At 37.8% G+C, this 144,179-nt stretch overlaps 1 protein-coding gene and 1 pseudogene across 1 annotated transcript; one reads left to right on the forward strand and one right to left on the reverse strand.

The window, feature by feature from the left end:
• Positions 1-571: 571 nt before the first annotated feature.
• On the forward strand, positions 572-96,230 carry DTWD2 (DTW motif tRNA-uridine aminocarboxypropyltransferase 2). The gene is given in 9 exon segments (XM_037029263.1): positions 572-621; positions 3,919-4,081; positions 12,531-12,736; positions 36,650-36,657; positions 41,451-41,530; positions 50,265-50,359; positions 53,948-54,140; positions 89,063-89,191; positions 96,041-96,230. Coding segments are annotated over 9 exon segments (1,095 nt in total). The 3' UTR covers positions 96,212-96,230.
• Positions 48,133-50,138, reverse strand: LOC118974612 (60S ribosomal protein L5-like; annotated as a pseudogene).
• Positions 96,231-144,179: the final 47,949 nt, after the last annotated feature.

The following is a 144,179-nucleotide window of genomic DNA, read 5'->3' on the forward strand; positions in this document are numbered from 1 at the left end:
CATCTCCCTCCACCCCACACAGAGGGCTGAGAGCTGCTTTTCACTTGCTTATGCTTACTTTTCAGAGAAGAAATTTGGTCTCTACCTAGGAAATGGACAAAAAACTAAAAACATAAAAGAAAAATAGATTTATTTGCAAAAATGAACATTTTCTGAACTGAAATCCATGGTGCTGCAGGTCTGCAGGCTGGGCCCAGGAACTCTGTCTTTCTTCCACTTAACCTCTGTGTCTGTTCGAATTCAATTATTTTCTCCCTGCAAACTTTGGATGGAGCTAGCAATGGATGTGCTGCCCTTATCGGACTGAATTCCATAGTCTGTCCTCCCACCACTGAACAGCAGAGGTTGAGGGGCCACTGTTTAAGTCTGTGAGAACATTAAGTTTGGAGCCTGGTTCTGTCTCAGCACCTGTGGGGGTGACCTCAGCATCAGCGTGGCACAGAGCCGTGCTGGCCTGGCGGTGTGTTCTGTGTGGGCCCAGCTCACACCATCAGCACATCTTCCCTGGCCCTTCAGCTAGAAGCTCTGGTTTCTCTCAGAATCTGAGATTCCTCTCCTCCCCAAGCCAACCATGCGCTGTGTTGAAGACTCACATATATTGGTGGTTTTCAGGGCAAAGCGGTAAGATAAAAAAAAAAAAGAAAGAAAAAGAAGCAGGATTTCCCCCAAATTGTGGTGCATAGGGGCCCATTTTCCCAGGTCTTTGCCAGAGACAAGATTTTTCTTGGCATTTTAGGAGCTTATGCCCAGACCATGGGTGTAGCTTCAGGGTAGGAGCAGGGCCAGGACAGGAGAAGAGGGAAGGGTCCCTGGCAGTCCCCCATTCTGGTTCCTACAGTACCCTCATCCAGTCCTCTCTACGTCATTCCCATCCTGTCCATGGAGCAGTGTTGAGACTCACCACCTTTAGGGCAAAGCTGAGATCAATGAGGGAAAACCAGAAAAAGCTTCCCATTGTGATGGTCGTTCATCCAGTTCTGACTCCCTGCCCCAGTTGCTTGCTGCTGCCTCCTGTCCAGAGTGCACAGTTACCAGCCTTTTGTACTTAGTTTCAAGCTCGTTGTTGGCTTCAGTAGGGGGATGGCTGGCTGTGAATCTGCTCTATCTTGGTGGTTGCGGAATGATGTGTTCTCTTTTTTGAAGAAGAAGAAAGGGAAGGAAGTAGACTTTCTTTATAAATAAACAGTGAGTTCTTTCCTCCTAGTCCTTTGAAGCACTATGTTAGCTGGCATGGGGCACTTTCTATTCTTTTCTCTGGATATTCTTCCTGAAGAAGGTGAGCAGAGTTTACTGCACAGATACAGGGTCCAGTGGGTGGGCGTGCTGTCCTGGGTTCCAAGATGCACAGTGTGCAAAATAAATTCAAGGTGGATAAAAGACTTAAATATAAGCCATGACACCATTAAAGTCCTAGAGGAAAACATTGGCAGGAAAATCTCAGATATTTCATGCAGCAACGTTTTTACTGATATGTCCCCTAGAGCAAGAAATATAAAGGAAAGAATAAACAAATGGAATCTCATCAAAATAAAAAGCTTCAACACAGCTAAATAAAACAGTATTAAGATAAAAAGAGAACCAACTGTTTGGGAAAAAATATTTGCCAATGATACCTCAGACAAAGTTTTAATCTCCAAAATATACAAAGAACTTACTTGACTCCACTCTAAGAAGACAAACAACCCAATTAAAAAATGGGCAAAGGACTTGAACAGACACTTCTCCAAGGAGGACATACAGAGGATCCAGAGACATATGAAAAGATGCTCAAGATTGCTAGCCATCAGAGAGATGCAAATTAAAACCACAATGAGATACGACTTTACTCCGGTCAGAATGGCCATCATAAACAAAGCAACAAACAAGTGTTGGAGAGGTTGTGGGGAAAAGGGCCAGTGAACTAGGGCTCACTGTTGGTGGGATTGCAGACTGGTACACCCACTATGGAAAACAGTATGGAACTTTCTAAGAAAAGTAAAAATGAACGTGCGTTTTGACCCAGCAATTCCACTATTAGGAGTATATCCTAAGAACCCTGAAACACCAATCCAAAAGAACCTATGCACCCCAATGTTCATAGCAGCACAATTTACAATAGCTAAGAGTTGGAAGCAACGTAGATGCCCATCAGTAAATGAATGGATCCAAAAACTATGGTACATATACACAATGGAATTCTATGCAGCAGAAAGAAAGAAGGAGCTACTACCCTTTGCAATATCATGGATGGAACTGGAAAGCATTATGCTAAGTGAAATAAGCCAGGTGGTGAAAGACAAATACCACATGATCTCACCTTTAACAGGAACCTAAACAACAAAACAAACAAGCAAGCAAAATATGACCAAAGACACTGAAATTCAGAACAGGCTGACGGGGACCAGAGGGGAGAGAATTTCATGGGAAAAGGGGAAGGATTCACAGAAACTAGTATAAAGGACACGTGGAGAACAACTAAGGGGAGTGGAAATGGGAGGGAGGTGGGGAGCATGTGGGGGTGGGCTGGGATGGGAGTGGGGGATGGAAAACTGTACTTGAACAATAATTAAATAAAAAAAAGACTCAGTGTTCATGCTATTCTGTATTTCTGAGTCTCTAGGTCCTTGTCGTGTGATTCAGGTTTGGCTAAATGTGGAACCAGCCGTGAGTGGCTCCTTCTGGGCCTTCCCGATATCGCCTGTTTGTCTGTCCTACAAACTGTTGGTCTGTGCTCATTGCCAGTTGAATGTAGAGGGTCAGCTGTCCTCCAAGGCCCTTGATGGAGCCACATGTAGGCAAGGAGGCTCTGGGTCTCTGAGTCACTGTGTGGAGTGGATGAGCCACGGTGGCTCCCTAGCCCATTTGATGGGACACAAGGAACAAGTAGATTTCACTGGGTTCAGACACTGAAAAGCATGTTATGACAGTTTGATGTTAATATCCTTATGGACATAGTCTTTGAAGGGTAATTAGAATCTGCCTGGCTCGACCACTGAGTATGTGTCAGACTTTTTGATGAGTCACTTTCTGTCTCTCATCTTCTTTAAGCCCATAACGTTTCTTTTCTCTACTTGCAGACATGCTGAAAGATAAATTGAAGCCATTGCTGGCAGGAGAGAACATATAAAGACAAGGTGTTATTATCACCATGATACTGAGCACCATTCTTCCAAGTACACAGAGAAAAATTATTAATCATCCCTTACCTTTAACAGAAAGTCAGTATTATTTTTGCAGTGTGACCTGCAAATAATTGAAAAGCACAGGCTTATGCCAACAGTGCCATCTTCCCTCTGATCATCCTTGAATAGTGTCACTCACGGGCACTGTGACTGAGGCAGCCAACAGGACCCATCCAAAAAGCTGAGAAGGTTTTTTATATCCTTGGTTAGATTTATTCCTAGGAATTTTTTAATATAATTGCAAATGAAATTGTTTTTTTAGTTTTCCTTTCAGATACTTCATTATTGATGTATAAATATGCAACTGATTCTGGATATTCATTTTGTATCCTGATACTTTACTGAAATCATTTATCAGATCTAGTAGCTTTTTGGTGGAACCTTTAGGATTTTCTACATACAGTGTCATGTCATCTGCAAAGAAAGACAGCTTTACTTCTTCCTTTTTAATAGGGTGCATTCTATTTCTTGTTCTTGTCTAATTGCTGTGGCTAGAACTTCCAGTGCTATGTTAAATATCAATGGTGAAGGTAGGCTGTCTTGTTCCTGATCTTAAGATAAATGCTTTCAGCCCATTGAGTATGATATTGGTTGGGGTTTGTCATGTACAGCCTTTATTACATTGAGGTATATTCCCTCTATTCCCACTTTGCTGAGAGTTTTTACCATAAACAGGTGCTTGATTTTATCAAATGCTTTTTCTGCATCTATTGATGCAATCATGTGGTTTTTAATTCTTCCTTATGTTTATGTTTAGGATTTGCCTTCTGCTCCCTGTGTCCCCCACAGGCCAGGCCAGTTCTGTGGCCTCCGGTGGCCAGTTGATGCACGGTACACCTGACACCTCATCTCATGTTCACCTGCCTGGTGTTGCTTCCAGTGATGTTGAGGACTCCCATCCAGGGGCTGTGATGACCTTGGTGATCTTACATCCTCAAGTTCTTATTCATTTTTTACTTGGGGATCAGGAATCATGGCCATTGGATGTAGAGGCAGCCAGGATGCTGTTGGTCATGTCTGCAGGCTTGTGTGCAGAATAGGTAGTGTGGGACAGTACCCTCGCTGCCGTCCCCTACAAGCTGGCTCCCTGCCCACTGTCTCTTCCTGGACAGCAGGTCCCCTCCCTGTCCTCTTTGAGGTTCTGGGGACAGTTTCAGAGAGAGAGGGATGTCGGCTGTCTGCACGGTCTCCCTGGGATCAGGAAAGCATTGGAATAAGGAGAGACAGACTGGCTGCCACAGAGGAGGGCTGCTTCTCCCCGGGCAATGCTTCTGTCAGGAGACACCAGCAAACCAGACAGCAGTTCTGCAGAGAGAGGGGTTTTGCCTTCCAACGATGAAATTGTGAAAACTAAGCATCAGTGTGTGCTCTGTTGAGAAAACGTAAATAAAACTGCTCTCTGCAGAGTGTGTCTATTTTATGAGTTCTGAGCCATGTGAGCATGTACAGAAAGTGGGAATGAGCATGTACAGAAAGTGGGCACAGTGACAGATGTCAGGCATCCAGTTTGCTCACTGAGGTTTCAGCTGCTGCTACAAAGACCCACACAGAACAGCAGCTGTCGGCTGCCCCTGTGGTGTTACTGGAAATAATTTCTTCACAATTGTTTCATGATATTGGTCTATTCAGGTCATCTATTTTTTTCTAGTGTCAAATTTTGAAATTAAAATTTTCAGAAAATCACCAGGAAACCAGCAGTCTTGATAGATTGAATTAATATAGAATATACAACGTAAAGATAGCCCAGTGCCTACTTAGTTGGTCTTTGTAACTAGTGTCTTTGACTTCTAGAACTGCTTATGCCAATTTAGCGTTTTGTATACAGAGAAACACAAACATCTTTTTGCTAATCATTCCAATTTATAAATTCTCAAACAACTCCTAACGATGGGACCTTCGCCAAATTACTTAATCTCTGTATGCCTTGGGTTTCTTCTTTGTAAAGTAGAGATAACCTTGATGTTCATTTTGTAGGGTTATTGCTGAGATGATATGAGCTACTGCAAGGAAAGTGCTTATTAGATAGTGCCTGACAAATGAAAAGTTTTCAATGAATATGATATTTCCTAAAACTAATTAAATTATTAATAAACCATTCATTGGATAATATTTTTCTAGACTAAATAATTTACCCACCAACTTCTTGGTAGTATTATTCATTCTAGTTGTAATTATTCTGTATCATATTTTTCCTATTTAATTTTAGTGTTTACTTATTGCCTCATTTCAACATTTGCAGAATTTAAGATTAAAAAAAGAATGAAGAAAACAGGGGAAAGGAGACTGGTAGTCACAATAAATAACTGCTGTGGTGAAAACATTCCCCAAAATAGGATGGTCATATAGTTAAAAAAATTATATTTTTATATCTATCTGTAAGCTAACAAAGACAAAGACTGATTAATTTTAAAAGACAGAGGAGAGAATTCTTGATTATACTCTTTTCTTATAATAAATATCATTACTCTAGATAAAGTGCAATGGTTTTTAACTTTGGTTCTCAACTGGACTAGCTTAGGATGACAGAGTATGCTTCATTCGGTGTGAAGTAGAACATAGAGCTTTATCAACTAATTAAGAATGTTCCCAAGAGGATTTTAATCACCCAATGATTGAGAACAAGGCGGGTATGGAAAACTCACTAAATTTAAAGTCAGGAGGCTTGAATTTTATACCTTGCTATTTTTGTCTCTTTTGGCCTCAGTTTCCTCACCTGTAAAAAATGGGATCTTAAACAGAGCAGTGGTTTTCAACTCAAGCTGCAAAGTAGAATTTCAGTGAGCTTTGACAAGTAGTGACCCTGGGGGGAGGGGAGCACCCTCTGCGCAGGTGCTGATTTAATTGGCTTACTGTGGGGCTCCTCAGGGGACCCCAGTGTACACTAGGCTGGACAAATAATGTGTCAGATAATCTTTAAGTTTCATTCCTGTTCCAAAACTAGTTGTTTATAATAATAGAGCTAATTTTTATTTCATTTAAATAGATTAAATTAAAAAGTTTCCCAGTCCCCTGAATTGTATTCTTTAAAATTTTTATTTACTTATTTTTAGAGACTGGGGGAGAGAGGAAGAGAGGGAGAGAAACATGGATGTGGGAGAGAAACATCAATCTGTTACCTGTTGCGAGGCCCCAACTGGGGACCTGGCCTGCAACCCAGGCATGTGCCCTGACTGGGAATTGAACCACTGGCCCTTTGGTTTGTGGGACAACACCCAACTCACTGAGCCATATCAGCCAGGGCATTTTTTAAAATTTTAATTATTTAAATTGCAGTGGGGATATTCACATCAAAATGTAAAAATAAATGTCCCCTTTTACAATATTATTTGGTAGTAAGTACCAAATAAGAAAGGAAGTCTAAGAAAAGTCTAACAAACAAGTCTAAGAAAAGAAGATACTTTAAAAGATAATCAGGTAAGTAGAGGTTCAAAATTCTATGTGTAGATAAGGGATAATGAATTTCCAAGTTAATTAAACCTAGAATTTTGAGAAAATATTACAGCAAAACAGCACAGCCATGAAATACAAAAATTAAAATATATCCCCGAGCATACCTATGGAGAGAAAACAAGGGATTTTTTTTTATATAGAGTTGGTGTTAAGAAAGATAATGAAAGAAAGGAAAAAAAAGCATCATACCAATGGTATTACTAATGAAGAAATGGCACAGGTGGCCTGGGAGACACCCGTGTGAAAGACATGAATTGTGAAGGAAGGCTCTGCCTTGAGAAAAAAAAAAACCCAATCCCTTCACTGGAGTTAGAGGGAACAACAGTTGGCTCGGGGGTTCGGGGATTGAGGAAGAGGCCATCACCTCTTTATCATCGACAGGTCATGTAAGAAGAGTTTATGTCAGAACAATCCTCAGGGAACATGCACTAAATATGAGGATCGCTGTGCTCACTACCAATTCACATAAAAAAAGATCAGAAATACATCCTTAAGAAAAGGTAGCTCAAGAAATTGAAGAAATGGAGTTTAGAGAAACCATTTCCTCCTTACTTTACTTGACATTTTAGACCACTCTAGGCTTTGATGTCTAGCTGTTAATGTTCTATACTCTTCTTCCCCCAAAATGCAGTTCACATGGCTGGTGTGCAGAAGGTTTGTCAGACACAGGAAAAACATACCTCCTGAGAAACCTCCGTCCCGGCACCTGATATAAATGTCAATACTAGTTTGGGCACATATGTACAGTTTTTCATGTGAATTGTATATGGATCTGCTACCTTAACTTGAGATGTACAAATGTGGAAGGCGAGACTGTGGCCCTCATGACCTGCACGCCCTGATCTTATGCCTGTGACTGACTGTGTTACTTGATGCAGCAAAAAGGAATGAAGGTTGCTGATGGAATTAAGTTGCTAGTCACTTAACAAAAATAGGGGAATTATCCTGGATTATTTGAGTGGAAATGGAAGTAGAACATGAAGTCAGAGACATGTGACTAAGGGGGAGAGGCGGGAGATATTCAGATCAAGAGAGGGACTCAACCTACCCTTGCTGCCTTTGAGGATGTAGCGTGGGGACCATTCGCCAGACGGAGTTCAGAGTATGCCATCCCAAACAAACACTGTTCTGGCATATTGATTATTTTTGCGTTAAAGGCTCTTGGAACAGAGTGAATACAAGGAAAACACTTTGACCTTCCTTATTTTTCTTAAGAGCAGGAGATGAAATACCTATGTGAAAGTTGTCCTTCCTACACCATAAGAAATATGCATTCTAATTGTCAAGGCCAGGAAGTTGAGATCAAGAGAATTCTACACAAAGAGACCTTGTTAAAATAATTCTTATCTTCCTTTAGCCTGTCCACATAGTTGAGTCACGTTTACACCATTGTCTGTCTTTGTTATACCTAATATCAAAGCAAATTGGCTTCATAATTTCTTTAGGTCTTCATGCCTTATGAAGGCTCTCATGTCATGAAAAGCTTGCATTAAATAAATGCGTATGCTCTCCTTCTGTTGATTTATATTATGTCAATTTAATTATCAGGCTCAGCCAAAAGGGACCCTACGAGGTTTAATAAAGATAATGATTTGCCTTCCCTGAAAGTCAAGGAACATGGTTGTCCTCTAGAAGCTGGGAACAGCTCTCTGCTGATAGCCAGCAAGTAAATAGCAACCACAAGGAACTGAATTCCGCCAACAGCTTGAATGATGAGTGAGGAAATGGATTCTCCCTCAGGGCCTCTAAAGGAATTAGGCCTGCTTCAGCCTAGATTTTAGTCCTACGAGATCCATGTCAAATTACTGACATTCAGAACTGGAAGGTAATAAATGTGTATTGCTTTGAGCCACTAAATTTGTTAAAGGAGCAATAACAACTAATAAAGCAAGAAATGTTTTATCTATTTCACTTAAATGAAAGTTTATCCAATACTGAGTTTTATTCTGTTGGGCTGGCCAAGTATTCAGTCTCAGACACTATCCAGGCCCTTTCCTCTACCAGTGACATGCAAGTCCCCAAAGATCTTACTGTGTCCTGTGTTAACCTACTAAAAATAAAAGGCCAAAGTGAAAGGCAACACACATTTATTCGAGATCCCAAACAATAGCTATTCAGGAGGCACTGATTTAGGCAGAAACTTACATAGTGTACCTATTAGGAGGGTATTTATGAGAAAGAGAAGGAGAACAAATATAGGAATAGAAGGAATTTCTATAGGTGCAGATAAATTAACATAGTGATGCTAATTCTAAAGGCGTACTTTTCTTTTCTTTCTTTCTCCCTTCCTTTCTTCCATCCTCACCAAAGGACATTTTTTCATCACTTTTTGAGAGAGAAGTAGGGAGAGAGAGAGAAACATGGATGTGAGAGAGAGACATAGATTGGTTGCCTCCCATATGTACCCGGACTGGGTATTTTATGTGCCCAGACCAGGGATTGAAACTGCAGCCTGGGTATGTACCCTGACCAGGAATCAAACCCACAACTTTGGCTTATGGGGCGACTTTCTAACCAATTGAGGAACACTGGCCAGGGCTAAAGTTCTTTAATTTTCAGTTCTGCAGTCGTAATGTCTGCTTTCTTGTTATCTTTGCAAACAGTTGTTTGGGATACAGTGGTACTTGAGGCCCAGTCCAGAGGTTATTTGGCCCAGTTTTTTTTAAATCGGTGGAAGTGGGGTTCTTGCAGTGTCTAAATGAAAAGAATTTTCTGAGAATGTGGCTCTGTGGTATTGTTTAATGATGATGTACAATTAAGGGAGTTCCCCTCCTGGCTTCCCAATGTCTCATCTCCGTCCGTCTAATTACAGAGAAAGTGCAATTTTGTGTTTAGTAGGGGCAGAGTGAAGGCCACTGCCCAGAGTTTATGCTCCATATTAATGTATAGTGCATTTCAGCATCCAACTAGTTTAGTGTGTGTTTCCAGGAGTAGGCCATTGCTGTAGGCTAAGTAGGCTACAGGAGAGAACAGGTGCATGTACCATGTGAGTGTGGGCCACAAGCGAGAGAGAGCTTATTTGTTCCCACCAGGGCTTGGGTTTGTGATGAGCCAGGTGCTTTCTTGAAATGACCAATCAGCTTTCTAAGTTGGGCTTTGGGCTCCATCCACCCTCTAGTTAGATGGATAGGCCTCTTTCATCCAGCACCTCCACCTGTACCGTCCAATAATCAGGTACTGCAGGGGTGGAGGGAGGAGCATTAATCTCCTTGGCAGTGCAATGCTCTAATCCCCTGGGGTGTGAAGCTGTAGCTTCTTAGTTAGCAAGCAAACAGGCTTACGATTCCCAGTTTATTAAACTCTATGTCTAGTTCCCTTTGCTCCCTTTTTCTAGCTACATATCAACAGTAGCACTTTAAATATTCCAAAAGTTTGAGGAGTAAGATATGCAAGGCAGTTTCTCTGGGATAGCAGCTCTGATTCCATTTAAAAGTGGCTGTTGTTTTTTTAATTATCAGAGAATTTAAATTTTTTAAATTTAAGTTATTTTATTGTTGTTCAATTACAGTTGTCAGGATTTTCTCCCCACCCCTTCTTCCACCCCCTCCAAACCCACCTCCCTCCCTTCCTTCCTCCCGCCCCCTTGGTTTTGTCCATGCGTCCTTTATAGTAGTTCCTGAAAACCCTTATTTTTCACAGCTAAAACGTCAGGAGAGCTGTTCAGACTTTCTATTATCATTTGCTACCCATGAGATGCTACTGTCTCTGCCATCCTGGTCCCATGTATTCTAGTGGTAGCAGCAGTGTCTTCGCAATGCTGGGAAACCTGGGGTCTAGGGCACCACAGGGGTGGGGTTTGGGTTTTCCTTTGTCTCCTTCCCTGTTAGGAAAAATCTTCCCTTTAGCAATTTTTCCATTTACCTCAATGGCACTTATCAATCCCCTCCCGTAATCAGCACCCCCACCCCCACCCCCACAACATACACATACACAGATACACACTCAGGCTTGATATTCTAATCAGTTTTACGATCCAAACTCTCCTGAGACAAAGAATCATAATGATCTGGTTACCTACTAGGAGTTGGAAGATAAACAAAACATAGATCAACATCTCAATACATTGTTTCGCATCATTGCTGTGTTGAGAAGTTGGTTGCATTCCTTCGAGGATCTTTTACCCCCTTCTTGGTATCTTGGCATTTCCCAGAGGTTAGGTCGCTGATGGTCTTTATCCATATTTCATGGTCTGTCTCAGGCTGGTAACCTCACATAAAGTAGTTCTGGCTGGGTGGGAAATACATTTCCTCAGGCTTTCAAGGTCAGAGTTCGTATACCTAAATATTGAGCTAATTTCTTGCTTTCCACAAGGAAAATGCCCTTTTATTTCCTTCTCAACCTTAGGTGTATCCCTCCTGCATGGGAGTTTTCTTTGATTCTGGTCAACCTCTGGGAAAATGGGTTACACAGAAACAAGAATGGAGCAGGGGACCACTTATGTGCCTATGGTAAAATCCTAGGCAAGAGGTGATGGGGCTTGACCCAGGGCAGAAATGATACATGGTTGGATTTTGAATACTTTCCAGGGTAGAGCCAGTGATCTGACATGGGGTGTTAAAGTCAAATATAAGAGGGCTTATTTGGGAGTCCAGAGGGACCATAAGAGACTTAACAGAACATTCCACATCTTGAAACTAGAAACGAGAGATTAAAAGTTGTCACCTGAGAATCAAATTCTGGTGGTTAAAAAGTTGGTTCTTCGACCTAAATCTGCAGCCAATGTTTCTTTATTTTCTGATTCATCTCCCTCTTTATTGTCCCTGGGTTTTGCTTATTTTTCAATTCCCGCTGGTGTAAGTGTCAGTTCCTTCTCCCACCCTACATCCATCGCCTGTGGATATTTCAGCCTTTTCCTACCTCTCCCTTACAGTAGTCCAAAAGAAATCATGGGTGCTGTTTGCAGGGGAAAAGAATGCAAGATAGTTGAAAACAGTAGCCCTGTATTCTATTCACAAGCTTAATTTAAGATAACTGAGAACCTAACAGTGAAGCTAACACTTTAAGAAATACAGTACTCCTCTATTACTGTTACTGGTAAATCTACTTTATTGGTATCAGTAACACAAAGTATTACTGAATGAAAAGAAGCAATTTTGGGAAAGTAGAATTTCTGCTTTCATTCTAAGATGGGCTTCATTTTGGCTTTACAAATCTGTAGGCTATACTTCTATTACCCAGGAGCTGTACAAACTTGGACAAGATAGTTCTCTTTCTGCGGCTCTTTTCTCTTCATTCATAAAATCCCTGCCCTCCATTTGCCCCCTGTTCTTAGAGGCCTCGGAAAATTTAAAACCTCATTGAGCAGATATTTGGTGTCTACTGTATAACAGTGTGCTTGATGCTAGGAGAAACATAAAGAAGTCCAAGATACAGGACACAAGTTTCTGCCCTTCTAGAGCAAGAATGTGGCACGAGACAAGGGTGAATTCAGTTTTCAGTAGGTACAGCCTCTCTTGTATTGGCCTTTAGCTATTAACTAGTGTCATCAGTTGCTGCAACTGCTGTGCCCACTCACCCAGCTAATTCTTAAAGTGCTATCCTAAGGTGGAAACTGGAGAATTGTATTTTATTTTCACTTTTAAATAAGTGAAAGACATTAAGGCAGTTCATTGCTACCTGCAGCATTTCAGAGGGTAACCATTTATATGTCCCACCCACATTAACCTATTTTCGACTGCTCACCAGGCCAACCCTCACATCCTGATCTGATTGTAGGTGAAAGTCCCACTGGCGGATGACCAATAGGCTCGTTCCTTCTATGCTGTGGGGCGGGACTTCGAGCACAAACTCCAGGGACCCGCCCCTGTACGTGGCAGGCTTGCGTGCGCCTTTCTGTGATAAAGGTTTCATCCGCTTATGGCGCCCTCTGGTGGCAGCGAGTGTCTGTGTTACAGGTGGAGCGGAGTGACTGCCACGTAGCCTTGGAGAGAAGCTCGAACAACCACGGACCTCTTCGAGTGGCCGCAGCCACCAGGTCACAGACGCCTTAAAGAGGAGGATCAGAGGGAGAGCAACGCAGCACCGGTGGTGGCTGCCCTGGGCGGAGAAGCATACGGCGCCAGTGCGGACTGGCAGGACCTGCCTTTGGAGCCCCATGAGGGCACGTCTGAGTGCAGCAGCTGCACGTGACCCACTGGCGGTGGGGCGGCGCCTCAGGCCAGGGGCTGCGAGGCTGCGGCGCCCCCTTCCGGGAGGCGGCTGCTGCGGCTCTGACCCGGAGGAGTGCTGGCTTTGGCATCTTTGTGCTTATGGTCGCGGGCCGGCTGGTTGACCTTGCTATCACTGTGAAATAGTTGTCACAGTTCTTTAAGAAGCCGTTTATCTAGGTTCGCTATTATTTAACCTTTCCGCGAGACTCTGAGCATGCTTAAGTGACAGCCGTCACTTTCCACGAGACTTAAAAAAACAATGAGAAGATTGAGACAGTCAAAGTGGCTACTGGAGTAGTTAAGATTGTATTCAGAATTATGAATTCACTCAGAAATATTTATGGAGCACCTGCTGTGTGCCAGGCACTGTGCTAGGTCCTGGGAATGCAACCATGAATAAAACAGACGTGGTCTCTCTCCTGCTTGGGGCACTTACGGTCTAAAGAAGAGACAATTTATTAAACCACCAACAGCATGATTGAACGCTCGAAGTGTGCCCAATTGTTGAAGTACTTTTCAGGATTACGCCGCCGTTGTGCTGCTGCTTTAAAGGATTTTGAGGACTGCTTTCCTTGTTTGAATTTTTGCTATTCACCTGTACTGTTCTCTTTACTTGCTGGGTGTTTCAGGATCATTTTCCTTGGCTCCCGAAGGTCTCCATCTATCACCCGTCTCACTGCTGCCCTTCACAATTTTAACTACCAAATAGTGGCTGTACTTCCTCACCTGGAATCGCTCTGCGATTTGTCATCAGATCCGACACTGTCCTGCAATGGTTTCCACTGAAGTCACCAGTAATCTCCATGGGATGAAATCCAGTGGATCCTCTTCTGTTCACTTTTTACTACACCTCCCGGCAGCATTGCGCGGCTGAACACTCTGTTACTGAAGCACCCTTCCTTTGTCTTCCATTTGATTTATCTGACCTCGCTGCCCTAGTTGTCTTTGCTTGTTCTATGCAAACTCTGAATGTTGGGTTTCTTCAGGCCTTGAATCTGGATTCTCCTCTCTTCCAACCCCACACACTTTCCACAGGTGATCTTACCAGTTTTCACGGGTAAGTTATGACCTGTACCCCAATATCTCTAGCCCAGTGATTTTCAACTTTTAAAAAATTCATGACACATATAAACTGACTACTAAAATTCTGCAGCACACCAAAAATATATGTTTTGCTGGTCTGTTCAAAAAACCCCAAAAACCCCAGGTATAATTTTGATACATTCGCAGCAGATGGCTATTGTGTTGTCTGTTGTCAGTTTTTTTATTTGACATTCTAAGGGATGGCACACCATTTGAAAATTGCTGCTGTAGGCCATACCTTTCTCTTGAGTACCAGACTATGCAATCCTTTACCCAGTGTTCATTGAGTGCTAATCACTGGTAATACAGTGGAGTCTGTGTTCATATGGAGTATTCAGTCTGTTTATTAGATACAAATAATAAACCAATAAACAAGAAACCAAATATGTAATTACAGTTTTGAGGAAAAAAGCAGTGAATCAAAAGTGTGGGCTGCTGTGACAGAAAATAGCAGGAGGGTAGCAGGAAAGATTTCTGAGGAGAGAGCATTTATGTTGACATTTGAAAGATGAGAAGGATCCAGCCAGGGGAAAAGCGTTCCTCGAAGGGGTATAGGGCACATTTGTTGGTCTGTACCACTTGAATGCTGGGAGTATCCTACTCTGGACATTTTTACTTTTTCCATAACAGGATTGTGAGACCTTGGAAGAATGGATCTTGAGTATAAGGAAGTTTCATATTTTCTAAGTGTATATGTATTGGGTTGACCAAAAAGTTCATTTGTTTTTTTCCCGTCAGATGGCATTTAGTTGTCTTTAATTTCATTCAAAACAATTTTGTTAGATTGTATTGTTACAGTATAATGTCAGCATGTGTTTTTTTAAAAAAACTTATCAAAATTGGTAATTTTTGTGTCACCATTTTAATATTGAAGATGGAAGAAAATTTGCAACATTTTGACATACACCTTATTTTTTCAAGAATGGTAAAAATGCAAAAAGTGATGTGTGCAGTGTATGGAGAGGTGCTCTGACTGATCCAATGTGTCAAAAGTGGTTTGCAAAGTTTTGTGCTGGAGATTTCTCGCTGGATGATGCTCCGGGGTGGGGTAGACCAGTTGAAGTTGATAGCGATCAAACTGAGACATTCATTGAGAACAATCAATGTTATACCATGTGGGAGGTAGCCAACATACTCAAAACATGCAAATTAATAAGGTTATTGGTGAAAATGGAAATGTGTCTTTTGGTGTATGGTAAAAACCAAATGGACTTTTTGGTTAACCCAGTATTGTAGATATTCAATAGACTTTTGAGGAGAATGAATAATTTGTTTCTGCGAGGGGCTGTACATATGAGCAAAATTGAATACAATTTATTTAAACAAGTTGTCTAACTGTGTTAGGAGATAACACTTAAAATGCTGAAAGAAAAGTGTTTCAAACATAAACCCAAGGCTAAATGTTCATGCTAGCTTTATCATGTAGTTTTTAGTCTATTTAAAACTACGAATTACAAGTGCTGTATATACTTTAGAAAAATAGTCCCCTGTGTTTAGCAAAGGTGTCTGAGTTTTCTGACCTGCTTCTCCTCTTTAATAAACTTCATTTTTTAGAGAAGTTTTAGATTTACAGCAAAATTGAAGTGGAAGGTATGGAGATTTCCCATATACCCATTGCTCCCACTCATCACAGTTTCCTTCATTACCAACACACTCCACCAGAGGGGCGCTCTTGCTCCAGCTGATGAGCCAAGCTGGCATGTCATCATCACTCGAAGCCCAGAGTTTACATCAGGGTTCACTCTTGGTGTTGTATGTATTCTAAGTTTGGACAAATTTCTAATAATGCATATCCACCATTACAGTATAGTATCATAAAGAGTATTTTCATGCCCTAAAATCCTCTTTGCTCTGAATTTTCATCCCTCTGTACCACCTAACCTGATCTGCTTTTTAAAAAAATAAAAATAACTTGCTGGAGTTTAGCTTGATTTCATTTACATTTAGTTAATATTTTAGGGTCATGATTTTAGAATCACCATTTCTGCATTTTGCTTGTTCTAGTGAAATTTTCTACCTAATAAAACCTCTTCTTCCCCCTGATTAGTTATGCATTTTGTTTGTTTTAATTGGTGAAAATGCAATTCTAGAAATATGGAGACTATGTGGTGTTATTGATGAATTATAAACATTGATCGTTTATCTGGACAGCCACATGCAAAAAAATGAAACTCGAGCACCAACTTACTCCATACACCAAAATAAATTCAAGGTGGATAAAAGACTTAAATATAAGCCGGGAAACCATTAAGGTCCTAGAGGAGAGCATTGGCAGGAAAATCTCAGACATTCCACGCAGCAATATTTTTACTGATACGTCCCCTAGAGCAAGGGATATAAAGGAAAGAATACACAAATGGTATCTCATCAAAATTAAAAGCTTCTGCATGGCTAAGGAAACAGTATCAAGATACAAAGAGAAGCAACTGTTTGGGAAAAGATATTTGCCAATGATACCTCACACAAAGGTTTAATCTCCAAAATGTACAAAGAACTCACTGGATTCCACTCAAAGAAGACAAGCAACCTGATTAAAAAATGGGCAGAGGACTTGAACAGACATTTCTCAAGGAGGACATACAGAGGATCCAGAGACACATGAAAAGATGCTCGATATCACTAGCTATCAGAGAGATGCAAATTAAAACCACAATGAGATACCACTTAACACCAGTCAGATTGGCTATCATAAACAAAGAAACAAACAACAAGTGCTGGAGAGGTTGTGGGGAAAAGGGGACTCTAGTTCACTGTTGGTGGGATTGCAGACTGGTACAACCACTATGGAAAACAGTATGGAATTTTCTAAGAAAACTAAAAATGAACGTGCCTTTTGACCCAGCAATTCCACTGTTAGGAGTATATCCTAAGAACCCTGAAACACCAATCCAAAAGAACCTATGCACCCCGATGTTCATAGCAGCACAATTTACGATAGCCAAGAGTTGGAAGCAACCTAGATGCCCATCGGTCAATGACTGGATCAAAAAACTATGGTACATATACACAATGGAATTCTATGCTGCAGAAAGGAAGAAGGAGCTCCTACCCTTTGCAACATCATGGATGGAGCTGGAAAGCATTATGCTGAGCGAAATAAGCCAGGCAGTGAAAGACAAATACCATATGATCTCACCTTTAACAGGAATGTAAACAACAAAACAAACAAGCAAGCAAAATGTAACCAAAGACACTGAAATACAGAACGTGCTGATAGGGTCCAGAGGGTAGAGGGGAGAGAAGCACAGAGTAAAAGGGGATGGACTCACATGAATAAGTATGAAGGACACATGGACAATAACTAAGAGGGGGGGCGGAGATGGGAGGGGGTGGGGAGCACTGGGGGGGTGCAGGGCTGGGAATACAAGAAAGAAAACTGTACTTGAACAAAAGTTAAATAAATTAAAAAAAAACTTTCTCTGGGGGGGAAAATTGATCGTTTATTTCATTTGGCTGTTAGGGTTTTATTAGTTTCATGGGTGAAGTTCTTTACATGTATGCTTATAGTAGTTTTATTGTTTCTAAATATATTTTATTGATTATGCTATTAGAGATGTCCCATTTTTTCTCTGCTTTATCCCCTTTCGCCCTGCACCCCCTCTCCCACCAGCATTCTTTTTTTTTTAATTTTATGTATTTATCTTTAGAGGGGAAGGGAAGGAGAGAAGGAGAGAAGGATCAATGTATGGTTGCCTCTCATGAGTCCCCTGCTGGGAACTGGCCTACAACCCAGGCATGTGCCCTGACTGGGAATCGAACCGCGATCGTGTGGTTCACAGGCCCACGCTCAATCCACTGAGCTACGCCAGCCAGGGCTCCCACCAGCATTCTTTCACCCCTTAGTTCATGTCCACGGGTCGTACATATAACTTCTTTGGCTTCTCTATTTCCTATACTGTTCTTAACATCCTCCTGTCTATATTGTACTTACTAATTATGCTTCTATTCCCTGTACCTTTTCCCCCATTCTTCCCCTCCTCCTCCCTGCTGATGACCCTCCATGTGATCTCCTTTTCTGTGATTCTGTTCCTATTTTAGTTGTTTGCTTAGTTTGTTTTTGTTTTTGTTCTTTTTTTAGCATCAGTTGTTGATAGTTGTGAGTTTGCTGTCATTTTACTGTTCATAATTTTTATCTTCTTTTTCTTAGATAAGTCCCTTTAACATTTCATATAATAAAGGCTTGGCCCTGTATATTTCTCCTTATTTCACTTTGTATAACCTGCACTTCTTCCTTTGTTTTGTGTCTGTACTCAATCATTTCTGTGAGCATCCTCATTATTAGTGTTTTGAACTCTGCATCTAATAGGTTGTCTGTCTCCTCATGGCTTAGTTCTTTTTCTGGAGTTTTGATCTGTTCTTTTATTTGGGCCATATTTCTTTGTTTTGGTGCACCTGTTAACATTATGAGGGGTGGGTCCTTAGGTATTCACTAGGGCGGGGCCACCCACTTTGCTGTGTTGTGGCCCTGTATGTGGGGAAGGGGTCAGAGAAGGAACGGTGCCACTTGCTTGGCTCTCACCCTGCTTTCTGCCACTTCCCCCACTACCCACAAGTGAGTTGCACCTTTCTGGTGCTGATTTGCAATTGGGTGGATTTGTGTATGTTCTAGGATCCCATGGGCCCCTCGAAAGGACTCTTTTATGAGACTGGCAGTTTCTTCCACCACCCCAACCCCCACAGGTTTTTATAATCGGAGGTTTTGAAGCTTTCTTTCCTGGTGCTGGAACCCTGGGTTTCCTGGTCTCTCTCACTCCCTAGTTGTTCCTCCTAGTTTATTGACACATAAATGTGGGACCACTCAGTCTTCCAGCTGCTGCCTTGCTACCCATCCTTTCTGCCCTGGCTGCCCATCTCCACCCCTCCTACCAGTCTGGACAAATGTCTCTTCTTTAATTCCTTAGTTGTTGGACTTCCATACAGTTTCATTTTTTGGCCGTCCTGGTTGTTTTTTGTTATTAAATTTGTTGTTGTCCTTCTTTTGATTGTGAAAGGAAGCAAAGCATATTTACCTATGTTTCCATCTTGGCTGGAAGCCTCTGCTTATAAGAGTTTTAAAATCTAAAAAGCATTCTGTCCTGACTGGTGTGGCTTGTCTGGTTGGATTATCATCTAGTAACTGAAAGGTTGTGGGTTCAATTCCCACAACCTAGGCACAGACCTAGGGAAAGATTCTGGGTTCAGTCCCAGTCTGGGTGCTTAAGGTCCCCAGTCTGGGCATATCCAGGGGGCAACCAATTGATGCTTCTTTTTTGCGTGGATGTCTCTCTCTCCCTCTTTTTCTAAAAAATAGCCTAAGATGAGGATAAAAAAAATCTAAAAGCATGCTTAGATTTGAGTAGTCACTAAGTTACAATTATTTGGCTACTTATTTAAAAACAGTATTCATTTCTCTAAACTCATTACTATAGTTGTTACAGCCTAGAGAGGTTAAAAAATTGCTTTTGTTCAGAAAGTGTAAAGTCATTTTAACTTCTCAGCAAACTCATGATCTTTAGAAATACAACATATCTTACCCATAAATGGAGTAATCTTTAAAAGATCCCCAATTAGTTTGTTGTTGTAAGCTGCAGCGTTCATAAAAAGAATGTCCCCATTGGAAGGAACAGCCTATACAGTGGTACAGTGTACGGAGTGTGATGTATTTGGAGAGCGTGATGCGTGTATTTGGCTGGCGTGATGCGTGCACTGGCTCACAGTGCCTGCGGTGTCATGGATGAGACAGGAGACAAATTCACTTGGACTACCAAGTCCCGTGGAGGAAAAGGGATGGCACGGCTATTTCCTCAAGCGGGGGAGCACCTCAGAGCAGCGTGGCCTCTCTCCCTAGGGGAGAGTGCACTGACCCTTGCCTAGACAGGCTTGTATTGGGTTTAATTTGCACAGGAATTTAGGTACAACTTACTAATCATTGTCAGGCAGTAAACAGTAGATAGTATACAAAGAACCATTGGGCTTCTTCCAAGTCAGGGTCTATTAGCTAAAGGGCTACAGGGCTTTGGGAAAATAAACTCATTTCTTGCTCGGACCTTTGTCACTTAACTAAAAGTGTTCTTAGCAAAGCAGGCTTCACAGGTTTGTTAGGAATTCTTTCTTATGATCACCTCAGATTCCGCTCTAGCTAGGCAAAGGGCTGCACGGCCTTCCCCATCATAGGTTTTCAGGCTTAAGTGGATTAGAGCCAGGAAGAGCTTCTCCCAGAGGACATGGGGACTGGGCTATGTCAGAGTAGCCAGGGGGTGAGGGTCCATCACTCCTTCTTTGTTTCAGCCCCCCAAGTCCTTCCATGATGGCCTCCCAAGTGATCATGTCTGGCTTAGGTTGCCCCCCTTCTGAGGGGTCTTACCCATCATGGACTAATCAACCATGCATTGGGGGCAGGGGGAGGAAGCAGAGGCAGCGTTTGCTACCAGAGACAAGCTTTGTCTCCTCGTGGCCTGCATTCTGGAGGTTGCTCACTCAGCCTTATCTATGGGAGATGGTTGCAATTCCTGAAACCAAGCTGAGCAGTTCTCAGCACTGGCAGACACGAGGTGAGAGACAAGGCTGCAGAGATTAGTGGTGGTTGCACTGGGAAGGGCCAGATAAGCTGTGTTAGGTGGTTTGAGTCAAATGCAAGAACCCACTAAACCAGTTACTGAAGTATTTTTATATTGGATGGGGGCGACAAGGTTAACTTCTATAAATGGCTTTTAGGTATTAAAATTCATACTCCATTCTATTACAGATGCACGCTGGAAGGTGACACAGTGGTGAAAGGGTTGACTAGGAAGAGTTAGGACCTCATTCCAGTAAAGATGCTAAACATCTTAATTACTCTTTTATATCTCCCATGGATATCGCTCTGTGCCTGAGGACAAGATGTAGAATCTGCTTGCAAATCATTGGTGATAAAAGTAATGGAATAGTAGCTCTAAGTAGAGTATTTTTTTATCCATCTGAAAGAGGGAGAGCACACACACTGACACAGCTACACCTGGAGGCAAAATTATTTCTCTCTCCAATATTTTCTTTCTTAAAAGTATAAAGTTGTAAGGGTTCTAATAAACTGCACTGATGTAGTTAGCATCCATTTATTAAGCACTGACCATCTGCAACTTACCTACTGGGCCTAGGTGTTTTATTTATGACATTTCTTGTAACCACACTTTAGAGATGATATTGCTAAATCATGAGGAGGTGGAGGTAATAAGTGAGCAGCAGAATTGTGTCTCCAGCTCCAGGGCACTTGGTTCCCAGCTCATGCAAGCACTTGACCTTGCTCTACACTTCACACTTAGTGAAGAAGACATATGATTTTCTTTGCAGTGTACTGGTAGTCAACAGTTAAATGGAGCCATTGAGCCTGCAGGAATATCTCTAATTTCTGTACTTTTTTAAGCTGAAGTATGTTTACTTCGAGCTTAGACAAGTTGTCTGAACTTCAGCACTCTCTACCTCTTCTTTTTAAAAAATTGAGATGTAATTGAAGTATATCATATTTTTAAGTTTAAGGTTTATAATGTGTTGATTTGATACACTTATATATTGCAATATGATTATCACTGGAAGTGTTAGCTATCTGTGCATAATTAATCAATGCCTTAAAAAAAGATTTTATTTTTAGAGAAAGGGGAAGAGAGGGAGAAAGAGAAGGAGAAAAACAATGAAACAGTGTGTGGTTGCCTCCTATACACCCCCAACTAGGGACCTGGCCTGCAACCCAGGCATGTGCCTTGACTGGGAATTGAACCAGTGACACTTTGGTTCACAGGCTGGCACTCAGTCTACTGAGCCACTCCAGCCAGGACTTAGGCATTTGTTTCTGATTCTGGGTATCATTGTGGCTAGTCTGCCTGTTTGGCAGGTAAAAGTGAAAACTGGTAATTCCCAAGGCAGTTTAGAATAATTAAGATAGTTGAATTGTTAACATTTTGAATTAAAAAACAAACTGTTTTGGTAAATTTAAAATCAACTAGGTTATTGATGATAATTTTTAGGGTAAAAATTTAGATAATCTGCAAATTTAATTCTTTGTTCATTTCAAAAATATTTTACTCCCAAGAGAAATTTATTAAGTTAATGTGTCCTTTTCTGTTAATATAGAAAATATGTTTATTTTTTGAAGTAGTTCATTTGTAATATTTGTAGAAAGTGAACTGATTTACACATTGCTTTGCAAACTAGTAGTATCTTTGAAGTTGAACAAAGATGGTATATGTCAAAAGGGATTTTCTTCCTTAAACTTAATGAAGTCTCCAAAGAAAAGTGACCAATTTTAAAAATCACATTAGAGCTTTCTGTTTGATTTCTTTTCCCCAAGAAAAATAAGAATTATATCACTACTCTCTGATAGAAGTTTTCTTCAAAGAGCATCAAAGCACATTAATTCTTTGAGGTATGTTTGCCTGAAATTAATAATTTATAGTTCTGTTAGTGCTTATGTGTGAGAAAACATATTCAGAAATTGTATAGTCTAAAATTTGGCATTATAAAGAATTCATAGGTTACAAAGTGCTTTTGCATCTACATTTTTATTCGATATATAAGATAACTTTGTGATTTAAATAGTTATTTCCTTTTATAGACTTTCAAGGTCAAGTGACTAGCAAGAGGCACAGCTGCTGTAGCTTTCTTATTCTTATTAGCACACCACATAATGATTAATACTGAAATTAGTAGTGTGGCTGCTTTGTTCTCCCTTTGCATATAATAAATGTTTTGAGTGAAGTGTTTGCCTGTAATCCATGGATTCTTTTATTTTCCTTTGTCCTTGGCCACCTTAATTATTTGGGGGATGAGCAGTTTTAATTATTGTCTCTTTTTAAGATGGAGCTTTTATCTCCCGAGTCCTTTATCTGCTTTCAGTCAGCTTCTCATCTGCATTAGTGATTTCTCACTTTTCAGTTAGAAAGGCAAACTTGTCAGAGGGGGGAATTGGGGAGCTGGCTGAAAAGGTGAAGGGCCTAAGAAGTGCAAAAACGGTAGCTACGGAACAGTGGCAGAGTACTGATCACAGCACAGGGCATCCAGTCACAATATCGTAATAACTGCGTGTGACGCCAGTTGGGTGCTTGGAACACTGAGAAGACCACTTCCTAAAGTACATGATTTTCTAATCACTATGCTGTACATCTGAAATTAACACAGGAGAAAATTGAATGTCAACTGTAATGAAAAAAGAAAATGATATAAAAAAGATTGCTGTTGAGAATTTTCTCCTTCTGTTGAGTTTCTGTTTGTTTGCTTACTTTTGATTTTCTCTATTAGATGCCTAGTGAGAGGTTGTGGGGAAAGAGGGAGCAGTGAAGTGAAGTAAGCATGGAAGGGCGCATTCCATGAGTCCCGAAGGGAAAAAAGGGGGAAAGGTATGGAAATGAGTCCCCTTGCAAAGGGTGAGAGGGACTGGCCTGATGGAAATGTGTCTGATCTGTTTGCGTGGACATGTTACTTGGCAGGCTAATCTTTAAAAAATTATGTTAATATATGCATAACATAATATCATTTTAACCATTTATAAGTATGCAATTCAGGAGTATTAAATACACTCATAATATTATGCAACCATTACTATTTTCTATGCCCAAAACTTTAAAAACATTCCCAACATAAGCTCTGTACCCATTAAATAATAATTTCCCATCTCCCCTCCCCCCCGTATCCGATAACTTCAATTCTGTTTTCTGTTTTTATAAATTTGCCTATTCTAGGTACTTTACATAATCAATCATATAATAACTGTCCTTCTGTGCCTGCAATATCACTTCGAATGTTTTCAAGGTCTGTCCATGTACGAAAATTTTGTTCCTTTTAATGGCTGAATTGTAGGTGTGTGCCACTTTCATTTACCTAGTATTTGCTCTCGTTTGTTCATGGCCCATTCATACATACCTCAGAGTGCCCTTGCTGGGTTATATGGTAGTTCCATATTTAACTTCTCCTGTGATGCCAAACTCTTTTCCATAGAAGCTTCAACCATTTTACATTCCCAAAAGCAATGCCCAAGGGTGTTCATTTCTCCACAAAGTTGATGGCACATAGTTAACAAACAGGGCATATATGTGATTGTTAATGTATTGTACTTGAGATTGCATGTTTAAAGCAAACCCCCAAACAGAAGAAATCACGGAAAGGAATGCGGTGATTACCGTTGCTGTAGCAAAGCAACATGACTTTTTAAAAATTGAGGTGTAATTGACATATAACCTTATCTTCGTTTTAGGTGTACGATATAATGATTCAATATTTGCATATGTTACAAAAAGATCACCGTGAGCCTAGTGAACATTCCTTACAGTAAGTAAACATTTTTTTCTTCTTGTGATGAGAAATTCTAAGATCTACTCTCTGATCAGCTTTCAGATATGAAGTACAGTGTTACTAATTACAGTCATTATGCTGTACATCACCTTTACCCATGTCCCTTTTTATCCGTTTCTCCTACCCCTCACTCCGTAACAAATTATAAATTCTTTGAGAGGATAATCTGAGGTAATATACAGAAATTACACAATGGTGGTGAGGACTCCGTGATTATTATTATTTTATTATTATTACTTGAAATGGAAGCGTTGGGATTTGGATAGTAATTGATTTAATTCTTTTTTTTTTAAATTTATTTATTTATTTATTTTTAGAGGGGAAGGAGAGAGGGAGAGAAACATCAATGTATGGTTGCCTTTTGTGCATCCCCTGCTGGTAGTTAGCCTGCAAGGAACTGGTTTGCAACCCAGGCATGTGCCCTGACTGGGAATCGAACCGCGATCGTCTGGTTCGCAGGCCCGCGCTCAATCCACTGAGCTACGCCAGCCAGGGCTGGATAGTAATTGATTTAATTCTTAATTTAAAAGTAATTTTAGATTTAATGAAAGGTTATAAAAATAATACTGAAGTTCCTACTTACCCTTCTCCCAATAACCCAGTATGGTTGTTGTACATAACAACAGTGCTGTCACGAACTGTAAAGGGTCTGAGGTTTTATCTTATCTGCAGGTGGACATGTTAGCCTGCCAGTTTCATGGGTGCTGGCAAAAGACATGAGATTCTTGGGTCAAAGACAAAGATTTTTTTCACTCATGGCACAGCTCCTAGTGTGAGCTTCCCATTTGACACTTTCCCTTTCTCTCTCCTCCTACCCTAAGTCCTGTAGGGGTTTCACAGAGGGGCCTAGGTGGATGCTCTGCACCCCGTGGTTTTGCATCCTGGCTAAAGAACCCTGAGTTTAGAGCGCCTGAATCTTTTGTAATGGTTGCAAGCAAACCTGCCCTTTGCTCCATTTGGAAGACATCTCAGTTTTCAAAGGCAGTTCGCCACATAAACATCTTTGAAAATATAGTTGAGAACAAAAGCGTAGCTATTTCTGTATGTCATGTGACAATGTTGATAAGACATACAGAAATGCAAAGGACCTATGGAGAGTTATCTCCTAATGAGTTGTTATCTAAACTAAGAAATGAACATTGATTCAATGCTATTAACTGCTTCAGAATCCATCAGCTCTCCTACTACTGTCCGTTTGCTCTGGTCCAGGATCTAACCTGTGTTGCATTGTCATATCATCTCTGTCTCCTCCAGTTTGTGATGGCTCCTCAGGCCTTTCTTGTGTTCTCATCATCTTGATGAGAAATACTCTGAAATATTTTGAAGAATACTCTTCAGAGAGTGTCTCTCAGTTTGGGTTTGACTCGTAGTTTCTCCATCATCAGAATGAGGTTATTCCTTTTTGGCAGAAATAACTACAGTGTGACATGTCTTTGTTAGCACAGAGGTATGTGATGTTGCTGTGGCTTGATGGGATGAACCCCAGTCACTTGGTGAAGGTGGAGTCTGCTGAGTTCTTTACTGGAAAGTTATTCTTTTCTCCTTTGCAATTGATAAGTATATTGGAAAGGGGTTATTTTGAGACTATCCAGATATCCTGTTTTTCCTCCAGTTTCTGCCTGCTAATTTTTGCATCCATCAGTAGATCTTGCCTGTAACAGTTATTGCTATGGTGTTCTAATGATAATTTTCTACTTACATCATTATTTTTACATTTATTGATTAAAATTTTCCATATGGAAACACAGTTTCTTCCCATTTATTCAATTTATTTATGTCTGTATGGAATTATGGATATTTATTTTATCCTTTGGGTTATAATTCAGTGGTACTGTTATTTATTTTGTTGCTGAGATTATTCTCTGGGGCCCCTGGGAGACCTTTCAGTTCCACTCCAGGACTCTTTTGACAGGCTTACCTTTTCTTGAGAACTTGCTTTCTGGTGCCCTAAGATGGTCCAGGCCACCCTGTGTTTATCCCTGTCCCAGACTAAGATCTGGGCTGCAGGTTTGTCCATTATCACTGGGGTATTGTGGGTAGAGCTAGGGTATCTGTGTATATATCCTGACCCATGTGTTCTTCTACATCCCTGTGTCTGTGTACACACATAGTCCAATATATGTACCTACATATCATGAATACCATACATATCATAATACATATCATATCATCGAATACCACAGGGTTCATCCTGGCCTTTGTTCCTCCTTTATTTGTAACTTCTTCCTTTGACAGTGAGAAACCTTGCTCTCAATATCTATGGCATTTTCAATAGCATATAGCATATTCCATTATCAATTTTATAGCATATATGGCATATCTTTGTCATATTATTTGCTTAATCCTAGTATGAGGAGACCCCCCAAAACCCACTTTATTTATAAAAAATTGTGTGTGTATTCTTACATGTTTAAAATTCAGTCACCTTCAAAGGGCTCTCCATTTGATTCAGTATGCCTATTGAGATGTTTTTTCCCATTGCTCAAAATAGTCTTTGTACTTGTTGATTTTGATGCCTTTTAGTGCTTCTGCTATTTTTGATTCACCTCTTCCACACTGACAAAACGTTTCCCTCTGAAACTTTTTTCATCCAGAGAAACAAACAAAAAAAGTCACTCAGAATGAGATCAGGTGAATAGGGAGGCAGGTGGGGCATGACATTTTTGGTCAGAAACTGCTGAATACTCAGTGCAGTGTGAGCAGGTGTAGTCATAAATCCCCCATCAGGAAATGGGCAAATGCATTGAAAGAAGCTCTTCAAAAAAATCCACTGAAGCCAAATGCAGCCTCTCACAACAACACCAGCTGGTACACTGACATAGATGGGTTCCTAGAACACTCACCTAGCAGGAGATGCCTACTACAAGGGGCCCACCCTCCAAAAGATAATTCTGTTTTTTTGTGTGTTCTGTCCTTGTATACATATAACCTTTTCAGAATTATAACTCATACCACTGTTACTGATTGAATTTTAATTTGTAATTCTAGAGAACTACTACGGAAAACAGCATACCAGGAGATAGATTCTAATGGTGGTTACTTTCATTAATTTAATTAACTTCGGTATAGCTCTCAATTGTTTTCTTTCATAATTGCTTTTGACTTTGTTTATATATGTACTAAGGAGATGAGACTGGTATTGTAGCATGTCATCAACTAACTTACATGTGTGTGATCATAAGGACATAGTGAAAAGATCTGAAAACCACAGGTTATTGAGGTGGCATCTATTTAATTTTTCTTCTTGAAAACGAATTTTTTTCTTGAAATACAAATGGTGTATGATCAGTAGAAACAGTTACTCATTATAGAAATGTATAATGGAGTGTATATGGAAACTCCTCACAACCCTTTATGACAAACCACCACCCATACACATAGATCAGGTAGCTGCCTGATGCTTTTTAAACTTGATCATTTTATAGCCTTCTTCTGAGGTTGACTCTCGTAAATCTGGCAAAGTGGTAGAGAAACAGCCCGATCTAATTATATGTTGGGAAACTAAGGAAGATATTAGAAATCTTTGTGGGGTTTTTGTAGTATAAAGGTAGATTTCTGGCCACAGTATCAAGGAAAGCCAGTTACTGCCTCCAAACTACAGCCTTTCATCCGTAGGTACGGGGGGTATCAAAATGAATGAACTTGGCTGTTGCCTTCAGGGGACTTTAAGGGGGGGACTTTATATAAGCCAATTGTAAGGTAATTATAACATGAATCGTGTTTTAGGAGGACAGAGGTGAGAGGACCCATGCCTAGATCTTCACAGTGGAGGTGTTTATTTGTTCTTACCTGAGAACATTTTTTCTTTGTTTTTAGGCAAGGGGGTGGGGGGTGAGGATGGGTGAAGATGGGAAGGGGGTTGCAGGGATGGTGGGGGTGGGGATCAAACCCCCAACCTAGGTTTGTGCCCTGACTAAAAATTAAACCCACAACCTTTCAGTTTACAGGATGATGCTCTAAGCAACTGAGCCACACTGGCCAGGGTGTGTAGGTGGTATTTAAACTATTCTTTAGTATCTGGTTTTTCTCAGTGCTCTTGCTCTGTAGTAATTGAAGTCATTTTCTAACCTTCACTTTGCCATCTTTCTAATTCCCTTTCAGAAAGTTAATTCAACTTTTAACATCTGGGTCTACTTATTTCATTCCCTTTCTGGAGACCTTCCATGCTTACATTTTAGATGAAGAATGGAGTTCAGACTCTAGAGTGACACCCAAAGCCCTGCAGGTCAGACCTCCGCTTGCCTGCTCATCTCTTTCTCTACCACATCCTTCACAAACCCCTTTCTTCAGGTACTCGGAACTCCTTCCCGAAACAGTTGTTTTTTATGTTTTGCTGTATGCATTTGTCCTATTATCCTCTCTGTATCAAATGCTTCTTCCTCATCTCTGATGTCTGAAATCCTGTTTCCGGGTCCAGCTCAAATACCTTGATCATCCTTTCCGCTGTCTTCCAAGTTTGAAATGTTTCTTTTGCTAATTTCTATTTTCTCTGCAGTACTATTGGATCCTGCAGCCTGGCCTTTGTGTATTTATTCTTGGATCTTTAAGCACATATCCTTAATTACCTATAGCCATTTTATTATTTATTTATTTATTTATTTACAGAAATGGCCAAAGCCGTCAACCTGCCGGGCTCTTCCACCTGCAAAAGAGCACAGGGCCAAGAAGCCCTGGGCGTAGAGTTAAGAAACCAGGATCTGGCTGGTAGGGAATTAGGGCAGGAAAAGAAATGCTACAGCCCAGTTTTTTTTCTTGCTATATTCTCGAATTTTATTTTTTTATTTTTAATTTTTTAAAATATATTTTATTGATTATACCATTATAGTTGTTCTATTCCCCCCTTCATTCCCCTCCACTCTGCACACCCCCTCCACCACCATTCCCCCCTTTAGTTTATGACCACATGTCTCAAATTCTTTAGATTCTTTATTTCCCCTACTATTCTTGCCCTCCCCCCTATTTTCTACCTACTGTCTATGCTATTTTCTGTACCTTCTCCCCTCTTCTCCTCCTCCCACTGCCCTGTTGCTAACCCTCCATGTGTTCTTCATCTCTATGGTTCCACTCCTGATCTAGCTGTCCTCTTGGTTTGCTTTTGTTTTAGGTGTGGTTGTTCATAACTGTGAGTTTGCTGTCCTTTCACTGTTAATATTTTTCATCTTCTTTTTTTCTTATATAAGTCCCTTTAACATTTCATATAATAAGGGCTTGGTGATGATGAACTCCTTGAATTTGATCTTATCTGAGAAGCACTTTATCTGCCCTTCCATTCTAAATGAAAGCTTTGCTGGATAAAGCAATCTTGGCTATAGGTCTTTGGATTTAATGACTTGGAATACTTCTTTCCAGCCCCTTCTCATCTGTAAGGTCTCTTTTGAGAAATTAGCTGACAGTCTGATGGGAGCTCCTTTGTAGGTGACTGTCCCCTTATCTCTTGCTGCTTCTAGGACTCTCTCCTCCATTTTAATCTTGGCTAATGTAATTATGATGTGCCTTGGTGTGTTCCTTCTTGGGTACAACTTCTTTGGGACTCTCTTTACTTCCTGGATTTCCTGGAAGTCTATTTCCTTTGCCAGGCTGGGGAAGTTCTCCTTTATTATTTGTTCAAATATGTTTTCCACTCGTGGCTGTTTCTTTTCCCCTTCTGGTACTCCTATAATTCGGATGTTGGAATGTTTAAAGATGTCCTAGAGGTTCCTAAGCCTCTCCTCATTTTTTTGAATTCTTGTTTATTCCTTTCTGGTGGGATGTTTCATTCTTCCTTCTGGTCCACTCCATTGATTTGAGTCCCAGTTTCCTTTCCATCATTATTGGTTTCCTGTGTATTTCCCTTCATTTCAATTAGTTTAGCCTTCATATGTTCCTCTAATTTGTGACTATAATCAACCAGTTCTGTGAGCATCCCAATCACCAGTATTTTGAACTGTGCACTCTACTTATTTTTCGCTTAGAGTTATCAGTTCTGGGGCTTTGAGTTCTTCTTGAGCCATATTTTGGACTGTTTGTGCCTGTTACAGGTGAGGAGTGGAGCCCTAGGTGTTCACCAGGGCGGGGCAACTCAGCCGCTGGGTTGTGATGCTGTATGTGGGGGCGGGGTCAAAGGGAAGCAATGGCGACCCCCTCTGCCACCTCCCGCTGCCACCAGGGCCTCGCGGTCTGTCTCACTGCTCACTCCTCTGCTGGTTTATCTGTGTGCGAATGTGCGACGCGAACGGTCAGCCTGCCCCTGCACCCTCACTGGGTTCGCTGCTGGGGCCTGCGCGGTATGTCTCACTGTTCACTCCTCTGCGGGTTTATCTGCGCACAAATTTGTGACCAAGGTTAGCCTGCCACGCACCCTCACTGGGTCCGCACTGCTACCCCTGCTGCCTTCGTGCCTGGGTCAGCAGATCCTTCCTGCCTGACCCGTCTCCGCTGCTGGCTCCACCCCTCTTACCTGTCTCAGTTGAACAGTTCGTTGTTGTTGGACTTCTGTATAGTTCAATTTTCTATTCTTTGGCTGCGTCTTTGTTTACTAAACCTTTGTTGTATTAAAACTTGGTTGTGGGAGAAGGCACAGTGTTTCCACCTACACCTCCATCTTGGCGGAAGTCCTACCTGTAGTCATTTTATACCGGAGAATTTTATGAATGTTTTGGCTTCTATCTTTTACTTCTTGATCATCTCTTTCAGATGCTTAGGTTTATTTATTTATCACCAAATGTTTTAATTCTGGTACAGGGCCTTCTGGGACTGAAGACACCTACATAGAATTATATATTAAAACTTTTCATTGAACATTAAATCTTTACATGGAATCAATAAAAATTAAGGGCATATTTTTTTAATTGAACAGAACTGGGTTCTAGCCCAAGCTGTGTTTTCTTTTGAGAAATTTACTTAACCTGTATACTTAGCCTTGGTTTCTTCGTCTGTAAATTAGGGCAGTAATACTACTTCCTTTAGCAGGTTTTTATGGGAATTCAATGAATGTAAAGTATTTAGCATGGTATATGTAACATGTTGGGGTAGTAGTTTTTCTAGACTCTGAGACTAAGGGTATATTATAGCTCTATTTATTCTATAGTAAATAATTTTGCATTTGTTAATGCTGCAGGTCACCATAAATAAATTGCCTCATGCTGGGGCTTTCAAAAGCTACAAGTAAGTGTTACATTGATGAAAAACACTTCTTTTTCTTTCGTTCTTTATTGCTGTTCAATTACAGTTGCCCCTGCCTCCCTCCTGTTACTCTCCCCGGCCCTATCTGCCCCCTCCACCTCCCACATTCAATCTTCCCCCCCATTGTCTTTGTCCATGAGTCCTTCACACGTGTTCCTTGACGACCCTTACCCTTCTTTGCCCTGTTATCCTTCTTCCCCTCCCCTCAAGTCATTGTCACTTCGTTCTTTATTTCCATGTCTCTTGTTATAGTTTGCTCACTTGTTTCTTTTGTTGATTAGGTTCCATGTATAGGTGAGATCGTATAATATTTGTCTTTCACCATCTGGCTTATTTCACTTAGCATAATGCTCTCCAGTTCCATCTATGATGTCATGAAAGATAGGAGTTCCTTCTTCCTTTCTGCTGCATAGTATTCCGTTATGTAAATGTATCACAGCTTTTTGATCCTCTCACTTACTGATGGGCACTTAAGCTGCTTCCAGCACTTGGCTATTGTAAATTGTGCTGCTATGAACATCGAGATGCATAGGTTCTTTTGAATTGGTGGAAAAACACGTCTTTGAAGGCCATCAAAATTAGTGGCTTATTCATTGCATTACTGTATTCAAGTAACTCTAACATAAACCTTATTATATTTTCTTACATCAAAGAAAATTCTCAATCTCCTTTTGCTATTTTGGAGAAATGAGTATTTATATAAAATTAGGAGGAATACTTTCTTAATATATCAGCTATACAAAGTCTGTATTTTAAAATACAGCCTTTTAGGAAAGGGAAAGGAGAGGAAAGAATATACTCATGAAAATAGTGCCTAGGCCCTGGCTGGTGTGGCTCAGTGGGTTGGAGTATTGTCCTGTAACAGAAAGGTTGTGGGTTCAGTTCCCAAACAGGGCACATGCCTCGGCTGTGGGTTCAGTCTCTGGTCTGGGTACGTATGGTCCCCAGATGGGACATGTACGAGAGGCAACCAGTTGATGCTTCTCTTTCACATTGATGTTTCTCTCCCTTCCTCTTGCTCTAAAAAAGCAATGAAAAAATGTTCTTAGGTAAGGATTTATATTATATACATATATATATGTATATATATATATATATATTTCCTTCATTATGTGCTATTCTTTGTAAAATATTTCTACTGAGGGGATAGCTGGTCCTTGGGACCACTGTAACCTTTGACTTCTTGATGGTCAGGATGGACGTTTATGCTGTTCCCTTTAGTTGGCCAGTGGATAAGAAGCATAGAATTCTGCTACACAGGGACCTGGAAGGTCATGTTGATAAATCATGTGGAAAGTCTTTATTCATTGTCATTATTTATTTAGTAGCCAGTATCCAATAAGTACACAATTTGGGTTATAGAAAAATAAGCAAGAAATTGTTTTCTCTAAAATTTTTAGTGAATTGAGTGTGAGAGAAAACATATCTAAATAACTAGTATTTAAGATAAAGTATGAGAATAAAAAAACAAGAGTTTATAGAGGAAAGAGTGAGTAACTTAATTTACTGTTAAGAAAGATGTTTGCTATTTTTATGTTTGTATTTCTATGCAAGAGGAGAAAGTAAATAATAGCCTAACAACATAGGTGATTACTTTGCGATCGGCTCCCTAGTTGTTGGTCTGTCAGCTTTATGTTGACAGCAGGGGATTTATTTAGCTGCTGCTTATAGTCGTCTCTCTGTACAGAAGGCTTTTTTTCAAGCCTCTGGTTCCTCTGAAGTCTTCTTTAATTGTAACAACACTTACTAACATTTCTTTTCATTATAGATTCCGTAGAAGGGACAAGCGTATCTCTAGGCCAGTGAATTCTAAATTATTTTGATTACATCCCTTACTTGATTTTTAAAAAAAGGTATAATTCTAATAGGTATACTACATGTTTATCTATGATTATATACAGTTCCTATATAGTAATGTATGATGTGCCTCATAAAACAGGCACAAAAATAAATATAAAAAAAGGAAGAGCTAATATGAAATAACCTATTTGAAAATGCCTTGCCCTGGCCAGTGTGGGTCAGTTGATTGGAGCATTGTCCTGTAACCAAAAGGTGGCAGGTTCGATTCCCAGTCAGGGTTGTGGGTTTGATCCCCAGTCTGTGAGTATATTAGGGGCAACCAATCAATGTTTTTTTTCTCACATCAATGTTTCTCTCTCTCCCTTAGTCTCTCTGAAAGCAATGAAAAAAAAAAGTCTCAGGTGAGGATTAAAAAAAAAGTCTTGCTAATTGTGATGGACAATCATTATCCATTATTTTGAGACACTAATATATCCTTTTGGTGAGGTTCATAGTTAATGATAGTGAAATATGAATCTACAGTGCAATTAATCTTTATAATTTCTAGTTTTTGAAGTTATTGTCATATCTAGTTAGATTTTTAATTCTAAGGGAGATTTTTGAAGTGAGATTAAGAAAGAAACAGCTCTCCACGTACTTGTTCATTGTGTGTAATTTGACTTTCCTCACTACAGAGTCTTTGTGGGGGCCTCCAGTTTCTTTGCGAGTGCCATTGTTAACACTCCCTGTTATGGAACTTCTCCCCTCCTGTCAGGACACCACACATCCTTATTCACTATCATCTAACACACCAGCCCGAGGAGGGAGTGTTAACACTTTCTTTAGCGCCTCATTGTGTCATTTTACTTAGCCCTCTTTGGAGAGCACTGCTTTAGGCATGTCTCCTGGGGCACAGGTCTCTGCAGGTCTCACTGAAGGTATTTATTCCCTTCGTAGAGTTGCTTCCTTTCCTGCAACATGGTTTTATGTTCTAAGCTTATCCTCCCTCTACTCCTGCAGGCAGTTATGAAATAAAATAATATAATGTGAAAAACAATTTTGGGGGGTATGAGAATATTATTTCTGGATATACTTGAAGCAATTAGATATAGTATAAGTTACCTATTTTTCTTCTCTTTATGAGGTAAAAGTTTACTATAATATATTAATTAAGAAAAGTTGTTTCTTTTTTATTTGGTTATATTGACTATAGTTTCAGAAAAGTAAAAACTATTTCACTATAGAAATTAAGGTCCTTTAACATGACAGTAGAGGGCACTGTGGTATTTAGTTTTTCAAAGCTTGTTAAAATTACCAACTTGGCATTTTTTTGCATAATGGAGTGTCTATTCAACTTATTGAAGGCATGAAACCCTTTGTTCTTTGCTTTTTTACTCTGTTGGGACTATAAAAATTTTGTTGAGTATTTGGAAATGAGGTGCACTATTTTTCTGTGTCCTACATTTCCTTTTCAAGTAGGTAAAATAAATCCTTTAAAAATAGTAGTTCTTACAAATGTATTCATTAATCTTTATAGTTTGTCTGTGTGATATTTTCTTTCTTTGTTAAAAGTAGTTTAAAATGTGCTTGTTGATTTTAGAGAGAGAAGAAGGGAGGAGGGGGAGAGAGAGACAGAGACAGAGGCATGTGCGAAACACCCACTGGTTGCCTCTCATACGTGCCCCAACTGGGGGGGGACCTGCAACCCAGCTATGTGTCCTCACCAGGAAATGAACCCCCAGCCTTTCGGTGTATGAGATGACACTCCAACAACTGAGCCACACCAGCAAAGGTGTGAGATTTTCTTGATTCAAATTAGTATTATGAGAAAAATAGTTTTCAGTGGGTGTTTTGTAAAAAATTTGATTAAATTTTTGGAAAATATTTTTGTAGGTTCCAGCATTTCCATTTATATGCCAGCTGTAATTCCAGGTGCCTGCAGGCTGTCAGAGACAGCATGCCCAGGTGACAGGTTACCTCATGCTGCAGCATGCGCTGTGGAAACTGGCGTATCTTAGTCTGACAGGAGTCCTAGATATTAATCCCTATAATCCTTAATGAGAAAAGGAAAAAAAAAAGCTCATTTTATAAAATTTCCTCAGGGAAAGAAATCATTTGAAGATTTTATTTGTATTTTAAGAATATAATTTACATTAACTGGGTTGTATATATTTTAAAGATGATAAGCCACAGTGATAGAAAACAGTATTTATAATACATTTCCAATTTACTATACATGTGGAAGAGGGGAAAACCTCAACTCTTTACTTTGGTCATCCTATTATCCATTAGCCGAAAAATGATGGTCATAAATGATTACAGTTTTATAACAATTGCCTACAATTCGTGAGCAGCTTTCCCCCAGAACTTTCTTGGTGCTTTATTTCTAGTTTTATAAAAGAGGGAATTGGAAGAGCTAGGACATTTTCTGGGTCACATAGCAAGACAATGACATGGCCAGTGATGCATCTTAGTAAGTTATTCCCCAAGCCTGTACCCAATTTTTCTTTCTTAGATGTATACAAATTCTAGAAGTAGTTTGACTTTTTTTAAAAAATGAATGTTCGTTATTTATAAATAGTGTTTCGATGTGTGGTTTTCTGTTTTTTCCCCGTCAACCATCAGAGTTCAAAGGAAGGAAGGAGCTTTCTGGCACATGGAGAACAAACAAGCTCCCTGAGGGCAGGGGTCTTTGTTTTCTTGTCCCAGGTGCCTAATATCTGGCCCACTTAGATGTACAGTAAGTATTAGAATAAAAATTTGCTGAATTTATAAATTATTTAATCCATTATCAATTTGAAGTATTTAAATATTTAGGAGTTAAGTGTGGATGTAGGAAGAATTTTTGTTTGTTGGAAAAGGATTTTAGAATAAGGAGAGCAATGACTGTACCCTTATCCACTCCTTTGTTAAGAGATGGTTTCACATTTGTTCATGTTTGGACAACTCATCACCAGTGCAGTGTGTGCAGACCACCGTGGAAGAGGAAAGAGGGAGGAAACTTGCTGTTAAAAGTTCAAGCTAATAAGCACAAGTTCATATTGAAATGTAACTTGCTAAATATAAAGTTGGTTGATTGTAATGCAAAATGTTTTAAAGAGCTATAGTTTTATTATTTTGAGGTAAAGATAATTAGACTTAGATTAATAAAGGAGACATGCTTTAAAATAAATAGGCAATGATGTTTTATGAGCATGTCACAGCATAAGCCAAAACAATTAGTTTTAGCTTAAATCACACTTACAGTGTTTACACATAAAGTGCTTGGCTGTTCTTTTATCAGTAAATATTTTGTTCAGTAAATATTTTTGTCTCTTACATTATCGATGCCTGGAATGATCATGAATTATAACAAAGAAAGGTTTGAGACTCTAAATTTCATTTATGCTAGAAACTGCTTAAGTATTAGAGGGAAGTGAAGGAGAGATCAACATTTGAAATGTAAGAAAATGAAGGGATAGAATAAGAAATTATGTAGGAGGAGAAGGCATTCCGGTATTCCTTTATGTATTCAGCAGTATTTATTGATAGCTTAATCTGCTAGAAGCTGGGATATAAAAGTGAAAAAAGTAGGCCACGTTCTTGCCTTCAGGTAGCTTACCGTGTAGGGAGGAAACCCACCTTGAGATGACATAGTGTCAAATTGTGGTAAAAATGCCTCTGTCTTACGAGTTAGGTTGAACATTCTTCTTCCATTGCATTTTACATTTTGTAAAATAACAGCTTTATGAAGATATGATTCACATACCATGACATTTATCCTTTTAAATTGTGCAATTCAGAGGGGTTTTTTTTGTTTGTTTTATTAGCCAAGTTCTCGCAGAGTTCTCTCTGAGTGTCTAGATCTTTCTCTGAAAGCTGCCTTCTTCTTTTGGCCTCCTGCCCATTGGGCTCCACTAATCACCAGTTGATTGCTCCGCATTTTGGTGTGGTGCCCCAGGGCATAAATTACTCAGTGGTCTGGTGTTAAATTATGGTGAGGGTAGTTTTTGTGGCAACTCTTTGAGGTTTGTTCTGACTGCAGGTGTGCTGCTCTTAGCTTTATCTCCTTGTTTTTCTCTCATGAACTAGCTGATTTATGATTTAGCTTGTTGCTCTCAGTGAAGAGGGGTTGTTGTTTTTAAGGCACCCTTAAGGTTGAACTTCCTTGCACTCTGTTTCAAATAAAGTCAGTTACTTTGGGGAGAGCTTCAGAGCCCTTACAGTCTGCTTGTCCTCCAGCACAAACGCTCTGAGCGCAGTTCTGTTCTGGGCACAGGACTGGGCAGCAGCCTCTGGCTTTCTACTTCTGGTTTCCTATGAGCAAACTGGGGTGAGGGTAGTGTGGCCCCAGCAATCTCAGCCTACCACCCTGTGGTAAAGCTTCTGTTTTGTAGGTGGAGACTGAGGGAGGAATGGAGTCTCTGCTCTCTTAGCCGCAGTCACCAGGAATTTAGCCACTTTAACTTGGAGTTGGAGGGGATGGAGTTGGATGCTTACCTTTCTCTGTGACACACAGTAAGCCTTGATTGAGAGCTGAGAGGGAGCTCTGTTCTCTGGCCGCACTACGTGGAATGGGGCTTCTGTCAACCTGAGCTGGGACAAGGCGGGAAACAGGTTATGGCACAGATGCCATAAACCGTCCCAATGCCAAGTTTTAGATGTTCTTAAATAATATTTCTTTTTTCAAATACACCCTTAGGACAATTTCCAGACTTTAAATTGTTGTTTTTTAAAAATAGTTTTTGCCAGTTTTGCTTGTATCACTGGAAGTGAAACTCTTCAAACTACTTAATTCTAAATATTCCTAAAGTTCAAAGATGTCTTCTCAGTAAGGAAATTACTATCCTGGGTAATTGACTATTTTTTTTCTTATCTTTTCTGAACAGAGGTTTTGGTCAGACATGAAACCCAGAGCTACCAATATCTGAGTAGTTTTTGCACTACCCTAACTCATACTGAAGACTTTATAATCACCGTATATATCATGAGCTAAAGCTGTCATTTTCATGGTTTATTTACTTAGTGTTCTGCTACCCGCAGAAATCTGCAGCTTCCCGCCAGCATGTTTACCTGATTGGATTTTTCAGTTTTTTGGTTCTATTAGTATGTGGGTGTTTCTCATAGGACATTGGATATTTTTGCATTCTTTTGTATCCTTAGAATCATACAACTTACAGATATTTAAATCGATATGAACATATTTGCCAATGATACCTCAGACAATGGTTTAATCTCCAAAATATACAAAGAACTCACACGACTTCACTCTAAGAAGACAACTAACCCAATTAAAAAATGGGGAAAGGACTTGAACAGACACTTCTCTAAGGAGGACATACAGAGCATCCAGGGACACATGAAGAGATGCTCAATATCGCTTGCTATCAGAGAGATGCAAATTAAAACCACAATGAGATACCACTTTACACCAGTGAGAATGGCTATCATAAACAAAGCAATAAACAACAAATGTTGGAGAGGGTGTGGGGAAAAGGGGACTCTGGTCCACTGTTGGTGGGATTGCAGACTGGTACAACCATTATGGAAAACAGTATGGAATTTTCTCAGAAAACTAAAATTGGACCTGCCTTGTGACCCAGCAATTCCACTGCTAGGATTCTATCCTAAGAACCCTAAAACACCAATCCCAAAGAACATATGCACCCCAATGTTCATAGCAGCACAATTTACAATAGCCAAGAGTTGGAAGCAACCTAGGTGCCCGTCAGTAAATGAATGGATCAAAAAACTATGGTACATATACACAATGGAATTTTATGCTGCAGAAAGAAAGAAGGAGCTCCTACCTTTTGCAACAGCATGGATGGAACTGGAAAGCATTATGCAGAGTGAAATAAGCCAGGTGTTGAAGGACAAATACCATATGATCTCACCTTTAACAGGAACCTAAACAACAAAACAAACAAGCAAGCAAAATATAACCAAAGACACTGAAATAGAGAACAGGCTAACAGTGACCAGAGGGAAGAGGGGAGGGAATTTCAGGGGAAATAGGGGAAGGATTTACAGGAACCTGTATAAAGGATACATGGACAACAACTGAGAAGGGTGGAAATGGGAGGGAGGGGGGAGTTCAGGGGGTGGGATGGGATGGGAGTAATAGACAGAAAATTGTACTTGAAAAATAATTAAATAAATTTAAAAAATACCCTAAAAATAAAAAATAAATCGATATGAAATTAAATTCTGAACTTTTAAATGGCTCCATCTGATCTGTAATTACATTTTATAAAAGAATTTTACTGATATCTATGCATTTCAGTCATATATAGTTTCATATAAAAAGTCAGAAACTTAAAATGTTAGAAGTTGAACGTGCTTCATTTTTTTTATTGTATGGAACAAAGAATTCTTTCCAATTGTCACCCTTGATATGCTTGTCAATATACCTAGCTCAGTTGATCACTCTCTCCTCTTTTCTGTGCTTACTTGTGTTTACTCTTTTTGTCACCACTGAATGACTTCCTTCTTAAAATCTGCTCACATTCCTGAGAGGGAATCCAGAGTAGGACAGTGATCACATCACATCATTTCATATGTCACTGGAAAGACAGTATATTGGTTTTCCTTGAGTTAATCATCCATTTTAGTTTTGATGGTGGAGAAGGGAGTGGGGTCATGTTGTAAAACACAGTTATACCTCTGTGTCAGATGATCATGTAGATCACAATCATTTACATGAGATGAGTTTGGGGTGTCAAACTCATTGTCACTGGGGGCCACATCAGCCTCGCGTTGCCTTCAAAGGGCCGAATGTAATTTTAGGACTGTGTAAACATAAATACTGCTTAACAGTTAAGTGAGAGCCTGGCACTGCTATCCAGTAGAAACAAGGTGCTGGGCCAGATAAAACAAGGAGGAGGGCCGGTTTGGCCCATGGGCCTTGTGTTTGCCACCTGTGGTGTAGATAATTTCTTCAGCAGGAGTATAGGTTTGACAGTGTCTTGCAGAATGAGGTGATAGCTATAATTCAACTAATTTACAAACACTTATTAATATAAGCATTTCCTTTACCTCAGGCTATAATGCTGCATAAGCAATGTTGCAGAAGGAGTAGATCATGGTCAGTTTTGTAGTAGTTAGTAGTTAGTGTACTATTGGGAATTCCCTTTTCTGTAGCATTCACTTGTATACTATTGTAATGTCCTATAACATCTGTCTGTAATAGTGATCTGTTGTGAAGATTTACTTCCATGACTTACTGTGTCTGGCTGCTTGCTGAATTTTGTACTATAAATGAGCAGATCCAATGTAGGATTTGATGCTAAAATATTCNTGACAGTGTCTTGCAGAATGAGGTGATAGCTATAATTCAACTAATTTACAAACACTTATTAATATAAGCATTTCCTTTACCTCAGGCTATAATGCTGCATAAGCAATGTTGCAGAAGGAGTAGATCATGGTCAGTTTTGTAGTAGTTAGTAGTTAGTGTACTATTGGGAATTCCCTTTTATGTAGCATTCACTTGTATACTATTGTAATGTCCTATAACATCTGTCTGTAATAGTGACCTGTTGTGAAGATTTACTTCCATGACTTACTGTGTCTGGCTGCTTGCTGAATTTTGTACTATAAATGAACAGATCCAATGTAGGATTTGATGCTAAAATATTCATGTATATTGCTGTAGTTTTGGGAAGGACACGCAAGAAACTGGTCATGGGTTGCCCTTGAAGAAGAGATATTGTAGGCTGGAGGACTCAGATAGGGAATGCACCCTTCCCTTCCATCTGAGTTTTTTAATGAGCCTTAGTGCTTCTGAAACAGTAGTAGAGCACTAAGCAGTGGCAGAAGGGAAAATAGGCGGCCACTCTATAATTCTTGCCAACTATAATTTGGGGGCTGCTGTCTGAGTTTTTTCTCGCAATTAGTAAGCTCCCCATGTTGATTGATGGCTAAATTTGATTAGAACACTCTTCTAGGCAATAAAAACTCTGTTCTAATTTTCATTGTGATATTGTTCTCTCCAACTTCAGATGATTTAGAAAAGTTGCTAGGTTTCTCTCTAGTGTGAGATCTGCTCTGGATTTGGAATACAAGTTAGTAGAAGTGTTGCTTCATGAATAAAGAGGCCATGGCAGTGACTTAGAAGTATTATTTTACTACAGATAACTAAGACAAGATTTTTTGAAGTACTTTGATCTGTATAAATAGTAAAAAAATCTACTTGAAGCTTTTTTCAAAGTCTTGTATCTAAAATCTGAGAGACTGTATTCGTGGTGTTTCATTTTAAAAGAATGCCTTTAGCAAATGTCTTTGTAAAATGAAGTTGGGTTATGTTCAAGTTTTAGGTTATTGTTGTATCATTGTAGGCTAAACATTTACAGGCCTTTTTTTTTTCTTTGTGCCCTGTAACCGGCCTCAGAAAGTGTCTTTGTTGCATTTCTACCAGTGTGTCCTTTGCACATACCTACCCACTTGTACATAATTCAGCATTCAGCAGAGGTGAGTAAGATTTTGTAAAGTACACAAACAAGTTCAGATAGAATATTAGTACACAAGTGGAAACACACATATGAACATACTCATTCCTCCCAGCTCTTCAGCATTTCTGGAAGTAAATCTATGATAAATGCTTTTTTTGGGGGGGGGAATAGTATCTTTTATATGTTATTTGGTAATGTAGTGCCATATGCTTTGGAGATAGATAAAATGGTGTTATTTTATAAAAACTGTGTTGAATAGTATATAAATTTAGAACTCTAGTAATTTTGTGTGAAGAAAAAATGAGATTTTTTTGTGAGTAAAAGGCTAGGAAAATCAGTGCTTTTGAAATTATGATTATAGCTTATATTCACTGATATTTTCTGTTAAAATAGAAATAAATCTCAGCATTTTATTTTCTTTTTATTTGTTAAATTATATTATGTTATTACAGTTGTCCCATTTTTTCCCATTTTTACCCCTCCACTCAACAACCCCTACTCCCTCAGGCATTCCCCCCGCCATTGCTCATGTCCATGGACCAGCATATAAATTCTTTGACTACTCGATCCTATACTATACATCCCCATGGCTATTCTGCAACTACCTACTTGTATTTCTTAATCCCCTCACCTTTTCACCCTTTCCCCTATCCACACCACCCATCTGGCAACCATCAAAACTCTCTCCACATCCATGATTCTGTCTCTGTTCTTGTTTGCTTAGTTTTTTAGATTCAGTTATTGATAGATACATATTTATTGCCATTTTACTTTTCATAGCTTTGATCTTTTAAAAAATAACTCCTTTTAATGTTTAATATAATAATGGTTTGGTGATGATGAACTCCTTTAGTTTCTTCTTGTCTGGGAAACTCTTTTTATCTGTCCTCCTATTCTGAATAATATCTCTGCTAGGTAAAGTAATCTTGGCTGTAGGTCACTGCTTTTCATGTCTTTGAATATTTCTTGCCAATCCCTTCTAGCCTTCAAAGTTTCTTTTGAGAAATCAAGAGTTGACAGTCTGAAATATGCCTCCAGCACTGTGGTTGCCTGGCCAGCCCTGTCGAGTCTCCTCTGCACTCTGTACCAGGCATGTTGTATTGAAGCAGTTTCTTTTGTCTGTCTGTGGTTATATGGCTTCTCTCCTGCTATTGTCCAGCTGTTTATGCCAGATGATTTCTCCACAGTTTAGTCATAATTCCAGATTTATCCTGGGAGGAGAGTAGTATAGGGTCCACTTACTCCTCCACCATCTTGGATTCCCTGCCTATTATTATATAATAGCTATATTACTATAGCCTTTGATTCAAAGTCTGTTTTGTCTGGTATAAGTAGTGTTACCCTAGCTTTTTTTGTTTCCATTTTCATGAAATATCTCTTTTCCACTCCTTTACTTTCAGACTGTGGGTCTTTTGATCTGAAGTGAGTCTCTTGTAGGAACCACATGTAGGTCTTTTTTTCTTATGCATTCAGCCACCCTATGTCTTTTGATTGGAAAATTCAACTGATTTACATTTAAAGTAACTGTTGATAGATATGTACTTGTTGCCATTTTATTATTAATATTTTGAATCTTTTTTCCTTCTTAAAAATCTCTCTTTAACATTTTTTGTGATACTGGTTTGGTGGTGGTGAACTCCTTTAGCTTTTTCTTGTCTGGGAAACTTTGTCTGTCCTTTGATTCTAAATGAGAGCTTTGCTGGGTAGAGTCATCTTGGTGGTAGGTCTGTGCTTTTCATCACTTTGAATATTTTGTGCCAGTCCTTTTGGCCTACAGAGCTTCTGTTGAGAAATCAGCTGACAGTCTTATGGGAACTCCTTTGTAGGTAACTATCTGCTTCTCTCTCACTGCTTTGATCTTTGGCATTTTAATTGTGATGTGTCTTGGTGTGGACCACTTTGAGATCATCTTGTTTGGGATTCCTTGAGCTTCCCTGACCTATATGTCTATTTCCTTCACCATATTAGAAAAATTTTCCATCAATAACTTTCAAATAGCTTTTCAATTTTTTTGCTCTCTCTTTTCTCCTTCTGGTACCTCTTTAATGCGAATGCTAGTATGCTTGGTGTTGTCCCAAAGGCCCCTTAAACTATCCTAATTTTTTTGATCTCTTTTTTCTTTTTGTTCATGTGATTAGGTGTTTTCTGTGCTCTTATTTCCCAAATTACTGATTTGGTTATTTGCTTCATCTACTTCCTGTTGATTTTCTATAGTTTATTCCCCATTTCAGTTATCGTATTCTTCGTTTCTGATTGCTTCTTTTTTTTAAAGAATTTTTATGAGTTTACTTGAGCCAAACTGATGATAATTGCCAAAACCTCAACATATGGAGAAAGTGCTCTGGAAAGTGGTAGTTTTTCACCTTTTGTTTATACAGTATGTACGGTCAAAGGAGGAGGCATAAGGGGGTTACATGAAATCTGTTGGTGGTAGATTGGGGAGTCGGGAAAAGCAAAGCAGGGAAATCTCTGGGATTGGGTAAAAAGTAAAATGATAGACACATATTTCTTTTATGTAGGTAGGTACATGGTGGTTAAGTCAATAATTATTGTGATAACAATAAAATGAGTGGATTTGTGGTCTCCAATAATAATGAGGGGATTTGTGGTCTCTGCTCTGGTGCATGGTTGTTCCTGAGTGGTTCAGAAAAGGGGAAGTTAACTTGACATTCCATAAATATGTTATCATAGTTGCGAAAAGATAATAGCCAGGCTCAATTAAGGTAAAGATTGACTTTGTCAGGGAAATTCTATCTTAGGACATGGCTACCCACCATGAATTGCTTTTATTTAAAAAGTTTTGATTTCAGACCATTTTATGTAGTTTCTTTAAGTCTCTGATTTGTAGACCTGCCACATAGGCCTCCCCTGAGCTTATCAGGTTTTGTATGTGGCTCCTTTTTGTCCACACATCCCCTTTTGGTCATAAATTAATCCAAAGGATGCATTGATGACCAGTCTTTTGGTTGGATAATGAGGTCCCATGGTGCTAGGAAGGCTCATTCCTAGGAAGTCTCAGCGTTAGCATTTGTCTTGATGAATGGCAGACCTTTGGGGATGGGGCAAGACTGTAACCTTGGAAGGAGTCCAGGCTGAATGTTTTCTCCAAAGTTAAAGGCAGGCAAATGGAAGGCAGTCAGGTTTTAGGGGTTTTTAAGGGAAACCACTTTGGATCGTTTCTAACTTACAGGCTATTATGATCCAATTTTTTTTCTTATCTCCTTTTTCTATATTTTGCATTTCATATAAAATTCACTTATAGTTTTAGGGCATACCATATATGTTTTCATTTTCATAATCCAACCATGAGATGGGTTCTATCTCCATTTTTATGTTTCCTGTCTTCTTGTTGAAGTTCTCACTGAGATCATTGAGCATTTCTTATAACCAGTTTTTTAAATTCTACACTCTGTAGATTGTCTCCATTTTGTTTAGTTCTTTTTTCTGGAGTTTCGTTCTGTTCTTTCACTTGGCACATGTTTCTTTCTCTTTCCTTTTGGCAGCCTCCCTGTGTTTCTTTTTGGGTATTGTCTAGAGCTGCCACATATCCTGGTCTAGGCAAAGTGGCCTTATGTGGTAAGTGTCCCTTGGGGCCCAGTGGTGCAGTCTCCCTGGTCACCTGGGCTGGGTTTCTAGGTTAGTCTCCTGTGTGGATTGTGTGTGCCCTCCTGTTGTATCGGGCCTTGATTGCTGTTGACATGTCAGTCAGACAGACTGATCCTCAGGCTGACTGGTTGTAAGTTCTGGCCATTACCACAGTGGGAGGGCTTTTCTGTAGGGGCTGACCCTACGAAGCAGGATTTGCTTTAGCCGGGCTCTGGTGCCTGCTGAGTATGCCCTTTGGGTGTGTCATTTGTGGTGTGGTGGTGGTTGAGTGGTGCTCTGGTGTGGTCTGAATCTGGCCACTGGGTGTGTTGGTTCTGGGGTTTCTTGGGACATGCAGGCCAAGGTCAGCTATCGCCTGGGGCCCTTTCATGTTGGGGACTGCTGTGTATGGTTTCTGAGACTGTAGCCCCATGAAAGAAAATATGTACATTTTATAGAATGTGTTGTATATAAAAAGTTTTTAACTAATACTTTCCTATATTAGGAAGTATATGTGTATATATATATATGTATATATATATATTTGTAACTCTTTATTAATTGTAGTAACGAAGAGGGGAGGGAAGGAAGTTATAGACAACCAAAAATTATTTTAAAACAAAACTAGTCGTTGCATGGTGCCAAGTGGGTTCAGTGACTGTTCCAGCATTTGGAACTCACAACATCATAGATTAAACCAGGTTATTAAAGGACTAGTTTTTAAAAAATTCTCCTGAGGACATTTTTGTTTTTCATTGTTTTTAGAAACAGAGAGGGAAGGAGAGAGGAAAACATTGATGCCAGAGAGAAGAATTTATCAATTGCCTCCTATATGTGCCTGGACCGGAAATTGCACAGTCCAGACTAGCAACCACATGTGTCTGTGCCTGGACTGGGGATTGAACCCACATTTAGGTATGTGCCCTGCTTGGGATTAACCTGCAACCTTCCAGTTATTTGATGATGCTCCTACTAACTGAGCCACATCTGCCAGGGCAAAGGACTGATTTTTTAAAAAAAAATTCTGAAGCCTATACCACTTGAAGATTTGAACAAAGATGTAAAAGATGCTGATCCGTCTTTTTTCCTTTTCCAAATGATGAAACACTTATTCTTTACTTTCAAATTGTTAAATATTCCATTTATTGGGCAAACTTTTTTTCAGTGTTAACAACAACATATTTTGGTCAGAATTGTGACAGGTTGGTCACTAGCATTATTTTGTTGCATTTAAACTTAAAACACTGTGAAGGTCAAATTTACATAAAATAACAGCTTACTGGCCATAACAGTTTTGGGTAAAACTTAACTTTAGGTGGTGAATGCTATTACAATTTTTCAGAGTACATAATATGATGTCTTCTTCTTATTATGCGGTACCAGACATAAGATGGCTTTTATAGCATAGGTGTTTTCATTGATTTGTAGCAACTTTAATGTTTTTAATTCCTCCCTCCCTCCCTTCCTGGTTAACTCACAGTTTAAATAATCATTCCATAACTGTGTGCTCCAAATGTATTTTATGTGTATACAGTGCATCCATATTGTTTTCCTTATCAGCCAAGGACTTTTTCAGTCTTTTATCTATTTCAGTAACACTAGACTGCCTTGTGCCTAATCTCAGCACACTATTTTCAATAAAATAATATACCAATTTGATGACTCCCTCCAAAGTGTGACTGAGAACCATTTGGATAGGCTCCAGGAGGTGGTTATGGGTGGTTATGGGAGGTGGTTATGTTAAGGAGACTTAGTGCCATGAATGATACGGAGGTGATGTGATGGAGCATTTCAAAGAGTGTGTGTGTGTATATATATATACATACACATATATATACATATATGTATATATATAAATTATTTAAGGATAACAAACAAAACAGTTCTCTCAAAAATAACAAAAAGATTTACAGGAAAGTGATATTATGTTAAACTGCTTGGCCTTTTGTGGACAATGTGTATGTAACCATAATGATGAAAACACTGTTTATTGATTTAACCAAAAGTATCTGAAGATATGAATGTAAGAAGTCATGTCAGAAAGCTGAATCCTCATTTATGGTATTGGTATTACGGAGCCTGTAGTTATAAAGGCCAATAGTTAAGAGTAACGGCTCAGGAACCAGACTGCTTGAGTTTAAATGTATAATAACTATGTAAACTGTAACCCTGGGTAAGTTAACTAACTTCTGTTTCTTCAGCTTTGTCATTAGTAAAATGGACATGTTAAAAGATACACTTCTTTATGTAAACAGTAAATTATATGTACATGACTACATATAAATGCACTTTGAATTATATACATTAAAGTTAGCTGTTATGATGATAGTTTGTAGATGATTGATAAATTATAAAATTGACAAAGTGAGAAATAGCAGAACACACATATTCTTTAGAGATATGGAGATAACTCCAGAAGGTATAACGAGAAGAAGAAAAGTGATTGCCTCTGAAAGTGGTATAGGGGAGTGTGTCAAGGAACATTATAAATGTTTTGGCACTATTTAATTTGACATATGTAGATGTGTTATTTTGATAAAAGTTTGAAAAGTGATTTGAGTATGTGTCAAAGTCTTCTAGTGTTGGTCTGGAGGTAAGAAAATAGTGTGAAATAGTGTAAAACGTTCTCAAATGCCCCATCTCACCTGTCTTCTAGTTCCTTTTATGTATTAGCTGCTCCGAGTTGCTCTTTCCACACTTCCTTGGAACTCCAGCATGCTTTGTGTTCTTTTTGTTTTAATCCCAGCAAATTATTAATCTCCTGTTTTTAATTTTTTATTAGGTAGATGAATGTACTCTTAGCATCTTTAAATCTATTTTTCATATATTACTTTAACCAACGCTCCCAGAACCCAGGAGCCAGAGAAGGACACACAAGAATGTCCCTAAAGGGTGCATGTATGTGTATGCATGTGTGTATTTGTGGTTGTTGAATACTGTTACCACAACCATTTTTTGTTTTGTTTTTTGCCACTTGGTCCATTAGTTTATTGTTGTCTTTATCTGAAAAATCCTTACAGAAAATTGTGGTTCGGTTTATGAACTCTCAGTAGCCCATTCCTGAGCTCCAAGAAGCTTTTTCTGAGCTACCTAATCTTTCTTCTGGGCAAGAGGCATTTTGAGATAGTCCCACCTCTTATTTTCAACTTTTTTCTTAGGCTTCTTTCATAGACTGGATTCTCTCGTATAGCAGCATGAGCTTTCTTACACATCTCCTCCATGGTGTCTGAAGTTGTCTTGTTCTTTATGTACTGAGAGAATTGTTTCTTATGAGCATTTTCGTCTTCTTCCATTAGGTAATGCCTATAATTTGCAACCTTTTGATTCATGATGTGCTTCCAATATATTTCTGCATTGAATTCCTTGCTTTCTGAATTGTAACCAGGGAATCATTTGGTACTGTGAAGGATAGACAAGTCTCCATCCACAGCTTTCTCCAGGGACCCCAAAACATTATTTCCAGTAGTTCTGGCAAGGTGTACCTCCAAATAGCAGGTGCAGGCACCAGGGTGACCATCAGTACTTTTCACATTGTATTCATCTCAGTCACCTCCACTTGGCCTTCAAAGATAATGAGCATGCCCTTAATACCAAGAAGCCTGCAGACCTGCATCGGGCCAGTGCAATGTGCTGGAGCATAATTTGTCAGGTCATCATTCACACTGTACTTCGGGAGTTCATGAATGTAACTATCATGTTGGGGATGATGCTGTGTGGTTTTGGAGATTGCAGCCCCACAAGAGCAGGCTCTGAAAGTCTCCCTGGAAAACCAGGTAATACAGGTGGCAGACATGACCCGACTCTAACACGACAGTTTCCTGTGGGAATCAGGCTTGATAAATACATTGTATCCTTTGAAGCCTACTCTTAAGTTCTATCCTCTGATGCTTAAGTTCAAGGCACAAGGAATAAACTCCTTATTTCATGAAACACGTCTTAAAGACCCTTTGGCATCAGCATGACTAACAGACCCTGACCTGTGACAGATCTCTGTGTGCCTTCAATTGTTATCTACAGATAATACCTGTTTTTGTATGACTACAACCTTTTGACATTGATTGATGAGCTATTCAGGTTTGCTGTATACACCTACACATACCATTCCTAATAGAAGCCATTTGGGAAAAGGGCTCAGGGCATTCCCCACTGGAGGGAATCCCCACTCCCTTTCCTACCAGAATAACAAGATTGTGTCCAGGTTGACTTATTTCTCATCCGTGGTAGATGGGAGGAATTCTGCAGGCTGGAGTTCCTCCCACACTATCGTATCTCCTTCCATATGGGCATAAGCAAACTGACAAATTTTATTTTTGTTGGTGGCAACATGAACTATCATCCTGTGATAGTGTGTGTTGTACTCATCATCCTGTGTTTGGGTGTGTTGTACTTATCATTACCCTGGTTACCAAGAGTTTCTAGGCATAAAAATAAGTTTTTCTTTCTTCTTGTCTTCTAAGTTTTACTTGGTACCTCTTAAAGTAGGCCTTATTTTTGAGCACCATAACAAACCCCCACCTGTGGAAGAGAGCCCAGCACCCACGGCTCACCCAGGACTTGCAGGCCCAGCACAGCTCTGGTGGGGGGAGGGGGACGTGCTGCACAATACGTTCTCTTTCTGTTATAAACAAATAATTTAATTATAAATCCATTTGTAACTATTTTAGTAAATTCATATGTAACATTATTGTTTCACGTATTATTTTGCTAGGAAAATGATATTCCTAAAGTACAGTAAGTAATATGTGCTATTCCTTGGAATTCTTCTATAAGGAAGATCTGTCTTTATTCTCCTGTTTATTTGTTTATATCACTCAGAACCTATATTTGTTTTATACTTTGGATTATGATCTGAATACTAGATTACTTTGTTGCTCAAGTTGTTCCAGTTGGGCCATTGAGAGCTCTTTACGATCGGCTTCTGTGTGCCATGAACATGCCTCATTGTTTTGTTTTTCTGAACACTTCCTTGCTTTCTGGGCAGAAAGATCTAAGCAGTGATCTTCCAGTTTACATACTGGAAGATATATACTGGGAATTTCCATTTTCATTATTTTAACTATGACTTCTTATAATCTTGTTTTGATCAGTAAATCTATATTTTAATTAAGATGTAATAAAAATAGATTTAACAAAGGAAATCTATATTTTAATTAATTTTTTAATTGAAGGAAAGCCAACTGTCTCAGACAGTTCCTGTACTAGCAGCATGCCTCCCCCAGGACAAGAATAAAGTCAAGACTGGTCGTTGCTTCAGTGAAGAAAGGTAATTTAAAATAACCTTTTCTACACAGATCTTAAAAAAAATGACCTTTTGAAGCTTATTCTTTAGACTTAGAACACAATACATTGTTAAGTAGTCAAAAAGTTTAACTTCTGCCTTTTCTCTCAAAATAATACAAGACAAAGAAAAACATAAACAAAACACCTCCCCAAGCAGACCAAAATGGAGTAAATGAAGGAATGATGCCTTTACCTGAATTCTGTACTAATATATAAATATTGAGCTTAAAAGGGCATGTATATTTACTGTTCATTTCATTTTTGTTCAGGATGGTAGGGTACTTGTATTAGTTTTAGTTTACCTTTTTTTAATGTTATCTATGATAAACATTTATATAAATAAACATATATCTATTTCTAACCCATTAAAACGTTCTTAAGATGCAGTGACTAACTAGTACTATATTTAGTATTGTGGTTATAGGCACACCATATGTATTTTTTAAGGATAAAACAAATCTCTACAGTTAATTAATATTAACAAAGGGGGCAGTAACATAAAATGGAGTAAAGATAGCCTCTTCAACAAATGGTGTTGGGAGAACTGGACAGCTACATGCAAAAAAATGAAACTCGAGCACCAACTTACACCATACCAAAATAACTTCAAGGTGGATAAAAGACTTAAATATAAGCCAGGAAACCATTAAAGCCCTAGAGGAGAGCATTGGCAGGAAAATCTCAGATATTCCACACAGCAATATTTTTACTGATACGTCCCCTAGAGCAAGGGACATGAAGGAAAGAATAAACAAATGGGATCTCATCAAACTTAAAAGCTTTTGCATGGCTAAGGAAAACAGTATCAAGATACAAAGAGAAGCAACAGCTTGGGAAAACATATTTTCCAATGATACCTCAGACAAAGGTTTAATCTCCAAAATATACAAAGAACTCACACGACTCCACTCTAAGAAGACAACTAACCCAATTAAAAAATAGGCAAAGGACTTGAACAGACACTTCTCCAAGGAGGACATACCCAGGATCCAGAGATACATGGAAAGATGCTCAATATTGCTAGCTATCAGAGAGATGCAAATTAAAACCACAATGAGATACCACTTAAAACCAGTCAGAATGGCCATCATAAACAAAGAAACAACAAGTGCTGGAGAGGTTGCGGGGAAAGGGAACTCTAGTTCACTTTTGGTGGGATTGCAGACTGGTACAACCACTATGGAAAACAGTATGGAATTTTCTAAGAAAATTAAAAAGAACGTGCCTTTTGACCCAGCAATTCCACTGTTGGGAGTATATCCTAAGAACCCTGAAGCACCAACCAAAAGAACCTAGGCACCCCGATGTTCATAGCAGCACAATTTACGATAGCCAAGAGTTGGAAGCAACCTAGATGCCCATCGGTAAACGACTGGATCAAAAAGCTATGGTACATTTACACAATGGAATTCTATGGAGCAGAAAGGAAGAAGGAGCTCCTACCTTTTGCAACATCATGGATGGAGCTAGAAAGCATTATGCTGAGCAAAATAAGCCAGGTGTTGAAAGACAAACACCATATTATATCACTGTTAACAGGAATCTAAACAACAAAACCAACAAGCAAGCAAAATGTAACCAAAGACACTGAAATACAGAACAGGCTGACCGGGTCCAGAGGGGAGAGGGGAGAGAGTCACAGGGGAAAAGGGGAAGGACTCACATGAACAAGTATAAAGGACACATGGACAATAACTAAGGTGGGGGTGGAAATGGGAGGGAGGTGCAGAGCACTGGGAGGGAGGGCTGGGAATATAACACAGAAAACTGTACTTAAACAAGAATTAAATTTTAAAAAAGGATAAAACACCTATTTTTGCCATATTGAAAATATTCTTTTTGATGAGACCCAGTATTTTGATGGTTGATATGGCTATTATACAGCAGCCATTAGCTGATATCTTCATTGACAGATCTATAGTGCTCTCAGATCTTATCTCACATTCTATTACATAACCCGTTATCATAAATAGGTGCAAATATGTGTTATATATATTAATCTTTTTCTACAAGACTTTTTATACCTTTGAATCACCTTTGTTGCTTTTCTGTCCATTCATAAAGCCTTCACAAATTATTTTAATCCTATCTGCATAGTTAAATGTATTTTTAGATGTAAAATTTAATGTCTCTTAAATATATGGAAATTTCTTTTTTCAGTTTACTTATGAAAATGCAAAGTAAGACTTGTTCTAGTATGAAGCCTAGGGAATTGACCAAGCTTTTTCCTTCCTGTGTTATTTTAGCTTCCTTTATAATTTAGCTTCATGTTATGAAAATAACATCATGTTAGAACTTTGTATAATCATTTTTTCTGTTCTCTAGAACTGTTGATTAGTCACAGTTTTCTCATATGGAGTTTTCTGTTGTAGATTTTGTGTTGCCTTGCCCATAGAGGAGAAATTTGCTCTGGGCTTGGTGCTGCTATTGGGAATTTTGTCCTTTTGTTGAGCATGGAAATGAGGTTCAGAGCTCATCACATGGGAAGCAGCCACGTCATTTATACTGTGACACCCCTTACACTCTTTATAATGATAGTTTCTCTATCATTCTTGGGTGTGTGTGATATATATAGGTGGAACCTCTTCCACCTAATCTGCCAACTTGGACCTCGGTTATTTTGTTGCAAAAGTGATGAGTATCTATGGTGGTAAAGTTGGAATATATATGGCTGTCTAACTCCTCCATGAATGTGCATGAGGATGAGAAGTTTGATACTTTTTCAAGTAGCTCATCCTATTTGAGCCCACTATACTAGCTAGTTCAGTCTTTTTCCCACAGTGACTAACATAGTGCTTACTCAGTAAATTATTATACACTGATGGATTTTTAACTAAAGCTCATTAAGTTTATTGATTTAACATTAATCTGGCAATTATTAATTTGTTTTTTCTAGAGTATGTGGTATGACCATAGGGAAATGATTATGAGACATTACTTTTGGTGTCCTTTGTAAATAGAATTAAAAAATACTTGCTTTTAAGTTTTTGCCTCTATTATGTATGAAAACAATTGGTTTTATGTATCAACTGCATATCCATCCAGTGATTTTCTAAATTGATTTTTTTTCTAAATTGATTTTTAAGTTGTAGAAATTGTTTTGTAGATTCCCTAGGACTTTCTATGTAAGTATCACTATTATATGCAAATAGAGTCATTGATACTTCTTCCTTTCACATGTTTATAACATTTTTTTCTTGCCTTTTTGCAATAATTGGGGCCTTCAGTCCCAGGTATATTAGAAGTGGTGAAAGACAACATATTTACCTTGATCTCAGTCTCAAAGAACATTGTGAAATATGGTATCAGCAGGACATTTTTGTAGATGCCTTTTACTGGTTTGAAGGAGATGCTGCTTATTTTCTTTTAAGTGGCTCTTTAATTTGTCTCCTTTCCCCTCAAGCTTGTTTTGTTTCTTGTACACAGAGGCTATCCCATTTATTGTTACATCTCCAGTCCCAAAATGCTTTGATATGTATTTTTTATCTGGATTTTTGAATGAAGTTCAACAAGAATATTAAAACTTTTGTTAACTTACGAGGTTAAAAAGATTTCTTAAAAATTCTTCCAGAGATTGTGAACTTTCAAGGGTTTTTCAAAAGTCTGGTACATTATTATTAAATTCAGGGGCTGAAGCTGCCAACTTGGAAGAAGTTGTATTAGAGTCTCCTATTTATCCTTCCACAGGCATTGTCATTGATGGCACGTGGAGCCAGGCTAAGGACACCTTTTATAAGAATTCCTTGTTCCCACGGCCCAAACAGGTAAACCAGTAGTATTTCTTAAAATTAGTTAATTTATTTTTAACTTTATTTTTTTTTGTTGACACTATTATAGGTGTTCCCATTCCTCCCCCACCTTTGCTCACCGCCATCCTGCTCCTTCACCGCCTTCCCTCTGCCCATCATCACATTGCTGTCTGTGTCTGTGGGCCATGCATATATGTTCTTTGACTAGTCTTTTCACCTTCTTCCATCCAGTTCCCTCACACCCCTTTCCTCTGACAGCTGTCAGTCTGTTCCATGTATTTATGCTTCTATTTCTATTTTGTTTATCAACTTATTTTGTTTATTAGATTCCACATACAAGTGAGATCATATGGTATTTGGCTTTCTCTGACTAGCTTATTTCACTTAGCACAATGCTCTCCAGGTCCATCTATGCTGTTGCAAAGGGTAAGAGTTTCTTCTTTTTTATGGGTGCATAGTATTTCATTATATAAATACACCACAACTTTTTTTTAACCTACTTGTTTATTGATGGGCACTTGGATTGCTTCTATATAAGTATTTTAATAATTCTCTTAAACTCTTGTTCACCAAGTAAAAAATAAAAGTATAAAATGAAGATTTAGGTCAGTTCTTGTCTAAGTTTCCCAAATATACAAATAGTATAATTTAAGTTAATGAGATTTCATTTCTAAATATAATTAGTCATTTTTACCATACTCTCAATATGAATATATCCATATACCTGCTTTTTGCCTAAATTTATCATAGCTGTTACTTAGTTTCGTTGATGCATTCAATTTCTGTAGTAGTATGAAAATTTTGTTCCATATGCATGAGAGAAAATAGCAGAAAAAACCAGAAATAAGAGTTAAAATTCAAATATGGATTTCTTTACAGAAAAATATATGTTTGTTCAAACTTCAAACTTACATAATTAAAGAATGAAAGAACTATAATACAAACCCATTTCTTGGCCTCGTTTTAATCTGGATTTCTAATACATCCAGACCACATGGCAGTGAATGTCTTCCCTGAGAGGAATTTCCTCAGGAGACTCTTGGCATTTGTTAGGAGTCAATCCAAGGCGAATAGGGAAAAGTCTGTAGAGGCTCTTGGCTTTCTTCATAAACTCGTTTTAGTGAGTATTTGCATTTCCTTATTCTACTCTATTTTAAACTTCCACTTAAAGCTCAATTTCTCACTTGAAAAGCAGAACACTGCTGGGAACACTCACTGGCTGAGACATTTCCCTGAAAACTTTTTCTTGTGTCTATGTAGAACTGTAACAAGCTGGTTTATGTTATATATCTAATCTATTGAAAATTCAAATTTATCATTCTTTTAATTTTTAATTGAATTATAATTGAAATATAACATTATTTTTGGTTTGGTTATATAGCATAATATTTCAATATTTGCATATATTGCAAAATAATCTCTAAATAAGTCTAGTTAAAATCATCACCATACATAGTTATCATTTTTTCTTGTGATGAGAACTTTTAAGATCTACTCCCTTAGCAACTGTAAAATATATAATACTGTATTATTAACCATAGTCACTATTCTTAGATCCCCAAAACTTACTTATTTTAAAAGTAGGACTTTGTCCCTTTAATCCCTCTTCACCCATTTTGCCTACCCCTAACCCCAGCCTTTTTTAACCACCAATCTATTGTGTGTGTCAATGAGCTTGTTTTTTGTTTGTTTCAGTTTGGTTTTAGATTCCAAATATAAGTGATATCATATAATATTTGTTTTTCTTTGATTTATTTCACTTAGCACAGTGCCTTCAAGATTTTCCTCCTGTTTTTAAAAATAACAAAATCTCCCTCCTTTTCATGCATTCATCTGTGGACACTTAGGTTGCTTCCATATCTGGCTATTTTAAATAATGCTGTAGTGAACATGAGAGTGGGCTTGTACATATCTTTTTAAGTCAGTGTTTTCATTTTCTTCAGATTAGCCTTTTGATTTTATCCAAAACTTTAGTTTTGTTTTCTTCTATTACCAGCATTGGGAATTGGCATACTTTAAAAAAAATTATTGAATTTCCTGGCTGGTGCAGCTCAGTGGATTGAGCATGGGCCTGTGAACCAAAGGATCGAGGTTTGATTCCCAGTCAGGGCACATGCCTGGGTTGCAGGCCAGTTCCCAGCAGGGGACGCACAAGAGGCAACCATACATTGACATTTCTCTCCCTCTCTCCTTCCCTTTCCCTCTAAAGATAAATAAATAAAAAATTATTGAATTTATTGGGGTGACATCGGTTAATAAAATTATATAGATTTCAGGCATACAATTCTATAGGGGATTGGCATACTTTTAAATGACCTTTTCCCCCAAGAAGGATTTTTTTTTTGGACTTAGAGTATGTAAAAGATTCTGGAGAACTAGAATATGGAACCCATAGAGCCTCGTTGAGATAGGGATACTGAATAGCCTATTTTTACTATTTGTTAAGTGACTTCTGTACTGTACCTTACAATAAGTATGCTTTAAATTAGCACCGCAGCAAAATACATACCTCATGTTCTAAAACTGCGGTGTCCTTAGGGCCAAGTCAGAACAGTTGAATGTAAAATATGGAATGCCAGAGGCTTACTGTATTGGTGATTAAGTCTTTGGACCTTTGTATGAGAGTTCATCTGTGTTGTAGCAGATATCAGAAATTCATTTTTTATGGTTAATATACTGTTATATGCACACACCATATTTTACCATTCATCCATTGGTGGACATTTGGTTTGTTTCTGCTTTGGGGCTATTGCAAATAGTGCTTTTATAAATATCTGTGTCCAAGTTGCTGTGTGACACCTGTTTCCAGTTCTTTTTGGAACATACCTAGGATTAGAATTGTTGGGTCATGTAGGACTTCTATATTTAACTTTTGTGAGGAACTGCCAAACTGTTTTTCAAATCAGCTACACTGTTTTACATTTACAGAATGTAAATGCAGTATAGAATGATCCAATTTCTCCCTATCCCGGCCAACATTAGTTATGTCCCTTATTGTTTTTAATTATGGCCATCCTGGTGGGTACGAAGTGATATTTCATTGTTTGGTGTTTTTTATTTTTAATCCTCAAGGACGTGCTTATTGGTTTTAGAGACTGAGGAAGGGAGGGGAGGAAGAGAGAGAGAAAAACATCGATGTGAGAGAGCAACATTGAGCAGTTGCCTTTCATACACACCCTGACTGGGAACTGAACTTCCAACCTAGGTATGTGTTCTGATTGGGAAGCAAACCTGTGACCTTCCAGTTTGCATGATGATGCTCAACCAAGTAACTGGGCCACAATGGCCAGGGCTCATTGTGGTTTTGATTTGTGTTTCCCTAGTGACTGATGATATTGAGTGTCTTTTTACATACTTAGTCATTTGTGTATCTTCTTTGATGAAATAGCTTTCAAATCCTTTGCTGATTTTTAAATCTAGTTATTTTTCTTTTTATTGCTGAGTTGTAAGTGATCTGTAGAACAGCTCCTAATTAGATATACGACTTGCAATTATTTTCACCCATTCTGTGAGTCTTTTTCACTTTCTAGATTGTTTCTTGAAGTGCTTTTAATTTTGATGAAGTTCATTTTATGTTTTGTTTGTTTGTTTATTGACTATTAGATTTTTTAATACTCAGCAAAAAAGATGTGAGGAGAAAAAAACTGGAGGCCTTGAGTACAAAATAAAGCTCAAATTTGAGAGCAGTGCTTAAGATTCCCTGAGTACCAAATGCTAGATATATTTTCAGGAGTCAAAAACCTGTTAATCTGTTCTCCATTAATTTAATTTAATTTGATTTACTTTTCCAAACATTCTTATAGTGGTTATTATGCCAGTCACTTTTTAAATACAAATGTTAAGTCATTTTATTGTCATAACAAATTTCATAAGGTAGGTATTTTTATGAGTTCTATTTTGTAGAAGCAGAAACCGAGGTACAGAAATGTTAAGTATGACTTACCCAAGGTCATACACCTATTAAGTGGTGGAACCAGTAAAGAGTTATAATGTATATTTTTAAAGTTTCTATATCAAATGTGATGTTGATATTAAGAGGTTAAGACTAACCTCTAATTTTAATCATAGAGAAAGACAGAGAAGATGTTTTATGGAGACATGTTGAGAATGGGTGGAGCTGCTTTGGAAAATTGGCTGCAATTTGGCTAAGCATCTAATGCCATACCAGCATGTTTTTCAAGTGTTTTATCTCTGGGAATTCATTAAATAGGCTTAATTTTTGTTATTTTAAATTACACTTGCCTACATAACTTTTAGATATATTTTATATGCCTTTCTTATGAGAGATTAGAAATAGTTGCACACACCCATATCTAAGTGGTAATTATCAGCTAACATGATATTATGCATAGAAACTTTTATTATGGTCTACACATCCTTTGTACTTATTGGACAACTCATTAAATCCATGAAAAGATATAATTTCATGAACGAAATATTTTACATTAGAAGCAGGAGAGGGAAACTGATGATTCCTGGTGTGCATGGTGATATGAGGCCTATCAACTGTTGAAACGAGTCAATGTTTCAGGTAGAAGTTAGCTTGCTTTTGCTTCCCTTCCCGGTAACCCCGTAACTACACGTTCCACCTCGAACCTTCAGGTGTTTAGAATTATGAGTATGTTGTGTTTGTCTCCAAATTTTTTCTGTGCTCGTATACAATACAGTAACACATATACATTCACTTCTAATGCATGTGCCCCATTCAAACATCCTTTAACCAGTGGGCCAGTGCTCTGGGCCCAAAAGGCCCTGAGTATGCAGAACCCTGAAAATATTCAGAGAGTATTATTTCCAATACTGGTGATTTAAAATCTGAGCTCTAGGTTTCTTTTTTAAAAAAATATTTTCTAAAATATTTTAATTACAATAGACAACCAATATAATATTTTCAGTTTCAGGCGCACGGCATAGTGGTCAGACATTTGCATAATGTATGAAGCGATCCCATAAGTCTAGTACCACTTTATACCATACCATACATTGTTACTAGCTGAGCTCTACATGTCCTATTTAAGTCTCATAACAACAGAATTCCCAGAAGATGATGATAGACAGCTAATCCGTGCTATCTTGTTAGAGCAGCCTGAAGTAGGACAAATCTTTATGACTTAATTTGGAGACATGCCCCCTGAAAAGGAAAATGGGATTATAATGCATATTCATTGTCATCCCCCAAAAAGCTTTTTGAGCCTTTTTTAAGTCATTGTTAGGATGAGTGGCAACTTTCCAAGCTCTTTATGTGCAGAACTGGAAACGGGAAGAAAAGAAACCAGTTGCCTTTTTACTGTTGATTTTGTCCTTCAATGTACAGAAATTTTACTGAGAAATGAATGACAAAAGCAATCAGTCAGTAATAAACTAAATTGAAACTTTGATCTACCTGGAATTTCTTGTTGATCTTTTAGAAATATATAGTAAGATAACTTTCCATAAAAATTTGTTATAGTACTATCTGTAGATAAAAAAGAAGAGCATGATATAGAATTTCATTTGGTCTACCTGTCCTTGTTTTTCCCTCTGAATTTCTCTTTTTGCACCATGTTGGAGTATCTCCTACTTAATGGTTGCTACATAGTCTCCAAAGGTAATTTTTAAATTGTTCTTTGTCATTCACATCATCCTGCCCACAGGATAGTGAACTGGTCTATTCTGATATTGTTGACTTGTCATCAGTAGCCCAATAAACACACTGTCACCACAGTTCCATTGTTTGGATTATTCTGGTGAATAAATGCCTATATGAATAATCTCCACACATTTATCTTTCTCCTCATAAAACCTGTTAAAATTTCATGTGTCATTGCTTTGTATAATTTTGACAATGTATAGTCCTTTTTCTTTTATTTTTAACTTTCATGCAATAAACTACACATGTTTAAAGGGTATGGTTTGTCAAGTCTTGACATGTGCATGTAGCTGTGAAACCATCCCTACCATGAAGATAACATATATCCATCACTTACCAAAGCTACTTGAGCTTTGTAACCCTTTCTTCCCATTCTTCCCCCATTTTTAGGCAACCTATAATTCTATTTCTGTCACTATTCATTTACTCCTTCCTCTCCACATTTTCTAGAATTTTATTTGAATAAAACCATATATTATATATTTTTGGTGCAGTATGAATTCTTCCACTCAGAATAATTATTTTGAAATTCACTTTTCTTGGGTGAGTCATAACTTCATTCCTTCTTATTGCCCAGTAGTATTTTATTGTGTGGATGTACTGCACTTTGTTTACCTGTGAATCTGTTGATGATCATTTAGATTGTTTTCAGGATTTGGCTATTACAAATAAAGTATCTATTAACATTTATTAAAAATATTTGTATGGGCATATGCTTTCTTTTCTTTTGCTTTCATTTAGGAGTGGAATCCCTGGAATCACATGATAGGCATGTGTTGAACTTTGGAAAACTGCCAAACTGTTTTTGAAAATGGTTGTACCACTTTGCATTTTCATTGGTAGTTTATAAGAAATTCTGTTTCTTCATATCCTTGACAGCAGTTGGTATGGGCAGTATTTCTTGTTTCAGCCATTCTTGGAGGTGCCCAGGTGAAACCAAGTTGTGAACCGAAGCTTGCTGCTGCTAATGCCAGGCCTGGGGCCACTTGGTGATGGGCCTGCCTACATCTGTGCCATCTTCTTCACCAGAAAAGCCCCTGATTCACTGTCTTTTTATGTACCACATTTTGTTCAAGGAATTTTCCTACATACCGGCAGAACCCTGAATGGCAGCTGGTTACAAAACAAACAAAAATATTTTATTTCTGCTACATAAACATGTATTACAAAATGGCTCCCATTTAGAGATATTACTCTAGAGCTTCTTTTTTGTACTTGACATTATTTCGTGGATCTTCTATGTCAGTACTGCTTATAAGTATAATTCATGTAACCATTACTTTCACTGAACATTCAGGTTGTTATGGCTATATTTTAGCGAACATCTTTGAACACTTTAGCTTTTTGAACATGTGAGAATTTTTATTTCATTCCTAGAAGTTAATTTTAGGTCTGAAGTTACTGCCAGATTAGCCTCCACTAACAGTCTTTGGAAGTATCTGTGATCTCATACGCTCAACAGCCCCAGCTGTTATATTATCATTGTTTTTTATCGTTTACTTTTGGTAATATGAGGGCATAAAGTGGTATCTGGTGATTGTTTCATGTCTTTTAAATCAAATTATTTATTCTTGCCTTAAGTAACCCCAAATTTAATATAGACACTAATGGTGTACATTGAAAGATGTTGGCTATAATTCTAAACATCAGCAATGGTGTGAGGATTGGCTGGGGGTGGGGTGGAATGGGTTGAGGAGAGAAGGGAAAAATTGGGATAACTGTAATAGAATAACAGTTAAAAATCTTAAAAAATAAGGATATCTAGAGGTTTTGGTGTTCAAAAATTATCTAACATACATGTTATATTTTAAGGCAAAATGTTGTTTCTCCTTCACTCTTCAATTTCACTTGACTGAATTTAAGATATTCATTAGTAGATAAGATTATGTCATGATTAAAATGGTAGAGATTCTATTATTTCTTTTACTTGTACATCATAACTTTTTAAAGTATTTCTGGGGAACTCAATTTTATTTTTAATGATATTTAATTTTCATAATGATAATATGTATAGTTTACAATACTGAACTTTTATTTATTTTTATTTTTTAATTGCTTAATTGTTGTTCAGTTACAATTGTCTGCATTTGTTGGGAACTGCCCTGCCTGGTTTCAGGAGCTGTAAATCCCCCATGACTAAAACCCCATCACTAAAACCCCCCATGAGCTGTAAACCCCACTCTGAGTGAGTGACCGTCAGACCATAAGCCACTAAGGAGACAAAGCTTAGCTCCCTGGCAGGAGCACCACTTTTGCTCCTTTTTTCATAACTGGCCCCCAATGCTTGATCAGTTAGCCAATGACAGGTAAGATTTTCCCAGGGGGGAATGACCTAAGACAGGGATGGTCACATGGAGGCCCCAGGGAAGGACTTGGGGTTCTATGGAGAAAGGGGGTGATGGACCCTCACCCCTCAGCTTTGACAAAGCCTGAGTCCTCATTCTGTCAACAAGAAGTCTCCTAAAATTTCTTGGCTATCTTGCCTCCTCTGCCTGACCTAAGCCTGAAACAATGACTGAGGGTGGTGCAGCCCTGTGCTGGAAAGGGTGGGCTCCTCAGGTGATCAGGCTTGAGAAAAAATATGTAAAATCCTGTGAAGCTTGCCTTGCTAAGAATACTCTTAGTTAAATGATAAAGGCCCGAGCAGGAAACAAGTTTGTTTCTCAAAGTTTTGTAGCCTTTTACTGATAGACCCTGACTCAGAAGAAGCCCTAATAGTTCTTTGTATGCTATCTATTGTTTGATCCTTACTGTGTGACAATGATTAATGAGCTGTACCTGTATTTCTGTTCCAATTGAAACCCAATAAAAGCCTGTCTAGGCAAGAGTCAGTGCTATCCCCTGAGAGAGTAGCCATGCTGTCCCTTTTCCTCAACAGGACTCAGTAGTCCATATGAATTTGTCTCATACCTCACCCATGACGCCATGGGCACTGCAGGCTGGTGCATGCATCATGCATTTACTCCCCATCCCACCCCAGTCATCCTCACCTCCCTCCCGTGCTGCCACCCCACTTTGGTTTTGTCCATGTATCCTTTATAGTTGTTCCTGAAAACCCTTCCCCTCTTCCCCTCCCCACTTCACCTCCTCCCACTTCCCCTCTGGTTACTGTCAAACTGTTCTTAATTTCAATGTCTCTGGTTATATTCTACTTGCTTGTTTGTGTTGTTGATTAGGTTCCAGTTAAAGGTGAGATCATATGGTATTTGTCCTTCACTGCCTGGCTTATTTCACTTAGCATAATGCTTTCCAGTTCCATCCATGCTGTTGCAAAGAGTAAGACTCCTTTCTTTCTGCTGTATAGTATTCTATTTTGTAAATGTACCATAGTTCTTGATCCATTCTTTACTGATGGGCATTTAGGTTGCTTCCAGCACTTGGCTATTGTAAATTGTACTGCTCTGAACATTGAGGGGCATAGGTTCTTTTGGATTGGTGTTTCAGAGTTCTTAGGATATAATCCCAGCAGTGGAATTGCCTGGTCAAAAGGCAGCTCCATTTTTAGTTTTTTGAGGGAATTCCCTACTGTTTTCCACAGTGGCTGCACCAGTCTGCATTCCCACCAACAGTGCACTAGGGTTCCCTTTTCTCCACATCCTCTCCAACACTTGTTGTTTGTTGATTTGATTATGATGGCCATTCTGACCAGTGTGCAGTGGTATCTCATTGTGGTTTTAATTTGCACCTCTCTGCTGGCTAGGGAAGTTGAGCATCTTTTCATATGTTTCTGGACCCTCCATATGTCCTTCTTGGAGAAGTGTCTGTTTCTGGACCCTCCATATGTCCTTCTTGGAGAAGTGTCTGTTCAAGTCTTTTGCCCATTTTTTGATTGTTTTTTTTTGTGTGTGTTCCTGGAGTAGAGTTTTTAAAAATTTTTTTAAAAATTTATTTAATTCTTATTCAAGTACAGTTTTCTGTTTTATATTCCCTGCCCTGGCCCGGCCCCCCCCCCCACCTGCAAGTAGAGTTGTGTGAGTTCTTCATATACTTTGGAGATCAAACCCTTGTCCAAGGTATTATTGGCAAATATGTTTTTCCATGTAGTTGGTTATCTTTTCATTGTAATGCTGTTTTCTTTAGCCATGCAGAAGCTTTTTAATTTGGAGAGGACCCATTTCTTTTCTTTTTTTTAAAAATATTTTATTTATTTATTTTTAGAGAGAGGGGAAGGGAAGGAGAAAGAGTGGGAGAGAAACGTCAGTGTTTGGCTGCCTCCTGTGTGTCCCCTTCTGGGAACCTGGCCTGCAACCCAGGCATGTGCCCTGACTGGGAATCGAACCAGTGACCCTTTGCTTCACAGGCTCACACTCAATCCACTGAGCTACACCAGCCAGGGCTGGAGAGGTCCCATTTCTTTACCCTTTCCTTTATGTCTCTTGCTCTAGGGGACTTATTGGCAAAAATATTGGTGCATGGAATATCCGAGATTTTTCTGCCTATGCTTTCCTCTAGGACTTTCATGGTGTCATGGCTTATATTTAAGTCTTTTATCTATCTTGAATTTTTGTGTGTGTATTGTGTAAGTTGGTGATTGAGTTTCATTTTTTTTGCATGTAGCCATCCAGATCTCCTAATGTCATTTGTTGAAGGGGCTATTTTTAGTCCATTTTATGCTTCTTTTCCCTCTGTCAAATATTAACTGACATAGAGACTTGGGTTTATTTCTCAATTCTATATTCTGTTTCATTGGTCTATGTATCTGTTCTTTTGCCAGTACCAGGCTGTTTTGATTACAGTGGCTTTGTAATACAGTTTGATATCAGGTATTGTGATCCCTCCTACTTTGTTCTTCTTTCTCAAAATTGCTGCAGCTATTCGGGGTCATTTATAGTTCCNCATGGTGTCATGGCTTATATTTAAGTCTTTTATCTATCTTGAATTTTTGTGTGTGTATTGTGTAAGTTGGTGATTGAGTTTCATTTTTTTTGCATGTAGCCATCCAGATCTCCTAATGTTATTTGTTGAAGGGGCTATTTTTAGTCCATTTTATGCTTCTTTTCCCTCTGTCAAGTATTAACTGACATAGAGACTTGGGTTTATTTCTCAATTCTGTATTCTGTTTCATTGGTCTATGTATCTGTTCTTTTGCCAGTACCAGGCTGTTTTGATTACAGTGGCCTTGTAATACAGTTTGATATCAGGTATTGTGATCCCTCCTACTTTGTTCTTCTTTCTCAAAATTGCTGCAGCTATTCGGGGTCATTTATAGTTCCATATAAATTTCTGAAATGTTTGTTCTATATCTGTGAAATATGTCATTGGTACTTTAATAGGGATTTTGTTGACTCTATAAATTGCTTTGGGTAGTATGGACATTTTGATGATGTTAATTATTCCAATCTATTAGCATGGTACCTGCTTCCATTTGTTAGTGTCTTCCTGAATTTCTTTCTTTAGTGTTGTGTAGTTTTCTGAGTGTAGGTCTTTTATCTCTTTGGTTAGGTTTATTCCTAGGTACTTTATTTTTCTTGTTGTTATATGAAATGAGATTTTTTTTCCTGATTTCTGTTTCTGATATTTTATTGTTGGCATACAAAACTGCCTTTGATTTATGAATATTGACTCTGGATCTCACTGCTTTGCCAAGTTCACTTGTTAGGTCCAGCAGTTTTTTGGTGAAATCTAAAAGATTTTCTATGTATACTATTTTGTCATCTGCAAACAATGAAAGTTTTGTTTCTTCCTTTCCAATTTGGATGCCTTTCATTTCTTTTTCTTGTCTGATTGCTGTGGCTGGGATATCCAATACTATGTTGAATAGAATTGGTGAAAGTGGGCATCCTTATCTTGTTCCTGACCCTAGTGGGAAAGATTTAAGATTTGCCCATTGAGTATGATGTTGGCTATAGGCCTCTCATATATGGCTTTTATTATGTTGAGGAATGTTCCCTGTATTCCAAGTTTGCTGAGTGTTTTCATCATAAATGGGTGATGTACCTTATCAAATGCTTTTCCCACTTTTGTTGGTATGATCATGTGATTTTTGTCTTTCATTTTGTTTATGTGATGTATTATGTTTATTGATTTGTGAATACTATACCATCCTTGCATCCCTGGGATGAATCCCACTTGATCATGGTGCATGATCTTTTTAACATATTGCTGAATGTGGTTTGCCAATATTTTGTTGAAGATTTTAGCATCTATGTTCATCAGAAATATTGGCCTGAAGTTTTCTTTCTTTGTTATGTTATTATCTGATTTTTGGATTAGGATGATGCTGGCTTCATTAAAAGAGTTTGGGAGTCTTCTATCTTCTTGGATTTTTTGGAATAATCTGAGAAGGGTAGGAGTTACCTCATCCTTAAATGGTTTGTAAAATTCTCCTGTGAAACCATTCAGTTCAGGGCTTTTGTGTGTTGGGAGTTTTTTGATTACTGCTTTAATTTTGTCTGCTGTTTTACAGTACTCAACCTTTAAAAGACATATAGGGGTAGTCAGAAAGCTAGTTAGAGATTTGGAGGGCCTTAACCTGTATTTGAAAATTCTAATAGGCTTCAGAGAACCAGATCATACTGGTATTCTTAATATATTTTCAAATCAGCCTCAACTATTGCTAATTTTTTAGTGTTTGGAATTAAACTCCTTTTAACTCCATAGCACTGATTAGTACCTCCTTTAGATTATAGTTTATAACTAATGTTTTAAGAAAAGTAAAGGAAAACAGGAGAAGTAGATAAAAGAGGCTGGTTATTTCTCCTTAATGTGGTGTGCAGTATATGTTTCTTTCTCATAAGTTCTGTCCTTATATTTTTAAAATAATATTGACACTTTTTTTACTTATGAAAACACAGTGATAATCCTTATCATTTGTGTGGCAGTTCAGAGTTTTCAAAGCTATTTAATTTTTATCTTATTTGCTTCCCAGGAAAACATTTTAGGCAATATTGTTTCAGTGTTTTGTAGGAATATTGACAAGTTTATATTGCTGAGGACAGAACATTAATAACCAAATTTTTGGTGACAAAAAGAGCTTTTAGGATGCATTGTTTTCAATATAACCAATAATATTGAGTATACTTTTATGACTAAATTAAAAACAAAGAATAATTAGTTATAAAATCTGGTTTTGATTATATGAAATAATGAATAGACAGACCCAGTGATTATGTCAAATATGTAGAAAGATCATACAGTAGTACGAAAAATTCCTTCATGTGGCATGAAAGGATATCATCAACTTTTTAATGATTAATAAGCTTAGAGCATCTGGTCCTTTGGATCATTAACAACTTTGCAGGCAGTCCAAATGTTAAGATCCATATGGCAGTGATTTGTGTATATGTGATAGAATATATATTAAAAATATTATAGATTGGTTCTAGTGGGTATTAAATCTACTTTTCCCAAATGAGTGCTGTTTTTACTCTATACCTTGCTCAGAAACATTTTAAATATGTGTACCCTGTAAGTGTGAATAAGATTCATTGAGATAGTAATGTTGAAGAAAATTTATAAGTATTTAGATATATGTTGGGAACTGCTCTGCCTGGTTTCAGGAATTGCAACCATTTAAGGCTGAGTGTGGGACCTCTGGAATGCGAGCCACTGCGGAGACAAGGCTTGTCTCTGGCAGCAGATGCTGCCCCTGCTTCATCCCCCTGCCCCCAAAGCATGATAGGAAGTTGGTGACGGATAGGACCCCCTGAGGGGGAAACCTAAGCCACACTCTATCACTTGGGAGGCCATCACATGGCAGGACTGGGGTGGGGCTGCAACAAGGAGGGAGTGATAGGCCCTCATCGGGGTCCCCCCCTACTATAACATAGCCTAGTCCCCATGTCCTCTGGGAGAAGCGCTTCCTGGCTCTAATCCACTTAAGCCTAAAAGCCTATGATGGGGAAGGCTGGGAATGATGGGCTCCCTGGGTAATTAGGCCTGAGAAAGAATATGTGAAACCATGTGAGACCTGCTTTGTTTAAGAATGCTTTTAGTTAGATGATAAGGGCCCGAGCAGAAGAGTTTATATTCCCAAAGTTCTGTAGCCCTTTAGCTGACAGGCCCTGATTTAGAAAAAACCCTAATGGTTCTTTATATACTATCTACTGTTTACTGCTTGACGATGATTAATAAGCTATATCTGAACTCCTGTGCAAAAATCCCAATAAAAGCCTGACTAGGCAAGGGTTGGGGTGCTCTCTCTCCCTTTGAGAGAGTTGCCCAGCTGCTCCAAGCTGCTCTCCCCTTGAAAGGGTGGCAAGGCTGTTCTGAGCCTCTCCTCCCTTGAGGGAGTAGCCTTGCCGGCCCTTTTCCTCCCCAGGACTCGGTAGTCCATGTGAATTTGTCTCATGTCTGATCCATGACACTGTGGGCACTGCTTGTCAGTGCATGCATCAAATATATTATTACTATAAATTTAACTGTAAATAATTCAGTTTCACTTCAAAATGTAAATTTTTTGTTTATAGAAATCTGGATGCTCTTACCAGTTTATGATATAGTATTTGATCTATTTTTAAGTATAAATGAGTTGTAGTTGTTACATATTTATGTGCTTTATGATATATTTTATTATTTTTTAGTCAATGATGTTTTTGAAATTTATTTTTAGTGTATGTAAACCCATTCCATTTATTTTGTTTATTTTTTAATTATATTTTACTCATTATTCAATTACAATTGTCCTAGTTTCCCCCGCCCCCTTGCCCTGCTTGATCCATTCCTCAATCTACCCCTTCTGGCAATCCCTACACCATTGTCTATGTCCATTGGTCATGCATATGTGTTCTTTGGCTATTCTATTTCCTGTACTGTACTTTACATTCCCATGACTATTCTGTAACCACCAATTTATACTTCTTAATTCCTTCATCTTTTTCCCCATTGCTCTGATGCCCCCCTCCCATCTGGCAACCATCAAAATGTTCTATGATTCTGTTTCCGTTCTACTTATTTATTTTGTTTTTTAGATTCAGTTATTGATAGATATGTATTTGTTACCATTTTATTGGTGGTGGTTGTCTTCTTTTTTTTCTATTTCTTTTTCTTTCTTCTACTTCTTCTTCTTCAAGAAGACCCATTAACATTTCATATAATGCATATTTGGTGATCATGTACCCTTTAGTTTCTTCTTGTCTGAGATATTCTTTACCTGTCCTTTGATTATAAATGATAGCTTTGCTGGGTAGAGCAATCTTGGTTGTAGGTCCTTGATTTTCATCACTTTGAATGTTTCTTGCCAATTCCTTCTAGCTTACAAAGTCTCTTTTGAGAAATCAGCTGACAGTGTTATTGGAGTTCCCTTGTTGGTAAACAACTGCTTGTCTCTTGCTGCTTTTAGATCCTCTCTTTGTCTCTAACCTTCGGCATTTTAATTATGAGGAGGCTTGATGTGGGTCTCTTTGAGTTCATCTTGTTTGGGACTCTCTGTGCTTTCTGGACTTGTATGTCTACTTCCTTCACCAAGTTTGAATTTCATGCTTTCTCTCTTCTCTTTCTGGCACCCCCATGATGTGAATGTTGGTACAGTTGAAGGTGACCCTGAGGCTCCTCACGCTATCCTCATTTTTTTGGATTTTTTTCTCCATGTTCTGATTGGGTGTTTTGTGCTTCCTTGTATTTCCAATCTCTGATTTGATTGTTAGTTTCATCCACTTTACTGTTGATTTCCTGTAAATTGTTCTTTATTTTAATTTGTTTGTCTTTCATTTCTGACTAGTTCTTTTTTAAAGATTTCATACTCCTTTTTATGATGTTGAAGTTCACACTAAGTTCACAGAGCATCCTTATAACTAGTGTTATAAACTCTGCATCTAGTAGCTTGCTTCCTTTTTTTCTGGAATTTTGTTCTGTTTTTTCATTGGGGACATGTATCTTTGTCTCCTCACTTTGGAAGCCTCCCTGTATTTGTTTCTGTGTATTAGGTAGACATATTACATCTCCTAGTCTTGGTAGAGTAGCCTGATGTAGTAGGTGTCCAGGGTCTAGTGGCATAGCCTCCCCTATTACCTAAGCTGGGTACTCAAGGTGCAACCACTATGGGGACTGTGTATACCTTCCTGTTGTAGTTGAGCCTTGATTGGTACAACCAAATTTGCCATGGTCAGTGTTCTGTCTGGAGTAACACAGTGTAAGCTACAAAGAGATCTGCAAATGGCTGTTCTGGGCTTGGAGGTTCCCAGGAGAGGCCAAGCTGTAAACCAATGCCAGTTACTGCTAGTGATGGGCCTGGGACAACTTAGCAAGGTGTATCAGGCTTGCTGAAGACAGATGCTGCTGTGTGAGAAAAATTAGGAAAATCTGAAGCATGCACCAAGACAAGCTATTCACTGGAAATGCCACTAGAAGCTGCTTGGGTGAGCCCAAAATTTGGGTAGGGGAAGGCCTCAGAGAATTACCAGGGTTAGGCAAACTGAGCCAGGTTGATGGAGTTTCAGATATACTGCCCTCAGACTCTGTGGCTCCATTGGAGGAGAGTTCAGAAAATAAACAATGGCATCTGCCAATACTTCTGTCTGGAGGAAAGTGTCCCCCCAGCTTTCTCCCTGGTGCTGGACAGTTTGGTTCCTCCCCATATGTGTCTGATGCCTTTCATATGCTGCCCCTGTGCTGGAGCTCAGAGGGAGTAAGTCTGAATAAGTCTGTGAATGGTCCCTTTAAGGGGATATGCCAGGGAGTCCAGCAGTTTCTATCTTCCACTGCCTCAATCTCTGCTGGTTTTATAGCCAAAAGTTAGGGAGACTTCTTTTCCCGGCACTGGAACCATGAGCTTGGAGCCTGGTGTAAGGCTGGGATCCTTTGATCCTGAGATATCTCTTCTGATTTTTATCTGCCACATGTTGGTATGGCACTAGCCCGTTCCATGTCTCTACCCCTCCTACCAGTCATATTGTGGTTTCTTTAATTCTGTGGTTGTAGATTTCCTTTCAGCTTGACTTCTGACAGTTCAGAATGAGGGTTATTCTGTAGTTTACTTGTAACTTTGGTGTGGTTGTGCAAGGAGGCAAGCAGTGTTTTCTTGTGCCTCCATCCTTGCTTTATGGTTTTACCCATACATTCTTGTACAAATTTTATGTGAATGGATTTTCATTTCTCTCAGGTTGATACCCTGTACTGAAATTGCTGATAAGTGTGTGTTTACTGTATTAAGAAACTATCAAACTGTTATCTAAATATATACCATTTTTACATTCCCACCAGTAGTTTAGGAGAGATCCAATTGCTCACATCCTTGACAGCACTTGGTATAGATTGTTTTTTAAAAAATTTTAGTCATTCTAATGGATGATTAGTAGTGTATCACTGTGGTTTCAGTTAGGGTATTGACCATTCATATATCTTCTTATGAATTCTTTTTAAAATTCAGTTATGGATATTTTGGATACCAGCACATTGTCAGATATGAGCAATATGAATATTTCCTTCCATTTTGTGGTTTGTCTTTCTGTTTGTAACTATTATCTTTCAAAGAGCAGAAGTTTGTACTTTTGTGAAGTACAATTTATAATTGTTTTATGGTTCATATTTTTAGTGTCCTTAGGAACAGTTTTGTACCTCTAAGTCATGAAGATTTTTTTATGCTTTCTGTTAGAACATTTGTAGTTTGCCTTATGATAATCAATTTTGAGTTCATTTTTGTTCAAAGTATGAGGTGGAATTGAATTTAATTTTTTTTCCCATGTGAACATCCAACATTTGTTCCAGAACCACTTGTAGAAAATATTATCATTTTTTTTCATTAAATTGCCTTAGCATCTTTTCGAACAAAATCAGTTGAACCTTTATTATAGAATTCAGTACCATTGTTCTATGCCTTTCCTTATACTGATAACAGACTATCTTGAATACTGTACCTTTAGTCCATCTTGAAGTCTGGTACTATAAGTCATTCAGCTTTGTTCTTTTAAAAACTTGATTTGGGTCTTTTTAATGTGGCTCAATTGGGCACTGTTCTGTGAAGTGAAAGGCCACAGTTTTGATTCCTAGACAGGGAGCATGCCTGGATTGTTGGTTCATTCCCCAGTAGGAGTGGATACAAGAGGCAACTGATCAATGTTTCTCTCTCACGTCAATGTTTCTCTCCCTGTCTCCCTTCTTTCCCTTCTCTGTAAAAATAAATAAATAAAATCTTTCAAAAAATGGATTTGGCTAATTTTTAACCATTTGTGTTTTCATGTAAGTTTTAGAACCCAATTGTTAGTATATCAAAATGCCTACTGCAATTTTGATTTGGATTGCATTAAATCTATAGGTCAATTTTGGAAGAATTGACATCTTAACAAAATTGAATCTTTCAATCCATGAACATGCTATATCTTTCTGCTTATTTTTCTTCTTTATTTGTTTTAGCAAGCTTATGGTTTTCAGTGTTTAGGTCTTGCTCATAGAAGTATTTTATTAAAAATATCAATAAGTATTTCATATTTTTTATGCTATTATATATAATGACATGAATTTTGTTGATTTGAATTTCTAATTGTTTGTTGCTAATATATCAAAATACCATTCAGTTTTGTCTATTGACCTTTTTTCTAGAGATCTTTCTAAATTATTATTTGCAGTAAGTTTTTAATCTATTTCTTAGGTTTTTAAAAAAATAATGTGAGCAGATGTAAGTCATTTTTAGATAGTGAGATGGTAAAAGAAATTATTTCTGTTGTAGAAATAGTGTTAGAAAGAAGATATTTTACCAAAAAATGGAAGATTTTTAATTTAGCCACCCTACAGTTACTCGTGAGATATAAGATTAAAATTTAGAAATATTGCAGATACTTTTATTTAGCCTTAAATGCCATGTGATAAAAGAGATATAGCCTAATTAATAATTTGGGTAAAAAGTACTCTGGGTAAGCTCAAATATAGGAAGAAAAATAGTTTGTAACCTAAAAAATTGAATTCAGGTTATAGATATTTTTTATTCTTTCAAATAAGTCAAAGAAGAATTTCAGCCAAATATGAAAAAATTAGTTCATTTCACATGGACAGTATCCCAGTTATGGTAGGTCAAAAACTCAGATTTATTAGAGTTGTCAAGTAAGTAATATTTTATTTATTGTGTGCTAAATATTGAATACATTTGTACCTTGTTTTTCTCAATAGTTGCTCTAAAAAATGTCATGTATTCACTTGCTAAAAATAATTCTGTATATATGTACAAATGCTATGAATTATCACTGGCTAATGGTGGGACTGTTGAAAGAAATAGAGGTCAGTGAACTTAGTCATTTTTTTTTGTTATTTGACAATTCTTGTTGGTTTGCCTAGTAGAAGAATTTTACACAAAAATTCTGTATTGTTAAATCCAACTCAAAAATCTTTGCCACATATTCAAGCAAAAACAACAAAATGGTGTTGTGATTAAAGTTTTTTTTCACCATTATCATAGTTTATATGGGTAAATCTGAAGCTCAAGGCAAGGAAACTGGAAAAAATTGAGGAATGCTTTATTGATATTGCTACATTTGAAGTTATTTTTCAATTTATGTAATACCCTTTTTGAATTTGGAGTTAATGAAACTGAGTTGACACAAGATTTAGTGAATTTGTTCACTAAACAGTCATAGTTTTTAAACTGATATGCTTTTGCTTCTGAGTTACAGCAACGATGTTTTAAAATTTTATTTAGTTATTTTTACAGAGAGAGGAAGGGAAGGGCAAGAGAGGGAGAGAAACATCAATGTGCAAGAGATACATCTATCCATTGACTCTTGCATGTCCCCAACTGGAGACCTGGCCTGCAACCCAGGCATTTGACTGGGAATCAAACTGGTGACCCTTCAGTTCACAAACCATCACTCAATTCACTAAGCCAGCCAAGTGATAAAAGCAGTGATTTTTAAAAAGAGGAACCAATTTTGTCAATGTAAATGCAAATGTTGAATGAATATATTTATGTGGTGCATGAATGTGTTATTGGAAAACTTTGAAGCATGTTTGGAACAACTTAGATGTGTGAACTACTTTTTAAACTCATATTGATAAAGTCTAAGTACTGACTAAATATTTATGACTATAATATAGCATCCTAATTAATATGTTCTGTATTTATTAAATACACAATGACTTTCAAAGACTTAGTTTTAAGAAAAGAAAATAAAAATCTCAATTTTTATAATGATTACATGTTAAAATGATTTTTTTGTTTTGGATTTTTTGGGTTAAAAAATATATTGTAATTAATTTTACCTTTTTCATTTTGCTTTTAAAAATGTCTTATCTTAAAAAATTTAATGTTACTTATGTAGGTTACAATATATTTTCTTTCATTAGCATTGAGCTTGACTATTGTCTTGTGTAAAAGTTCTTGGGCATTTTCTGGATGCTTGAGGTTGAGAATAAGTTTGAGTTAAGGACAGTTTGGTCTTAATTCAGTCAATAGTAGTTACGTGGTTATCCTGGCCATTTCAACTACTCTGTAAGTGAGGTTTATAATACATTTTAATTATTAAATATTAATGCCTGATCCAGTGTATCCTACTGGGTTGTGGTCATATGTGTAAGCATCTAGTGACATGAAATGAGTCTGTGCTTGTATCAATTGCTGTAACCTCCAGTGAGCCATACATGATACTGATGGTCTTTAAGCCTCTGATTGCTTGCATTCCTTCAGGTGAGTACATCATTCAGAAATGTTTTGCATTGTCACAATTGAGAGTACACACATCTTGAGAGTGGCAGTGTATGCACTATAGACTTTCTTGCAACAACCATCAGCTGGCAAAGGTAATCCTGGAGAAGTAGTATGTTAAATTGGCCCATTGGACACAATTAATTCAGAGAAAGAGCTGTTTGCATAGCAGGCATACTTGGTGTAGTTTGGCAACTGGTATGGTTATGTGTCTCAATTACAGGGTGTGGTGGGTAAAACTGCCTCTGTTTCTGAAGTAATATAGATTGTGCAGTGGGAACAGATGGTTTAAAAACACTTGATTTTCTACTATGTGACCATACTAATAGTGAAAATAATTTTTTAAAGTTATGATAATTTTTTATAAATCTTGAAATCATGTTGAATACAAATGTAAAAAAATAGCCAAATCTGGTCAGAAGAATACAAATTTAAAAAAATCTTTTATTGCACTAGAGTTTACTAGTGAAATCTCATTATTGATAAGATTGTTACATGAACGTGTAAGAATTTTACACCCTGCAAAATTTCACATTTAGTCATCTGCATATTTTGCTCTATTTTTATCTTCTCAAAAATGAACTACATATATTTCAAAAACTTTTTTTTTACCCATTTACTTATTTGAGTTCTGAATTAAAGAGTGATTCATAAAATTAGGGAACAAAGCTCATGAATCAGGATTTTACATTTGGGTGACTTGCTTTAATTTATATTCTTAGGATAGCATTCTATCTAAAAGTAAGGTTCACCAGTTTCAAAGCTACCTAGAAATTTAAATGAATTAATCTGTCAATGGACACAGGTTGCTTTTCTATTTTTTGGCTATTGTGGAGACTTGCTTTCAGTTCTTTTGGTTGCATACCACATGAAATTGCTAGATGAGTTGGTGATTCTATTCTTAACTTTTTAAAGAAACTATCGCAATGTTTCATAGTGCCAGTACCATTTTACATTCCCACCAACAGTGAACAGGGTTCCAGTTTCTACACATCCTTTCTGACCCTTATTTTCTTTTTTTTTCATCTTTTAAAATTTTATTGTTCAAGTACAGTTTTCTGCCTTCCCTCCCCCACCTTTTCCCCTCCCTTGAGCCATCCCCATCTCCCTCCCCTGAATCTACCCTTTCTTGGTTTTGTCCATGTGTCCTTTGTAGTTGCTCCTGAAAACCCTTCCCCCTTTCCCCCCATTATCCCCTCCCCCTTCCCCTTTGGTTACTGTCAGTTTGTTCTTCGTTTTAATGTCTCTGGTTATATTTTGCTTGCTTGTTTGTTTAGTTGATCAGGTTCCACTTAAAGGTGAGATCACATGGTATTTGTCTTTCACTGCCTGGCTTATTTCACTCAGCATAGTGCTGTCCAGATACACCCACGTTGTCACAAAGGGTAGAAGCTCCTTCTTTCTTTCTGCTGTGTAGTATTCCATTGTGTAAATGTGGAATACTACATTTCTTTCATCTTCAACATTAAAATGGCTACACAAAAATTCATCAATTTTGATAATTTTTTAAAAAAATGTGCACTGATATGAGAGCTGTCACAATACAATCTAACAAAATTGTTTTGAATGAAGTTACAGTCAGCACCTAAGCACTACTAGAGCCACTTTACAGAAAAAACCAAAAGAACTTTTTGGCAAACCCAATACTAGTTAGTCCCTTCACTTTTTCACCCAGTCCTTCAACCCCCAGTCCTCTGTCAACCCTCAGTCTGTTCTCTTTATCTATGACAACCCAATACTTTGATGACAGTTTTTACTTCTAGGTGTATAGTATGATAAAACTCCTGTACTTCTATACCAGGGCACATACGTTTTTGTTATTTTGTTTATAATAGCAAATAACTCTTAAACACATGTCTCAAGGAATGGGTTAATTGTGACAAGTTCACATACAGGGCTACTGTTAGACAGAAATGAATATGAATGAACTGTTGCTATAGGAAGCAAAGTGGATGCATTCCTAAAATATAATGTTGTTGAAAAGACAAGTCACGGGAGAATATTAAAAAATAGGCAAAATTGAACAATGTGTTTTATTTAGGATACTTAAATGCAAAAGACTTATAAAAAATGTGGAAGTAGTAGTTATTTTAGAGGAGGTCGGGTTTATTAGGAGAACTTTTACTGATTTGCTAAGGACATTCTTAAGTAAAATTGTATGTATGGATCTGTCTATACATCTATCAACCTATTTATTGTGTGTGTGTGTGTGTGCATGCGTGCATGAAGGACATGGAAGGAGTATCCTGAGATGTCAATCATATTGGTTATATTCTATTTCTTGAATAGTTATTAGGAGATTCAGGGATGTCAGTTTTAGTCTTTACTTTTATAACTCAAATATTACACATTTAATTTTGTAGATATTAAAGATTTTTATAATTACACATTAAAAACTAAGGTACTATAAGAATAAATACAAGAATATTAAGCTGTCATCTCAGACTTAATACTAAGGACATTTGTTTTTTAAAATCACCAGACCCAGTATTTATTGTCTTTTCAGACTTTCTGATAAGGGTCTCTATTTTTCACCAGAATTTTAATTAGTCCAAATTTGGGTAATCATTTTCTACACTGGTCACATATAGCTAACTTTAAAACTGAAGTTGACTTTTGATTCAAAAGCTAGCTAATATATACTTATTGTTACACATGTGGTACTTAATTATCTACTGCCACGCAATGTGATGAAACAGTTCCCAAACTACTCACTTTAAGTAAAGGTTTATTTTTTAAGTTGTGTCCTTGGTCTGCATGATACTTCATTTTTTTAAGATTTTTTCTGAACCTATAACTAAATATGTTGTTAGAAAAAGTTAAAGACGATAAACAGTTTAATTTTAAAGGAATAAAATTCAAATTCTATGGTTATTAAAAGGCTCTATGATTATTTAAAAGTACTTAAAAATTTCAAACTTTATATAGAATGTTAAATATCTCAGGAACATAGGAATGATATGATGGTCATGAAACAGTGCCTTTATATCAAGTTTATACATATTTTGGGGGCTGACAATTTAGAAGCTTTCAGTATATCCACTTTAATGGTGAAATAAATATGTGTGTATATGAGGTCTGTCCAGAACACATTCAGCCACATAATAAGCAAAACAGAAACATTGAATGAAGAAGATACAACATACAAAAAGCATTGTATCTTGTAGCACAATGATGCCTGAGCCCGTGCAAACCGTTCTTTCATATTAATGATGGCTGGACTGTTTCCAGACAGACTTCATAAGTGTGAAGCAACTCAGCTTGACTGCAATAAGGCCAGATGAGCAGCCTGGCCAAGGGTACAGGACGAGATGGAGTTTAGGACAAAACCAGAATGTCAGCTTTTACAGGATTAAAGAAGGAAAGTAATGGAATAGGTGGAAGGAAAAAAGCAGTCTTAGAAGTACCAGAGAAGGACAAATTACTTTGCCAAGTAAATAAAATATTCTTAGAGTTAGAACACCATGACAAAACATTTATAGCCAAGGAATGTATTAATTTTTTATTCTTTCACCCTTTAAGTACATATTCGGAGTATCATATGCAATAGTCACCAAAGTAGGTTTTATCTATATCTTTAGATATTTCTTTGAAACATTCCTAAACAACACAATGTAACAGAAAAGACAGACCAAGGTTTGTAATGATTTTTGAAAATAACTTTTAAAATGGAAAATGTTCATTTCATGCATGACTGTTTTATCTGTCCAATGTTTTCAATGTATTTTCTCATCTTCCTCTACCTCTGTACACATGTAACTTGTCTATAATGTTTAACAAATTTTACAACAGTGAGAGGGACAGACAGACATAAGAGTTGGGTAACAGTAGGTTGTCATATTCCTTTGAGCAACGCAGGGTACAGATTCCTAAGAGATAAGAAATTATAGGTTGCAGAGTATCATAACTTTTAACCCTTGGATTATTTGTAAGTAATAGTTTGACTCTTCACTTACCATTAAACCAAATATATAAAATACTAAATGTCTATATACTAGTGTCTCAATAACTACAGTCTCAATAACTCCATTTTACTGAACAATATTGCAGAAAACCTAAATAAGAGGAGACATACTATGCTCTTAGAATCAAAGACTGTTACACAGATGTTAATTCTTAAAGTTTGATTCATGAGTTAATGTAACCTCACCAAAAATCTAAAGAGGTTTTTGTGGAGTTTCATAAAGCTTACTCTGGAATTCTATGTTAATGCGAAGGGCAAAAGCACCAAGATAATTGTGAGGAAGATTAGTAGAAGGACAGTAGAAGGACTTAGCCTGTCAGTCAAACTCATTGTAAAGCGACATTAACACAGTATGGAATTGACAAACGTCAACAGACCAATGGAACAGAATCTAAAGCATAGAAATATATTCTCACACTCATGCACACATGCAACAAATGTTAAAGTGCTGTTTCCAGTAAGTGATGCTGGTCAATAAATGCACAGCAATCCTGGCAGCCATATGGGGACGAGTTCAGTTGGACCTGTAACTGACAGCAAACACACCAAAAAAAAAAACCCCATTACAGGTAGATTTAGGCAAATGTAAAAGTTAAAACTATAAAGGTTTTAAATGATAATATAAGAGATTCTGAGCTAGAGATAAGAATAAATGTCATAAACAAAATGCAGAAAACACTAACCATAAAAAGACTGAAGAATTCAACCATATTAAAATATAAAATCCCATTATCAAAACACAGCATAAAAAGAGTTAAAAGACAAGTACAGAGGGGATATCTCTGCAATATATATAACTATCAAATATTTCAAATCCAGAATACATAGAAAATTCCTAGGAATCAATAGAAAAAAGTCAAAAAGCTAACCAAATGGTTAAAGGGTGTCAAAGGGCACTTGAAAAAATCTAAATGGCTACTAAGCATATTAAAAAGGTGTTAAACCACAATAACAATTGTGGAAATGAAAATTAAGACAAAATGAAAAAGTACTACACGTTCATCAGACTGGCAAAACATTTAAAACAGCTGAGCTTACCGAATGTTTGTGAGGATAGCTCCCATACATTGCTGGGAGTACGTGAATAGTTACCATCACTGTATAACACTTCGATTAAGTCTAGTAAAGTTGAAATTATGATTAACCCATGACCTCTCTACTTCATTGCCAGGTATATATCTGAGAGTTGCTCTTGCACATGTGCATCAAGATACACACACAAGAGCACTCATAGCAGCATTTAATTTAATAGCTCCAAGCTTCTGAAAAGAACCTCGAGGTCCATCAATTACAGAATGGATAAATTGTGATATATTCACATATGGAGTATTACATGACGATGACCATGAACAAGTGCGGGAATGTTCCATAACATGGATGAGTTTTAAGGATACAATGCTGAAGAAAAGACACAGGAGAGCATGTATAGTGTGATTTGATTTACATAATGTTCAGGATAGGCAGAACAATATCATTTAGGCATGCATCCATCCACATGTAAAAGCAAAGAGGTGATTACAATAAGGTCAGGCTCTGGTTCCCTCTAGGGGTAAGAAAAGGGGTAGCGATGGGGATAGTGATACCCAGGGGACAGGGGCCTGGCCCTTGGGGGGGTACCAGCAGTGCTCTCTGTCTAGACTTGAACGATGGTTATAAGAGTGGCAAGTGTTTCTTACTCTACATATATTTTATGCACATCTGAAAATAAAACACATCATTAAAATTCTCTTGATAAGTATTAGCTCAAATGTTCCTTTCTTACTACTAAAAGTTTTCTCTGTTATGCAAAACACTAATATCAAATTGGAAAACAGAGGATAGTTGTCATTAACTGTGTAACATTGCATAGGTTATTTACTTTTCTAATATGTGAAATAATTGGTTTAAATCTATCTCTCAGACTCCTCAGGATCTAATATTCTGGGGTTCTCTTTATCTCCTGTCATTGAGGTAGACACTGTCAGTGCCCTGACTGAATCACATGAGTGTTCTTTCCATCTTCATTGTACAGCAAAGTGAGCCCAACTGCATGTACAAGGTCAAGGAGATATAAAGGCAAACACAATATTTGACCGTTGTTTAAAGGACAATAATCGGCTAAATTGTAACCCTGAATTTACTATCTCCTCATCAGCCTAACAAAATAATAGGGATATAAATAGCTGCTGATTGATAAATAAGTTTTTAAAACTCAAATATTCAATAATCATTCTGTGTGACAGCTGAAAAATTATTAAAGAGAAATATAACATGCATTATATTTTGTGGTGTTGTGGAATTTAACCTTACTGACTACTGTCCATTCAAGTATTGTCAACACATTGAGATGTCAGAGAATATCTATGTTTTTGTACTATTAATTACCTTTTCAGACAATTTAAGCAAACTAGTGAAATCCAAAAACCGAATTGGTATTTCTTAAATGATCCATTCAAGCACAACATAAAGTCCTGTGTAATAACCATTAATGATACGATCAGTTCTCCTCTGAGAATGGCAGAATTCTGTCAAGTTTGTGGTGTAAAAATGTATGCATAATGTTACATATTATATTTGACAAATTAATTTGTTTTAATGACACATATAAACCTGAAAAATTATCACCGAAAAAGTGATGACACACTGATAGCTGAAATCTACAATGAAGAGAATGTGGGAAGAGAATGTAAAATGGAGAGTTCTCATCAAATTACAGGGATTTCTTTTCTATTCATTAGGAAAAATATTCTAATTTCAAATTAAAACTGAGTTTTCCCAAGGCTTATTACTCATCTTTTCAAGTAATTTAAATGAAAATTCTACTAGATGGTAAATTAATGACACTGACATGTTAATTCCACAGTTCTTTGTGGAAAGACATTAATTATAATAAAAGTATCACTATGATGATACACAATATTTAACAAGTTTTGGTTTATTGTTTTATTGTTTTTCACCATCTGTTTAATGAAAGCTTTTCCTATAGTTTAATTTACTATTATCTTATTAAGTCTCTCATAACTTCCTTAATCCATGTAAAGACTGTGTGCATATATTTAATGATATATTAAATATCATTAGTGATATCTAGAACCTAATTTCATCTATATTAATTAGTTCTCTTTTTACTAGACAAGGTCAACATTCTAAACCAGATACACACACACAGAAAATCTTGTAATTATTAGCATGATTTTTTTATTATTTTTTAAATGTATTTTTCAGCTATTGCTGATATAGCATAACTTTTATTTGTAAGTTTCTCTCCAACAATATCACTTTCAAGTCACCATCATTTCCACCCTGAATCTGTGCAAATTCCTCTCTGAACATCTTGCTTTCGCTTCAGTCTTCCTACATCATTTTCTATGTGTCAGCAAGTGATTCTGTAAAAAACAAACTAGTGTGCCTTTCAATCTAACAAATAGATAATAAGTAGGCAGTGTTTGGAGCAAGAGGCATAAAACTCCGGGCTTCACTCAGAGGAATCATACAGGATTTGCAGGGGTGGATGATAGGTGAGGGAAGCACCACGTTTTATCAAAAATGTATCCTGATATTCCCTCCTATGTTCAATGGAATATATTGAATTAAAAGTTTTATATGGCTGCATCATTATATTTTATCATGGAGGAAAAAACAAAGTCATAATAAAATATTTTAAAACACACACAAACTCTCTGTACTTTCCAATCAATTTTGCTGTGAACCTGAAACTACTCTAAAAAGTCTCACAGAAACGACCACATTGCCACTCAGATTAAAATCCTAAGCTTTCCACTGAGCAAAATCCTAAGCATGGTCTGTACATTGTTCATTCCATTGATACTGCTCTCTCCTCACCTCCATCACTACCTACTAGCCAGACTAAGCATGAAAATTTCTTTACCTTTCTCTTTTCTCACTACTACATACCCTTTAGTTCTCAAATGCTAGAAAGTTCTCTGGGAACTCCAACTTCAATCTCATCCCCATTTTAAAGCTCCTTTGTATTCAACTCACACAATTTTAATTTGTAATTATGTACTTCTGCACAGCAACTTACTGCCACATGATGTAAGCTCCACCTCGACATGGATTGTCTATTTTGCTTACTTGCCACTGTCATCTGGTGTAAGGAACAGTGTCCAACACAGTGGTTAGTGTTCAGTAAACATTGGTTGAATTAATGAGCACAGGCATGAGAAAATTAAATATAGCTATGAATTATACCCAGAAGTTAATTACACCCAGATTTAAGAATCTGGGGGATTGTGACTTGGCTGGGGAAGCAGATGTGAAAGTGAGAAGCAGAGAAAGGACCTGTACAAAGACATTAGGGATTTGTGTCTGAATTTAAACTTAGGTTGGTAAAACACTACTTTAATCAGTTATTAACTTACATTAAAATGTTGGAATTAGGAAATAAATACTAGTCATAATTTATCTCTTTTGAGGGACGTTTGTAAGATTGTAAGGAAGGGCGTGCTCACTGGTGGTTCACAAATCCTACAGGAACGAGAGGTTCAGCCAGTTTATCGTATTATTTAAAAAGTGCATCTGTAGCTGGGATGGACTCTGGGGGTGGGGGGGGTTGGAGCAGAGGGGAGTAGTGGGGGAAAGGGTGGGACAGCTGTAACTGAACAAAAAATAAAATAAAATAAAAAATAAAGTTAAAAAAATGGATTTCAAAGGCAAAAAATGGGTATTTTAGGAAAACCCCCTGAAAAAAGTATGTCTACATTTAAGTTGAATTATCTATAAAAAGCACTTAGATCATATGGATCAAATACTAATTGTGTTTACATATAAAATATGTAGTGTTTATTCACTTTTCTAAGAATATTAAAAGGATTACTTTCTTTTATTCTATACAATTCAAACATTGTTTTCTATTAATGTAAAATCTGAAATCATTACATCTAAGTATTTTCAGCAATTTCTTTAGGGTATAGAAAAAATCAACTAGAGCAAAACTCAGCATGTTATTTAAATCTACATCAAGAACATAAATAAGTTATCCTTTCCAAACATTATGCTTTAATTCAAAGTGACATTTTTAGAGCACTTTGGAGAAAATAATTCTAAAGGCAATAAATGTCATGCAATGTTTTAAGTTGTATAGTCATATAAAGAAAGTAAATGTCACGAAAACTTTTTCAACAGCCATTATATCTGTCTAGTCTGGAAAAAGTCCAAACATTGTTAATATAACAAGAACAGTTTGCCTGACATCGAAGTAACCTGGCAGCCAAGGAGAGTGGACTGGAATGCATGTGCATGAACAGTGATGACTTCAAGACTTCACTGTACTAGTCAGTGGGGGTGGTAGACGCCACTGAATGAGCATGTGTACAGTGTAGTAGCTGCATTCAAAATGACAGTGAGTAGAGCAATGAATCTGTATCAAATTTTGTGTTAAGCTTGTGGAAAATATTCAGATGATTCAGCAGGTGGCAGCTGGTGGCAGCAAGGGCAACTGGTGATGCAGCTTCATCACTACAATGCACCAGCTCTTGTATCACATCTCGTGCAGAGTTTTTTGGTGAAACATCAAATCACCCAGGTGACTCAACCCCTCTACAGCTCAGGTTTGGTGCCCTGTGACTTCTGGCTTTTTCCAAAACTAAAATCACCTTTGAAAGGGAAGAGATTTCAGACCATCAGTGAGACTCAGGAAAATACAATGGGGCAGCTAATGGCAATTGGTAGATGTGAGATCCTGATATGCCTATTTTGAAGGAGACTGAGGTGTTGTTGTCTTATGTACAATGTTTCTTGTATATTGTATCTTCATCAAAAACTGTCTCTAACATGGCTGGACGTTTTCTGGAGAGACCTTGTATATTTAAGATTTAATGGAAGAGAAGAAGCGAGGGTATTATAACAACAAAAGAATTTCCAGGAATTCGAATTTTAGTCAGTTCTGAGAATTGATGGAAAAGATCTGAAGCCAGGTCTAGAAATAAGATGCAGAAGAGCTGGCTGTTTTTAAAATGGAAGTTATAGGCTCAATTTATTATTGGTTGGTAGAATTCTACACCACCCAATAATTTTCCTGTTTTGAAATAAGTTACAATAAGAGTACTCAAACAACTTATACCTATAGAGAACCAACTGCCAAAGAGTTGAAAATTACTGAAGCATTTTTTTGTACAGCATGGCTTCCAAAATTTGGAAATTAAAATGATATATATTATTATAATTTTATAACATATACTAATAATGGTGATATATAATGGATTAATAGAGAATTATCTATATATGTGTGAAATATATCCTTTAGGTTGATTGCTGAAAGATAGGTTTTAACAGCCTTAGGTCCAGCTGTCCGATTTTCAAAAATAGATCCTTTTTAAAAGTTTTATAAAGATGTTTATTAGCTATGTATGAGGTTTTTAAAAAATTTCCTTAAATTTTTTTCTGTTTAATAGATTTTTTTATAAAATGCAAAGAAATAGAAGCTGTTTCCAAGTTGAGAGTGCGAAAGTTCAAATCTGTGGAAATTTTTTAAAAATTTAAAAAAATTTTAAAATATATTTTATTGACTATGCTATTACAGTTGTCCCATTTCCCCCTTCATTCCCCTCTACCCTGCATACTCTCTCCCACCCACATTCCCCGCTTTAGTTCATGTCCATGTGTCTTAAGTTCATTAGCTTTTACATTTCCCATACTATTCTTGCCCTCCCCCTATTTTCTACCTACCGTCTATGCTACTTATTCTCTGTACCTTTCCCCCCTCTCTCCCTGTTGCTCTCCCTCCACGTGATCTCCATTTTTGTGGTTCTGTTCCTGTTCTAGTTGTTTGCTTGGTTTGTTTTTGTTTTAGGTGTGGTTGTTAGTTGTTAATAATTGTGAATTTGCTGTCCATTCACTGTTCATATTTTTTTTCTTCTTTTCCTTAGATAAGTCCCTTTAACATTTCATATAATAAGGGCTTAGTGATGATGAACTCCTTTTTTAAAAAATGATTTTATTTATTTATCTTTAGAGGGGAAGGGAAGGAGAGAAGGAGAGAAGTATCAATGTATGGTTGCCTCTCGTGAGTCCCCTGCTGGGAACTGGCCTGCAACCCAGGTATGTGCCCTGACTGGGAATCGAACTACAATCGTGTGGTTCGCAGGCCCACGCTCAATCCACTGAGCTACGCCAGCCAGGGCTGATGATGAATTCCTTGAATTTGATCTTATCTGAGAAGCACTTTATCTGCCCTTCCATTGTAAAATGAAAGCTTTGCTGGATAGAACAATCTCGGATGTAGGTCCTTGCCTTTCATGACTTGGAATACTTCTTTCCAGCCCCTTCTTGCCGGTAAGATCTCTTTTGAGAAATCAGCTGACAGTCTGATGGGAACTCCTTTGTAGGTGACTGTCCCCTTATCTCTTGCTGCTTCTAGGATTCTCTCCTTAATTTTAATCTTGGTTAATGCAATTATGTTGTGCCAGGTGTGTTCCTTCTTGGGTCCAACTTCTTTGGGACTCTCTGAGCTTCCTGGACTTCCTGGAAGTCTATTTCCTTTGCCAGATTGGGGAAGTTCTCCTTTATTATTTGTTCAAATAGGTTTTCTACTTGTTGGTCTTCCTCTTCCCCTTCTGGTACCCCTATAATTAGGATGTTGGAACATTTAAACATGCCCTTGAGGTTCCTAAGCCTCTCCTCATTTTTTTGAATTCTTGTTTCTTCATTCTTTTCTGTTTGGTCATTTTTGTCTTCCTCTGGTCCACTCCCTTGATTTGAGTTCCAGTTTCCTTTCCATCACTATTGGTTCCCTGTGCATTTTCCTTCATTTCACTTAGCATAGCCTCCATTTTATCATCTAATTTGTGAGCAAAATCAACCACTTCTGTGAGCATCCTGATCGCCAGTGCTTTGAACTATGCATCTGATAGGTTGGCTATCTCTTGGTTGCTTAGTTGTATTATTTCTGGAGCTTTGATTTGTTCTTCTGTTTTGGCCTTTTTTTTTTTTTTGTTCTGGTCGAGCCTGTTACATATAAGGGGTGGAGCTTTAGGTGTTCACCAGGGTGGGGCAACCCAAGTTGCTGGATTGTGATGCTGTATGTGGGGGCAGGGTCAGAGAGGGAACAATGGTGCTTGCTCAGCTGTCTGTTGGACCTCAGTCTCTTTTTCACTTCTCCCAAGCAAACTGGGCCTTTCGGGTGCTGGTTCCCATGTGGGTGGTCTTGTGTGCATTCTAGGACCCTGTGGGTCTCTCCAACAAACTCTCCTGTGAGGCTGGGAGTCTCTCCCTGAGCCTCACCCCCCGCAGATGTTTTCAATTGATGTTTTAAGGCTTTATTTCCCCAGTGCTGGGAGCCTGGGTTGCTCAGTCTGCCTCACTCCCCAGTTATCTGTGCACGAATGTGGGGCCGCCTGGTCAGCCAGCTGCCTTGCGCAGTGCCTCACTTCACAACCCCCGCTTGCCACCCCACACCGGGAGTCTGCCAGCCACCGCCTGCGTGCCCAGGGCTCGCCCTCTGCTGTCTTGTGCGCCCCGGGTGCCTTGCATGCCTTGTTTCACAACTTCTTTTAACTCGGCCCCTTTCCGCTCGCTCTGCCCCCCAACTCCACCCCGCCTAGTGGTCTGGATGAATGTGTGTATTTCAGCCCTTTGGCTGTCCGACTTCCATACAGTTCAATTTTCTGTCAGTTCTGGTTGTTATTTTGTTTCTAAATTTTTGTTGTCCTTATTTTGGTTGTGCGAGGAAGTACAGTGAGTCTACCTATGCCTCCATCTTGGCCATAAGTAATTTTCCTTAAAAATTTTTAAAAAGACTTTATTTATTTTACCGACAGGGGAGGGAAAAGAGAGAGTGCAAACCATCAATGTGTGAAAGAAACATCGATCAGTTATCTCTTGCACCCCCCCAGGCAGGTATGTGGCCCACAACCGAGGCATGGGTCCTGACTGGGAATTGAACTGGTGACCTTTTGGTTTGTGGCACAATTCTCAGCATACTGAGCCATGCCAGTCAGGGTAAATTTTAAAATATTTTAGATTACAGTTGACATTCAATGTTCTATTAGTTTCAGGTGTACAACCCCATGATTAGACATTTATATAGCTTATGATGTGTAGCAGATGATAAATTTCAAATTCTGAGTTTTCAGATAGCTATGTGGGTCACAGTAAGAATTAAAATACCTCTTTGAAATAAGAAATTTATTTTAAAAATCAAACTCATTCCAATAAACAAAATTTACTGTGAATTTTTCATGTTTTCCAAAGGTTTTCTTGTAATCAGATGCCTATTATAAATTCCTCAGGTGATGATTTGAAATTGAGTATTGAAACAGTAGTTGTCTGTATAGGTTGACCTGATGAAATATTAAGCCATTAGTCATGACAGTTAATCAACATCATGAATTATTCTTACAGTTATTTAATCATAGGCTTTCTTTTATCATTATGCATATTTCTCAATCATTTTTCTCCATCTCTTTTCCTCCCTGCATCTATTTTTCATCTTGTTTATTGGTAGAAATGCAGAATAACTTTAACATGATCATATCTAAAACATTATTAGTCAAATATGATTTAAAGGATGTATTCTAAAACCAAATACATTCTGTTGTGAATCTTTTATGATACCCACTTTACTTCTTCCCCTTCCTCCCACCCTCCCTTTTTTTTCTCTCCCTCTCCCCTTCTTCTTCTTTCCTTCTGTTCTCTCTTCCTGTTTCTGAGGAAAAGAAACAAGTTGGAGAGAAGAATTATTTGAATAAAAAGCACTTTTATTAGAAGACCCATATTTCTCATTCTTTGGGGACTGAATGAGAAACAAAGGAGGGAAGGAATTGAGCCATGGGTGATGAGCTTTATGGTGTAGGAGTAAGAGACTCAGGACTTTAGCGATACTAGAAAATAAAACACCTGATTTTAGGAAGGTGCTGTGTGTAGTCAGTCACCTTCAATCCCCATGCTTATATGTTTTATGAGTAAAAACTAAAATTCTCATCCACACATCTGTAAATGTGATTCTGATCAGAGTGTGGGGTAGAATATGGCTTTATGAGTATAAGATTACTTAATTAAATTAAAATAGGAATATGAAGGCCAAATTGTTGACACTCAAATTTGTATTGTTTTTTTCACATCTGACTCAGCCATTGTCTCAGCTAAAATGTTATTTTCATGGATAAAATATATATAGTATGCTGTGTTTATCTAAAAAGAGAGGATATCTATATATCTATATCTATATCTATATCTATATCTATATCTATACATACATACATATGTGGGTGTCTGTATGTCTCTGTGTTTATATACACTCACCCACACAGACATATACCTATCAACTTACATTAAGAAATAGTGGGAGGACAAACCATAAAATAGATTCTTCAAAGTGAGTAAACCACTTTTACCCCAACCACAGTGTATGGGAGTTTCATTTGCTTCATATTCTCCCCACTTGGTGCTGTTAATAATTTTGATTTTAACTATTTTGGTGAGTATGAAATGTTATATTATTGTATTTACACATACCTATTTGCCATTCTTATATCTTCTTTGTGAAGTCCATTCAGTCTTTTGCCCACTGAGAGGGGGTTATTAGTCAATCCATTTTTGCTTGGTAGAAATTTGTCTTTATTTTGAATATGTTTTCTTTGTCAGATATATGTGAAAATATCCTCTTCCTTCTACTATTTGACAATAACATAAGGGTATTATATATAGAAAATATAGGTACATTTACTATTTCTAAACTGCCAATTTCAGAAGGAAATTAGAGTGATTAGTATTTAAAATGTAGACTTTATAGTTTTAAATTTAATACAAAAATTACATTCTATCCTGTGTTTCAGTTTCAGGTGCAGTTAAAAATGAGCATTTCTAGTCAGCGTATGATTCGGGGGCAACGAGCTCATAGGCTTGTGTCCACACTGGAGTGTACAGCTGTTGCTGTTTCCATTTTGGAGAGAAAGAATTGCATACAAGAGGTATGTGTGTCTTTGGAAGGTTATATAGTTTTTTGAAAGTAGGAGTTTGGTTAAAGTTTATTTACAAAGTTTGGAAATGCAGAGCTTGTTAAATTTGTGACTTGAGTGAGAAGCAGAATGTATCTGTGACAGAGACTTGTCTACATTTATAGCCTTTTCCTCTCTGGTGTTTTTCTGTGAGTTTAGCATTCCAGATCCCATTATTTAAAATTATTGATAGGTTGATTCTAAGCTGTGCAAACAACATTTACAATATGCTAAATTACATATTAGTATCACAACATTGAATATAGGTTTGGGGGTGCTAGAATTTTCTTTTAGCATTCTGTATTTCCCTTTTAGTATTCATGCTTCTGTACACTACTTTCTTTCTTTTTAATTAAAAGAAGGACATCTTACTTTTTTGCCTTGTTTCTTTTATTTGAGGAGGTATACCAACTTCCTGTTTATCTTATTAATGATATTTAGAGTACAAAAAAGATAAACCTTTTTAAGAAAAATGCCTACAGGATATGAAAAGATTATAACCTTCAATCATCATTTTATGTAATTTTCATGAAAGCCTGATGATTCATATATAATTAATAATCATCAGTAAAGAATGTTTTATTGCACTCATTAACACCTCAGTCTTTGGAACATGTAAGTAATTTTGCACTTCTGGCAAAAGAAAAAAATAGCAAAATGAAATTTAAATTGTTAGTTTTTTTTAGTCACTGAAATGTTGTGATAAATACAACTCAAGAAGAAAAACCAGAGGGTAACAAATATGACTAAATTAAGTTTTTTAACTCACACACATGCACACACATACACCAAATACTCTTTCACTCTCTCTCTCCCTCTCTCTCTCTCTCTCTCTTTCTCTTTCTCTCTCCCTCTCATTAAATACTATGGTTACTATTATACAAAAAGGTGCCTTAGCCATGAAGAAAATTTTAATAGTGGATACAAGCTCAAGTCAGAGTAATTCGGCTAGTTACCAAGCAAGACCAAAAAGGCCTTCAGAGCAAGGAGAGTCAAAGAATGCCAGGAGCAGGCATTCACTTGTCTTTTCCTCTCCTCTCTCCTACCCCGAGACATGGAAATGGCAGAGTCGGAGACGTTTCTTCGTGGGTATGCTTTTTGTATGTGTGTGTCCATATAAGCTGGCTTCATTTGGGATCTAGGCAGTTTCACTTTCTCTGTTCCTCTCCTTTGAGAAAAATATTCATGAAGGACTCTAAATCCTTACCCCAAATGACTAGGAAGTGTTTCCAGACCTTTCTTCCTTCATACTACACTTGTTACCTACTTCCAGTGCTACCTGGCCACAGGCAGATAGCACTTAATGTACTACCCTACTTGTCTTTTTTTTGTCTATTCACCATGATTCCTCTAAGTTCTTGAGAGAAAAAGTAAACAAATGAACAATAAAAAATAAACTATAATATTTTTAAGTGTCTTAATATTGTTTAAGCTTGCTTTCCATGCAGCCTTTGTGTTTCCCTTTTGGTTGATGGAAAACTCTATGATCGGCCACCATCAGACCAAGGACCAATTAAAAGTTCAGATCTTGAGGGGAAAATATAATATTCTTTGGCTATAGATTTAAATTGTCCTCACCTTCTTTTGGGTTCTGAAAAGAATCCTCTATGGACATGGGTCCCTTATTCTCACAGTTGGAATTCAACCTTGACTACAGTCCTAAACAGCAGCTTTAGTGTTGGTGTTGGTGGGGGTTTAATAACGGTAATGCAGCTGGGGTTCAGGGTAGGGTTTGTGCTAGTGCTACTGCTGCTGCTAATGCCTCTCCCTTTCCCAGTTTTGTAAGACGTGTTTCTGGTATTAACTTAGGTACCATTATAGCAGGGAACCCATCTTATGTTCCGAGTATAACATCTGACAACAGACAAAAGTGAAGATACAGAATGGAGACATGGCCCTTCATCTCTTTAGCTTTTGTTATTGTTATCTACAGGTAAAACTGAACATAAAATGCTAAAGTAATGGTGAGGCCCTAGAGTTCTCTGTTTATGTCTCAGCAGCAGTCATGCCGTAGTCACCAGGAGTAGGAAAAGGGGGTTTGACAATCAGACAGTGTGATTTGTGAGGTGGTGATAAGGTGGTTGGCTGGAGTATAAGCAGAAGAAATATATAATGAAACATCCCAAGTTGCTTATTACAGATGGCAAAATTAGCTTAGTGGGGGAACCCCAAGTTCAGCCTATTCAAATCTAGCAATTATAGAAAAAATTTGGTACATTCCTCTGAGAAACACAATTACTGTCTGCTCTAAACATAGGTGTTTTCTTTTTTACTGGGGAAGAAATCTGTGTCATACGTTTCTTCCCAATAACCTTTAATTAGTAGCATCATCATAAAACCTTAAGATGATGGGGCGTTAGTACTTTTTCAGCTGGCTTCGTTCTGTACAGGCAGAGCTCCTCAAAATAACGGCCTCCTCAGTCTGTTGATTCATCCTCATCTTTTATTCTCAAGCAGTTTTTCTAACACTTGAAGTAGTATAATATGAGCTTTGAGTCAGGTTTCAATGAACACTTCACCATTTACCATCATTACTTTTTGCTAGTGGGCAGTTCATGTAATCTCTTTGTGCTTGTTTTCTCACCTGTAATATAAAAATAGTTAACCTCATAGTGTTGTTGAGAGAATTCAGTGGAATAATGTGTGTTAATTGCATGACACTAGATGCTCAAATAGTTAATCCTTTTGCCCTTTTTTGCCTTTCTGATTGGATTGACAAAAATTTTGAACTAAACGTTGGTGATTTTCATTCAGCTACGATATTTACCAGGGCTTTTTATACCCTGAAAGCCTTGATCTTGGGAATTTTCTTTATTATAGAAGCATCTCTACTTACAAAGTTTTCCCTTGTGAGCTTTTAGAACCTGGCAGAGCTTGGTGCCATAGACTAAGTGCCTTAGCTCTACTCAGCACCAGTGGGTAATACCAGTTGGTGATAATGGTCCCTTGAAAACTCACTTTGTACTTGAAGACAAAAGGATTTATAAAACTTTGACTCTCCCTCAAGTAACCTTTTTCTAACTTGTTAATTTTATGAGAGAATTTTGCTTTGTTTCTCAGAACCAGTCTATCTCTCACATAGCTTCACATTGCCTCAGATATAATGCTATTTATATAGGAGTATTATCATTTATTATCAAGTAGTGTCTCAAACATTATTTAATGCATCATCTTAGTGTACCATAATAACAATCTAACAAGGTAGACATTATTTTCCTCATTTCATAAACGAAGAAAACAGGCAAAGAGAGATTGTATAATGTCTGGGGACATAGAGCTAGTACATGATTACATCAGTCAAGACAGGCTGGGTGATTATGACCAGCAAGGCTGCCTCCAGACTTCTGAAGGAGTCTGAAATACCAGTTGGAAAGAGATATGCATCCCAGTGTGTATTGCAGCATTATTTACAATAGCCAAGATTTGGAAGCAGCCCCCATGTCAATCAGGGTATGAGTGGATAAAAAAACTGTATACATTTACACTATGGAATACTACTTGGCTGTAAAAAAGACGGAACTCACCCTTTGCAGTGGCATGGGTGAACCTGGAGAGCATTATTCTGAGTGAAATAAGCCAATCATAGAAAGACAAATACCGCATGATTTCATTCATATGTGGAATCTAATGAATAAAATGAACTAACAAACAAAATAGAAGTAGACTCATAGATAGAGAACATACTGACAGCTGTCAGAGGGGAAGTGGGTTGTGAGGCTGGTTGAAAAAAGTGAGGAATTATGCAAAAAAAAAGAGAAAAGATTTAAAAAATACCTCAGAAAATACAGACAACAGCATTGTGAGTACCAGAGGCGATGTAGGGGGGGGGGGGGGGGGGCGGTAAAAAAGGGTAAAGGGAGGATTAATGGCGATGGAAGGAAATTTGACTTGGAATGGTAAACACACAATGTAATATACAGATGATCTACTATACAGAATTCTGCACCTGGAACCTGTATCATTTCATTATCCAATGTTACCCCAATAAATTCAATTTTAAGAAAGATGAACTGGATTAGGCTCCAGTGACTTAAAACTCCAAAATTAGAATGGCATAGTACACAGGTGGTAAACACAAGACCTGCAGACCGAATCCGGCCCACCACCTTGTTTTATTCCACCCAGTACCTTGTTTCTATCAGCTGGCAGTACGTTGCTTAACTGTTAAGGAGTGGTTACATTCACACAGTCCTAAAATTACCTTCCACCCTTTGCAGGCAACAGTGAGGCTGATGTGGCCCCTGGTGAAAATGAGTTTGACACCCCTGGCATAGTACATTGACGATTTATGCCTCTCGCATGCTGTCTGTCCAGTGGAATTGCCAGGAGGATCTCTGCTCATTGCGATCACCTAGGGACCCAGGCTGACAGAGCCACTCTCAAGACATGGTACCCCTTCAAAGAAGGGGTAAGGGGAGGTGATGAGTCATATACTGCCTTCAAAGCTTCAGCCCAGAGGTGGCACATACTGTTTATGAGCACATTTCATTAATCAAAGCTACTTGTATAGCCATGCCTAACTTCAAAGGGGGCTAGAAAATCCAGTCTGATCACGTACCAGGGAGCACTGGCGTATTTGTGAATAGCCCTAGTGAATACCACAGAGGTGGAATGGGGAATCTCATTCAGGTCTGTCTCCAAAATTCATTTCTTAGTTACCTCAGAAAATTAATAGACACGTATCTTCAGGAGGTAAAAATGGGAGGAATGTTAGTATTCCTCCCATTACCTTAACCACAGGAATGTTAGTATTCTCCTGTTCATTAAGAATTTAATGTCATAAAATTGCAATAGAACTTCAATTATCTTAGTCTGTATATAGTCATAGATACGTTTCCTAACTATGGTGATTCAGAATCCAATCAGTCCACTGTGTTGACTCTGTGAAGTAATATATAGTCATTTCCACATTTTCTCTCTTGTTTGAAGAAATAAAGATATTAAAAGAAATTGTGAGAACATATCTAAGGGACTTTCTATAGCAGTGTCATGCAGTGGTCTTTTTCTTATGTAACAGAGCACTTACTGGAGTGGTCGACCCATGTAGGAATTTCTTTTTCACCTGTAAACAAGAACTGCCAGGGCTGGCAGTGCATCAGAGACCCAGCTTTTTCCTGTCTTTCTGATCATCAGCATATATACTTTTTAAAAGATTTCATTTATTTATCTTTAGAGGGGAAGGGAAGAAGAGAGGGAGAGAAATATCAATGTATGGTTGCCTCTTGCGTGTCCCCTGCTGGGAACTGGCTTGCAAACCAGGCATGTACCCTGACTGGGAATCGAACCGTGATCCTTTGGTTTGTAGGCTCTCACTCAATCCACTGAGCTACACCAGCCAGGGCTGTATTTGGTTTTAATCTTCATGTTTATTGCCCTGTAGACACATGGTGGTTGTTCTCCCTCTAACAATGCTGTTCCAGTCAAGGAGAAAGAGTGAGCCTCTGCCTGCTGAGTCTGTCCCATTTCAAAGAGACCCTCTGGAAGCCCCACCTAAGGACTCCCACTTACATCTCATTGTCTAAACTGTGCCATTACCCAATGTCATATTACTGGCTGGACACACTGCTACCTAGAATAAAATTTTTGATTTTTTAATAAGAAAGAAAAGAACAGGTGGATTGTGAAGAAGCAATTACCAGTGACTGCTCAATTTTGTAATAGTTTATTGTACATTAAAGCTATTAAGCCCTTTTTACTTCTTGTGTTGTACATGTGAAAGAATAAATTTTCACATAGACATTTTGAAATTTTTGTAGTTAAATATATTAGTTTTTCCTTTCTTCTTTTTCTTTGTTTCTTTGTTTTTTATTAAAAATCTGCTTAATCAAGTGTTGCTATTATTTAAAAAATTAGATAAGGGATCTCAGCCTCAAGGAAAGAATCTGACTCAAAACATGTTTAAAACACTGACATCTCTAAATTAAAAGCAGCATGGTGTTTTCATTAAAAAAAAAGTACTTTGAATAACATTAGGAAAGGCTTATGCTCCAGGTGTTTTACAACCTCCGCCATTCTCTGTTACCCTATGGATCTACCCAGTTCACATGGTTACGTTAAATGGCTGGCCCTGTAGTTATTTAAATTTAGACTGTGCTGTAGTTAGTTATTTTAGATGCGCCAAAAGCTAGATACTGAACTTGTCTGTGGTGCATGGACTACTGTGCATTAGTAAACCATTACTGCCATCATCTAATTGTTATCAGGGAGCAGAGAGCATGCAGACTCTTGTGATTGCAAAAACGAATCAACTGATTGTTATTATCTACAAATTTCTTGCAGTCTGCTTGTTACAGACTGAGTAGTTATAATGGCAACACTTTTTCATGGGGTTTGAATACCTTAATGTATAAAACTAAATTCAGACTTTATCACCTATATGAAAAATCAATTTGGGTCTTTTTATTGGAGTTACTTAGTGGAATATAAGATATGGATATAGCCCTGGCTGGTTTAGCTCAGTGGATTGAGTGCAGGCTTACTAACCAAAGCATCGCTGGTTTGATTCCCAGTCAGGGCACATGCCTGGGTTGCAGGCCATATCCCCAGTATGGGGTGTGCTAGAGGCAACCATACACTGATATTTCATTCCCTCTCTTCCTCCCTTCCCCATATCTCTAAAACAAATATATAAAATTTTTACAAAATATGGATATAAATAAATTATTTACTTGGAAATCATCATATATCTACTAGAGTACCTATTGCTTTTCATAATTAAAAGCAAATAATAATAATAATAATAATAGTGTCTGAAGAAAATTCTAGGTAGAATACCATGACTTGTCACAGACTTTTTTTTAGATTTTCTTTTTATCTTAACAGACTTTGCTTTGCCCTCTTCAGACTTTATGATCTTTCCAGCTTCAGTGTGGTACTCAAATTTGCCTCAGCAAGGAACACCTTCTGAAGAATGGATTATATCCTAAGCCAATGCCAAAGAACAAACACAAATTCAGGAAAATGGAACTGTTAATGAACAGTGTTAAAATTTAGTACAAATGTTCTTACAGTGCCACTTCTGGTGTCTTTGGCTGACAATATCAATTAAGTTCTCAGATAGTTTAAGCCTGTGGGGTTTTCTGAGTGTCTAAAGAAATGAAAGCTGCCCATTGAACTTGCCCGGAAGAATGACATAAACCATATAAGTATAAAAGCAAACAAACAAAAATCACACCGACTCAGTGAAAAGCAAGATTGTATTTTTATTTGTATTTATTTTTAACATATGCTTCTATTACATTTTTTCAAATCCATAATTTGAGATGTGATTTGTTGTTGAGCTGAGTTAGAAGTTTTTATTTTAAAGTGGAAGGAAATTGTGTCTGATTGGAATGGTAATGTTTCCATTAATGTTTGATAGATAATTAGGTGTAGACCTATGTTAGAGGGTACTGGCATCACTTTGCAATAATGTACATGAACTTATGGTTTGAAATAAGTAACAAAATAATAATAAGTAGTTTAGATTGAATTTACTTATTTCATAAAACAATATAACAGAATAAGGAAATTTAGATATTCTTTAGGGATTAAACTTAAACTCAGCTAATGTGATTAAATGTTCTATTAATATCCCTAATTTTTTATTAAGGTACAATTGGCATATAAAATTATAGTAGTTTCAGGTGTGAACAACATATTGATTTGATATTTGTGTATCATAAAATGATCACCACAATACTTCTTGTTAACGTTTGTCACCATACATAGTTTTTTTTTTTTTTGTGATGTGAACATTCAAGATTTATTCTCTTAGCAACTTTAACATATTCAGTATGGTATTATTTACTGTAATATGATCATTGATCCATATGTTATATCCTCATGAATTATTTATGTTCTAACTGGAAGCTTGTATCTTTTGACCCCCTTCACCCATTTTTGCCCTCCTCGAAACTCCATCTCTGACAACAGTCATTCTCTGTATCTAGGTACCTTTAAAAAAAGTGATACCACATATAAATGATATCATATGGTATTTGTCTTTTTCTGACTTATACCATTTAACATAATGCCCTTAAGGTTCATCTATGTCACAATGATGAGATTTCATTCCTTTAATGGCTGACTCATTTGGAGATACGTATATATATGTGTATATATGTATATATATATAATATTTTCAAATCCATTTATTGATGGACACTTAAGTTGTTTTCATATCTTGGCTATTGTAAATAATGCCGCAATGAACAAAGGGGTACATACACATGTCTTTTTGAGTTACTGTTTTTGTTTTCTTCAGGTAAATTCTCAGAAATGGAATTGCTGGATCATATGGTAGTTTTGTTTTTAATTTTTGAGGAACTTCTATACTATTTTGCACAGTGACTGCACCAATTTCATTCCCACCAATAGTGCACAAGTGTTCCCTTTTCCTCACCAACACTTATTTCATATCTTTTAAATTATAGCCATTCTGACAGGTGTGATCTTATTGTGGTTTTGATTTGCATGTCCCTGATGATTAGTGATGTTGAGCATCTTCTCATGTACCTGTTGGCCATCTGTATGTATGCAATGGGAAAATGTCTTTTCAGATACTCTGCTGATTTTTAAATAAGAATTTTTTGCCATTCGGTTGAATGAATTCTCTATAGATTTTGGATATTAGCCTCTTATCAGATATATGCTTTGCGTATGTATTTTTTACATTTAGTAGGTTGCCTTTCAATTTGTTGATGGTTTTGTTTTCTGTGCAGAAGCTTCTTGGTTTGATGTAGTTCTACTTGTTTATTTTTTGCTTTTGATGTCAGATTTTTATTTTTTATTTTTTTAATTTAATTTATTTATTTCTCAAGTACAGTTTTCTATTACTCCCATCCCACCCCCTCCTGCTCCCCCTCCCTCTCATTTCCACCCTTCTTAGTTGTTGTCCATGTATTCTTTATATTTGTTCCTCTAAATCCCTCCCCTATTTCCCCTGAAGATTTTAAAAAAATTATTGTCCAGACTAATGTCAGAGAGCTTACTGCCTGTTTTTTCTTCTATGATTTTTATCGTTTCAGGTTGTACATGCAAGTCTTTAACCCATTTTGAGTTAATTTTTGTGTATGGTGTGAGATAATGGTCCAGTTTTACTCTTTTGTGTATGGCTATCCAGTTTTCTCAATAACTCTTGTTGAACAGACTGTCCTTTACACAGTGTATATTCCTGGCTCCTTTGTTGTAAATTAACTGACCATATGTGCATGGGTTTATATCTGAACTTTCTATTCTGTCCTATTGATCTGTATGTCTGTTTTTATGGCAGTATCTTACTGTTTTGATTGCTGTAGCTTTGTAAGATAGTTTGAAATCAGGGAACATGATGCCTCCAGCTTTATTCTTCTTTCATAAGATTGATTTCCCTATTTGGGTCGTTTTGTTGTTCTATACAGGTTTTAGGATTGTTTGTTTAATTTCTGTGAAAAATGCCCTTGGTATTTTGATAAGATTGTTCTGGGTAGTATCCCTAATTTTTAAACAGGTGTGTGCAATTTTGAAAAAGCACACATTTTTATTTTTAATCACTCTGGAGAAGTTTAAATTTTCAGTATTCATTACATAGTTTTATTGACTCAGATAAATTAGTTTTATTGATGCTTTCATTTAGAAGTAACTGAAGCAGAATATAATACAACTATAATTTCAAGATCATATTTCTGTAACTATGCCTATTTAAATCTTTTAGGGGGAATAAACTTTCAGTTTGGGAGAAGAAATCTCTCCTACATATTTGGGAAAATACTTCCTGAGATTTTGTATAGAATAAGAGACATGTATCTAATAGGTATTTATATCTAACTTAAATCTACCCATTTGTACAGTTATGTACACATTTTGCCAATATGAGGGGAAATGTGTACATAACTTTGTTTATTTGTTTTCGACTTTATGACTTCTAGAGTTTCCTGTATCCAGTCTTAAGTTGTGAGGAAAAGCTGAACGTGAGATGTAAAAGTCAGCTTAATATATATCAAGCTGACCTTTGCACATACATATAAAATATGTAGCCCTGGCTGGTGTAGCTCAGTGGATTGAGCATGGGCATGTGAACCACATGATTGCGGTTCGATTCCCAGTCAGGGCACATGCCTGGGTTGCAGGCCAGTTCCCGGCAGGGGACTCACAAGAGGCAACCATACGTTGATATTTCTCTCCTTCTCGCCTTCCCTTCCTCTCTAAAGATAAATAAATAAAATCTTAAAAAAATATGTTAACATACACCAAGATATTTTTAACCATTTTTATCCTTATTTATTAGTTTATTATTAACCTGGAGTAGACCCTTATTAAAAGCTTTAATGGTGGTCATAATTAGAATGCTGATGAATATTTGGGGAGACTGTAGAAAATATTATGAAGTATTAAAATGTAGCTTTATATCTTTTACTGTTGAGTTTTCTTGGATTTAAAAACAAATTAACTCATGAATATAAACCACCTATTATCAAGAGATTATCTAGGTATAATAGAAAAGACATAGTATATAATAATATGTAATAATTTCTTAACACACTTTTGAGAAAAAGAAAGTTCCTGCAAAAGACACCATTTAAATCTTAAAATTTTACTTTAATTTTTATGTAATTACTACTTTTATCTTTTAAATATCTTTTAAAATTTTAGGGTAATTTGTAATGCAACAGAGTTTAAAATTTAGTTATTTTGGAAATATATAAAATTTTAATATGAAAATATATATAGTTTTTCAAATTAATTTACTGACCTCTTAAATTATTTTACTGAGTTTTTATTTTTACTGACCTCTCAGCAATATAATTTCACTTAATTTACTATACAGGTTTTCTTTAGTTACTTGCTCTCATTAAACAGTTTTAAAATCTGTTATGAATATTTTCAGTTTCTAAAAATCCTCAAAGTATGTAGTATTATGTGAGGTGGTTAACTGAAAAATTTAGTTTGGCTTTTAAAAGATGTTACCTTTTTGTTTTATTAGTTGGTTTTTAAATTCAGATGTTTTTGCTTCCTTGATTTGCCTGGACTAATTCCTGGTTTTGTGGATTTGTAACTGAAAATAGGCTTACATGCACACTTTAACTTACACTTTGTGGGGAGATTGTTTTGTGAATTGTTATAATTTAAACCATGTAGATCAGAAAGTAGTGTTATCTTACATACAGGGTTACTGTGTTTGGTGGATTGAGATCACTGTGTAATACGTGGTATTTTGAGAGCTTCTTACATACATCACTATGAAGGGTTGAGGACTACAGTGTATGAAGCAAGGCACAGTGCTTGCCAGCTTTCTGTACCTTGGATGACAATATGTTTTAAGTGGAATCTGAGACTTATAATAGGAAAAATTATGTTGCCTCACTTTAAGACTCCAACCTATGTTTCCTTAGCCATGACCATTACAATGTTAGATTTTTCTTTTCCTAAATCCCTATCATAGTGATAGGTGTGGAAAAGCCCAAAGTTGGCTGTTGAGAAGTATGATTGAGTTATTAGAGACTCCTTTCCATTGAAGGATGCTGAATCAGGGAGGTAAGTAGTTGACTTTTGATACAGCTGTCATTGGTACAAAAGTGAATGTTTTGATGCTCTAAGTGAAAAATTAGTTTTGATTTAATGAAACCTAAAGTTCTGAATATCTGGACTTTTACTATACCTGAAAAATAGGTATGAGTGAATATTTTATAGATAAATATTACTGTTTTAGGTGTAATGAAACTTTACATTTAATTTTGTCCCATAGTGTAGAATGGATCACTACCTTTTAATTTGTCCACTATAAATTTTTATGTATTGGATTTGCTTAGCATATTCTTCCTCCTTTCTTTTTCTCACCTTTACTGAGGCATCATTGACAAATATAATGGTAAAATATTTAAAGTGTACAACATGATGATTTGATACATATACCTTGTTAACGGATCTCCCCCATCAAGCTAACAGATTATTAACAGATTAATTAACAGATAATTAACAGATTCATCACCTCACTTATTCACTTTTTTTTGCAATAACATTTAAGTTCTACCTCTCAGCAAGTTTTATTATACAATCCAGTGTTATTAACTATGGTTGCTCAGGTATCCCCCTTTCTCTTCACACTTTTTCATCCTTCCCAGACTCTTCCTCGTTCTCTCTTATCATCCTCATTATCCTATTTCCTTTCCTACTATTCTTTTTTTTCTTAAAGATTTTATTTATTTTTAGAAGGGAGAAAGAAAGAGAGAAGAGAAATATCGATGTAAGAGAGAAACATTTATCAGGTGCCACTCTCATGCCCCCGACTGGGGACCCAGCCTGCAACCCAGGGATGTGCCCTGACTGGGAATTGAACCACCAGCCCCTTGCTTCACAGGCCCATGCTCAATTCACTGAGCTGCACCAGCCAGGGCTGTTAAAAAACTTTTAAGTAAGGGATTTTTAATCCAAAAGAACCTATGCACCCCACTGTTTATAGCAGCACAATTTACAATAGCCAAATGCTGAAAGCAACCTAGGTGCCCATCAGTAAATGAATGGATCAAAACACTATGGTACATTTACACAATAGAATTCTATGCAGCACAAAGAAAGAAGGAGCTCCTACCCTATGCCGCAGCATGGATGGAAATGGAGAGCATTATGCTAAGCGAAATAAGCCAAGTGTTGAAAGACAAATACCACATGATCTTACCTTTAACAGGAATCTAATCAACAAAACAAACAAACAAACAAAATATAACCAAAGACACTAAAGTTGAGAACAGGCTGACAGTGACCAGAGGGGAGACGGGAGGGAATTTCAGGGGAAGGGGGAAAGGGTTTGCAGGAACTAGTATAAAGGGCACATGGACAATAACAAGGAGGGGGGTGGAGACAGGAGGGAGCAGGGGAGAGCTGGGATGAGGGTAAAGGGCAGAAAACTGTACTTGAACAGCAATTAAAATAAAAAATAAATAAATAAGGGATTAAAAAAATAAGTTGATATCCTTTGAATACAAATTATAATTTACTATTGTTATTTAAAATTATATTAAGGAATTCAAACACTTTATTTTTTATTATTATTTTTTAATCTTTACCCAAGGATATGTTTATTGATTTTTCTAGTGAGAAGAGAAGGGGAGAGAGGGAGAGTAATATTGATGTGAGAGAGAAACATACATATTAGTTGCCTCCCATATGTGTCCTGACCAGGGATCGAACCAGCAACCTAAGTATGTGCTCTGATTGGAGATCAAACCCACAACCTTTTGGTGTATAGGATGACCTTCCAACCAACTGAGTCACCTGGCTAGGGCAGAAATTAAAACATTTCAAAAATTACATTTGCCCCAGGATTATTTCCATCACAGATGTACTTCTCTTTATTAATTATGCATGCAAATCACATTTACCCATTTCTGTCCTTAAATATGTTATTTACAAGGTGGAAAATCTCTGACAACATTTTTTGTGTGTATGTAATTTTATGGGAAACATAGGTTGATATGCAATAATTTATAGAATGGTCATTGGATTTTATAAATATAAGTTGTATTTTATTTTAGTTTTATTAAATAGTTTTATTTCTAAAGTTGGTTCTTATCAAAATCAATGAAGAAACATTTTTAAATGTACATGAAAAACCTTGATTTTGGACCTAAAACAAGTTTTTTTCCCTTTTATGAAATATCTTCAATTATAGAAACAAAACCAGTCTTAACATATTTTAATTCATACTTTTTTAGTTAATCTCAGAACTCTTGAAAATTCTAATAGTATGTGGCAAACAATGACAGATATTTTTACCCATGACATATGTAGTCTCCTATATAAGAAAAATATCCATTTTCTGATTGAGGTAAAAGTAAAGATTAATAGAAATAATGAATAAATTTAAGGTAAAATACACTAACAAATTAACTAGTTCTTTAATTTATGAAGTGTTTATGCAGTATATTAACATATTGGGTTGGTCAAAACATTTAGTTTTTTTTCCATAAAATAAAAGGCACATTTTTTATTTCACCAATAACTATTGATTTGGATATTTTGAGTATGCTATTTCTCTCACAGTGTAACATTGATTGTTCTCAATTAGTGACTTGATTTGATTGCTACCAACTTCAACTGGTCTACCCAACTGTGGAGTATCATCCAGTGAGAAATCTCCAGTGCAAAACTTCACACACCACTTTGGCACATTTGATCAGTCACAGCACCTCCACATACTGCACAAATCTTTTTGTGTGTGTTTCAGTAGCATTTGTACCTTTCTTGAAATAATAAAGCATGATATGCTGAAAAGGTCACTTTCTTCCATCTTTGATATTAAAATCGCTACACAAAAATTCACCAATTTTGATTTTTTTAATGCATGCTGGCATGCATTAAAATGATATAACAGCTGTCATAATATGATCTAACGAAATTGTTTTGAATGAAATTAAAAGCAACTAAGTGCTACTAGAGCCACCTCATGGAAAAACCAAAGGAACTTTTTGGCCAATCCAATAAGAAAAATGGATTATGATATCACTTGCTGGTTTTTCATTTGTGCTAATTAATTTTATTACTTTTAAGAATATCAGTCCTCATTTTAGCTTATAGTTGATTAAGATTAATATCTTTGCTATGGGATATAATAGTATTTACTTAAAGCTAAACGTGTGATTTATAATACCTAAATTTTGATAAATTATTAATAAAGTATTAAACTTACTTTTTATTTTAAAAGTAATAATTAAATTACTAATGATTTAATTATTTTGAATAATGCTTTTACTATTTTTTGTCCATAACAAGAGAGTATTATGCTTAGTACAATAAGTCAGAGAAAGACAAATATTATATTATTTTAGTTATATGTGGAATCTAAAAAACAATATAAACAAACAAAACAGATTCACAGATACAGAGGACATACTGATGGTTGAAAAGGGATGGGGGTAAAGGGACTGGATAAAAAAGGTGACGGGATTGAGAAATACAGATCGGTGATTACAAAACAGTCATGGGGACATAAGATACAACATGGGGAATGCAGTCAATAATATTGTAATAACTATGTACAGTGCCAGGTGGGTACTGGAAATACCAGAAGACTTTGTAAAGTATACAATTGTCTAACCACTATGCTGTACACCTAAAACTAATACAAAATAATATTGAGTGTAAACTGTAATTGAAAAAAAGTTATTTAAATTATTTGTAAAAATGTAATTGCTGTGTTTTATTTTGTGGTGATTCTCAATAACAGCATTATTAAAATATAAATATTTAATTTGAGATATATAAATTATTCATAATGTTTGGCATCAAAGGATCTACTGGATTTACCATTATTTTAGATAATGGACATGATGATATTATTAGTGAAGTAGGCTTGGGTATCCATAAAAATATCAGGTTTCAGTATGTAGTAAAAGTGTCTTTAAGTTCTGTCTTTATGTCTATTAGTAGATAAATAGATCTTGGTTTACATAGTGTTTCTCAGTAACCAGTTCAATAAACCATTTATTTAATAGATGTTTTATTTAGCTCTTACTATGTGTCAGATCCTATTTTAAGTAATAGACAATACAGTGATGCAGAAAACAGAATCGTTGTGTCCAAGAAGCTGAAGTTTTGGTGGTTAGAAACAAACAAAAATCATACTCTTAACATCATACTCAATGGGCAAAAACTAAAAGCTTTCCCACTAAGATCAGGAATAAGATAACAATATCTGCTTTCACCACTTGTATTCAACATAGTACTGGAAGTCCTACCCACAGAGATCAGGCAAGAAAAAGAAATTAAAGGCATCCAAACTGGAAAGGGGGAAATAAAACTGTCATTTTTTGCAGATGACATGATATTGTATAAAGAAAACCCTTTGTTTTCTTTGTACAGGCTGCACCAAAAACTACTCAACCAAATAAGTGAATTTGGCAAAAGAGTGGGATACATAGTCAATATTCAGAAATTGAAGGCATTTTTGTACACCAACAACAAAATATCAGGAACATCAATGAGAAAAAAGGTCCCATTTGCTATAGCACCAAGGAGAATAAAATACCTAGGAATAAACCTAACCAAGGAGATGAACAACCTGTACTTGGAAAAGTATACAACCCTGAAGAAAGAAATTAAGGAAGACACAAATAAATGGAAGGATATACTATATTCATGGATTAGAAGAATTAACATCATTAAAATGGTCATTCTACTCAAAGGAATTTATAGATTCAACACAATCCTTATTAAAATACCAATGACAGATTTCAGAGATATAGAACAGACATTTCAAAAATTTATATGGAACAATAAATGACTATGAAGAGCCTCAGCAATTCTGAGAAAGAAGAACAAAGTAGGAGGAATCACAATAGCTGACATCAAACTACATTAGAAAGCCACTGTAATCAAAACAGCCTGGTATTGGCATAAGAACAGAAACATAGATCAGTGAATGGAATAGAGGGCCCAGAAATAAACCCAAATCTCTGTGGTCAATTGATATTGACCATATTTACTCCATAAAATGGGGTAAAAGTAGCCTCTTCAATAAATGGTGTTGGGAAATCTGGATAGCTACATGCAAAAAAATAAAACTTGACCACTGACTTATACTGAACACAGAAGTGGATATATAAAAGACTTAAATGTAAGTCACTACACCCTAAAAGTCCTAGAGGAGAACATAGACAGGAAAATCTTAGATATTCCATGCACCTGTATTTTTACCAATATGTCCCCTAGAACGAGGAACATAGATGAAAGAATAAACAAATGGGACCTCATCAAATTAAAATGTTTCTATGCACAGCTAAAGAAAACATCAGCAAATTGAAAAGTGAACCAACTGTATGGGAAAACATATTTGTCCGTGATACCTCAGACAAGGGTTTGATCTACAAAATGTATGAGGAACTCACATGATTCCACTCCAGGAGGACAAACAATCCAATTTAAAAATGGGCAAAGGACCTGCACAGACACTTCTACAAAGTGGATGTACAAAGGGCACAGAGACATGTAAAAAGATGTTTAACATCACTAGTCATCAGAGACATGCCAATTAAAACCACAATGAGATACCACTTCACACCAGTCAGAATGGCTATCATAAACAAATCAACAAATAAGTGCTGGCAAGGTTGTGGAGAAAAGGGAACCCTAGTGCACTGTTGGTGGGAATGCAGATTGGTGCAGCTGCTGTGGAAAATAGTATGGAATTTCCTCAAAAAATAAAAAATGAAACTGCCTTTTAATCAGCAATTTCACTGCTGGGATTATACCCTAAGAATCCTGAAACACTAACTCAAAAGAGCCTATGCATCCCAATGCTCATAGCAGCACAATTTATAATAGCCAGGTGCTGGGAGCAATGTAAGTGCCCATCAGTAAATGAATGGATCAAAAAACTATGCTACACTTACAGAATGGAATTCTATGCAGCAGAAAGAAAGAAGGAGCTCCTACCCTTTGATACAGCATGGATGGAACTGGAGAGCATTGTGCTGAGTCAAATAAGCCAGGTGGTGAAAGACAAGTACCATATAATCTTACCTATAAGTGGAACCTAATCAGCAAGACAAACAGGCAAACAAAATATAACCAGCGACATTGAAATAAACATCAAACTGACAGTAACCAGAGGGGAAGGGGGAGGGGAATAATGGAGGAAAGAAAGGGAAGGGTTTTCAAGGAACATGTATAAATGGACCCATGGACAAAGCCAAAAAGGGGGGAAGGATTAAGGGTGGGAGATGTGGATGTGTGGAGCAGGGGAAAGTAGTGGCAAGAAAATGGAGACAACTGTACTTAAAGAACAATAAAAAATAATTTTATGTGTTGATAACTGCTACTGCAAAGGGTCCTGTAAGATAGTGTGATGAGACTTTAGTCACAGTAATGGGAAAGGCCTTGCTGGGGTGGGGGGGGGAGCATTTCACTTTTATGCTAAATAATAAGGAAACATACAAATAACTTACAAAATTTTTTAGAGAAATAATAGTTCAGAGAGGCCAAAGAAGAGGAACTTTTTAGAGACATGTCATACTTTAGAGATAGCTATGTGCATAGATTGGCAGACTTGCTTGAAGAAAAAATATGAAATTTTTTATTTGATTGCATTTTTTTTCTGTGAATAGCATAGCAAATTTGTCAACTAACCCCCCTTAGTGTGAAGGGGGGTATTGAGATGTGTATAGAGAGCTCATAGAATAGTTACCTAGAGGGTGAATTTACTGGCGGAGAGAGTTGGGTTGTTTGGCATACTTATGTACCCCTTTCAGATATGAGTGTAAATTTGAAGTAGACCTGGTCAGCATGGTTATATGGGGTGTGTGTGTGTGTGTGTGTGTGTATGCGCGCGCGCGTGTGTGACATTCTGCTGTGGTGCATGGTTCTGGAGTANTGTATAGAGAGCTCATAGAATAGTTACCTAGAGGGTGAATTTACTGGCGGAGAGAGTTGGGTTGTTTGGCATACTTATGTACCCCTTTCAGATATGAGTGTAAATTTGAAGTAGACCTGGTCAGCATGGTTATATGGTGTGTGTGTGTGTGTGTGTGTGTGTGTGTGCGCGCACGCGCGTGTGTGACATTCTGCTGTGGTGCATGGTTCTGGAGTAAGCAGATAATTGGAGTGGGATGTTTTTAGATGGCACAAAGGAAAGAGAGAGGGTCAGGGAATTGGGGTAATGTGTTGTAATGATAAACCATGGAATCTAGGCTGGGTAAAGAGGGAAGAAGTATATCTGGATCATGGATAGTGAAAATTAGTACGGTCATTGATTAGAGGTCTTAATGAGGTCAGAGAATTATCAGAATAGGTATTCTATAATAAATAAGCTTGTAAGTGAGGATCAGAGAATATGAAGTTTAAAATAGAAATTTCAATGGTGGTATAATTATTACTGATAACAATGTCCAGTGTGTATAGAAATGATGCTGAGGTTTGATAAAGGACTAGTTTATTTTTTATATAGATAGTTTTAAAAAATCAAGAGGTTATTGAATTGGATGTGTAACTTTTGAGGTGTGTAATTTCCTAGGAACAATGAGTAATGGTGGGAAGTAGGTGTTGAATTTATCAGTGAGTGAGAGTGAGGTGTAATAGTCTGATAATACAGTTCAGAAGGGCTAGAGGCTATTAACAAAAAAGGAAGAGAGAGCCAGCCAGCAAGTAGCATGGAAAGTGACAATGGCCATCAAAGAGCAATACCCTACCTCTAGGCCTTGAGGTGTGAGCCAAGTGAGTGGAGGAGTAACCTCCACTTGAGAGGGCTGTAGTGGAAGCAATGTCCTCAGGGAACAGCAAGTTGCAGTTATGGTAAGGGAGACACTCGGAGGGTGGGAGAGTTTACAAATAATTAGGTTACTTGTCTAATTTATTATATAAATGAAGATACTTATTTATTGGATGGGATATTAGAAAAACAGTAATATAATATAGTAATGTGGAAATTATAATACATAGTCACCCTATTGATCACCAGCCATGAATTTTAAGATATAGTACAAATCCTGAAGGATTTGTCAGGATTCGAGCTCAAAAAAAAATTGAGCTCAAATTTAAGCTTAAATTTAAATTTGAGCTTAAATTTTGGCTAAAAAAATGCAATCAAATGTAAGTAAACCTATGTTTACTGTGAAAATATTTCTTTCTTTTGAGTTGAAAAAGAACCCAAACACTTTACCATTTCTGTACAAATCCTAAAGGATTTGTCCATTCTGTNTTATCAGTGAGTGAGAGTGAGGTGTAATAGTCTGATAATACAGTTCAGAAGGGCTAGAGGCTATTAACAAAAAAGGAAGAGAGAGCCAGCCAGCAAGTAGCATGGAAAGTGACAATGGCCATCAAAGAGCAATACCCTACCTCTAGGCCTTGAGGTGTGAGCCAAGTGAGTGGAGGAGTAACCTCCACTTGAGAGGGCTGTAGTGGAAGCAATGTCCTCAGGGAACAGCAAGTTGCAGTTATGGTAAGGGAGACACTCGGAGGGTGGGAGAGTTTACAAATAATTAGGTTACTTGTCTAATTTATTATATAAATGAAGATACTTATTTATTGGATGGGATATTAGAAAAATAGTAATATAATATAGTAATGTGGAAATTATAATACATAGTCACCCTATTGATCACCAGCCATGAATTTTAAGATACAGTACAAATCCTGAAGGATTTGTCAGGATTCGAGCTCAAAAAAAAATTGAGCTCAAATTTAAGCTTAAATTTAAATTTGAGCTTAAATTTTGGCTAAAAAAAATGCAATCAAATGTAAGTAAACCTATGTTTACTGTGAAAATATTTCTTTCTTTTGAGTTGAAAAAGAACCCAAACACTTTACCATCTCTGTACAAATCCTAAAGGATTTGTCCATTCTGTGTATGTTTTGCCCATACCACCAAATCAATGAGTTGATTTGCAGTTCCATGATAGTTAGTGACAGTTGGTGAAGCAAGCCCCAACTGCATGCATTCTATAGGAAGCCCTGGGCACTTTAGCTACAGAGCACGGCAAAAGTAGGTTTACAGTTGTGAGCACACAAAACAGAGTTTATTCTTTTATTGTTATGTATTATTTTTCATATGAACAACTGTAAACAACTTTTGACCCACCCTGTATAAAGACAAGGTTAAAGGAAAAAGGGTGGAAAAAGATATACCATGTAGAGCTCAACTTTCTTCCTTTTCTAATCCATCTTATTTAGTATTCATTAAACAAGTATATGTTTAACACACAGTAGGCATCAGGTACTGTTTTAAGTATGTAAAAAAACCTACCTACTTGCATTGTCCAATATTTTGGATTCTAGATAGGAATACTAGATAGTGTTAGGACATTCTCAAATAAATGCATGTTCCTAAAAAAGTCATGTTCTTAAAGGAAAAAAGCCATTTGTACAACCTGACCATCCAGTTAATTCTCTTTCTAGTTATAAATGTCTATTAGAACAAAATACTTAAAAATGCCTTTAATCACAGTGGTAGGCATCTGTAGTCTTTAGTAAACCCTATAATCTCCTCTGGATCTTTATAAGGAAGCATACAACAGTAATATTTTAGATATACTTGTTTGATTAAAGTATTTGTCTCAGTTTCTGTGATCCAGTTGTTAATTCTTTAATTTACCACTTCAGAAGTCATGTCGCATCCATTTCTTTTTTTCGGTAGAAAATGGAATCTGTTTTTTCCTCTTGAGCCCAGAGTGCTGCTCTCAACATGTGGTGATTCCCTGTCAGAAGTGAGTAAAATCTTCATTAGATGGTTTTTATAAAGCAAATTACTTTTCTTTTCTTATCCCACTTCACTTTATTATCATTAGAATATAATTCGAAAGGATAGCAATACATGTCAACAGCACCTTCCTGTAGAGTGGTCACTCCAGTTAACTTGCTGATTTCCACAGGAAAGTGCCTTGCCTGTTCTCAATTCAAGTAGGATTGCCTGTTGTCAATTCAAGTGACAAGGCGCTGGGCTGACCAGGGATTACAGTGAGGAAATCACATTGGAACCAAAATATTCTATATAAAATGCATGATATTCTTAATGCTCATATTTAATATTTCATAAATTTAGTCCTGAAGAATAGTCTTTGAAATGAATTTCTGTATGCCACAATTATAGCCGTTAAAACAATCTCTTAAAATTGAGCCAGAAGGAGCTTCATTGCTTATTGTCTGGCGCTGTACCAGCGTTATTTGACGGGAATACAGAGTTTCCTCAAAAGGTGAGGGGAAAAAAAATACTTTCTGGTTGTAAGTACAGTGCTATACATAACATACACCAATGGAAGTGTATGTATTTTTCAAGACTTGATGAGATATTTTTCATTAATTATTTAGATATTTATGATATGCAGGCATAGCCAAAAACATCTATGAAGAAACATATGGATAACCATTTCTGAAATTAATTCATGGAATAAAGAGGCCACAAATATATTCTTATAATCTGGAAAATAAAATAGAGTGATATATGAGGAATCCTATAATGATTGTTTATTAATGGACATCATACATTTGACAGAACTGCCTTTAATTTTTTATCTCAGGACTGTGTAGAGTAAGTGAAGTAAGAAATGTCACATAGGTCTCTAATCTCTTCCTTCTGCAAAACATTTTCTTGAAGGATCAAAATCTGAAATCTGAGTTTCCTAATTCACAAATAAAATTCTCATTATGCATTGCCAGGATCCCACCAATCAGCTATGCAAATTTGCAGGATTTTACAAGATAAAGGTTTTTCATCAACTTCTTTCTCCTCCTTCAACTTATTTGCTTGTATATTTGAAAAAATAATCTAGATGATGAACTCCTTCAACTTGACCTTGTCTGAGAAGCACTGTATCTGTCCTTCCATTCTAAATGAAAGCTTTGCTGGATAAAGCAATCTTGGTTGAAGGAGTTCATCATCACCAAGCCCTTATTATATGAAATGTTAAAGGGACTTATCTAAGAAAAACAAGATAAAAATATGAACAGTGAAAGGACAGCAAACTCACAGTTATTAACAACCACACCTAAAAAAAAAGCAAACTAAGAGGACAGCTAGATCAGGAGCGGAACCATAGAAATGAAGATCACATGGAGGGTTAGCAACAGGGGAGTGGGAGGAGGAGAAGGGGGGAGAAGATACAGAAAATAAGTAGCATAGACAGTAGATAAAAAATAGATAGGGGGAGGGCAAGAATAGTAGGGGAAATATAGAATCTAAAGAACTTGAGACACCTGGACATAAACTAAAGGGGGGGAATGGTGGGGGAGGGGGTGTGCAGGGTGGAGGGGAATGAAGGGGGGAAATTAGAACAACTGTAATGGCATAATCAATAAAATATATTAAAAAATAATAATCAGAAAAAAAGAAAAAATAATCTAGAAAATTCTTTCTCTCGACTTGAAGTGACTTTGTCTGGTTTATTAGAAGCCAGGCACCTGAGTGCCAGGTTTAAAAATCCTGGTAGGAATTCCATAACAGATTCTGTGGCAGCAACTCAAACATGTCCACGGCGGATCTTCCCACTCCTTTTAAGTAGAAAATTAATGATAAAACCTATATCATAATATCAAATATTCTGCTCTCAGACTGTCTAATTTGCCCAAAAGTCAGGAAGAACACACGTTGGTCTCTGCAGTATTGCCTTTGGAAGGAAAGGCTAAGTTTATTGGTTAAGGCTTTTACACTTAAATTTGAGCCTTGCTGTTCACTCCCCAATTACTTCCTTTAGTTTGTATTGTGACTGTTTCAGCTGAGTGCTGAAGGCGGAAGCTAATGGTTAGTCATTGTATTAGATAGAGTACAGGGGAGTCAGCTTCACCTGAGGAAAACCGTTAGAGAGAGCAACTGTCAGGACTGGCGGAACAGGACCTCCTAAGGCTACCTGACTATTACTGTACATTAACAGTTTTACCACCCAAAGGAAACCCTGCTGAGCCTGGAGCAGGCTGACCCATGCCGACACTCCCTGTGCAGAATGGGTGTTCTGGGTCCTAACATTCTGATCTGTATTAGGATTGCCTTTCTAGATGTAGGGTTTTTCTTACTTACCTTTTCCTTATTAAAAATACATGACTGAGAAATAAAAAAAATAAGCATTCACTGGTTTACAAAGAGCCTCACAAACTGGAGGTAACAGGAGAGAAGGGAGGCAAAAGGTGGTTCAAAGGAGGAAGAGTTCAAGTCCCTTAAAATGCTGCACCTATAGACATCAGTCTTGAGAATATTAAGTCCCTCCCCCCATCAGCTCAAGAGTTTATACATTCCATGAGATATTTTAGAACTGGAATTACATCTAGGACCCAGATAAAAGATTCTATATTCTTAAAGGTGAGAAAGTTACCTCTTAATTATTGGTTTGATTTATCCAAGTGTTCAAACATTTTAGCTGAGAATAATAAAGTGAAGTAAACCTACGTTTACTGTGAAAATATTTCTTTCTTTTGAGTTGAAAAAGAACCCAAACACTTTACCATTTCTGTACATTAAGCCTGATTGTCTTTGTAGCATGAATTTTTCATGAAGGACTCCACTAATTTGAAAGAAAAAGTCAACATTTACATTACTTATGACATTGTAAAGCTTCCAGAGAACTGGGTTTTTTTTCTGACTCATTTTCTTACTGATTAATATTTTCTGTAACGTTAAATGTTTTGGGGCAAAAATTGTCATTTTTTTTTGCTCAAAGTCTACAATAAAATAAATGTTAAACTCTTTTTAACAATTTTATTTTATTTCACAATTATCTTTCCTTTCATCTAAATTTGACTCCTCTATAATCCAATCTGTTTTAATAAACTAAGTATTATTTTTCTAACATTTTCATGTTGAAAGTTGTCATGGTTCTTGCAGGTAATTAGACAACTTACCACGTCTTGTATAATTGTGGGTATCTTTTCTACTTTAAAACTTCTGAACAAGCCAATGAGCTCTACCTTAACATAACTTCTTCTGGATAAACTTAACAGGTCCAAATATCTTTTAACAAAAATTTATTGTTTTTTGACCAATATTATAACCAGTCACTTTTATGCTGACCTGAAATAGCAGGAGTGTACAAGTGAATAGCAAGACTATTAACTTATCTTGGCTGATTTTGAAGATGTTGCTGCAAGGTGCAAGTTACAACTTTTTTATGCCACATGATCTCTCATCCCTCTCCCTCCCTCCCTCCCTTCCTTCCTTCCTTCCTTCCTTTCTTCCTTCCTTCCTTCCTTCCTTCCTTCCTTCCTTCCTTCCTTCCTTCCTTCCTTTTCTTTCTATTGTTGTCCAATTACAGTTGTCCCATTTTTTCCCATTGGTCCCCCCTGCCTCACCCACCCCCAGCTCCCACAGTAGCTCTCCACCTTGTTGTCCTTGTCCATGGGTCCTTTAAACATATTCTTTGATTAGACCCTTCCCTTTATTTCCACCATTATCCTCCTCTCTTCTTTCCTCTGGCCACCATCAGTTTGTTCCTTATTTCCATGTCTCTGGAAGGGTCTGTGCAGTATTCCATTGTGTAAATGCAAGTGGTAATGTTACAGCATTCTCTGCTATAACCAGTCTTCTTTTCTATAGTAAAAATAATTAGCTTCCCATTGTTAGTTGTACAAGCAGCTCACTTCCTTTTACTGGACTCCTCTCTGTCACTGATTACAGAGAGTTCTGATCAAGGAGAGTTGCTAGTAAATGCATTTGTGGCTAGATTTCTGTCCTGCTTAAACCCCCATTTTTCCTTCAACCTTTGGGAGTTGGGCTTGACCATATTTAAACATCAGAAACTCTTCTTCGTATACTTCTCAGCTAAAGCCTAGACCTTGCTCTCCCCCTAAAATTTCATCCAGATCTACTTGAAGGCCTCGCAATGGTGAATGACCAGACTGTACACCCAGGCCTGTGATAGCATATTTTGGAGAAAGCCAAATGGGGGAGGAGCAATAGGAGATGTGAGCCCCTCATTGTCCTTCACTTTCTGAGGCAGAGCACAGAAATACAACGGGGTTGAATGAAAGGCTCTGGGCAAGGGGCCCAAATCATGGAATGTAGGACTTTGCAGATAAATTATTGGGAGGAAGCATCAGCCCTTCCCCTGGCACAGTCAGGAGCTGTAATCTAAGCCGTAGGCTTACAGCTGTATAACCTGGTAGACCTCGGGCTTCCAGCCTTGTTCCATTCCCTCAGCCTTTTATAGAGGTGTTTGCTAATACCTCTAAGTCACCCATCTTCATAAGGCCAGCTACCCTTCCTTAGGGCCTCCTGCATTTTCAACCTAGTTTACTCCTCTCTCTCATACACTGAGTCTGCTCTTGAAGGAAGAGAGTGAATGTTGCCTTAACCTACTTCTAATCACGACGCTACGTTCCTTTTACCAAAGTATTCAGTCATTAGCCCTAAGGAAGGGAGTTGATGGGGACAGCATTCTGAGGCACTGCCTGCCTCAGTTTTGTCACAGGCTCATTTAAGAGAATTGCTTCCTGATGGCAGAGTTGGAGTGGCTGTGATGAATGGACTGGTGAAGCATGGACTAGCAAGTTTTTTCCAACCTGCACATTGTTAAATTAAAAAAAAATAGTTGCCAGCATTTCACATTGGAAAGCTCACTTAAGAATTCAGGTTTCTTGCTTCTTTCAAAAAGTTAGGCAATTTGGCCTCATTGAGCCTGTGTTCTTTCACAGCAACTGTCAGGTGCAGGTCCTTGCTTAACCTCTGTAACAGGCACTCTGTGGTCCCATTTGTCCCTGGCCCACCACAGTCATGTGTGTGCCCTACCTGGTGCCTACCCTCATTTGAGCCTACAACTTTTGTTTAGAGTCCTACTAAGGATGTATCTCCCCGTAGACAACTAAGATACTAAGAAAGGTGTTTTCATTCTTTCAATAGCATCATTAGGTTGTTTACTGTAGGTGTAGCTGAGGATATATGGCTCCCACCATGTCTGTTGAACTGAACGATACAAAAATGGGACACCGTTAACAGTTGTGGGAATATTGCTTCTAAGCTTTTTCTTCAGCTTTTACTGTGGACATGGAAGTTTGCTAGAAATATTGGTATAAGTCTTTGGTGGAAATCATATTTCAATGTTTTAATAGGAACTGAGTTTCTTGGTTCAAAATCTTTGTTTCCTGGGGCTGAGGCAGGGTGAGATCATATCTTGATGCTTTTATTTGAAACATATTACATAATTTTGATTCCAAATCCAGTTCTTGAGGAAAATTTCATTGTATAGGAATGATGAGCAAATTGCTTTGAAGGGATAGTGTCTGTCTTGGACACACCCCAAGAAATGTATAGTAACCAAGTTAAGAATGAACAAGTTCTTTAATAGTTCATTAGTGGTGTCACATGGGCCACAGAAAGAGATAGCAGGTTAGTGGAGTCACATGAAACATTGGCTCTACCCGATCCTACGATCAAAGGCTGCTCACCTTTCATTGTTCTCAATACCCTCCTAGAGTGTTCATACTTGGGGGTGGCGAGCAGAGGATATTGAAGATGTGTGCCAGAGACTGAAGCAAAAGTGGTTATGTTTCTGTTGCTTTCCTATCAATCTGAGGACTTTTTTACGTGAGATCTTGATGCTTTGTTTTATACTTATTTTTACTGTTAAGCTGAGATAAGGTGTTAGAAGCATATGTTCCTGAGTGAGCATCCGAGGAACTATAGTGATTTTGGAAGATAAATGTAAGTGTACAAGTGGCTAGCTCTTCCGGACAGCCTCAGGAGTAGAGTCAGTCTAGAGAAGTAAGTGAAAGAGAGGATATTATGGGGAGAGAGAGGGAGATAGGAGGAGGGAGAGGAAGGAAGGAAGTGCATGTGTGTGTGTGTATGTGATTTGAGGGAGGGATTCAGACTGGAGTGGAAATAGCTCAGGCACCTGGGAGATGCCGTTGAATATGGGGTTACAGTGCCAGACTTTTGTCTACCCTTCTACACATCCGCTCTCCTGGTTGCTACTGACATTTTCATTTGTTTTTAATATTTCGAGGAATTTCAAGATAGCATAATCAGTCAAATCATTAAGAATTTCTCAAAAGATGGGGTAAATTACAGTTTAGTTGACTTCTTGAAAGCTGTTTGTTTCAATGTGAAGGGGCACCTAAGAGGGACATGGGGCAGAGCTGCTAACAGATTATAAATGATTAATTTCCAAGAGCATGAAATTATTTCAGTTTTGACTAAGTCTACAAACACTGTGCAGAGGTATTTGTTTCCTTTTTATTTTCAACTAACATTAAGTTGCACTACATTTTGGAATATGAATTGCCTTTCATGATGAAATCAAAGATATATAATTTAAGCTCTTAATACGCAAATTTTAATCGATGAAATAGTTTTCATTAAGTATATTTCTGCAAAGCACCCCATTTACAACTTGAAGATATAAAGATGTACTGATAAGCTTATTTGGTTAGTCAGAAAAGAATCTAAGACAACGACAACACGTTAATGATAAAACAGTGCAAAATGATGCATGTCAGCCTTTGCTGTATATTTTCATAATAAACCTTAAGGATGGGAAACTTAATTCACATGTTTAGAGGCTAATCTTTAACTGAATTAGTGGTTGATCTACATGTGGCTGCATGAAAAGAAAAAAAAATAAGAGAGAGAGAAAACCTTTCAGGTACTAGATCATCTTAATGGAAGCCCAAAACCTTAGAGAAGAATCATCTAGTGTTTTGGTCAAAAGAATGCTTTGGAAACCCCATAAAATGATGTAGAAATCATCATGGTTATGAACACATGTTCAGTTATAGGGGCCAATTCCTCTAAGTCAGCTTCTAGTGTAATGATATAAATCTTACTAACTCTTGCGTACTGTATTGTCATACAATAAATATTATCCAATGAATGACAAGAAGAATTAATGATTCATTTAGATCTGTGTGAGGGTAACTAGTAATTCAGAGAAATTTAGAATTTGAACATATTACTGGATGCCCCAAATTCTGACTTACTTCAATAACCTATAAACTCATATGGTTAACACAATATTAAATCCCTTTGAAAGCCTGATTCTGGAAAACAGTCCTGATCTTAGAAGGAAAGGAGACTGAGGAAATCACTGTAAACTTCAACTTTCCCACCTGGTATTTTTATTTGGGTGAAATAGATTAATACAATCATCAAGAAAAGTTCTGAACGAATGGGATAAGACGGTAGGGAATGAGAGGAATTCACAAATCACTGTCCCTAATCGTGTATGTGTGGGAGGGAGGGAGGACCAGTTTTGCTCAGTTTGTTTTGTTGATAACAGGGGTTTCGTGGCTGATTCATATCAAATCACAGATCTTTTCTAGCTCTGGTTTCCAGAGCTCCCTTCTCCCCAGGTACTGCCCTTGGGGTTACTGCTCACCCAGTGGTTGTGGGGTGCCCTGAGGCAGGGGTCAGCAAACTACTGCTCATGGGCCAAATCAGGCCTCCCATTTATTTTGTAAGGCTCTAGAATTAGGAATGGTTTATACACTTTTAAATGGTTGGAAATAATTTTAAAAAATAATATTATTTAGTAACACATCAAAATTGTACAATATAAAATTAAAATTTCAGTTTTCACAATTACATTTTTCTTGGCATATTAGCTATGCCTACTTTCACACTACAATAGCGGCAATCAGCAGCTGCAATAAAGACTGTATGGCAGGTGAAGCCTAAGATATTAACTACCTGGCCCTTTACAGATAAACGTTGCCAAACCCTGCTGTTAAAGCAAACTTAGGAAGAACACCCTGATGGTCTTTCTAAAGATATGGGCATTGGTGACATTAAATCGCCTGTGACAATTGTAAAAATACAGATTCCTGGGTATCAGTGCTATAATTCCTACTAAATAGAAATCCATGGAGTCATGCAGACCGTGGGGTCTGAATTTTAAACTCATGTTCCAGGTGGCGTATTTCTGGGAACTGAAGAACCAGAATTTTGGTTTTGTACAGGAAGAGGAAACTGGGCTTCTGAATTCCTAGGGCTGACTTAGTCCAGGCAGACTACCTGATTCTCCTTGAAATGTCATTAATGCATTATCTGAGATAGGCTAGAGCATTCGGTTTGAATTCTACATTTTCCTGTGACTCCCTTCTCTTTTGCAGAGCTTGTAGGAAGCCTTGCTATTGAAGTAAGATCTTATTTGTCTTATTATATAAAATGATGGTTCCAAATGGAATGTGCATATTCAGAGTCCATAATCCTCTCCCTGCCAGGAGAAAATATTGGAACCATCAATTTTCCTTTGTAGGAATGAAATACGTTTACAAAGCTTAAAAATGAAAAATTTTATAACAGAAAATTAGTGTTTTCCGGTTATACACATTACCACACTCATTCCTTTTCCCGAAAGACTATTTCCTTCGCCATCTATCCCTATACTTCTATTTGACTTTTCTATTGTAGACATAATGTTTACTTTTTATGAAAGATGAAGATTTTGTCATTATGTGTCCTGCTCACTCATATTCTTGCCTTACTGTTGTTGTCTCAGTAGGATGATATATCCATTTTGTTCAATATTCAGTGTTTACATTATAAAGGCAATGTGTTGGTTGCTTTCTAGGTGTGCAGTACAGCTGTTTTCCTTTGACTGTTCTTCTCTGTCTTGGAATTAATTCTCTGTGCCTCTTTTGCTGTTGTTGCTGCTGGTGGTAGTGGTTTCCTACCTTGTCGAACTATTTAATGTCTTCCTTTTTCTCGCTTTTCTCCCTCGTTTTGGTGGATCCCATTCTCCTATGGATTCCTCATAAAAAGTATGTGGGAGAGAAGCTTTTGAAGAACTGGCATGTCTGAAAATTCCCTGATGGATAGTTTTGATGAGGATAGTATATAGTTACATTTATTTTTCTTCATAAGGGATCATTTCAATCCCTTCTTCTGGGATTAGCTTCCAGAGATGCTACCAAGAAATCTAATGCCATGTTGATTCCCAACCCTTTGTTTCTCTCTGGAAACTTTTATGAGTGTTCTTTTTTCCTCCAGTGATTCTAAATTTTAAGATGATACTCATTATTGTAAATCTATCTTCATTTATTGTACAGAGCACTAGGTGGTTATTTTGAATCCAGACACTCATCTCCTTCAGTTTTGAAAACTTTTTTGTTTTTGTTTCAGTTCCCTCTGTTTTCTCTATTATATCTTTATAGAACTCCTATTAATTATATATGGGAACTTCCACATTAAGTTTAATTTTCCCATTTTATTTTTGTTTCAGTTGCCTCTGTTTATTATATCTTTATAGAACTCCTATTAATTATATATGGGAACTTCCAAATTAATTTTAATTTTCCCATTTCTTCCATCTTTTCCATTTCTTTATTTTTTAGTTCTACTTTCTGTTGTATTTTGTTATCCTTATCTTCCAGTACTTACAGTGAACTACTCTGTCCTAACATTTTTATTTCTAAGATGTCTTTCTTTTTCTATGACTATTCTGTGATTATAACCCATTTTTTGTTTCATGAATATAATATCTTCTTTTAGAGCTTTAATTGTAGATTGTTCTCTTGGTTTCTTTGCCTTTTTATTTTTTTTTAAACTTGTGCTCTATGTTTTCTGAGTGCCTTTTTTCTCTGTTAGTTCTACTCTCTGTTGCATATGTCAGAAGCCTGCCTCAAATTTCTTTGTTCATATTAAAGAATGAGACACTAAAAAGCTTAATGAAATTTCCATGTGTACAATTGTGGCTTATGTGTTTGTGAACTTCGTGATAGGGTAGTAAGGCAATGAGCAGGCTTTTTCATGCTGGAATAGCCAAATAGTGGAGCTTTCTTTTAGTGGTTTCATTTCCTCAGAGGAATTTCCAGTCTCATGCATGGATAGAATAAACTTCATTTCTAGAATTCTGGTTGCTAAGTAAAAGAAGGGGGTTTGAGGTCTTGCCTTCCTATTGGGTTGGCCAAAAAGTCTATTATGTTTTTTCTGTATGATGGCTCCGGTAGTGCTTAGTTGTCTAACTTCATTCAAAACAATTTTGTTAGAGATATTGTGACAGCTGTCCTATCGTCATACATTTAAGAAAAACATCAAAATCAGTTAATTTTTTGTGCAGTCATTTTAATATTGAAGATGGAAGAAATGCAACATTTTCAGTACATTATGCTTTATTATTTCAAGAAAGGTAAAAGTGCAGCTGAAATGCATGAAAAGATTAGTGTGGCATGTGGAGAAGTTGCTGTGACTGATCGCGTGTGTCAAAAGTGGTTTGCAAAATGTCTTAGTACTGTTGATACTTGGCCAAATAATTCTTTGCTGTGGGGCTGTCTTATGCATTGGGAGATGTTTAGCAGCACCCCTGGCCTCTACCCACCAGAAGCCAATAGCAGAAGATAGCCGACATACTCAAAATATCCAAGTCATTAAAAGTTACATAGGTGAAAATGAAAATGTGTCTTTTATGTTATGGAAAAAATGTAACGAACTTTTTGGCCAACCCAATATTTTAACTTCATCATTACCAGCAAAGTGCCTTACTGAATCATGCAACGCTTTCTAGAGAGTAAGCTCACTGTCATCTGCTAGAATGTAAATAGGTTGTAGTGAGAGGTGAGGGGAGTCATTTAGCCAAATAGAATGTAGATGGGTTCTTTCAACCAATCCTCATGTTTCAACTAAGACTTCTATACAGTGTCTCTAGTTTGTAAATGCTTCTGAAATCAGTGTTATGAGCTGATCTTTCCAGTCACTTTATTTCCCTCAATCTCCTTCCCCCACCCCTATTATTGTAAGATTTTAATTTTGTTATCTCTAAATGTTCTGCTGTCAGTTTTTTGGGGTGGGGAAGAGAGTAGTAATAAATGTGTATGTATAATCCATTATGTTTAATGGTGTATAGAAAGAACTCTTTATTTTCCTAAACAATATTATTAAAATTTATATTGATATGTTTTATACTAATATAATATGAAGATAAACATGTATATAGTGCACAAATATATATCTGAATTATTCAAAATATTTACTGATGGAGATACTGGATAAGACATATTTAGAAACTACTAATTTTAAGTATATACAGAAAAAATTTTGAAAAATGTTTGTTTATAAATATGGAAGTTAAAGTGAGGTTTTCTTAAATCAGAAATACTAAAAATTGGGCAGAAGCAAAATGTAACAAAGTTCAGTTATATAGCTTTGTATGCACACAAAAGTGAATATACTAGATTAATCACATGCATTTCCAGAAGGTGACGTTGAGTAGGATTTTCAAGAATCCTATTTAGCTTCAATTTATAGGAGCATTTTAAAAAATAATTAGAACTACTTAAAAATAAAATGTGCTACTCTGAGATTTTATTTTTATTTCAATAATTATTTTCTTCTTTCATTATGCACATTTATATCTAATCTCAAGAGATATTGTATAGTAGGTTTCTCTTTGGGGTGATTAATTAAGCTACAAAAATTCTAAAGTCCCTTCTATGTTTAATATTCTATAGATTTAAAATTGGTTATAAAATTAGAAAATATCATACTAGAGTCAGCTTGAGTAAACAAAACAGAATCAAGTGTAATCATTACATATGTAATGTATTTTGTAGTTATAATTTCTTCTTTACTTTCTATAACTAAAGATTTATTTCATTGGCAGGACTTATAGAAGGTTTTCCTCAGTGAAGCTCCCTGAAACTTTCAAAACAAAGGCTTGCCTTAGGGGGAAAGATATCCATCCATTCCACTGGGCTATTTTCAAGTGGATTGAAGTAATTGGATGTCTGGTTTTAGTAATGTAGTACAGTTGTCTTATCTTGGGGACGTGCAAGGTTTATGTAATACCCAAGCATCAGTCAATTAGACCAATAAAAAACAGGTCAATTTCATGAGTCTCCATGAGTCAGGCATTTGATTATACTGAGAAAACAGGGGTCTGGCTCCTTTCACTGAAGCTTTCCTTCTCTACTTGATTAACTGCAGATTCTTGTTCTATTGACCCTTACTAATTTTGTTCATGGTCTGTGATTCCTCATCTAGAGCGAAAGGGAGGCTTCTCTGTAAATATCAACAACTGAAGGGGTTAAAGGAAGCTCCATCTATTCTGGGCCCACTGTGTATGTGTGAAGGATCAAGTGTGGAGCTTGGTGCATAGCACATTTTCCAAGAGCAAATTATAAGTTACAGCTGTCTCTTACACATACAACAAATGGTTGGACAACCAACACCAATACAGGTATTTACAAATCAAAATTTGACTTGTGTCTTCACTTTATTCTTTAATTTTTTACATTATATTTTTACTAGTGTAAAATCCTGCCTTGATATGGAAATGGAGTTTATAGACTCAATAAATAAATAACTTTTACTGGTTAAAAATTAGCTATTCTATTTTACACTCAGTTTCTTTGTAGTGAAAAACTTGGTGGCAGAGATCCAAGATGGCAGTGGATATTATTACACTCACCTCCACCTGGGACCAAACTGGAATTACAACTGAAATGTAGAGTAATCAACCTGAATAACCAATTGAAAACTACCTGAAGAGAAGTCCTATAACCAAGGATTTACAGAACAAGCCACATTGAGACTGGTAGGAAGGGTGGAGATGCAAAAAAACCCTGGCCCCACTCCCACAGGTAGCAGCTGAGACTCCAGAGAGATAGTTCAGCTTCAAAGGGTCCCCTGAGAAATGTGGAGTCTCAATCCCAAGCCAGGCTTCCCCATTCAGAGTGCCAGAGCCATGAAGAGGCATCTACATAATATATGGCTGTGAAAATCAGGGGGATTCTGTATTCCAGGAAGAGATGAAGTCTGCTAGGGACATAGGTGCCCCTCTTAGGAAGCCAACACAAAAAATAATCTCATTTCCAGCCACTCACCTTGGACTTGGGTGCTGGGAGGGCAGAGTAGGCTAGAGTTATTTGAGGAGAGACTGGGATTTATGGCTCTGGGGAGAGAGCTGAAGGGACAGCCACCATGATACCTCCTGTTGTGTGGTTCTAGGATGGAGGCCATTTTTTCTCACATGCCTGAGCAATGCACAGCCTTCTTTGTACAAGGCCAACCTCAGCAGGGTGGAGCTGCTGGAAGCAACACACTGAGTGACCAGCTTCAGACAACATCGGAACAACATCCAATTAGCTTCACAAGTGGCATGTCCAAAAGAAGACCTTGGCAGGCACCAGATGCTGCTGAGGTGGATTCTACTTCTGTGCTCAGCACCTGCACAGCAGCTCATGCACTGAGGCACAGATCACTTCTCACAGCCAGCCAGCCTGGGGGTCAATCCCACAGAAGAACACACCAGTAGAAATCAAGACTAAATTACAATAGGAGGATCCATATAAACACCAAAAGGAATATTCCTGGACACCCAGCTCAGGGGATCAAGGGGACTGTGCCACTAGATCCCACAGGACACCTGCTACATAAGGCCATGTACCATGATGGGAAATCATAGCAGATTGAACTAATAAATAGAAACAAACACAAAGAGGTAGCTTAAATGAGGAGACCAAGAAACATACCCCAAATGAAAGAACGGGACAAATCTCCAGAAAAAGAACTAGTTGAAATGGAGGCAAACAATTTAACAGATACAGAGTTCAAAAAAATGGTTATAAGGATGCTAAAGAATTTAGTGAGAATTTCAACAAAGAGATAGCAAGCATAAAAAAGGGCATAGAAACCATTAAAAAGTCAGAACCAAAGAACACAATATCTAAAATGAAGAATACACTAGAAGGAATAAATAGTTGGTTGGATAAAGCAGATGTTTGAATCAGTGATTTGGAAGATGGGACAACATAAAACACCCAATCATGAGAGTGAAAAAAAAAGATACAAAAAAGATGAGGATAGCGTAAGGAGCCTCTGGGACAACTGCAAACATTCCACCATTGCATCATGGGGGTGCTGGAAGTAGAAGAGAGATCAAAAAGTTGAAAACCTATTTTCAGTGAAAAGAAACACTGAAAACTTTCCCAATGTGTTAAGGGAAAATACACACAGGTCTATGAAACATAGAGCTCCCAAACAAGATGAACCCGAAGAGGCTCACATCAAGTCATATCATAATTAAAAGGCCAAAAGTTAAGGACAGAGAATCTTAAAAGCAGCAAAAGAAAAACAGTTAATTATAAGGGAGCTTCCATAAGACTGTCAACTGATTTCTCAACAGAAACATTTTTGGCCAGAAGGGACTGGTAAGAAATATTCAAAGAGATCAAAAGAAAGGACCAAGACTACTTTATACAGCAAGACTGTTATTCAAAACTGAAGGAGAAATTAAGAACTTCCCAGGCAAGAAAAAGCTAAAGGAATTTATTACCACCAAACCTGTTTTACATGAAATGTTAAAGGGTATTCCTTAAGCAGAAGAGTAAAAAAAGAGGAATATATTTAAAAAAATAAAATGGCAATAAATATGTACCTTTCAATAATCACTTTTAATGTAAATGGCTTAAATGCTCCAATCAGACATGGGGTAGCTGAATGGCTAAGAAAACAAGATCTACATATATGCTGTCTCAAAGAGACCCACCTCAGGACTAAAAGTAAAGGGATGGAAAAAGATATTTCATTCAAATGGAATTTTAAAAAGCTAGAGTAGCATACTTACACCTGACAAAATAGACTTTAAAACAAAGGCTATAGTAAGAGATAAAGAAGGACACTACATAATTTAAAAGGGAGCAATCCAACAAAAGCATATACTCCCTGAAAACATTTATGCACCAAACATGGGATCACCTAAAAATATAAAGCAAATCTTGATGGACATAAAGGGAGAGATTGACAGTAATACAAGCCATACATAGTAGGGGATTTTAGCACCCCATTGACATCTGTGACTAGTTCTTCCAGACAGAAAATCAACAAGGAAACAGCAGTCTTAAATGACACAGTAGATCAGGTGGACTTGATGATTCTTTAGAGCACTTCACACCAAAACATTAGAATATACATTCTTTTCAAGTACACATGGAACATTTTCTAGTAGAGACCTCAGGCTAGAACACAAAACAAGTCTCAATAAATTTAAGAAGACCAAAATCATATCAAGCATCTCTCTAACCATAATGGTATGAACTTAGAAATCAATCATAAGAAGAAGGCTGAAAAACACACAAAATCAGGGAGGCTAAATAACATGCTACTAAACAATAAGTGTGTTAACAATGAGGTTTAGGAAAAAAATCAAAAGATATCTTGAAACAAATTGAAAATGAGAACACAACAACCCTAAATCTATGGGACACAGCAAAAGCAGTCCTAAGAGGGAAATACGTAGCATTACAGGCCTACCCCAAGAAACAAGAAAAATCTCAAATAAACAATCTCGCTTTTCACTTAAATAAACTAGAAAGAGAACAACAAACAAAGCCCAAAGGGAACAGAAAAGAGACAATAATAAAGATCAGAGCATAAGTATACAAAATAGAGTCTAAAAAAAGACAACACAAAAGATCAATGAATCCAAGAGCTGGTTCTCTGAAAAGATAATGTTGACAAACTTTTAACCAGACTCATTGAGAAAAAAAAGGGAGAGGACCCAAATAAATAAAATCAGAAATAAAAGAGGAAACATAAAAACCAGCACCAAAGAAATACAAAGAATTGTAAGAAAATATTACAAACAACTCTATACCAAAAAATTGGACAATCTGGATAAATTCATAGAAACATGCTGTCTTTCAACATGAATCAGGAAGCATCAGAACATATGAATAGACAGATTACAACTGATGAATTTGAAGCAATAATAAAATTCCCAAGAAATGGAGGTGCTGCACTGAACGGCTTCACAGGTAAACTTTACCAAACATTCAAAGAAGAACTAACACCTATCCTTTCCAAACTATTCCAAAAAAAAAAAAATCCAAGGGAGGGAAGACTCCGAAGCTCATTTAACAAGGCCAGCATTATTGTAATTACAAAACCACATACAGACACTACAAAGGAAAAAAAATAGGTCAATATACCTGATAAAGATGGATGCTAAAATTCTCAATGAAATATTAGCAAACTGGATCCAGCAATGCATCAAAAAGATCATACACCACGATCAAGTGGGACTTATTCTGGGATGCACGGTTAGTACAATATCAGCAAATCAATGTACATGGTACACCATATTAAAAAATGAAGGATAAAAATCACATAATCACATCAATAGATGCAAAAAATGTTTTTGATAAAATCCAGCTCTCAGTTGATAGAAGCTCTCAGCACAGTGGGAGTGGAGAAAACATACTTCCATGTAATAAAGACCATATATGACAAACACACAATCAATATTATACTCAATGGGAAAAAGGTGAAATTGTTTCTATTAAGATTAGGAACAAGAAGGAGATGTCTGCTCTCACCACTCTTACTGAACATGGTACTGGAAATACTAGCCACAACAATCAGATAAGAAGACGAAATAAAAGGCATCTAATTGGAAAGGGTAAAGTAAAACTTTCATTATTTTTGGATGACATTATACTGTATATAGAGACTGCTAAAGATTCCACCAAAAACTACTACAACTGATAGATGAATTCAGTAAAGTACCAGGATACAAAATAAATATCCATAAATCACTGATATTTTATACATCAATAATGAATTATCAGAAAGGGAAACTAAGAAAACAATCCTATTTACAATTACATTAAAAAAAAAAAACAACTAGGAACAAAGTTAACCAGGAATGTAAAAGACCTGTACTCAGAAAATTATAAGACATTGAAGAACAAAATTGAAGATGATACAAATAAATTAAAACATACTCGTGTAGGAATGTTCGTGTAGGATGAATTATGTTACTAAAATATCCATACTACCTAAGCAATCTAAGATTCAAAATATTTTTTATCAAGATACCAAGGGCATATCTTATAGAACTAGACCAAATATTCCAAAAATTTATATGAAACCATAAAAGACCCCATGGCCACAGCAATATTGGTAAAGAAGAACAAAGTTCGAGGAATCATGCTACCTGATATCAAACTGTACTACAAAGCTGTAGCAATCAAAACGGCATAGTTCTGACAAAAAACAGACACAGATAAATGAAACAGAATAGAAAGCCAATCATAAGGCCAATCAAATAAGCCCATGCTTTATAGAAAATTAATATTTGACAAAGGAGGCAAAAACATAAAATGGGGTAAAGATAGTCTATTTAATAAATTGTGTTGGAAAAATTGGACAGATACGTGCAAAAAATAAAAATAAACCACCTTACACCACACACAAGAATAAACTCAAAATGGATCAAAGACTTAAATGTTCATCTTGAAACCATAAAAATCCTAGAAGAAAACATGGGCAGTAAAATCTTGGATACTTGTAAACAATTAAAAATGAAACTTCCTGTTGACCCAGTACTTCCACTTACAGGAATGTTTCCTAAAAATTCCAAAACACAAATTTGAAAGAATATATGTACTCCTCTGTTTATTACGGAATTATTTACAATAGCCAAGATTTGGAAACAGCCCAAGTGCCTATCAGTTGATGATTGGATGAAAAAGCTGTGGTACATTTACATAATGGAATACTATGCAATCATAAAAAAGGAAATCTTAACCTCTTTGCTATCATGGATGGACCTGGAGATTATTATGCCGAGAGAAATAAGCTAGTCAGAGAAGAACAAGTGCCATATGATTTCACTTATATGTGGATTCTAAAGATCAAAATGCAGTAACAAACAAAATAGAAACAGATTCATAAATACAGAGAACAGACTGACAGCTGTCAGAGGGGAGGGAGGTTGTGGGGCTGGGTGGAAAAGGTGAAAGGAGTAAGCAAAGAAAAAGAACTTCATAGCCATAGACAAGTGTAGGGTCAGTCACAGAGGCCAAGTGGGTGGGAATAGGTAAAAGAGGGTAAAAGGCGGATAAATGGTAATGGAAGGAGATTTGGCTTTTGGTGGTGAACACATGATACAATGTACAGCTGATGTAGAATTATATACCTTAAACCGATATAATTTTCTTAACCAATGTCTCCTTAATAAATTCATTAACAGTTTTTTAAAAAGAAAATATCATATTGGCTGTTTAAAGCAAGCTTGGCTCTAATCTTTTATGTAGTATAAACAATTAGCACATTCACTAATGTGTAATGCTGTTTGTTTCATGTTATTTGTTGGATATCATTCAGATCTTCATATCCATTTCCCAAATCTTCTAAACTTTGTTTCTTTGGCTCACATCATATCAAATTTCTGTAATAACTTTAAGAAAATATTCTAAAACCTTGCTTAATTATGTGTTAGACATTAGACACAGACTAAGGAATGCACTGGAATGAACTTACTGCTGGACGAGCTATCCACAGTGGCATATGGTCTAACACTACTGATACCGCTCTCCAACTTTCCCCATCATCGCCTAAGGCTCACCTGCAACGTGACATTTATAAACCATGATGCATTTAGATCTAAATAAGCTGGGCATTCTATAAAGGGAGGACATTTTATCCTTAAGAGCACAGACTTCCCTCTATTCTGATTCTCTCACATAACAGCAGTAAGAATTTATTTATCTCTCACCTGAGTCTGAATAGTATCTTTTGCTCCTCTCCAACACCTACTTGTTGGAGGTCTCTGAGCATCCTGTTTTATTTCTCATCTCCACACCATTATTGTTTCTGCTACCTATTAAAATCTTTTTCTCCTTAGTCTGCCTGGTCATTTTCAAGACAAAGTTCATACGTTTCTTTTCCTGTGAAACCTCTGATTAAACAAAGTGAAGTAGAGAACTGCTTCCTTGGTGCTACCACCTATCAAATATTCCAGCCCTTGTCACACTCTACAGTTATTTTTATGAACTCTTGAGTCATTCCTTTAGGACTGTGCACTCTAAGTGCTCAATAAATATTGAATGAATGTTATTTCTTACGCCCAGAAAGTGTTGGATCAGTTTTTAATCACTGCATAACAAACTCTCTGTATTTATGAATGAAAGCAACATATGACTGGGGACTCCATAAACAGAATTTATTTATAAAAATTACATTTTTTATTCTTACATGTTTAAACTTCAGTTATTTTCAAAGTATTCTCTATTTGGTTCAATACACCTACAAGACATTTTTTCCCACTGCTCAAAACAGTTTTTGAACACATTGATTTAGATGCCTTTTAGTGCTTCTGCCGTTTTTTGTGTTACCTGTTGCACATCAGTAAAATGTTTCCCTCTGAGGACTTCTTCATCTGGAAAGTCACTCAGGGTGAGATTGGGTGAATAGGGAGAATGGGTATGGGGGTTATGCTGTTTTTGATAAAAAATTGCTGAACACTCAGTACGGTGAGGGCAGGTGCGCTTATAAATCACCCATCATGAAATGGGCAAACATGTTGAAAGAATCTTAAAAAAAAATCCAGTGAAGCCAAACACAGCCTCTCACCACAGTGCCAGCTCATACACTGATACAGGATGGGTCCCTGGAACACTCTCCTAGCAGGGAAAGCCTGTACAACAAGGGGCCTGCCCTCCAGAATATAATTTCATTTTGGGGGGGTCCCCCTTGTAGATATGTGTGTATAGTTTTCCCACTGCTCTCATATGAGTTCACTTATGTGGCTGTTCTTGGCTGATAGTTTAGGATAGAGGGTCAAATTTGGCCTTCCTTACTCATGTGTCTGGTGCCTTAGCTGGAATAGTTGAGATGACTGGCCCTCTTTCTTTGTGCTCTTTCATCTGGGTTTCTTCACATATTGGCAGGCAAGTCCTAATAGACAGGTGGTATACCCCTCCTTGGCATTGTATTTGTTAATATCCCCTTGGTCAAAGCAGGCCATGTGGCCAAGCACAGAGGCAGTGTGGGAATGGGTCTGGGTGCCGGGATGCATGCTGCACTGGGGGCCACTGACGGGACCACCTAGCATACTCACCTCCACTGCCTAACTGATAACTTCTGTTCAAAACTTTTTGGATCGTTTTTCTCCCCTAAAAAAGCCCTCTATGTCCTCTCCAGAGCTTTTCTTATGCATGTCTTTTGTACATGAGATAGTCTTAAATTATCTCTCTTGGGAACAACAGTGAGATGCTCATCCAGAACTTGGAAAATATACTTATTTGTACTTCACCTTGTTCCAAAAAAAATATAAGGCATCAACTTGCAAATAGAGGACAGAGGATCACCTCGGAAACTTTAACTGTATAACCTATAACATTTAATATGTCCTGTTAAGTCAGTCGTCACTGAAGGTATTGATATTTTCAAGGAATACCTGGTTTTTCAAATTTCAATTTTAAAACGATAAAAGCCAGAAATCCCCAATACTCCATGTTGGTAGGGTTCAGGGAGAAGGGTGCTCTCATATGCTATGGTATTTAAATTGCAATTGCAGTTTTTCTGTAAAGCAATTTGGCAGTCTGTATTGAGACCTTGAAAAGTTCATATTGAGTCACGTCCAATGATTTCACTTCTGGAAAATCATTCTAAGGGGATAAGCAGAGATGATTTGTGCAGAGATGTTTATTGATGTAATATGTATGCAGAGGAAAGGGAAAAATCCAAATTGGGAAATGGTAAAATTATGGAACCATCATATTAATATAATGGAATATTATAGCCAATAAGAAGTGGTCTAGAGGAAGAAATTGTTGACTTGGGGAACTGCTACAATGTAAAATGTAAGTGACTTGAGGTACAGAGAAGATCCATTCAATTCTATTGTACAAAACCCTGTATGTAGAGTGTGCGTGAGCGTGTACATGTTTGTGTGTTCAGTCATCGTAAATGTATTAATCACACTCTGCTTGGCACAGGGGCTCTGTTGGGAAAAAGAGAGTCATGTTCACTTTCCTCAGTCTGCTTACAGATTAGTAGGAAAAACAGATGCTGAACAGCATTAAAGCTGATGGGATAATCACCAGATTTATGCTGGGAAAGGTCCAAGAAGAAAATGGACCAAGCAAGGACTTGTTCATTTGAAAAGAATGACTGAGTTGTGAAGGAGTAAATATTTTTTTTGGGGGGGGGATGGGAGATAATTATAGGTGAGGAGCATTGAAAGAATAAATCAAATACAATAAAAGGGTATTAAAGGATTTTTGCTAAAATATTCCTTCTTTGTCTTCTTTTTAGATAAGATTATTGAAGATATTAAATTGCTTTTCAATTATTTTAGATGCTGAACTAAAATATCTTTGCATTTGATAGCATGGTGACATAAAATATTACAGAGCTCCCACCTTACCATAGGGCTTACCATAGGATACACATACATATGTGTATATGATTATCCATCTATTATCTATCTGTCTATCCATCTAGATATGCAAATGTAGTAAAGATTAGAGAGAAAATGTATTCCAAAAGCTAGGGTGTGATTATAGGTAATTTTAATTTTGTTTTTAATTTGTCTGCAGTCAGAAAAATACGTACATACATTAAAATTATAACATTAAAACTGAAAAAGTGAGTCAGTATGAGTGTCGGCAGGGAAAGTGTGCCTTTGCCTTGGCCAGGGGCAGGGTGGCTGCCTCTTAACTATTCACGTATCCTCAGCAGGTCTCACTTGTGTGGAGATCGATTCTTCATGTTTTTGCAGCCTGAAGTCATTAAATGTGTTGCATTCAAGTAATTTCTCTAGTCTTGAGCCTATCCTCATATAAACATTCTTCTGAGTTTAAGTGAGGTTGAGAGTGTGTACGCAGTTCTGTCTTTAGAAGCAGAATGAGCTGGCTATGTCATCCTCAGCCCTCTGTCTGTAATTCTCAAGGAAATAAGGTTTCTCTTCTTTCTGAGCACAGTTTAATAGCTGAGAGAAGGGAGGAGTTTGTTTTTCTAAATGATTTTGTTTTCGCAGACCATGCAAGTTTTGTTGTAAACTAGTATAAATTAGAATTCTGTGTTATGCATTTGTGTTGGTAAGCTCAGTTAATGTATGGTAATGTCCCAGAGACAGATTTAAGCTCGGCGTGCTTACAATTGAATTTCTTAGTTTTCCAGGGAGCAGGCCAGGCCCGATATGCGGAAATTCATCAACGTAGGTCGTTCTGAGAAGCTCCATGGCAGTTAGCCTTGTGTCCTGTTCTGTTCATACTTACACCTTAATGTATGTTCATTTTCCTTAATATTCTGTATAATTTAGTTAGACTTTATAGAACCATGTCTGTTTTCTTGTTTTCCTTAACCAAAGAAGGAAACCTTTGAAGGCAGATATTCCTTTATCATTTTGTGTGTGCTTAACACCTGGCACAGTGACTGGCATAAACTATGCATTCAATTAATATTTACTGAGTGGAAACTATATATATGAATTGAGGTTAATTACCAGACATATTTACCCATATATACCAGATAGATTCTGGAACATCTGCTCTCTTTGTTTTACATACACTACATACTTTCACATACATTAGCCTAATAATCAAATAATGGTATCTGTAACTAATGATTCCATCTTTTCTCGCCCCTTGTACAATTCTCTATGTGAACATCATTGCAGTATTATTCGAGGTGGGTTATATTTGAGGATGTGTTAGGCCGTAAATGCCATGACTATTCTGTTCTGACTTGTAAGAAATGATGAGACTGGGGTAAGTGGTGACAGAAAGGGACTTGACTTGCCCTTGACTTGCCTTGTGTAGCTCAGTGGATTGAGCGCGAGCCTGCGAACCACACAATCGTGGTTCGATTCCCAGTCAGGGCACATGCCTGGGTTGCAGGCCAGTTCCCAGCAGGGGACTCATGAGAGGCAACCATACATTGATATTTCTCTCCTTCTGTCCTTCCCTTCCCCTCTAAAGATAAATAAATAAAATCTTTAAAAAAGAAAAAAAGAAAGGGACTTGACTTTGGGTGGTGAACACGCAATACAATATAGAGATGATGAGTTGTAGAATCATACACCTGACACCCATGTCATCTTATTAATCAATGTCACCCCAATAGATTAAAAAAAAATGACAAGACTCAGTAAATATAATGTAGTGTACCTAAGGTAGGAAATCAGTCTATCTGTGGATAAAGCTTAAATTTATTCCAAGGACTTTTGTTGTTTTAAAAGTCTACCCTTCCATAAAAAATCTGCAGAATGAATGCACTGAGGGCTCAAGAATGAGGAGAACATTGGCATTTTCTCTCCTTTATAAAACAAATTGAAAGAGGCAGGGAGGAAAGGTAAATACCTGTGACCTCCTTTCAGCAGGCCTCCGCTGAACTCACTGGGAGTGAAATGAGGCCTGCAGTGAAGGGTCCTTCGGGAGGCCACTCAGGTTTCCCTCATCTGATGGGATTTCTTTTTCCCTCTTAGTAACTCTTTTGTGCTCTCCGGAGGAAAACAGCTAGTAAGCTTCGATGCAAACAATGGGCTCCACATGCATTCTGCACGTTTCTGAAATCTCATTTGCACAAAACTGCTGAATGACATTTCCTCAGCTCCAGCTACTGTTCGTTCCTCTGGGGAATGTGTGCAGAGTGGTGAGGTCAGCACCACAATGAGGAGGCTTTCTTGGTTTCAATAGAAACCGCACAGAAAGAAACACTTTAAAGGCTCTCTCCATCTTAGAGCCCGAGAGCACCACTGTACGGAGACAGAACCAGCAGGGGCTGCACCAAGGGGAGTTAGGCCAACCTTGCCCAGAGGTCCCCAGGACCAGCTCTGAGGCCAATGTGCTGTGACTTGGGTTGGAAGCTGACAACCTAACACATAGTCAGTTTCGAGTAATACTTTGTGCCAGACTCACATAGAGGGATGCAGCACATGTCTGAAATTCACGTGGTTGTTTCACTCACAGACGGGCTTTTTTTTTTTCTTGCTTTGAATCATGGTTCTATAACAAATTATGTGTCTTCATGTTTTTTGAGAGACACTGGAGTTCCATTATGACATGCTAATCTCTTTTACATTTTTCTTTTTCCCTAGCACGGCATCTTACCAATAGCTGCTTCTCATCAGTCCAAGACTGGAGAATTTAGTGACTTTTTAATCTTTATTAACGCTTATGCCTAGGAATGCATTTAAGATACTAAATAATTTCAGTTACTAGAAGGACACCAATATAGGGTATAAATAATAAAGGCTGTGAGGCTTAACTGGAGGTGAGTATTCCTAAAGCCATTTAATTCCGTTCTGTCTTTTCTTAATAACGTTGCCTTAATCATGAACTTCAACATTCCGATGTCCTCAGGGATTCTGAGGCATATGACCCCAGGTTGTTAAGCTTTCTTAGTTTTTTTTTTTGTTTTAATTTCATTTATTTACTTATCTTTAGAGGGGAAGGAGAGAGGGAGAGAAACATCAATGTATGGTTGCCTTTCATGCGTCCCCTGCTGGGAGTTGGCCTGCAGGGAACCCGCCTGCAACCCAGGCATGTGCCCTGACTGGGAATCAAACCGCGATCCTCTGGTTCGCAGGCCTGCGCTCAATCCACTGAGCTACACCAGCCAGGGCAGCTTTCTTAGTTTTTTGTTATTTCTCTATTTCTGGTAACTGTCACTTCTTACAACTATCAGTGTATCTGCTTTCAGGGGGCTCCTGGGCTTCCCTCTTGTTTTCTGTTTCTAAGGTAAAGATGATTGCAACGGCTCATACATCATCGACTTTGGAGGATTTCGTTGGCCTTCCTGGTGTCTCTCCTCTCCCTCTTACTTTCTGGGTTCTGAGTATGAAAGAAAAGCTGAGGTATGAGGGGTCTTTTCATTTTGCAAGGCAAATGTCTAATTTTTAGTTTGAAGGACCTCAGATCAAACAATGTAATCGCAGTGACTTCATTCTTCATGAATGAACAAGTGGTTTTCATTCAGCTATTCTGTTAGAAATATTTTTTTCAAATGATTAAAGAACCTTAATGAATGCATGTTTATTTTGCTGTTGGCAAAGCGATGTGAAATAAAGCAGCAGTAGGTTGGCCTGGCCCCCAGCTGAACTGTGATGTAGATGAGGTTTGCCTCAGGGAACCCTTTCCGCCTGCCTCTGGTTTTCTGAGCCTCTTTCTCCATGTGCTTGCGCCTCCAGATATGTGGGCTCTCAGGCCACCGTAGGGCAGGCTGTCCAGGTTCCGCCCCTCCAGCCCCAATACACAGCAAGCATCAAGCATCAAGCCACCCTGTAGGTCTCCCACCAGGCATCTAAACCAAGCAAAGTAGGTTCCTGGTGGTGAAGTCTGGACCGCGGCTAGCTGCCACTACTGGAACTAAGCCTTATTATAGTATTAATGCACTGTAATGCTTAATATATTATTTCTTCAAGGGAGCTGGCATTTTGGTAAGAAACATTTCAGGAACTCTTACTTAAATTTAAGTCAAAGAAATGGTCATCCTAAAGTAGAATTTCAGGCTATTGTCCAATAGATCTAGGAAGAACTGGCTTTCATTATCTCCTCTTGGGCTGAGGAATTGCTTTCTCTCTGGGTGTTCTCCCTGCCTTGCTCCTTCAGTAAGTAGAGTGTTCGAGAAATTCTCCCTTGTAGCCAGACTGATAGATTGCTTTCCAGTTGTGTTCCTGCCAGGTCCACATCCAGGGTTCCACCCTGTTTGCAAACCGCCCCACCTGTGCTTGGACGTTTCTTCCTTGGATACAGCCCGACTTCAAATTTTGCCCTCCTGCCACCTCACCCATCTGACCATCCTGAAGCCACATTCTCTCTGCTTCACTGTGATAGAACCCTGTTGTTTTCCATCTGGAACTGCTATTGAACCAAAGTGAGGGTGTGGCTGCCTATGGTCACCAGTAGGCAAATTCTAGAGGCAGAGGTTGGTGAAAAAGAAAGAGGTCTTTATAAAAGTTCTGCACAGTCTGGGAGAATGTCAGACTCTTGTCTCAAAAACCTGTCCTCTCCAGAAACCTAGAGGAAAACCCAGCCACCCTCAGCCAGGCCAAAGCCAGAGGCAGCGTGCAGAGTTGGTTCTCCCATCCCAAGTACTGTCCCTTGAGAGCTGCAGGTGGATGCTGAGTAGTCATCCAGGCAAGCCTCAGCCTCTCTCCTGGGGAACCTGTGTGTAGGGCCCATGGCTGCACTGCCCATGTGGCTTCCAGGGCCAGAGGAAGACACACCAGCCAGCATATTTGCAAGGTGAGCCAGGGAGTGTGTCCCTTGCTTTCCCTGGGTTGTTACCAGTTCCCTGCGTGGGGTGGACCAGGTGCTTTTCTTAGCCTAAACTCCCACATGCTCTGGGAAGGCCTGGCTCCCAACCCTTTCCTTCTTTTCCCCAGGTTAAACGGACAGGTTTTTTTTTGATACAACACCTCCCCCTGCCACCATTTTGCTTGGGGATGAGGATCTTCCACTAGACTATCCATAGCAGAATTACTCCAAAATGCCATGTCTAGAATATGAGCTTTGTAAAGGCTGACGCCTCCTTTGAGCTGCAGAGCCTTCTCCCAGATGTCCTAGTTTTGCCGTTCCCTCCTCTCCAGCTCTGTTTCCCGGTGCCTTGCACTGGCCGCCCCGCTCTGTAGACACAGTTGCAAACAGTGGAGTCGTGGTACAGAGCAAGGTGAGTGCCGCGGACGACACCGGCATCTTGTAGTAAAGGCAGAGTCACTGTTTGAACTTTGGTGGCCTCCCAGGGAACCCACTCTGCTCGGTCACAGACGTATGCCCTCCCCCTTCCCCCAGAGCCTTTATTTTCCTCAGATAAAATATTCCATCCTTCCTAGGATAGGATTACTCGATTCTTCATCATTCTGGCCATTTTCTTAAAGGAAAATCCACTTTGTCAATGTCTCCTGGAAAATCTGATGTCCAAAAGGCATAAAATATAGGCAGCATGAGAGTTCACGTAGTGTTTCAACATCCAGCCCACATTTCCCCCTCTTGTCCGCAGAGATACCATGGGAGACTTTAAAAAAGGCCTAGCTGTAATCCTTGCCTGTCTCCACCATGTCAGAAAGAAAATTGGCCGATTGGACATAACCGTTACATACACAAGCACATGTGGGATAATATTTACACATTACAACTTAAATGTAAAAAATTGTATTCTTTATTTTCCATGAGTGATCTCACCTTGTCTTCAATTCCACATTTCATTTGGGAGCAAGATGAATCTAAAATAGTTCTTGGTATATTGGTAATTTAATCTCTTCTGTTTTTAAATAGTCTCTGTTAGGTTAGCTCAGTGTCAAAATATAGACAAAATATTCATTCAAATTCAAGAATTAAACTTTTGCCCTGGCTGGCATAGCTCAGTGGTTTGAACACAGGCCTGCCAACCAAAGGGTTGCCAGTTCTGTTCCCAGTCAGGGCACAAGCATGGGTTGCGGGCCAGGTCCTCAGTGTGGGGGCCTGCTGGCATCTGCTGTAGGAGCCTATAGCTGGCTAAACTCCTAGTCAGGGTTCAGTATAAAACGTCTACCCACTATAAATCATAGCCCCTTCCTCACCTTGGAAGGGTCCAGGCAAAAAGTGCAAAGGACAGAGATGAACTGGGTGGGGCTGAGAAGGGACAGCACATGTTGGGCTGTTGACCTGGCAAGAGTTGGAGCAGCTGCTGTGGCTCTGGCTGCAGAAAGAGCTGTTGCTAAAGCCAGCCCTGGACCCCCTGGCCCGTTCCAGCAGGCAGTTTGCAGGTTGGAGGGAGTTTTCCATAGGAAAGCTTCTGCAGGTTGTTGGTCCCAGTGTGGAAATCTGTATTTCGGGTCTTCATTTTCAGAAGTATGAGGATCTCAATGCAAGTGCTCATGTGCAGGCTTTATTTTGTGAGAGCAAACCACTGTTCTGATCATGGAAGCAGGGGGCAGAGTGAACAGAACGCAGGCTTGGAGACAGAACTGAGTTTGCTTCTTATAATCCTGTTGACCTTGGTAACGTTAGTGAACTTTTCTGAACCTTGGTTTCATCAACTATAAAACAGGGGTATAAGTGCCTGGTTAAAGAAAAACAGCACCCATCAATAAATGACAGCTATAATTGTAAATCATAACAATATCTTCTAAACACAAACACTGTTTTTCTAACATTAAGAAGAGATAGCAGCCTGTTTCCTTTACCATTGGTTAGCTTCATTAAGTATGACATTTCCCCCAATGCAACCATTTCTCTTTGAGACAAATGCCTCTTTTCCTCTTCCTGACAGAGCCCAGAAGATCCCTGTGAACATCCCTCCTCCCTCCCCTCCCTCTCCCCTCCCTCCCTCAGGGATGCTGGGGCACACAGGCCCTGTATCTTGGCCATCATTAATCCATCCTCGGAGGATTGGTAGAAACTCTTTTTTTTTTTGCTTATTGACCTCAACTCTGAGGATGTGCAAGATGGATTAAGAAAAAGCCTCTAATAGTTTTTACTTTTCAGGAAGGCAAATGTTTTTCAAATCAGAAGCAAAAGGATTTAGCACAGGCAGGCCAGCCCCATATCTCTGTCAAGGGAGAGACAACGAAACTCGGACTTTCCCCCCAGGCCTTTGTATGTTTCCCCCCTGGTCTCACCGCCCCCAGCCCATCATCATGCTTTGAAACCTTCCTTTCCTGAGCTTCCTCCTAGAACCCTTCTGGGCCGGGTCCTGCTCTGCCCTGTATCCGGAGCCTGGTTGGGATGAAGGCAGGCAAGGCAGGGAACTCCTGTCTGTGAGGAGCAGGACTGGCTCTGTTCTCGCAGCTGAGTGGGTGGGCTTTCCCCAGCAGATTCTGTGCGCTCTCTCTGTTTACTTCATCTGATTTCTGCAGCAAGAATTACCAAACAGAAGAGCAACTACTTTTCCTACCAATGTTTGACCCCTAGAATACACTCAGGGGTAGTACTGCAGCCTGGTTAAAGAAACCTAGTCCTGAACCTCAGAGAGTGCCTTTCCTTCTTATGTGGGGTGGGGTGGGGGGTGGGGGGAGGGGCTCCAAATACTAACGTACCTCGTCCTCCCCAATCTTTGCCTGGCTATCTTTGGGCCTGGGGAGAGCTGTGGGTGAGTGGAAGCTTAGTAGTACGGTGTTGTCTCCCTTGCTGACAGAGAATTCTCAGGCTTTTGGAGCCAAAAGTTAGTGTTAGAAGTGATCTGGTCTTTGCAATGTGATCAAACTGTGGTCTCAAAGAAGCATTTGCAGCGTTAAAAGTCAATTGGAAGGCAACTTGGTCAGGATCTTGTAATATATAAAGATCTGTAGAGATCTCTGCAGATGTCTTTTCTTAGGTGCCTGTGATTCTATAATGGTATCACTCACTGGCTCTGAAAAATGAGGTCACATGTGACTAGTGCATGCAATGGAAATGGATGACCAGAAGATGGCACTAGTAGTATTTACGTGGTGCCGCAGCAGACCATTAGGTAACCGATGCAGCTCTTCTTTCCAACTGCCTAAAAGTGAAACAACTGTGTTTTGTTAACACTGTGCTACACAGAAGCTTTTTTTTTTGTGGATTTGGGCTTTCACCCACACCACTGCAGCCTACTTTCCTGCCTTGTTAGGAGAGTTACTCACAATGAGTTCAAAGGCCGGAAGGTTTTGTTTGTTGAATTTTACTTCATGTATTTATGGTGCTTTCTCTTCTTTGAAGTTTTGACAAAAACAGCCCCGATTCTCTGGGAATTAAGAGAACTCATTTGTTTAGGACCTGTTTTCCCATTTAGGGAGTGTTCCAGGGGTCTAGGTGCAAGGTCGTTATTGTCCATCCTGTCAAGCTTTGTGCTCATCAAGGCTTTCAATATTCTTTCTATGGGTTTAATGTAAAAAGGCACTAAGTTAACACTGCCTTTTCATAATAGACAACCTTATGAAAGAGTAACTCTGTCTATATATTTGTAATAGTGTAAGAACTTACTTAGAAGCAACTTGAAAACTACCAAGAAACTTGGGAGAAACACAGCGAGAAGCCTTCAGGACTGCGAGCACCTTGCTCAGCAGAGGCAGCCTTTCCAGACAAAGCAGGGGTGTCAGTCCCACGGAAGGCAACACAGAACCCTGTCCTCTCGTCCCCTGGGACAAGGGGCTGCCAGTCAGGGGAGGAAGTGCAGCAGAGCTTGCAAAATTTTCTGCAAAGATCCAAATAGTAAATATTTTAGGCTCTGTGAGTCTTACGGTCTCAGTTGCAGCTACTCCAATCTGCCACTGTAGCTTGAAAGCAGCCACAGACAATATGTAATTGAGCGGGCATGGCTCTATTCCACTAAAACTTTATTTGCCAAAACAGATGGCAGACTGGATTTGGGAGATGCTGTTCAACAATGGGCCATTGTTGCAAAACACCGAACTGGAGGAAGGGGACTTAGCTTTTCCTCCCCTGATGCGGACATTTCCTCTTGACCCTCTTGTTTTGCTAGGGTAGTAGCTGAGGGTTGCCCAGACGTGTTTGGCTTTTTCCTCTCAGATTTCACAGTGTTATAGGAACACAAGGGGAGGAGCAGTTTCCGCTTCTGTGGCCACTGCAAGTAGGGAAAACCACTGGCAAAAGCAGGAGACAGTGACCATTGTCCCCTTTCCTCCTCAAGTCTCAAAAGCCAGAGTTGTGTTGGGTCAAGTGGATTCAGCATAATCTTCTGGTGGGATGGTATTTAACCAATAGCCATCCTTTAAAATAGGTGCTGGCACAGGACCGCCTGCAGGCCACATCTGGCCCTCCCCCTGCTTTGGTAAAAGAAGTCTTACTGTAACACAGCCATACTCATTTGCTGACACGTCGTCCACTGCTGCTTTTGCTTTATAAGGAGAGTCGAGTAGTTGCTACAGAGAATTTATGACCTACAGAGCTTAAGACAGTAGCTATCTGGCCCTTTGTAGAGAGGGTTTCCTGGCCCTTGATCTAGAGTGGTGCTTTTCACAGACAAAGTATAGGGGACTGGTTTGTTTCAGTATGGCAAATGTGACTCAGCTCTGTATGGAAAACCTGCAGAATTGAGGTGGTGGGCAGGAGCCAGACCTTCAAACTGAATTTTCCCATGGGAATCAGGCCTACAAAATGCATACAGACTGCTGTGGCTTGCTCTTGCTAAAACTCCATCACCCTGGTCTAAAACAACAAATGTATGTTGTCTGTCTTCAAGGTAATTTCCAAAGCCTGTGTGAATTTTCCCAAGGACAGAGCTAATCAGCTCATCGCCATTCCCCTCTGTAAGTTATTTTCATTTTCTTGATTGTACCTAAAATGTAGACAATAATATTCTATGTAATAGATAATAAATCTTTCTCTGATGTAAGATCCGAGGAAAACAATAAAAGCCTGTCCAGGCAAGGGTCGACGCGCTCTCCCCTTGAGAGAGTGGCTGAGGCACCCATAGGTACTCTCCACTTGAGAGAGTACTTGTGCCGTTCCCTCTTTCTCCACAGGATTGCTGTCACCTGTGCATTCATTCTCGCCATCAGCCACAACAGGCGGACTCTGCCGGCCAGGGTCCGACACAACAAAGGACTAGTTTTTCTTTTCTTTTTCAATAACCATCATGACGACGGAGTTCAGTTATCCATGACTGGCGGAAGCTTGTATCACATGCCATTCTCCACACAAGTGCTGAAACCCTACACTGGTCCATTGCTTTTGAAGGACATGCGCTCAAATTCATGTGCGTGGGTGTGGTACAATGTCAGATGACTATGAAAATTTTAAATGCTTACACCCAAAATGTGTACTCAATGCAGTAGTGGCCTAGGACCAGGCAGGGTGTTGATCAGCAGGGTGTTTCTTGTCCTAGAACCACACTGCCCTCTGATGCTACTCAGAGGACATCAGGCCATACATTTCCTTTGAATATCTTGTTAAAATGCAGGTTTCAATTCATTCAGTAAATCTAGGGTGCAGCTTGTCGTTCAGAATATCTAAGAAAATTCTAGATGGTGTTGATGCTGCTGGTCCGTGGGCTGTACGTGGAGTGGCACTGCTCTGGGGGTATTTCTAAAGCAGTCAAATCAGGCATCGGAGAAAGCCTGCAATCACAGAACGGTGCTGGCTGTACTATTCCCACTTGACTGATGCGGAGGACTATGTTACTTAGAGAAGTGGAGCCATTTGCACTGGGCAACCAAGAATGAAATGCAGATGCCGTTAACCAAGGGAAGCCTGATAAATGACACCCTTATCCTGTTCCATCATAATATTTATCCGGAAATCAGCTCTCCTAGTGTTGAGACCATTAGCTGAAGCCAAATCAGTAGTGATATTGATTATAGCCTGTTAAACAAGTGTGGGACATAGAGAGATGCAAATTACTCTTAACTTCTCTCCCCACTTCCCAATCCACTTTCTTCCTCCTCTCATGTTATTATGTATTGTTTGGAGAGTCTCCAAATCTTCATTTGGACCTGCAAGACATTGGGAAAAAATATATCAGGCAGGAAATGGAATCCTTTTTACATCCTTGTAACATTAACATGCGAAAAATATACTTGAGAGATCAGGCAAATGCCTTTCTGTGTCATTTGGGGGCACTATTGTAGCCACATATGCCAGACTTTGAATTTGCATTCAGATTTATGTCACTAGAGCTGCATTTTTTCAGTTTCCTGCCCTCCCTTAGCTACTGTTTCTCAGGAGCTTTCAGTGTAGTTTAGTTACCGCTTCTCTGTTTCAAGGATCTGGGCCATTGAGAAGAACAGAAAAGAGGCTCATAACGGGAGCGAGCTTAACTTCCTGAGCTGCTCATCATGAAAATTGATTTAGGAGCCAAATCTTTCACAAAATTCACTTCATATATTACATTAAAGATGCTGATGATGTTTGCTCATCAGCTCTGCCACAAACATTGCTTTGTTTGTGCACACATACTATTGCTGCATAGTTTTCTTTTTTCAGAAATGTTTCCATTGGAGTTCATTCATAATGCATCTTGTCAAAAGTTGTAGACATATTCTTTTTTAAGAAAAAAATACCACTATGGGCAAAGTCATTTGTATCAAATTCTGAGGAGCTCCCTTCTCCTGATAGTCCCTTGGCCTCTCATGTTTTCTTTTTAGTAGTTTGCCAGACATAATATCAAAACCATGACAGCTCTTCACTGGAGGATGGGCTGATGTTGGAGTGATGTCACAGTGGTATTTGAAATGAGGGATTCTAAACTATTGATAAAGCACAATTGTCTTGTTTGTGATACATTATGTGTTGAACAAGTTGCCTAAGATGGTGAAGATCAAAATACAAGCGTCTTAGTTGCTTGACATCTTAGAACATTTCATTCTTGGAAAAAAACAGAGAACTGTCAAGATGAAATAGATTTCCATAGGCTCAGCTCTGAAATTAATCAACAGGAGGGAGAGAAGTCACCCACAATTCAACACATGCGGACTTTTTGTCATCTTCCCAGCCCTGGAGTGGGATCAGCCATCCTCCTGTGCGCTCTTGTCACCTGCGGCAGCGCCACCCACCCACCCTTCCTACACACTTTCTGGCCCGTCTCTGCCCCTCCTCCTTCAGGTGCTCATCATCATCGGATGTCTTCACTGCTGACATAGCTTCAGTGTGATCCAGCTGCCTACAGTCTTATTCTTCTTGTGTCCTCTTTCCATCTGTCTGGAACTAAAATCCCATATGTCGTTCTCTTTCTGAGACTCATCATTACTGAAGGTGACATTGCTCCACCTCTGCAGGCTGTACTGGACCTCGTTCCCGGCTCCCCTGCTTCTCCGTCCTCACCTCCCACCGCTCCTGCGTTGCTCTCTATACTTCAGAAATAGAAGTATAGAGAAGACTGCGGGCAGTCTTCCCAAATGTCATGCTCTTTCACACCTTAAGCCTTTGGCCATGATTTCCAACCTCTCCCTATGAGAGCCCCCCCGCA

Source organism: Sturnira hondurensis, unplaced genomic scaffold (assembly GCF_014824575.4).
Source record: "Sturnira hondurensis isolate 20B ecotype Veracruz unplaced genomic scaffold, ASM1482457v3 Scaffold0001509, whole genome shotgun sequence".
NCBI lineage: Eukaryota > Metazoa > Chordata > Mammalia > Chiroptera > Phyllostomidae > Sturnira > Sturnira hondurensis.